The sequence below is a fragment of the Oncorhynchus gorbuscha genome, linkage group LG03 (assembly GCF_021184085.1).
Source record: "Oncorhynchus gorbuscha isolate QuinsamMale2020 ecotype Even-year linkage group LG03, OgorEven_v1.0, whole genome shotgun sequence".
Taxonomy (NCBI): Eukaryota; Metazoa; Chordata; class Actinopteri; order Salmoniformes; family Salmonidae; genus Oncorhynchus; species Oncorhynchus gorbuscha.
The window spans coordinates 33,268,778-33,412,956 of NC_060175.1; the positions used below are offsets into that span (position 1 = coordinate 33,268,778).

At 42.6% G+C, this 144,179-nt stretch overlaps 1 protein-coding gene and 1 long non-coding RNA gene across 3 annotated transcripts; one reads left to right on the forward strand and one right to left on the reverse strand.

Annotated features, from left to right (window-relative positions):
* Positions 1 to 8,423: 8,423 nt before the first annotated feature.
* Positions 8,424 to 115,300, forward strand: LOC124031245 (E3 ubiquitin-protein ligase RAD18-like). Of its 2 annotated transcripts, XM_046342297.1 has the most exons (13): positions 8,424 to 8,631; positions 8,995 to 9,073; positions 9,230 to 9,291; positions 9,410 to 9,480; positions 32,072 to 32,517; positions 35,972 to 36,071; positions 37,858 to 38,045; positions 39,077 to 39,147; positions 39,337 to 39,397; positions 66,088 to 66,228; positions 71,613 to 71,784; positions 94,596 to 94,631; positions 113,885 to 115,300. In XM_046342297.1, the coding sequence occupies exons 1-13, from the start codon at positions 8,581 to 8,583 to the stop codon at positions 114,009 to 114,011; spliced, it is 1,605 nt and encodes a 534-aa protein (XP_046198253.1). In that variant the 5' UTR covers positions 8,424 to 8,580; the 3' UTR covers positions 114,012 to 115,300. The 2 variants fall into 2 exon arrangements, with proteins under 2 accessions (XP_046198253.1, XP_046198254.1); XM_046342298.1 differs by lacking the exon at positions 94,596 to 94,631.
* LOC124031246 lies at positions 56,461 to 59,612 on the reverse strand. The gene is made up of 3 exons (XR_006838098.1): positions 59,496 to 59,612; positions 58,788 to 58,820; positions 56,461 to 56,516 (listed from the first exon to the last, which is right to left on the reverse strand). It is a non-coding gene; the product is annotated as an uncharacterized LOC124031246 (long non-coding RNA).
* Positions 115,301 to 144,179: the final 28,879 nt, after the last annotated feature.

Below are 144,179 nucleotides of genomic sequence, written 5' to 3' on the forward strand. Positions count from 1 at the left end.
AGTGCCATCCGTTTTGTCACTAAAGCACCTTATACTACCCACCACTGCGACTTGTATGCTCTAGTCGGCTGGCCCTCGCTACATATTCGTCGCCAGACCCACTGGCTTCAGGTCATCTACAAGGCCATTCTAGGCAAAGCTCCGCCTTATCTCAGCTCACTGGTCACGATGGCAACACCCATCCGTAGCACGCACTCCAGCAGGTGTATCTCATTTATCATCCCTAAAGCCAACACCTCATTCGGCCGCCTTTCATTCCAGTACTCTGCTGCCTGTGACTGGAACGATTTGCAAAAATCGCTGAAGTTGGAGACTTTTATCTCCCTCACCAACTTCAAACATCAGCTAGCTGAGCAGCTAACCGATCGCTGCAGCTGTACATAATCTATTGGTAAATAGCACACCCATTTTCACCTACCTCATCCCCACAGTTTTTATTTATTTACTTTTCTGCTCTTTTGCACACCAATATCTCTACCTGTACATGATCATTTATCACTCCAGTGTTAATCTGCAATATTGTAATTATTCGCCTACCTCCTCATGCCTTTTGCACACATTGTATATAGACTCCCCTTTTTTTCTCTGTGTTATTGACTTGTTAATTGTTTACTCCATGTGTAACTCTGTGTTGTCTGTTCACACTGCTATGCTTTATCTTGGCCAGGTCGCAGTTGCAAATGAGAACCTGTTCTCAACTAGCCTACCTGGTTAAATAAAGGTGAAATAAAAAATAAAATAAAAATCATGGCATAGTATCATGGCATAGTATTGTATCATGGCATAGTATCGTGGCATAGTATAGTATCATGGCATAGTATCTTGGCATAGTATAGTATTATGGCATAGTATTGTATCATGGCATAGTATCGTGGCATAGTATAGTATCATGGCATAGTATCTTGGCATAGTATAGTATCATGGCATAGTATTGTATCATGGCATAGTATCGTGGCATAGTATAGTATCATGGCATAGTATCTTGGCATAGTATAGTATTATGGCATAGTATTGTATCATGGCATAGAATCATGGCATAGTATCATGGCATAGTATAGTATCATGGCATAGTATCATGGCATAGTATAGTATCATTGCATAGTATAGTATTTTGGCATAGTATTGTATCATGGCATAGTATAATGTTATAGTATCATGGCATAGTATAGTATCATGGCATAGTATCATGGCATAGTATCATGGCATAGTATAGTATCATGGCATAGTATCATGGCATAGTATCATGGTATAGTATCATGGCATAGTGTCATGGCATAGTATAGTATAATGTTATAGTATCATGGCATAGTATAGTATCATGGCATAGTATCATGGCATAGTGTCATGGCATAGTATCATGGCATAGTTTAGTATCATGGCATAGTATAGTATCATGGCATAGTATCATGGTATAGTATCATGGCATAGTGTCATGGCATAGTATAGTATCATGGCATAGTATCATGGCATAGTATAGTATCATGGCATAGTATCATGGCATAGTGTCATGGCATAGTATCATGGCATAGTTTAGTATCATGGCATAGTATAGTATCATGGCATAGTATCATGGCATAGTATCATGGCATAGTGTCATGGCATAGTATCATGGCATAGTTTAGTATCATGGCATAGAATCATGGCATAGTATCATGGCACAGTATCATGGTATAGTACATTACATTTACATTTAAGTCATTTAGCAGACACTCTTATCCAGAGCGACTTACAAATTGGTGCATTCACCTTATGACATCCAGTGGAACAGCCACTTTACAATAGTGCATCTAAATCTTTTAAGAGGGGGGGGGTAGAAGGATTACTTTATCCTATCCTAGGTATTCCTTAAAGAGGTGGGGTTTCAGGTGTCTCCGGAAGGTGGAGATTGACTCCGCTGTCCTGGCGTCGTGAGGGAGTTTGTTCCACCATTGGGGGGCCAGAGCAGCGAACAGTTTTGACTGGGCTGAGCGGGAACTGTACTTCCTCAGTGGTAGGGAGGCGAGCAGGCCAGAGGTGGATGAACGCAGTGCCCTTGTTTGGGTGTAGGGCCTGATCAGAGCCTGGAGGTACTGAGGTGCCGTTCCCCTCACAGCTCCGTAGGCAAGCACCATGGTCTTGTAGCGGATGCGAGCTTCAACTGGAAGCCAGTGGAGAGAGCGGAGGAGCGGGGTGACGTGAGAGAACTTGGGAAGGTTGAACACCAGACGGGCTGCGGCGCTCTGGATGAGTTGTAGGGGTTTAATGGCACAGGCAGGGAGCCCAGCCAACAGCGAGTTGCAGTAATCCAGACGGGAGATGACAAGTGCCTGGATTAGGACCTGCGCCGCTTCCTGTGTGAGGCAGGGTCGTACTCTGCAGATGTTGTAGAGCATGAACCTACAGGAACGGGCCACCGCCTTGATGTTAGTTGAGAACGACAGGGTGTTGTCCAGGATCACGCCAAGGTTCTTAGCGCTCTGGGAGGAGGACACAATGGAGTTGTCAACCGTGATGGCGAGATCATGGAACGGGCAGTCCTTCCCCGGGAGGAAGAGCAGCTCCATCTTGCCGAGGTTCAGCTTGAGGTGGTGATCCGTCATCCACACTGATATGTCTGCCAGACATGCAGAGATGCGATTCGCCACCTGGTCATCAGAAGGGGAAAGGAGAAGATTAATTGTGTGTCGTCTGCATAGCAATGATAGGAGAGACCATGTGAGGTTATGACAGAGCCAAGTGACTTGGTGTATAGCGAGAATAGGAGAGGGCCTAGAACAGAGCCCTGGGGGACACCAGTGGTGAGAGCGCGTGGTGAGGAGACAGATTCTCGCCACGCCACCTGGTAGGAGCGACCTGTCAGGTAGGACGCAATCCAAGCGTGGGCCGCGCCGGAGATGCCCAACTCGGAGAGGGTGGAGAGGAGGATCTGATGGTTCACAGTATCGAAGGCAGCCGATAGGTGTAGAAGGATGAGAGCAGAGGAGAGAGAGTTAGCTTTAGCAGTGCTGAGCGCCTCCGTGATACAGAGAAGAGCAGTCTCAGTTGATTGACTAGTCTTGAAACCTGACTGATTTGGATCAAGAAGGTCATTCTGAGAGAGATAGCGGGAGAGCTGGCCAAGGACGGCACGTTCAAGAGTTTTGGAGAGAAAAGAAAGAAGGGATACTGGTCTGTAGTTGTTGACATCGGAGGGATCGAGTGTAGGTTTTTTCAGAAGCGGTGCAACTCTCGCTCTCTTGAAGACGGAAGGGACGTAGCCAGCGGTCAGGGCTGAGTTGATGAGCGAGGTGAGGTAAGGGAGAAGGTCTCCGGAAATGGTCTGGAGAAGAGAGGAGGGGATAGGGTCAAGCGGGCAGGTTGTTGGGCGGCCGGCCGTCACAAGACGCGAGATTTCATCTGGAGAGAGAGGGGAGAAAGAGGTCAGAGCACAGGGTAGGGCAGTGTGAGCAGAACCAGCGGTGTCGTTTGACTTAGCAAACGAGTATCGGATGTCGTCGACCTTCTTTTCAAAATGGTTGACGAAGTCATCTGCAGAGAGGGAGGAGGGGGGGGGGGGGGGAGGAGGATTCAGGAGGGAGGAGAAGGTGGCAAAGAGCTTCCTAGGGTTAGAGGCAGATGCTTGGAATTTAGAGTGGTAGAAAGTGGCTTTAGCAGCAGAGACAGAGGAGGAAAATGTAGAGAGGAGGGAGTGAAAGGATGCCAGGTCCGCAGGGAGGCGAGTTTTCCTCCATTTCCGCTCGGCTGCCCGGAGCCCTGTTCTGTGAGCTCGCAATGAGTCGTCGAGCCACGGAGTGGGAGGGGAGGACCGAGCCGGCCTGGAGGATAGGGGACATAGAGAGTCAAAGGATGCAGAAAGGGAGGAGAGGAGGGTTGAGGAGGCAGAATCAGGAGATAGGTTGGAGAAGGTTTGAGCAGAGGGAAGAGATGATAGGATGGAAGAGGAGAGAGTAGCGGGGGAGAGAGAGCGAAGATTGGGACGGCGCGATACCATCCGAGTAGGGGCAGTGTGGGAAGTGTTGGATGAGAGCGAGAGGGAAAAGGATACAAGGTAGTGGTCGGAGACTTGGAGGGGAGTTGCAATGAGGTTAGTGGAAGAACAGCATCTAGTAAAGATGAGGTCGAGCGTATTGCCTGCCTTGTGAGTAGGGGGGGAAGGTGAGAGGGTGAGGTCAAAAGAGGAGAGGAGTGGAAAGGAGGCAGAGAGGAATGAGTCAAAGGTAGACGTGGGGAGGTTAAAGTCGCCCAGAACTGTGAGAGGTGAGCCGTCCTCAGGAAAGGAGCTTATCAAGGCATCAAGCTCATTGATGAACTCTCCGAGGGAACCTGGAGGGCGATAAATGATAAGGATGTTAAGCTTGAAAGGGCTGGTAACTGTGACAGCATGGAATTCAAAGGAGGCGATAGACAGATGGGTAAGGGGAGAAAGAGAGAATGACCACTTGGGAGAGATGAGGATCCCGGTGCCACCACCCCGCTGACCAGAAGCTCTCGGGGTGTGCGAGAACACGTGGGCGGATGAAGAGAGAGCAGTAGGAGTAGCAGTGTTGTCTGTGGTGATCCATGTTTCCGTCAGTGCCAAGAAGTCGAGGGACTGGAGGGAAGCATAGGCTGAGATGAACTCTGCCTTGTTGACCGCAGATCGGCAGTTCCAGAGGCTACTGGAGACCTGGAACTCCACGTTGGTCGTGCGCGCTGGGACCACCAGATTAGGGTGGCCGCGGCCACGTGGTGTGGAGCGCTTGTATGGTCTGTGCAGAGAGGAGAGAACAGGGATAGACAGACACATAGTTGACAGGCTACAGAAGAGGCTACGCTAATGCAAAGGAGATTGGAATGACAAGTGGACTACACGTCTCGAATGTTCAGAAAGTTAAGCTTACGTAGCAAGAATCTTATTGACTAAAATGATTAAAATGATACAGTACTGCTGAAGTAGGCTAGCTGGCAGTGGCTGCGTTGTTGACTTTGTAGGCTAGCTGGCAGTGGCTGCGCTGTTGACACTACACTAATCAAGTCGTTCCGTTGAGTGTAATAGTTTCTACAGTGCTGCTATTGGATGGGCGCCGAGGGGTGTGGTGCTCCTCCAGCAGCTCTCTCATAAGGATCTCTCTGTACTTTTGGTAGGTAATTACTTTATCTATGAGGGAGTGGGGGGATGAGGGAAGGGAGAGGATGATGATGCAGTGGGTAGGTGGGTGAGATATTGTCACTATAATTGCATAATGGTACTGTATATGATTTGCATGTGAACTGTAAATCCAATTACAAAAATACCGTGTTCAGTAATCATCTCACCTGTTAGTTGACGGTGAACTATGTGCCCATGGAGGGCAGCAGTGTCAATCAGATGGAAAAATATCTTGTCACTTTACTGCCAGCTGTTGTCAGATCTCCTTGAACTCCACCTCCCCTCTCTGCATCTTCCTGCATCCGAATGCTGGCATTCCCTTCCTGTTCGACCTGACTGTGCCACAGGCCCCTGTGTTGAAGAGCAGATGCTGGAAGAGTGTGGGACTGCTGTAACAATTGTCCACATACAAAGTGTGTCCCTTGCTGAGATGAGGAGCCAGCATGGTCATCACCACGGAACAGGACACCCCAAGCCCCTCAATGTTGGACCCTGGGTAAACTATAATGTTCTGGACACATCCTGTCTTCACATCGCACATAACAAAGAACTTGACCCCAAACCTGTGCCTTTTGGAGGGAATATATTGACTGCCCCCCCACACACTGCTGGCTCTCTCTTCTCCTGTAGTTCCAAGGCATAGTATTTGGTCTCCTCTACTGTGTCTCCCACCAGCTCCTCTGTCAGAAACAACTTGAAGCACTCTGCCTCAGATGGAAATGGCAAGGGGTGTTGCATCCCAGACTGGGACTCATCAAAGCAAACAGCAGGACCAGGAGGGGTGAAATGGCTGGCGGTCTTCCAGCTACCACAAAACTCCTGTACTTCATCCACTGTCTGTCTGCCTCCATCACCACCAGCATCTTTAAAAGGGACCTGGGACTTCGTCAGTGGACAAGTTGTTCAGGGTTCTCAATGGCTACAAGGTTGGGGGCCAGCTCCTCCCTGTCACTATCAGAATCTGATCCTGACTTTCATACTCAGACTAGTTGTCAGAATTTTTATAAAGTCTCCAGAATTTCCACATTTGTGAGTTGTCTCCTTTTGAAAGACATTGCTGATGCTACAGCTTAGCTCACTAGCTATATATATAAACAATCACACTGAATGGCTCAGAGTGAGAGTGAGAGGTTACATGGTTGACTGCCAGCACGCGCCACTTGTATCAATAAATCACTATCAGAAAATGTTTTGTGTGGTAATTATTCATATATTTACGGTTTTATTTTCAATTCCTGGTGACAAGTCATGCATTACATACACTAAGTTGACTGTGCCTTTAAACAGCTTGGAAAATTACAGACAATTACATCATGGCTTTAGAAGTTTCTGATAGGCTAATTGACATAATTTGAGTCAATTGGAGGTGTACCTGTGGATGTATTTCAAGGCCTACCTTCAAACTCAGTGCCTCATCGGGAAATCTAAAGAAATCAGCCAAGACCTCAGAAAAAGAATTGTAGACCTCCACAAGTCTGGTTCAACCTTGGGTGCAATTTCCAAATGCTTAAAGGTACCACGTTCATCTGTACAAACAATAGTATGCAAGTATAAACACCATGGGACCACGCAGCCATCATACCACTCAGGAAAGAAACACATTCTGTCTCCTAGAGGTTAACGTACTCTGGTGTGAAATGTTAAAATCAATCCCAGAACAACAGCAAAGGACCTTGTGAAGAATCTGGAGGAAACAGGTTCCAAAGTATCTATAGCCACATTAAAACAAGTCCTACATCGACCTAACCTGAAAGGCCACTCAGCAAGGAAGAAGCCACTGCTCCAAATCCGCCATAAAAAAGCCAGACGATGGTTTGCAACTGCACATGGAGACAAAGATCATACTTTTTGGAGAAATGTCCTCTGATCTGATTAAACAAAAATGAAACTGTTTTACCATAATGACCATCGTTATGTTTGGAGGAAAAAGTGGGAGGCTTGCAAGCCAAAGAACACCATCCCAACCGTGAAGCATGGGGGTGTTAGCCTCATGTTGTGGGGGTGCAAAATAGATGGCATCATCAGGTAGGAAAATTGTGGATATATTGAAGCAACATCTCAAGACATCAATCAGGAGGTTAAAGCTTGGTGGCAAATGGGTCCTTCCAAATGGACAATGACCCCAAATGTTGTTGCAAAATGGCTTAAGGGCAACAAAGTCAAGGTATTGGAGTGGACATCACAAAGCCCTGACCTATACCCCATAGATACTTTGTGGGCGGAACTTAAAAAGTGTGTGCGAGCAAGGAGGCCTACAAACCTGACTCAGTTACATCAGCTCTGTCAGGAGGAATGGGCCAAAATTCACCCAACTTATTGTGGGATACTTGTGGAAGGCTTCCTGAAACGTTTGACCCAAGTTAAACAATTTAATGGCAATGCTACCAAATACTAATTGAGTGTATGTAAACTTCTGACAGACTGGGAATGTGATGAAAGAAATAAAAGCTGAAATAAATCATTCTCTTTACTATTATTCTGACATTTCACATTCTTAAAATAAAGTGGTGATCTTAACTGACCTAAGACAAGGGATTTTTACTAGGATTAAATGTCTTTGGCTAAGGTGTATGTAAACTTTCGACTTCAACTGTAACTACTACAGTGGGGAAATTGTGAAAGATATGTTCACGTGTCAAATGTTTGCAGACGGGAGAAGTATGATGCTGAATAGTCTGTGAATGGAAAATGTTGCAACTGTGGTGCGGAACATACTCCGGACTTCCTCGAGTGCCCTGTTAGGGTGACGGAGGTCGAAGGTGTCAAGGATCAGGGCTGCGCAGCGAATCTCCTATGTGGAGGCGATGGAGAAAGTCAAAGAGGTAACAGTGTTTAAAGATATGGCAGTGGATGCAATGCAACCTGTTTCTAGTGTTTTAAGTAAATTGGGTGACCTGGGTACACTTATTGTGGAGAAGGTTGATTTTGTGGCATTGATAGCGACAGTGATTAATGGTACAACACAAGTGTCTAAGAAGTCCAAGAAGCTGGATGTCATATCTGCAGCCGGTACATTTTTAGGGATCCAAGACTTAATGGCAGGAGCACTACAATAACTTTTGTAGTTAGGAAATGTCCCGCCCTCACAAGATGCTTCTGAGCCTGTGTTGGGACCTGATTAGAACGTTTTTACAGAAATGCAGGTTGATTTTGTTTAGTTAATTTATTTTTTGGTAGTTTGTATGATTATTTCATTTATTTTTACCAAAATGTTTTCCTTTCTTGTGATCCTTATTATACACCCGCACATTAGGTGGCGGAATGCACATTTAATTGTTGCGAACGCCATTATACCATAGAAGAAGGAAACATCATCCTCCCGGAAGTGTGCATTTTGGTACGAAAATACATTTACCCGCGATTATACATAGCTAACGTTACTTACTCGTCACAGAGTTTCTGAATTATTTTCTCACTTTTGGTTTAGCGAATCAAAACTGTAAGAAACTAACTACTGCTTATCAAGAACTGTCATGGCCAATTTGAATGAAGCTGATTTACCACCAAATCTGACTTGCCTCAAAGTAAGTGGTTGTTCAAAACAACTCCCACATCGACAAGCTAACGCTAGTTAGTGAGCTAGCTAACGTTAACTATTTTCTCAAAATAGCTTAACAAAATAGTATAAACACATGTTAGCAAGCGAATATAGCATATGTGTCAGCCAGTTACTATAGCTAGCTAACGTACTGTTATTGTTTTGGCTTTTTAAACATGCATACAGCTAACGTTAGTTAGCAAACAAAAAAACTAGCTATTTAGCCCAGCAGTGTATATAAAAGTAATGTCAGTGTAGATGCCTTTAGCAACGCGTTACTAAAAGCAGTTTGTTAATGTGATGCTCACCAAGTAACTATCATACTGACGATATTATTTCTGCAATGCAGAATGTTGATACCATTCTCCGATGTCCCATTTGTTTCGAATTCCTGAGTATCGCAATGATGACCAAATGCTCTCACAACTGTAAGTTATCCAGATTTTGTCGTCACTAGACACAACCTATCCATTCATTTTCAAAACAATGTTATAGCTGTACCGTCAGGTGTAGGCTATAGAAGATAACACTTGTCTATTAACAATATTGTATCTACACCTGATTATGTGAATTTCTCATTACAGTCTGCTCTTTGTGCATAAGAAAATTTCTGTCCTACAAATTACAATGTCCAGTATGCAATTCAGTAAGTATGATGCATGGTGGCACTGCATCATGACAATAAAACTATCTTTCAAATGTAATCTGTTTAGGTAGCTTGAACATGTCAAAATCAGACAAGCATGTATTTTTCTCTATTTTAGCCTACAACAGAACAAGACCTAAGAAACAACCGGATACTGGATGACCTGGTCACAAACTTTAAATCTGCAAGGTACCTATTGTGTATTAAATACTCACATGATATGCTGGTAGAAAAACAGAGAAATTGAGAAGAAATCCATAATGTATCTAGCCTATATCTTGAAGCATCTATTCAGGCAACATGTAGCTCAACTGAGCCTTGATAAGTGTGCTTACCGATACCATAGACAAACTGCCAATTCATAATAGAGAAACCACAACACTTTGTATTTTGAAAAGGCCACCATGCTCAGTGTCTCAAGGTGAAATCTATGCCTGATACCATTAAGCCCAACTGGCAGGTTTCATTAGTTTATTTCTCAGTTGAAAAAGACCACCTAAGATTTAAAACATTCTTTGAAAAGTGTGTATTAGTTTCAGATGCATGTGTATTATGCACCGAGTATGCAAAACATTAAGACACCTGCTCTCTCCAAGACCTAGACTGACCAGGTGAATCTAGAGTGCATTCAGAAAGTATTCTGTCCCATTGACTTTTTGGCTTAGTCATCACTGTGTGTAGATTGAAGAGGGGGAAAAAAGAATGTAATCCATTTTAGAACAAGGCTGTAACGTAACAAAATAAAATGTGGGGAAGGGGTCTGAATACTTTCTGAACGCACTGTAGGTAAAAGCTATGATCCCTTAATGATGTCACTTGTTAAATCGACTTAGTGTAGATGAAGGGGAGGAGACAGGTTAAAGAAGGATTTTAAAGCATTGAGACATGGATTGTGTATGTGTGACATTCAGAGGGTGAATGGGCAAGGCACAAGATTTATGGTAATGGGTGCCAGGCGCACCGGTTTGTGTCAAAAACTGCTGGGTTTTTCACGCTTAACAGTTTCCCGTGTGTATCAAGAATGGTCCACCACCCAAAAGACATTCAGCCAACTTGACACGACAGTGGGAAGCTTTGGAGTCAACATGAGCCCAGAATGGCTGTGGAACACTTTCAACACCTTGTAGAGTCCATGCCCCTACTAATTGAGGCTGTTCTGAGGGAATGTCGACTCAATATTAGGAAGGTGTTCCTACTGTTTGGTATACTCAGTGTATACATTCAGAACCATTCAAAGAGTGCTGTTTTGTGTACTGGCTTTATAAGTTTTGTTCTGATGTGCGGCAGCGTAGCCTAGTTGTTAGAGCGTTGGACTAGTAACCGGAAGGTTGAGAGTTCAAACCCCCGAGCTGACAAGGTACAAATCTGTCGTTCTGCCCCTGAAAAGGCAGTTAACCCACTGTTCCCAGGTCGTCATTGAAAATAAGAATGTATTCTTCACTGACTTGCCCGTTTAAATAAAGGTAAAAAAAATAAATAAATAAATATGCTATTAAAATGTGTAATTTTAGAATGATTATACTGAGGATAAAGTGGAAGGAATGATAAACTACCTCTGGAGGCTTCGCCTGGCCTTGCTATTTGTCAGCTCATTAATCTAACACCCACTGTTATTAGCATTTTTCTACCACTTTATGTGACAGTTGCATAGTGTTACAGTATGTCAATTAATTTACAACAAAAAAGCAAGCAGCATGAAATACTTTACTTTGGCCTTTAGGGTAATGTATTTCCCTCCCTATATAGATGTTGTGTTTAGGGAGCAGGTCTCCTGGTTTCCTAGTAACTATCAGGATGCCCTTTCCTCTGGGAACTGGGTGATTCATGCCTTCTCTAAATCAATGACTCTGCATTCCTCCCTGTTATTCACAATGGAACTGGCCTGCATCTGAATAGTAAATCAGGCATGCAATCAGATCAAACTGCCATGTGGGCTTAGATCATCTCCAACTCATCCTCTTCTGCCTGGGCTCAACCCATGCCAAAGCGCACCTCGTGGGGGAAAATTACAACTCTACAGTGTCCTCCGTCTCCTTGCTCTTCCCCAGAGGGCATAGGGGTACATTGTGTGTGTTAGGGGTTGGGCGATATTAGGACAGCATCATCTATCGACAGCTGTCATTGATGGTGATGACATCGTGATGTGACAGACTATGGTTTAGCCTATTTGAACTTGACTGGCGCCACGCAGTAAAGAACATCTTGCAGGGCAGCACATGTGACATTCTGATACTTTACCTATTCCTATTTTTAGAGCCTCATTCAGTAATTAGGTTGTATACAGAATAGAGGTCGACCTATTAATTAGGGCTGATTTCAAGTTTTCATAATCAGGAAATTTGTATTTTGGGGCACCGATTGCTGATTTTATATATATATATATATAAGTTGTATTTTTAAAATACCTTTTATTTAACTAGGCAAGTCAGTTAAGAACACTTTCTTATTTTCAATGACTGCCTAGGAACTGTGGGTTAACTGCCTTGTTCAGGGGCAGAACGAGAGATTTTCACCTTGTCAGCTCAGGGGACACAATCTTGCAACCGCACAGTTAACTAGTCCAACGTTCTAACCATTGCACTCCACGAGTAGCCTGCCTGTTACGCAAATGCAGTAGAAGTCAAGGTAAATTGCTAGCTAGCATTAAACTTATCTTTAAAAAAAACAAGCAATCATAATCACTAGTTATAACTACTGATCCAGTTTAGCAGGCAATATTAACCAGGTGAAATTGTAATTTCTCTTGCGTTCATTGCACACAGAATCAGGGTATATGCAACAGTTTAGACTGCCTGGCTCATTGCGAACTAATTTTCCAGAATTTTACGTAATTATGACATATATTCAAGGTTGTGCAATGTAACAAGAATATTTAGACTTAGAGATGCCACCCTTTAGATAAAATACAGAACGGTTCCGTATTTCACTGAAATAATAAACGTTTTGTTTTTTAAATGATAGTTTCCGTATTCGATCATATTAATGACCAAAGGCTCGTATTTCTGTGTATTATTATGTTATAATTAAGTCTGATTTGGTAGAGCAGTCTGACTGCAGCAGCAGGACCGTAATCATTCATTCAAACAGCACTTTCATGCGTTTTGCCAGCAGCTCTTCGCAAGCACAGCGCTGTTTATGACTTCAAGCCTATCAGCCTAATGGCTGGTGTAACCAATGTGAAATGGCTAGCTAGTTAGCTGGGTGTGCGCTAATACTGTTTCAAACGTCCTATAAATACTGTTTTATAGTCCTATAAATACTATATTAACTACAACCTAAAACCTCTTATCTTGGAATATTGAAGTCTCATGTTAAAAGGAACCATCAACTTTCATATGTTCTCAGCAAGGAACTTAAACGTTAGCTTTTTACATGGCACACATTTTTACATGGCACATATTACTTTCTTCTCCAACACTTTGTTTTTGCATTATTTAAACCAAATTGAACATGTTTCATTATTTATTTGAGGCTAAATTGATTTTATTGATGTTTTATGTTAAGTTAAAATAAGTGTTAATTCAGTATGTTTGTAATTGTCATTATTACAAATAAAAGTTTTTTTTTTTTTTAAATCGACAGATTAATCGGTATCAGGTTTTTTTGGGCATCCAATAATCGGTATCGGTATCGTTGTTGAAAATCATAATCGGTCGACCTCCAATACAGAATGCAATAGTGGGATGTAGGCCAGACAGAATGGAGAATTCCACCAAAGCAGCGCAAAATGGCCAGTCAGAAAATATAGTTTTTTGCTCTCTGTCAGATGCATGGACTTTTCTTTTTGTAACGGACACTAGCTGTTTAAAAAAAACGTAGCCTCTATTACCGTCTCTCCATTTGATAGGCTATGAATCTGACTATGGGCTCATAGGCTACGCTTTCATTGTTTTATGCATGGCTTTCTTCTAATCAAACAATGAATGTAATGGAGTTCCATCTCAGTTGTTTGAAAGGCCTAAAAAAAGGTAAGGTAGCCAGGGGACTAATAACAAGAGAGAACCAACATTATCAATTGCCTTTAAAAAAATCAAATGCCAAGTTTAATGAAGTTAAGCTTATTAAGAAATAAATGATTCACGCGATCCGGGTAAATCCCTCCATGTGAGGTTTAAAACCAAATGGCCAATAACCTAGCGTCACTCAGTAAAACATCATGACTCTCAAGTCAGTAAAAAGAGTTGTGCAGTTTGCAAATGATTAGTTATTTTTGAACATCACTACCTACTAGGCCTATCATAAGCTTTAAGACTAGTTAAAATTATAAACAGTAGCTTATTTATCAAATATTCTAGCCTAAGAAGATGTTGTCCTAAAGTTGCCGCTTTCAAAAATAAGAATGAACTATAGCATAGGCTATTCTCAATCACAGCTTTATGATGGTCCTGTGAAATCAGAGTGGAGTTAGGGGGTAAGGTGTTAACTACTAAAACCTCATAGCTACCTGGGGTGCATCCCTGATGGAATCCTGGGAGGTGTGAGCATGGCCACTAAAGTGCTAGGGAAGGTTAATGCAAGGACTACATATTTGCTTAGAAAGTCCAATCTGCTTGATAAGGTCTCCAGTAGAGGGCTAGCCACTGCCCTCATTCAATGCCATTTTGACTACGCTAGTACTTCCTGGTTTGGGGGCTTATCTAAGTTGCTGAAGGGTAAGCTGAAGTTGCTGAAGGGTAAGCTCCAGAATAAGCTGATCAGGGTGGTATTGAAGGTGAGTCCACATACTCACATAGACATGAGCTTCGTTCAGGAACTCTACTGGCTGCTTGTTGAGGGTTTCCCAGAGTAGTCTGGGTTTGGTTTACAGGAGTATTTATGCTCCTGCACCCAGATATCTAACTGATTACTTTCCTCAGGTTAGGGATGCACACAATCACAGCAACAGATCAGGTGTTGCGAATTTGTGTTTATACAATTTCAGGAGTAATGCTGGAAAGGTACTTTCTTGTATGCTGGAGCTTCAGAGTGGAATGTGTTGCCTCTGCCCATAAAAACGTCTTCAATATGAAGATCTTATTATTTTAGGCAAATAAAGCAATTATTATCCAGTTCTGAAGATGGTAGACCGGTTATACATCATGGGCTGATAGAAACAAACTCACTACGGTAAGACAGTCTGATGAGGAACGGGCTGTCACTGCTCCGTCATCAAATCAAAGTTTATTGGTCATGTACACAGATTTGCAGTGAAATGCTTGTTTCTAGCTCCAACAGTGCAGTTATACATAGCAAAAGAAACTAAACAACACACACACACACGCTCCTGAAAATAATACAAGTTGTATGGGATGAGCCATGACTAGAATACAGTATATACTGTACATATAAAGTGGGTGAAACAGTATGTAAACATTATTAATGTGAACAGTGTTGATGACTATTGTAGTTTTGGCGTTCGGCCATTTTGTGATCTGTAGTTCTGACAGGGGTGGCCATTTTAGTGATTGGGCAGAGCCCGTTTATTAGTTCTGCTCTCACATATCTGCCACTTATCACTCGACCCCTTTTTTTGCCACATATCTCTCCCCCTAGATCCGACCCCCTAGGTCGGGCTACCGCAGCAAAATATGCATGCATGCGGGATAACCCATCCACGTTTCCCATTTCCTTCCCTGCTCTGTGTTTCAAGTCAAAATGAAACGGTTGGAGACTCAAAAACCACCGCATCACCCGAGCGTTCTTCTCTTTAGCCCTATGCATCCAGGTGATTGGGGCATGGTCACTGTTGAGGTTGAAGTGGCGCCCCAGCAGGTAGTACTTCAGGCTTTCTAGAGCCCACTTTACTGCCAACGCCTCTTTCTCAACGACTGAGTAGTTGGTTTCCCGTGGTTCCAGCTTCCTGCTTAAAAACAGGATGGGGTGTTCCACCCCTTCTACCTCTTGGGATAGCACTGCTCCAAAGCCGACCTCTGAGGCATCCGTCTGAACCACAAACTCTTTCTCAAAGTCTGGTACCACCAGCACTGGGTTGCAGCAGAGAGCCTCCTGTAATGTCCTAAATGCTTTGGTGGCCCTTTCATCCCATTTGACCATGTTTGGCCCTCTGGCTCTAGTCATGTCGGTAAGTGGGGCGGCCACTGTGGCATAACTTGGGATGAACTTCCGGTAGTAACCGGTCAGCCCTAGGAAGGCTCAGACCTGCTTCTTATTTACTGATTTCGGCCATTCTCTAATTGCCTTCACCTTATGTTGGGGTTTGATTAACCCTCTTCCCACAGTGTATCCCAGATACTCTGTTTCCTCTAACCCCACATAACACTTGGCAGGGTTTGCCGTGGGCCCTGCCTTTCTAAGGGCATCTAACACTGCCTGTACCCCCCCCCCCCCGGTTTTAGGACTTTGTCCATGAGCCGTTGAAAGATGGCTGGGGCCCCATGTAAGCCGAATGGCATGACGGTGTATTGAAACAAACCGTCAGGTGTTGCAAAGGCTGTCTTTTCTTTGGCCCTGGGGGTCAGAGGAATTTGCCAGTAACCTTTTGTCAGATCAAGGGTCGTAATGTACCGAGCATGACCAATTTTCTCCAGTAGTTCATCTACTCTGGGCATGGGGTAGGCATCAAACTTCGAGATTTCATTTACCTTCTTTACAGAACCGCAAAGACCCATTGGGCTTGGAGACCATCACAATTGGGCTAGACCACTCACTATGTGACTCTTCGACCACTCCAGCTGTCAACATTTTCTCAGTCTCTGCTCTAATCGCGGCCCGTCGAGCCTCGGGTACCCGATATGGCCTCATACTCACTTTTCTCCCTGGTAGGGAAACGATATTATGAGCTGTAACCTCAGTTCGGCCAGGTACCTCTGAAAACACATCTGTTTTTCTGGATCAGGGTCTTTACTTTACTTTACTTGCGCTGGGGACAGAGTGGGTGAAATATTTACTTCGGCTGTCTCCTGAATGTGTGTGGGGTATGTGACCATTAGTGTTTCTCTCTCTATCCATGCTTTTAACAGGTTTATGTGATAAATCTGTTCCTGGGGCCGTCGACCTGGCTGTCGGATCCGATAATTGACTTCTCCTATTCTCTCCAGTACTTCATATGGTCCTTTCCATGTGGCTAGTAGTTTACACTCTACCGTGGGGATCAGCACTAACACCTTATCTCCCAGTTGAAATTCCCTCCGGGTAGCCTGCTGGTTATAAGTGTGCCGCTGGTGTTCTTGTGTTTGTCTCATGTGCTCTCTGACGATGGGCATGACTGTGGCTATCCTGTCTTGCATTGCTGTGACGTGCTCTATGACACTAGTATACGGGGTGGATTGGTGCTCCCATGTTTCCCGGGCGATGTCTAAGATTCCCCGGGGATGTCTCCCATATACCAGCTCAAAGGAAGAAAACCCCAGCGAGGCTTGAGGAACCTCTCTAATGGCAAACATCAGATACGGCAACATGCAATCCCAGTTTTTCCCATCCTTTTCGATTACCTTCCTGAGCATTGACTTCAGGGTTCGGTTGAATCTCTCAACCAGCCCGTCCGTCTGAGGATGGTAAAACCGATGTCCTCAACTGTTTCACCTGCCACAGTTTACAAAGGTCCGCCATAAGGCGGGACATAAAGGGGGTCCCCTGGTCGGTAAGGATCTCCTTTGGAACCCCTACCCTGGTGAACAAGAGCACTAATTCCTTTGCGATATTTTTGGAAGTCATCGTCCGAAGGGGAATGGCTTCTGGGTAGCGAGTGGCATAATCTAGAATGACCAGAATGTATTGGTGCCCTCTGGCGGATTTGGGTAGTGGGCCCACTAAATCCATCGCCATCCTCTCAAATGGCGTTTCGATTATGGGGAGTGGCACTAACGGGCTTCTAAACGCTGGTCGGGGAGCTGTTAACTGGCACTCCGGGCACTCTCCACAATGCCGAGCCACTTCAGCTTGAATTCCTGGCCAGTAAAACCTCCTTATAATCCGGTCTCGGGTTTTATCGATACCAAGGTGTCCACCCAGAATGTGCCCATGAGCTAGATCCAGTACTGTCCTCCGGTACCGAGTGGAAACCAACAACCGTTCCACCACATCAACCCCTATTTTCGAGACTCTGTACACCAAACCCTTTTTCATGATGAAGTGGGGAAAACTATTAGGCATCATCCCACCATTTGTGGGAATACCATCTACGACCTGCACATCTGCTCTGGCTTGTTGCAGGGTTGGATCCTGGTTTTGGGCCGTCCCAAAATTAGTCAAGGACTCTGCCAGGTCTGCTGGTTCTAGATCGTTGTCCTCTGGATTCAGATCGACCCCAGCCCCACTAGTACCGGGCTGTTCGTTATCAGCGAGGTTTGCCACTTCATCCTCCTCCTCCACTACTAGCACCTGTGATGTTGTCCCCTGGGAGACCTCTTTTCTTGGCTTTGGTTGAAGGCCCCATGCTTCTTCGTGCTTGGTCAGGTGTGGTGACGGTGTTACCTAGCCTCAGTACAGTGGGCAGCTAGGAGGAGGTGCTCTTATTCTGCATGGACTTTAGTGTCCCAGAATTTTTTGGAGTTTGTGCTACAGGATGCAAATTTCTCTTTCAAAAATCTAGCCTTTGCTTTCCTAACTGCCTGTGTATATTGGTTCCCAACTTCCTTGAAAAGTTGCATATCGCGGGGGCTATTCGATGCTAATGCAGTACGTCGCAGGATGTTTTTGTGCTGGTCAAGGGCAGTCAAGTCTGGAGTGAACCAAGGGCTATCTATATCTGTTCTTAGTCCTACCTTTTTTTAAATGGGGCATGCTTATTTAAGATGGTTAGGAAAGCACTTTTAAAGAATAACCAGGTAAACCCTACTGATGGAATGAGGTCAATATCTTTCCAGGATACCCGTGCCAGGTCGATTATAAAGGCCTGCTCGCTTAAGTGTTTTAGGGAGCGCATGACAGTAATGAGGGGTGGTCTTTTGACAGCGGACCCATTACGCATGCAGGCAATGTGGCAGTGATCGCTGAGATCCTGGTTGATGACAGCAGAGGTGTATTTACAGGGCATGTTGGTCAGGATGATATCTATGAGGGTGCCCACATTTACGGATTTAGGGTTGTACCTGGTAGGTTCCTTGATAATTTGTGTGATAAGGAGGACATCTAGCTTGGATTGTGGGATGGCGGTGTGTTAAGGATATCCCAGTTTAGGTCACCTAACAGTATGAACTCTAAAGGTAGATGGGGGGCAATTAATTCACATATGGTGTCCAGGGCACAGCTGGGGGCTGAGGGGTGTCTATAACAAGCGGCAACAGTTAGACTTATTTCTAGAATGGTGGATTTTTAAACGTAGGAGTTCAAACTCTTTGGGCAGAGACCTGTATAGCATGACAGAACTCTGCAGACTATCTCTGCAGTAGATTGCATCTCCACTCCATGTTGTTGTTGGGGATGTTTTTTAGTACCGAACTTACAGCCATCAGGTCCAAATGACCTGGGCCCAGATTCACAAAACACTTCTTGCGCAAATACTGCTTAAGAAGAAAAAAAAGAGTTCATAAGATAGTTCGTAAGTGCAATTCCTCAACAATACCGTAAGATTTTAAGATTTGAATGAGTTTCTTACGAATGTCTACTTAAGATGTACGTCCTTAAGATGTTTGTTTCTAGGCAACCAATTTAGCTAGCTAACAATGGCAATCATGTTAGAACAGTAATCTCCGTTGGAAATGTGCTAAAACATGTTCTTGGGTTTAAAATAATCAATACTGAAACGTTCAGAAGTTTGTGAGGGAATTAAACATTTCAATTGCTTTGAACTTTTCTCTCTCTTTGCCCTGAGTTTAAGACCAGGGTTTTAGCTATCCTGGATTTTAAGAACATTTCCAATAACTTTATTTTTCAAGAATCTAATTTCTTAACTTTTTGCATAAGGAGAAACATAAGAAATGGCACAAGATAATTTTCAATAACTTTTTTGAGGAATAGCAACTTTGCTTAACTTTCTTAAGTCTATAGTTAAAGAAAAAATGGCAGTTAAGAAGACATTTCTTAAGAAGGTTTTGTGAATCTTGCCCCTTGTTCTCAGGGCTCTCTTGTCCCTCAAACCACTCTGACATCAATGCAAATGCAATCGAAATGACATCAAACATACTTTTAAAACTTACTTCACTGTGATGGTCAATTTGAAGAAATAAGTTTGACAGCAGGTTGAAACAGTGTATAACATGGTTATTGTGGATGTTGTTTCAAAGCCTAATACAGTGAAATGGACAGCACTTTCTAAGGTGATGATTAATTCAAAACTTGCATATGCAAATCAGATCATATGCATAGGCTTATGAGCCCGCCCCCCCAAAAAACAAATGTAAATTATGATTGTGCTGTTATGCGGTAGGCTGTGTATTGTATATTACGCATGGCAGAAAAACATCAAACACAACTGATTTAACTCTCCTGCTGTGTTCTGGTCGAATTGGACTGATTTACAAGTCTTCGCTCTGAAAAATGTAGTTAATTTAATCTGATTGTCATAAGGTTTCATGACTTTGTCCACATAGGGCATTCGAACACACAAAATACATTTTGATATTTTACTTAACTTTTGTACACCTGTGGTGTTCCCGGTCAGAAATGACCGGTCAATAGAAATGAATGGGTGGGACTACAATTAGTGTATAAAATTGAGTTCAGGCACATGCCCATTCATAAGATGTACACACTTCCTCTCCCAGACTCCCACATGCATGTGTGTTTGACCACACACACACCTCACTCCCCTTCTTGGCTTCCATGGCAACCCCCATGGGAACCTTTCCCCAATAGAATCTTTCCCCCATAGGAACCACACCTGTTGGGATTCTCACAAACAATCATAACATCAATAATATATAGAACTTTTCTCGCAGCTCTGGTATATAAAGCTTTTTTGAGGCCTTGCTCACAATTTATTCTGTGGCAGCACAATGACCATACGATATACTGTATGTGATGCTCTTGATCATATCTTTGATCATGACACTGGTGAGGAGAGAGTCCTTGTTAAACTTTGACACAAAGTAGTCTGTGATAAATAGCACAATATGTTTCATCTTGAGTATTTGTTATAGTCAAATAATCCATACATTATGCTTTTTTTAAACTCAAATGAGTTCAATGAGGCCTACAGGTCATAAATAGCAAATAGAAGTTCAAAATGTTTTGTAATTTGTAATGTTCACACAATCTTAGGTTGATAAAAGATCAAACACATTAGGTGGTAATATGTATTATTATGGATTTATAATCCGCTATAATGGGGCGGTCATTTTGGATCGGGAACACAGAATTAATTAACATGAAACGAACACAACAGGAGGGTTAAGATGTCTTTGGTACATAATTGGTGTAGCCTATACTCCACAATTAAACAAATTCAAGTAATGGCATTTGAACGTGGACTGTGTTATAATGCTTACTGAATGGACTTGTTACCTTATGCTACACTCCAGCATTTCTAGCCATGATCTGGGAGAGAACGTATATCCCTAGATGATGCTGTTGGTTCATTGATTGTACAGGGCGGCTTACAGTTAGCCTAAAATTTGTGAATTTGATTTTGAATAGGGCATTTCTGGTAGATTTGGATAAATAATTGGGTGACAATACAGTTAGCTATACAGAATATCTCACCACCATGCGTTTCCATCTCATCCTCTCTCACTCCTTTATTACATTCTCGAGCATGCAAACAGGGTGTCAACAGTTACTATCGACATGTTACTAAACGTATTACTATCGATGTTCCTGAACATATTTCACTTCGGTTCCCAAATTCAGTACTGGGTAACTGCAGGAACAAGGTTGGTGAGCACATGGCAGAATATCACCTGTTGAGACAGTGACAGTATGCTCCTCAAACAGGAATATCACCTGTTGAGACAGTGAGAGCATGCTCCTCAAACAGTGGTTGATGCGTGGAGTGAAATAAGTGTTGTATTCATTTCTCAGCTGCTACAAAACAGAGAAAGCGCACGGCCTCCACTTGCTATTCGAGTGCATACAGGTGATTTGTCTTTTTTCCCTGCCCCTGTTCACGCCCATTTGATAATGGGCCGTTCTTAACCTAAACTAATTTCAAAATAGGATCAGTTGATGAGAGAACAGCTGTCCACCCTGAGGCAAGAAACAGTGCAAGCTTTTTTTTGTTGCCACTTTTTCAAATCATCAGTATTTTATTTTATTTATTTTTATTTCACCTTTATTTAACCAGGTAGGCTAGTTGAGAACAAGTTCTCCTTTGCAACTGCGACCTGGCCAAGATAAAGCATAGCAGTGTGAACAGACAACACAGAGTTACACATGGAGTAAACAATTAACAAGTCAATAACACAGTAGGAAAAAAAGAGAGTCTATATACATTGTGTGCAAAAGGCATGAGGAGGTAGGCGAATAATTACAATTTTGCAGATTAACACTCGAGTGATAAATGATCAGGTGGCTATGTACAGGTAGAGATATTGGTGTGCTAAAGAGCAGAGAAGTAAATAAATAAAAACAGTATGGGGATGAGGTAGGTAAAATTGGGTGGGCTATTTACTGTTAGACTATGTACAGCTTCAGCCATCGGTTAGCTGCTCAGATAGCAGATGTTTGAAGTTGGTGAGGGAGATAAGTCTTCAATCTGAGGTGCAGTTAACTTTAATGAACTTATCCTCTGCAGCAAAGGTAACTCTGGGTCTTCCTTTCTGGTCGCAGGTCCTCATGAAAGCCAGTTTCATCATAGTGCTTGATGATATTTGCGACTGCACTTGAAGAAACTTTTTTCTTGAAATGTTCCACATTGACTGACCTTCATGTCTTAAGGTAATGGTGGACTGTCGTTTCTCTTAGCTTATTTGAGCTGTTCTTGTCATAATATGGACTTGGTATTTTACCATAGCCCTCTTATCTTCTGTATACCAACCCTACCTTGTCACAACACAACTGATTGGCTCAAATGCATTAAGAAGGAAAGAAATTCCACAAATGAACTTTTAACAAGGCACACCTGTTAATTGAAATGCATTCCAGGTGACTACCTCATGACACTGGTTGAGGGAATACAGAGTGTGCAAAGCTGTCATCAAGGCAAAGCGTGGCTACCTTGAAGAATCTCAAATATATAATATATATTTTGATTGAACACTTTGGTTACTACATGACTCCATATGTGTTATTTCATAGTTCATATGTCTGCACTATTATTCTACAATGTAGAAAATAGTAAAATAAAGAAAAACCCTTGAATGAGTAGGTGTGTCAACTTTTGACTGGTACTGCATATTTTCGGATGGAAAAATGCTTTCACTGTAAACTTGAATGACTAAAACCAGATATAAAGTATGTAGAATAGATAGTAGATAATATGTTATCTTGGAACTAACAATCACCAAAATAAAAGCTAGATGGACATTATTAGCCATAGCAAAATGCATAGAATTGCAGGAAATTGGCTTTAAAACTGCAACATTTTCTCTCGCCTCCATGGCTAAATGTCTAGAATTGCGGAACATTTGCTAAAAGAATTCAAAATGTATGCATCACCAATATGAGGGGGTCCTCCTTAAATTTTCTCTTAAATTCAGATGGGCCGACCTGGCCCATTGCCATGCCCCCTGCCACGCTTACCACCTAAGTCCATTTTTTAAATCCAGATATTTTGATGGGCACCTAATCCAGTGATTGTCATGCATTGTTTTTTCAATAGGGATGAATTTGCCTGCATTAAAATCAGATTCTAATTTTGTTGGGACTAATTCATCACCTGAGTAAATGGAAACTCAACATATCTAGATCGCTAACTCTAAATATAATATCCACTGCTAGTAACATGTATTAATCTAACAGTAAATGTAATGTCCAAAAAAACATTGCAGTTGTAGCCTTACCGCTCAATGAGGCCTATGCTATCACAATGGCCAATGCACATAATCATTTTGCGCGCATCTTATCTCAAATCCACCTCTATTATCCTTTGAGGACTAGTCAAGGACCATATCTCCTCCACCCTACCTGACACCCTAGACCCACTCCAATTTGCTTACCGCCCAGATAGGTCAACAGACGACGCAATCTCAACCACACTGCACACTGCCCTAACCCATCTGGACAAGAGGAATACCTATGTGAGAATGCTGTTCATCGACTACAGCTCAGTATTTAACACCATAGTACCCTCCAAACTCTTCGTCAAGCTCGAGACCCCGCCCTGTGCAACTGGGTACTGGACTTCCTGACGGGCCAACCCCAGGTGGTGAGGTTAGGTAACATCTCCACCCCGCTGATCCTCAACACTGGGGCCCCACAAGGGTACGTTCTGAGCCCTCTCCTGTACTCCCTGTTCACCCACGACACTACAGTGGTAGGCTTGATTACCAACAACGACGAGACGGTCTACGGGGAGGAGGTGAGGGCCCTCTGAGTGTGGTGTCAGGAAAATAACCTCACACTCAACACCAACAAAACAAAGGAGATGATTGTGGACTTCAGGAAACAGCAGAGGGAGCACCCCCCTATCCACATCGATGGGACAGTAGACATCACGGACAAACTGGTCCACCCACACAGACGCCGTCGTGAAGAAGGCGCAGCAGCGCCTCTTCAACCTCAGGAGGCTGAAGAAATTTGGCTTGTCCCCAAAAGCACTCACAAACTTCTACAGATGCACAATCGAGAGCATCCTGTCGGGCTGTATCACCGCCTGGTACGGCAACTGCTCCGCCCACAACCATAAGGCTCTCTAGAGGGTAGTGAGGTCTTCACAATGCATCACTGGGGGCAAACTACCTGCCCTCCAGAACACCTACACCACCCGATGTCACAGGAAGGCCATAAAGATCATCAAGGACAACAACCACCCGAGCCACTGCCTGTTCACCCCGCTATCATCCAGAAGGCGAGGTCAGTACAGGTGCATCAAAGCAGGGACAGAGAGACTGATAGAAGCTGTTTATCTGAAGGCCATCAGACTGTTAAACAGCCACCACTAACATTGAGTGGCTGCTGCCAACACACTGACTCAACTCCAGCCACTTTAATAATGGGAATTGATGGAAATTGATGTAAAATATATCACTAGCCACTTTAAACTATGCCACTTTGTTTACATACCCTACATTACTCAACTCATATGTATATACTGTACTCGATACCATCTACTGCATCTTGCCTATGCCGTTCTGTACCATCACTCATTCATATATCTTTATGTACATATTCGTTATCCCTTTACACTTGTGTGTATAAGGTAGCAGTTTTGGAATTGTTAGGTTAGATTACTCGTTGGTTATTACTGCATTGTCGGAACTAGAAGCACAAGCATTTCGCTACTCGCATTAACATCTGCTAACCTTGTGTATGTGACAAATAAATTTGATTTGGTTGTAAAATCGTTGCTATTGAGCACATGTATACAGTGCATTTGTAAGTTATTCAGACCCCTTTGACATTTTGTTACATTATAGCCTTATTTTAAAATTGACTGAATAGATTTTTTTCCCTGATCAATCTACACACACTACCCCATAATGAGAAAGCAAAATTTTGACATTTTTTGCAAATGTATAAAACATTCTAAACTATCACATTTACATACAGTTGAAGTTGGAAGTTTACAAACAGTTAGGTTGGAGTCTGACAGGCTAATTGACATCATTTGAGTGAATTGGAGGTGTACCTGTGGATGTTTTTCAAGGCCTACCTTTAAACTCAGTCCCTCTTTGCTTGACATGGGAATATCAAAAGAAATCAGCAAAGACCTCAGAAAAAAATTGTGGACCACCACAAGTCTGGTTCATCCTTGGGAGCAATTTCCAAATGCCTGAAGGTACCACGTTCATCTGTACAACAATATTACGCAAGTATAAACACCATGGGACCACGCAGCCGTCATACTACTCAGGAAGGGGATGCGTTCTATCTTCTAGAGGTGAACGTACTTTGGTGCAAAAAGTGCAAATCAATCCCAGAACAACAGCAAAGTACCATGTGAAGATGCTGAAGGAAACGGGTGCAAAAGTATCTATATCCACAGTAAAACGAGTCCTATATCGACATAACCTGAATGGCCGCTCATTAAGGAAGAATGCACTGCTCCAAAACCGCCATTTAAAAAAGCCAGACTACGGTTTGCAACTTCACATGGGGACAAATATGGTACCTTTTGGAGAAATGTCCTCTGGTCTGATGAAACAAAAATGAAACCGTTTGGCCATAATGACCATCGTTATGTTTGGAGGAAAAAGGGGGAGGCTTGCAAGCCGAAGAACACCATATCAACCGTGAAGCACAGGTGTGGCAGCATCATGTTGTGGGGGTGCTTTGCTGCAGGAGGGACTCGTGCACTTCACAAAATAGATGGCATCACGAGGTAGGAAAATGATGTGGATGTATTGAAGCAACATCTCAAGACATCAGTCAGGAAGTTAAAGCTTGGTCGCAAATGGGTCTTCCAAAGGAACAATGACCCCACGCATACTTCCAAAGTTGTGACAAAATGGCTTAAGGACAACAAAGTCAAGGTATTGGAGTGGCTATCACAAAGTCCTGGAACTCAATCCCATAGAAAATTTGTAAGCAGAACTGAAAAGTGTGTGCGAGTAAGGAGGCCTACAAACCTGACTCAGTTACACCAGCTCTGTCAGAAGGAATGGGCCAACATTCACCCAACTTATTGTGGGACGCTTGTGGAAGGCTACCTGAAACGTTTGACCCATAATTTAAAGGCAATGCTACCAAATACTGAGTGCATGTAAACTTCTGACCCATGGGGAATGTGATGAAAGCAATAAAAGCTCAAATGAATAATTCTTTCTACTATTATTCTGACATTTCACATTCTTAAAATAAAGTGGTGATCCTAACTGACCTAAGACAGGGTATCTTTACAAGGATTAAATGTCAGGAATTGTGAAACTGAGTTTAAATGTATTTGGCTAAGGTGTATGTAAACCTCTGACTTCAACTGTTTGAACGCCAGACCCTTTACTCAGTACTTTGTTGAAGCAGCTTTGATAGCAATTACAGCTTAGAGTCTTGGGTAGGGCATTACAAGCTTGGCACACCTGTATTTGGGTAGTTTGTCTCATTCTTTTCTGCAGATCCTCTCGAGCTCTGTCAGGTTGGATGGGAGCGTCGCTACTTTCCGAATGCACTGTACATACAGAAAGCTGTGTTTTACCAGCAATTGGATTTTAAAATGCTATACAATCAGAACACCTTTATTCTCCCGGATAATTTTCACCGGGAAAGAGGGGAGTGGCTCGCAAGACACCGCAGCAGGCCCCAGCGAAACCGCTATCCTCGAGGGGCAGGCACAGAATTTCATGAGGCCTCTTAAAATAAAATAAGACGTTTTGAGTGAAGTGACCATGTAGAATATGCCGCTCACATTGATGCGACCAATTAGAAATGTAACTCGCACAGCCCGTGCTGCTGCTCCAGTTTCAACTGTTCTGCCTTATTATTATTTCGACCATGCTGGTCATTTATGAACATTTGAACATCTTGGCCATGTTCTGTTATAATCTCCACCCGGCACAGCCAGAAGAGGACTGGCCACCCCACATAGCCTGGTTCCTCTCTAGGTTTCTTCCTAGGTTTTGGCCTTTCTAGAGAGTTTTTCCTAGCCACCGTGCTTCTACACCTGCATTGCTTGCTGTTTGGGGTTTTAGGCTGGGTTTCTGTACAGCACTTTGAGATATCAGCTGATGTACGAAGGGCTATATAAATACATTTGATTTGATTTGAAGTAAAAGGGTCACAAAATGCAACAAAATGGTCGCAGCCTGGAGCCCTGCTATGCTTTCATTAACATTGTAACATCATGATTCGTCAAGTTGTAGCATTTGATTTTGTGCTTTAGGCGGTTGTTTTAGTACTTGATTAAAAAAAAATGTATTTCAATAATATTTTTGCTGGGGTTGGCCGGTAGGGGTCGATAACATCCTATATCACAAAGGTTTATGGGTACATAATCACAATAGGACAAAGATTGACATCGCCCAACTCGAGAGTGTGTGTGTTCGTCACTGCCTCCTCCCTGTACCAGTAACACAGAACTCATTGGCTCTCTCTTCTAATTACAGGCACATTCATTTAGTCTATGAACAGTTTTCAGGGACAAAGGGAAGATATTTGTTTAATTAACTTCAATGTTCTATACTTTGGCAGATTAATCTTTCAAGTGCTGCCTCTTTCAACCTTTTGAAAAGTGTAGCTAACGGTTTTCTGAAGAATTACAATGTTCGTATTGGATGCTGTTTTAAATGTAGTGGACAAAAGGTCTGGAATTTAAATCAAACCAACATTGCAGTTCAAGAAAAACTTAAGAAAATGAAATAAAGTACATTTTGGATTTGTATTTTACTACAAGAAAATAACAAGGTTATATACAGGGGGTACCGGTACCGAGTCAATGTGCGGGGGTGAAGGTTAGGTAATTTGTAAAGTGACTATGCATAGATAATAAACAGTGAGTAGCAGCAGTGTAAAAACTAAGGGGTGGGTGTCAATCTAAATTGTCTGGGTGGTCATTTGATTAATTGTTCAGCAGTCCTATGGCTTGGGGGTAGAAGCTGTTAAGGAGTCTTTTGATCCTATTCTTGATCCTATACAGTACAAAGTACCATGCGGTAGCAGAGAGAGCAGTCTGACACCGCCTAGTATATAGGTCCTGGATTTCAGGAAGCTTGGCCCCAGTGATGTACTGGGCCGCATGCACTACCCTCTGTAGCGACTTAAGGTCAGATGGCGAGCAGTTGCCATACCAGGCACTGTTGCAACCGGTCAGGATGCTCTCTGGTGCAGCTGTAGACTTTTTGAGGATCTGGGGACCCGTGCCAAATCTTTTGTCTCCTGAGGGGCCCTCTTCATGACTGTCTTGGTGTGTTTGGACCATGATAGTTAGTTGGTGATGTGGACACCAAGGAACCTAACTCTCGACCCCGTCCACTTCAGCCCTTTCGATGTTAATGGGGGACTGTTGGGCCCTCCTTTTCCTATAATCCACGATCAGCTCCTTTGTCTTGCTCACTTTGAGGGAGAGGTTGTTGTCCTGAAATCACACAGCCAGGTCTCTGATCTCCCTATAGGCTGTCTCATCGTTTTCGGTGATCAGGCCTACCACTTCTGTCGTCAGCAAACTTAATGATGGTGTTGGAGTCGTGCTTGGCCACTCAGTCGTGGGTGGACAAGGACTACAGGAGGGGACTAATCACCCACCCCTGAGGGGCCCCAGTGTTGAGGATCAGCGTGGCAGATGTGTTTTTGTCTACCCTTACCACTTGGGGGCTGCCTGTCAGAAATCAAGGATCCAGTTGCAGAGGGAGATGTTTAGTCCCAGGATCATTAGTTTAGTGATGAGCTTTGTACTACGGTGTTGAATGCTGAGCTGTACTCAATGAACAGCATTCTCGCATAGGTGTCCTTTTGTCCAGGTGGGAACGGACAGTGTGGAGTGCGATTTGAGATGGCGTAATCTGTGGATCTGTTGGGGTGGTGTGCGAATTGAAGTGGGTCTAGGGTTTTCGGCGTACTGGTGTTGATGTGAACCATGACCAGCTTTTCAAAACACTTCATGGCTACCGACGTGAGTGCTACGGGCGGTAATAATTTAGGCATTTACATTTACATTTACATTTAAGTCATTTAGCAGACGCTCTTATCCAGAGCGACTTACAAATTGGTGCATTCACCTTATGACATCCAGTGGAACAGCCACTTTACAATAGTGCATCTAAATCTTTTAAGGGGGGGGGGTGAGAAGGATTACTTTATCCTGTCCTAGGTATTCCTTAGAGGTGGGGTTTCAGGTGTCTCCGGAAGGTGGTGATTGACTCCGCTGTCCTGGCGTCGTGAGGGAGTTTGTTCCACCATTGGGGGGCCAGAGCAGCGAACAGTTTTGACTGGGCTGAGCTGGAACTGTACTTCCTCAGTGGTAGGGAGGGCGAGCAGGCCAGAGGTGGATGAACGCAGTGCCCTTGTTTGGGTGTAGGGCCTGATCAGAGCCTGGAGGTACTGAGGTGCCGTTCCCCTCACAGCTCTGTAGGCAAGCACCATGGTCTTGTAGCGGATGCGAGCTTCAACTGGAAGCCAGTGGAGAGAGCGGAGGAGCGGGGTGACGTGAGAGAACATGGGAAGGTTGAACACCAGACGGGCTGCGGCGTTCTGGATGAGTTGTAGGGGTTTAATGGCACAGGCAGGGAGCCCAGCCAACAGCGAGTTGCAGTAATCCAGACGGGAGATGACAAGTGCCTGGATTAGGACCTGCGCTGCTTCCTGTGTGAGGCAGGGTCGTACTCTGCTGATGTTGTAGAGCATGAACCTACAGGAACGGGCCACCGCCTTGATGTTAGTTGAGAACGACAGGGTGTTGGGGGCTGCATCTTTTGCACAGGGACTGTGGTGGTCTGTTTGAAACATGTAGGTATTACAGACTCTGTCAGGGAGAGTCAAGTAAGACTATTTCCAGTTGGTCTGCGCATGCTTTGAGTACACATCCTGGTAACCCGTCTGGTTCTGTGGCTTTGAATGTTGATCTGTTTAAAGGCCTTGCTCACATCGGCTACGGAGAGAGTGATCACAGTCGTCCAGAACAGCTGGTGCTCTCATGCATGCTTCAGTGTTGCTTGGCTCGAAGTGAGCATATATGGCATTTAGCTCATCTGGTAGGCTTGCGACTCTGCTCGCGGCTTAATTTCCCTTTGTCGTGCTCAATATTTTTCCGTCTCTGCCACATCTGATGAGCATCGGAGCCAGTACAGTAGGATTCAATCTTAGTCCTGTATTGATGCTTTGTCTGTTTGATGGTTCGTCTGAGGGCATAGCAGGATTTTTGACAAGCATCCGGGTTAGTGTCCCGCTCCTTGAAAGCGGCAGCTCTAGCCTTTAGCTCGGCGCTGATGTTGCCTGTAATCCTTGGGTTCCATTTGGGATATGTGTACGTACAGTCAATATGGGGACAACATCGTCGATGTACTTATTGATGAAGCTGGCGACTGAGGTGGTATACTCCTCAGTGCCGTTGGATGAATCCCGGAACACATTCCAGTCTGTGCTAGCAAAAACAGTCCTGTAGCATCCACATCATCTGACCACTTCCGTATTGAGTGAGTCACTGGTACTTCCTGCTTTAGTTTTTGCTTGTAAGCAGGAATCAGGAGGATAGAATAATGGTCAGATTTGCCAAATGGAGGTTGAGCTTTGTATGTGTCTGTGTGTGGAGTGAAGGTGGTCTAGAGTTTAAAAAAAATAATTTATATTTTTATTTTATCCCCCCCTCTGGTTGCACATGTGACATGCTGGTAGAAATATTAGGTAACACAGATTTAAGTTTCGCCACTTCTGGATGTTGGTTTGGAGCCCGTAAAACGGCACCCATCCCTTCCGGCACCATTATGTAACTCTGATTAGAAGACAGTAGGCAGTCATTACCTGTTATGTGGCCTGCTGTTTTATCTACTCTCATAATCCAGTATTGGCATTTTGATTGTCTATCAATGAGGTTAGGTGGAGCAGGCAATGTTGTGTTCTTTGTATGGAGAGGGATTTCTACTTTTGAATAGGGATGGGACTTTGCTAAATCTGACTTTGATCTGATAGCTACCAAGTAATGTTGGGCTCAGTATCACTAAAATTGATATTGTAACCCTTACTTTTTACACAACAATACTGCTTCTGCTTTGGTTTTAATGGGGTACATGATAAAACTGACATAATTAGAAAAATAATCTATTGTATTAGCCTAGGCCTAAATGTTGGAATTCTTCAAAGAAATGTAATATACCACCCATTAAAATAACACGTTAGCAAGCAGTTATTTAACCACCATGGCACAGTCCTGTCTAAAGGATGTAAACAACTTGACCTTCTTTGGTACTATAAAGGCTATGTTTCAACACTTCCCTACTTCAATTGATTCAGTCTTTGATTTGGTCTGTGCATTGTCTGTACGGCCAGTCTACTGCTGCTTATTGTTAATGTATGCTTTCCCCTGCTTCTGAAAGGTGTCTAAATGTGTCCATGACCCTGCTGGTTCTCACACACTGTAGTCTCTGGATTGAAGCCAAATAGGGGTGCTTATAACCTGGACAGTGTGTGGTGAAATGGACATTCATTCTTTTGCATATCCCACTCCCCCTGATCCCATGCCGGAGAGTGGGGTCAGCCATTATTGACTGCGACCTGGGAGCAATTAGGGTTAAGTGCCTTGCTCAAGGCAAGATTGACAAAATTATTTTATCTCGTTGGCTTGGCGATTTGAACTAGTTACTGGCCCAAGGCTCTAACCCTATTATATTTAACTAAGGGGTAAGGTACTGTGAGCAGTCCTGGTGGGGGATTTATGGCTTTTTCTGCTCCGCATTGTGTGTGCTGTGAGGGTGCTGGCTGGGCTGTGTGCAGGAGTGTGTTGTGACCTGCTCTAATGCTCAGAGCAAAGACATAAAATGGTTTCAATATGGAAAGCAGAGCATTGCACACCTCATTGATTCCACTTTATGGCCCAGTAATGGCTCTGCAGCTACCAGGCACCAGCTGTATTTGTTTGCTCTCCACATTTCCAAGATTGTGGCCAACTGGCCCAGTCTTTTTCGCTCGCAGGGAAGTGCAAGATAATTGGACATGTGCAGTTTCTGTCAAGGGGCTCACATTACTCTTTCCAATGGGCCACAAGACCTCCAAGAAATCCTGCACCTCAATAGATGCAACTGTTTTTGTTTAGCCATTTTAGTGAGTGTTTTTGTTTCACTGTGTGTGTGTGAGATTTTTGGTTGTTGTACATATTTGTGTGAAATCCTCTGCTGTGACTGATTGACTATTTATTTACACTAAAGCTCTGATGTTCTTATCCCAGACAGCAGTTGTCAAATGCTAATTTTGACTCGCCTCCAATATCCCGGAAGGCCCCGGCCTCATCTGTCAAGTGTAAAAAACCTAGACAGACAACGGCCCCCAAGAAGGAAGCCTCCATCTTCAATCACTTTTTCCGAAAGGGGCCCACCACCTCCACAACTTCTCTCACTACAGAGGCCACACCAGCACAGCAACTTATTCCATGCAGAAAGAGACTGTCTGACACTCCTCTACGTAGCCAAACTGTGAAGGAGGGCCCCCGTCCTACACAGACTGTGATAGTAGACCCTGATCATCAGGTCTCTGTGAAGGAGGAGCCCATTGAGGACATACTGCCCCAGGTGCTGGTGTCTGTAAAGATGGAGAAGATTGACTTCTCCATGACAGGGCTGGCGTCCCTGGCTGTTTCACAGTCCTCATCAGAGGACCTGAAGCCTCTAGTTAAAGGTAAGGCCTGCCTGCTGACTGACTGTCTCCAGGAATTCTTCTTCTCTGTCTGTGTGTGTGTGTGAAGACACTACTTCTATTTTCCATTGGAACATTTTGAATATGAGAGACTTGGCTGCCAAAACATAGTGTTTCTAATGGATACAGTATGGGCCTATGCTTAAAATGGAAATGCCCTCCATAGAGAAAGCAATGTTGGTTGTACTGTTTTTCATATTACTAGTTGCGTAGAATATTCTTGTCCATTAAAGACGTGCTCAGGACCTTTTGGCGACTACTAAGTATTTCTTAAACCTTCCAGTTTGAGCTGGATGTGTAGTTCATACATGCATAATCTATGAGCAGAGTTACTGTTTTACCTCAATTAGCCACAAAATCCCTAGATTGAAAGCGACTTTTTCTGGAAGCTGTGCTGCTCTATTTTTCTTACATTTTCCCCCATGTGGGACAGACCCCTAGCAATTTGAGTTCTAGTCAATGAGCTTCAGCCACTCACCTTCTGAGTGACAGCTAGCAAGATGCGCACACACACAGCAGAGTGAGAGAGCAATGACATGATGCACATACAGTCCCAGTCAAAAGTTTGGACACACCTACTCATTCAAGGGTTTTTCTTTATATTTACTATTTTATACATTGTAGAATAATAGTGAAGACATTTGGGTGATAGTGAAGGCCATGTCATCTGATGCAGCACTCCATGACTCTCCTTCTTGGTCAAATAGCCCTTATACAGCCTGGAGGTGTTTTTGGTCATTGTCCTGTTGAAAAACAAATGATAGTCCCACTAAGCGCAAACCAGATGGGATGGCGTTTCACTGCAGAATGCTGTGGTAGCCGTGCTGGTTAAGTGTGCCTTGAATTCTAAATAAATGACCGACAGTGTCACCAGCAAAGCACCATCACACCACCACCTCCATGCTTCACTGTGGGAACCACACATGCGGAAATCATCCGTTCACCTACTCAGCGGCTCAGAAAAACAATATGTGTTAGAACCAAAAATCTCAAATTTGAACTCATTAGACCAAAGGACAGATGTTCACCAGTCTAATGTCCATTTCTTGTGTTTATTGGCCCAAGCAAGTCTTTTCTTCTTATTGGTGTCCTTTAGTCGTGGTTTCTTTGCAGAAATTCTATCATGAAGTCCTGACTCATGCAGTCTCCTCTGAACAGTTGATGTTGAGATGTGTCTGTTACTTGAACTCTGTGAAGCATTTTATTTGGGCTGCAATCTGAGGCTGATAACTCTAATGAACTTATCCTCTGCAGCAGAGGTAACTCCGGGTCTTCCTTTCCTGTGGCGGTTCTCATGAGAGCCAGTTTCATAATATCGCTTGATGGTTTTTGTGACTGCACTTGAAGATACTTTGAAAGTTTTTGAAATGTTCTGTATTGACTGAACTTAATGTTTAAAGTAATAATGGACTGTCATCTCTCTTATTTGAGCTGTTCTTGTCATATATGGACTTGGTCTTTTACCAAATAGGCCCATCTTCTGTATACCACCCCTACCTTGCCACAACACAACTGATCTAAGCATTAACCTGTTAGTGCTAGGGCTGTTTACTGCCCCTACTGGAGGAATTTGGTGCCCTTATTAAACAGGATACATTTTTGTCAAAAGTTGCTAATACATGCATATAAAAAATATTATCGAATAGAAAACACTCTAAAACTTCTAAAACTGTTTACATTTTGTCTCTATGTAAAGCAGAACACTCAGGGCATGCATTCTCCCAAACTATCTCTTGCCATGAGAAAAGTTGGCCCAACTTTGACGTCATCGCACACACCCTTCCCAACCAGTTACAGCTCTGGGAACAGTCCCTACGTGTTCAGCGCGATCCCTGCTTTCAATGGGGCTTCTCATTGTGAGAATCGCGCGCTCACGAGAGTTTGAGCGTGCTGAAAGCTCTCGGTCACGCAAAAAAAAAGGTTACTCTTATGCGCGCTCTGGTCGGGTGATGTCTTTTCCTCAAGATCGATTAAACGATGACTGTGTTTCTGTTAGTCCTCACGATTTCTGTGCACCTTTATAACATGTTAAAGCTTAATTATGAACATAGTTTGACAAGTTTACTCGACATATAATATGTAAGTTCAACGTTTTGGTGCGCATCCACTTGACTTTTGGCTACATTTCGACCGAAATGTGTCGTTTTTGAGAACCGAAAGACGCAGACTTGAAAACTAAACGCTGTTTTGGTAAGTATAATCCCTTCCAGGTCTTCTGATGGAAGAACAGCAAAGGTAAGGGAATATTTATGTGGTAAATTTGGGTTTCTGTGGACTCCAAGATAGAGGAGCCATAATGCTACTTTTGGAGCGCCGACTCCTAGTATAGCCTAGTGAACGCAACCTGTAACGTTAAAAATAAATGTAACACAGCGATTGCATTTAGAAGAAGTGTATCTTCCTATACATATGTAGAACATGCATATTTAGTCAAAGTTTATGATGTGTATTCCTTGTTAGCTCCGGCAGATAACGTCAGCTATCGTCATTTCTCCTGACATTTTAGTAGCATTTTTTGAACGATGCGTCATTGTAAACAGAGATTTATGGATATATATTGCAGATTATTGAAAAAAAAAAATGAATGTACTGTGTAACATATTACTGTCATCTGATGAAGATTTCAAAAGGTTAGTGAAATTATTTTTCTTTTAATCCTGCGTTTGTTGATTGCATATTTTTTCCTACTTGTCTATGCAAATGAGCTATGTCTGCGGTGGTGGTTTGACATAAATATGTGTTATGTTTTCGCCGTAAAACATTTTAGAAATCTGACTTGCTGGGTAGATAACAACTTTATCTTTCATTTGAGCTATTGGACTTGTTAATGTGTGGAGGTTAAATATTTTTAGGAATATTTCTTGCGTTCCATGCGCCATATTCCAGCTGAGGGTGTGTGTGTGGGGGGGTGGGGGGGGGGGGGGTTCCTACTTGGGAACGGGTGTCCCCAACTAGAACTTTGAACAACAACACACCTGTTAATTTAAATGCATTCCAGGTGACTACCTCATGAAGCTGGTTGAGAGAATGCTGATAGTGTGTAAAGCTGTCATCAAGGCAAAGGGTGGCTATTTTAAAGTATCTCAAATATAAAATATGTTTTGGTTTAACACTTTTTTTGGTTACTTCATGATTCCATATGTGTTATTTCACAATGTAGAAAACAGTAAAAATCAAGAGAAACCCAGGAATGAGTAGGTGTCCAAACTTTTGGCTGGTACTGTATCTGCACATATGTGATGTAGTAACCAGGGACCACTTTTGGGTGTTGAGCACTACCTTCAGAACTACTGGCTAAAAAGCATACACAAGTACTGGATAATCTCTTAAAAATGATTGGATTTCAATGCTGCATTGAAATATGGCTTTCTCACAGTGTTTCTCTCCTTTTCTATATGTGTGTTTGTCTATAAATCCTGCTGTGTGTGTTTTGCAGTGGAGTGTCCTGTGTGTTCTGTGGGCATCCTTGAACAGTTCATCAACAAGCACCTGGACAGCTGTCTGACCCAAGGGGAAAAGAAGGAGAGCCTTAGGAGGTACCATTGAACACACATCTCAAAGGGGTTCAAGAGTTCACTTTTTTGACGTTTCTACTTATTTTAGGCTTCCTTGACACTGATGACGTCCAAACTAAGCTGAAACTTCAAAAGAGTGTCCCTTAGAATTCCCCTAGAATGTTCTATTAACCTTGATGTAAAGCTAGCACTAGGTCAGGTATGTGACTTATGTTTTGATTTATTTTGACATGTCTCTGAGTTGTATATTTTGTTTAGATTTATGTTTGGGGAGATGTAATATCCCTTCCTCTGCTGAAAGTACTGTCTACTCTACCTTCAAATTTGAAGTCAACCTGGAAATGTTTATTTCTGTAGAAATCTAATGGAAGGTTCCACAGTAGGATAAATATAGGCCTGAGCCATTTGATTCTCCATCAAACTGGTGAAGTGTACATAACAGCACGGAACCCTTGATTCGTGACCTTGATGTCAGAGTGATGGATTACACACATCCCTATACTCTTCAACACATTTGACCTGCCACACAGCTCTGAATAGGAGCTGGTGAGGAGTTTTCAATGCTACTGTACCTCATATAAATACAGGCATTGCGTCTTGGTGATGAAGAGATGCCATGTGGTCAGAACCTTGTCCTGTCCTGAATCCTCCTTATGAACTTTCTATCTGAAAAGCAGAGAAGGGAACAACAACAGAACTGAAACAGAATTACTTGGAAAGCCCAGATAAAACCCGAATATATTTATTAGCATTACGTGGGTGGTCAGCGCATTAGTGGAAATACCCAATTGTCAAACTTGAGTAAAAGTGAAAGTCACCCAGTAAAATCTTACTTAAGTATATTTCAAACCAAATACTTTTACTAAGTTTCAAAAGTAAATGTAATTGCAAAAATACTTAAATATCAAAGTAAAACTATAATTAATTTCTCATTCCTTATATTACGCAAACCAGACAACACAATTTTTTAAATTTTATTTACGGATAGCCAGGGTCACACTCCGACACTCAGACATCATTTACAAAATCAGCATTTGTGTTTAGGGTTTCTGCCAGATAAGAGGTAGTAAGGATTACCAGGGATGTTGTCTTGATAAGTGTGAGCTGGACCATTTTCCTGTCCTGCTAACCATTTGAAATGTAACCTGTACATTTGGATGTCAGGGAAAATGTATGGAGGGAAAATGTATGGAGTAAAAAGTACATTATTTTCTTTAGGAATGTAATGAACTAAAAGTTGTCAAAATATAAATAATGTACAGATACCCCCAAAAAACTTTGAAGTATTTTTACTTAAGTACTTTACACCACTGGGTAAGCGATAGTGAAGAGCTTTATACTGTACACTGCTGCCAAGATGTCTGGCTCCAAATATGTGTCTGTTCTTACAAGTGGTAGCGGAGAGACTCCCGGCCTCCAATATCATTTAATTACAGAGTCTCGCTCCGCCCTGCATATCAGGCCTTAGGTTGACCATAAAAAAGAAAAGGAGAGCCTCACACTCTTGGAGCTCAGATGCTATAATTGAGTAACTGTTCTTTTGACAGACAATCTGTCATCATCAGTGTAAAATGACAAACACTGTGAGTCACTAGTTTATATGGATTGGAAGGTTAACTATGGACATTAAATTCATGTTGTCTTCTTCTGTGGTGCCCTCCCTATGATGGACTGTTTTTGGGCCAGCCAGAGGTCTGAGTGCTGCAATAACTTCCTCACTGTAGTTCATCATGGAATGAATAATAGTCTAATGACCATGTTATAACAAGTTGTAAACTGATCTTCTCTATGGCTTCATATGGCACAGCTCCCTAGGTGCCAAGAGGAAGCCGATGAGGAAGCTGGTATACACACTGCTGTCCATGCAGGAGCTGAAGAAGAGGCTGAAGGAGTGCCACCTCTCTGCCCAGGGCACCAGAGACCAGCTGGTCAGGAGGCACCAGGACTTTGTACACTTCTACAATGCCCAGTGCGACGCCCTCGAACCGAAATCAGGTAAGAGCGCCATTTTCACTGTGTGAAAAATTGCGATGACGGAGTCAACCTTGGCTGATGGTACAAATCTGCTTTTAAATGTCAAATCAGTCTTCTAACCACCATAAACATACTTTCCTCAATTCAAAGCCATTGTTGTATAACTGTTTTGGCCATTATTGACTCCAAGCTATTATTCACGATTGACAAACCTTTACAAGAAAAAATGTGAAATCACACCTGCTAGTTCCAATTTGTGTGCGTCTAGCGGAGGTAATTTACAGCAGCCCATTGTGGTGTGTACAGAGCCAGGCCCACTGACGGCTGTGTTTGCGGAGAGCACTGTAGACCATGTCACAGCCCTGCCAAGTCCTCTCTGAGTTAGTATTTCTCCATGATGACACAGAACCTGCCTCTGCATGGAACGGTCAGAGGTTCAGCACAACAGAATAGACCTCTCTGATGGGAAGCAGTGTTTGAATGAAACATCAAGGCCTGCTTTGAGCCTAGCACATGATTTGAGTCTACTCTTATCAAGACTTAAATAATTTCAGCTCTAGCAAGTATTTTTTCTTGCCTTGCCTTTTGCCATGCTTCTGTGATATCTTGAGTGTGTTTATTACAGTACTTGTACATGCTCTAAGAATGTCAGTGAGTGACCTTGATACATGATCATGCTAGGTGTATAATGGCATGTCCTCCTAGACCTAGCGCTTGGCTTGTACTATCCAGTCAGTAGTTGGGCATGTCAGAGGATAAAGGCTGTTAACAACACAATACTTTATATATTTGACCTCGGCGGACAGGTTCTCTAATCCAACAGCACCTGCTCGGACTAATCGACATGAAATGGCCAGGAGATGTGTGTGTACAAATCACCTATAAAAATGTAACCACTTGATAGTTCATGTGCATCTCTGAGGATGCTTCATTTCCTCAGTAGTGGTCTCTGGGTCATATACCTTAATGTGGTAAAAACAACAGTTCACATAAACAAGCCATGTCTGTGATCCAGAGGGTCATAAAGGTCTCTGTTCATCCTCTTTCAATAGCCAAAGACATCGCCAAAGAAGTGGAGGCCAACGAGAAGGCTAGGAACCAACTGCAGGGGAAAACCAAATGTGTACGTACCAAAACAGGATCAAGGCATCATTGACTAGCGCCACAGGACCACCGGATAGTTTCTGTTGTTCCCAACATGGCACTATGTCCAATAAAAGGTGTTGTCTCTCGTAAACAACCTGGTTTAGTGTGTTCTTGAAGTTAAAATGATCACTTTACATGGTCTTTTTGTTGTCCAATTGTGTTGCAGGCTATGGTCTTCTCTAAGAACCAAAGTCTGGGGCAAATCGATGAGATGCATTCAACTTACAGTAAGTCATGTCTGACTGGTATGCTTCCTCCATTGATCTGTTGTCAGTAGCTAGGTTGTTATCCAATTTGTGACAGATTTTAATGCTAATATTCTAAAATCTGCATCAAGAAAATGTGCGCATTTTCCCACCAGTGGTGTTTTCACCAAATGGATTTGTTACGGATAGAAATCACAAAATGTTATTATTCGCATAAGTTTTCATGTACCGAATAAAAAAGATAAAGTTCAGTGTGTTTCCATCCCATTTTCAACTCTACCAATAGTTTTGTCACAAACTGTTGCGTTTAAATAGCAAATGTGCCTTATCTAGCCAACAGCATACAGTGCAGGTAGGCTGTGTGGGTAGGCTAGTCTACATGAGATTATTATGGATAAGAGCTAGAATATTTTATTTGTCAAACTGCAGTCAAGCATTGATCAACATGTCACCAGAATCAGACCCTTGATATTTATTGGAATGGATCATCAAGATCAATGTACTCTTTCACCACCCTGTGAAGTTCATTAGTTATTTCATCTGTAGCCTAAGAAATTGCATGGTTTCCCAAGTCATAGTGGAAGGATCACACACCATATCATTGCATAAATCCAAGTTTAATTCGATATGATGGTTATTATATGAATATTTGCGCATTAAAGCGTTTCCACTGCCATTTCTCGCAGAATACATTTTACCGACACAAAAAATCCCCCGCGTGTCAAACAAACAATGCTACACACTGTAGTAGCTCTTGATTATGTAGTGCTTACTTTAGAATGTTGCGGTGTACTGTGTAGAATACTATACTAAACACTGTAGTATCCCTCTACCACGTAGTGCTTACTTTAGATTTTTTTTTTATCGATTGGACTGTTAGCTGCTAGATTTGTCGATGCTTTTTTTTCATTTGAACGTGATGTCCCTGGGGAGCTCATGCCAGGAATTTCCGTCTGATGTTCCCCCCTCGATCATGTAGTGCTTACTATATAATTTTGTAGTATACTGTAGTATACCATACTCCCCACTGTAGTATCCCTTGCAGTGCATAAAATTAACTGTTTGGTCCACCGGCCACTGGGGCAGGGGCGCAAAGCTGTCATCAAGGCAAAGGGTGACTACTTTGAAGAATCTCAAATATAAATATATTTTGATGTAACACTTTTTGGTGACTACATGTGGTGTTTCAGTTTTTGATATCTTCACTATTATTCCACAATGTAGAAAATAGTAAAAATAAAGAAAAACCCTGGAATGAGTAGGTGTGTCCAAACTTCCGATGGATCAAGCAAGCATGGTTTATTAAAGCTTAGGCTTGCTTGTTTGACAGACAAATAACACATTAACATGCGCATACCAAAATGATTTAGATCAGTTTCTTCCACGAGACTAAAAACGATGACAAACAATACTGTACTTCTGATGGTAGAAAATAACTGCATTTACATGAACAGATATTTTAGAAATACAAATGGCTTTACTTAAAGACAGTCACCTTATTGGTGGGCGCAGCCAATAAACTGCCTGGACCTGAAACGGTCAATGCCTCCAAATGAACCTTTACATAATGAACATCTTGAATTTTGTAACACATGATTAAACTCACTGATGGTCAAACTTAACACATACCATTCAGAACAATTGACCACCCCAAACAGTTCTTAAAGACAGCATGGTCACAAAATGGTTGCTCACAGAACTAAACCAACAGCAACAATGCCCTACAGCCTATACAAACGAAGGACCTTCCAGGTAGAAAGGCTCTTCTAGGTACAACGCTCTCCCCTGGACATGACCAAAGGGTGCTTTTTTACATTTCCTGCATGTCCTTCCCTAATAAGGGTGGCTCGGGAAACAGTGACCAAAATGTGGTTCTTGCAGTTACAAGATTGTAACTGATTGAGGATTAGCGGCAGGGTAGCCAAGTGGTTAAAGCGTTGGACTAGTAACCGAAAGGTTGCAAGTTCGAATCCCCGAGCTGACAAGGTACAAATCTGTCGTTCTGAACAGGCAGTTAACCCACTGTTCCTAGGCCGTCATTGAAAATAAGAATTTGTTCTTAACTGACTTGCCTAGTAGAATAAAGGTAAAATAAAAAATAAAAAATTATGGTGATGCCCATCTACGGTGAGACTTAAGTTAAAGATCAGCCGGAAGCAGAGGTGCTATTCAGTTTAAGAGTCTTTATAGATTCAGGTAATGGAGATGATACATGGCAGGGAATGATTGACAGTTGTTGACGTGATTTGTCTTGAATCAAGACTTGGTTGGCTTTGTATGGAGTATGGTTTACCTAAAAAGAGGCACAGAAATAAAGAAATATAATGGACAGCAATAAACATGCCATTAACAGCCGATTTCATTATGTAATAATCAATGACAATCTCCACAGAGGAGCTCTGTCAGAGTGACCATCGGGTTCTTGGTCTCCCCCGATTGCTCAGTTTGGCCGGGCGGCCAGCTCTAGGTAGAGTCTTTCTGATTCCAATCGTATTCCATTTAAGAATAATGGAGGCCACTGTGTTTTGGGGACCTTCAATGCTGCAGAATTTTTTTCGGTACCCTTCCCCAGCAGCATCTACGGACAATTAACTTTGTTTTTGCTCTGACATGCACTGTCAACTGTGGGACCTTATATAGACAGGTCTGCGCCTTTCCAAATACAATCAATAGAATTTACAACAGGTGGAATCCAAGTTGTAGAAACATCTCAAGGTTGAGCAATGCACCTGAGCTCAATTTCGAGTCTGAATACTTATGTAAATACATTTTTTTTTTTTAATTTGCAAAAATGTCAACCTTTTTTAGTTTTGTTATTATTGGGTATTGTGTGTAGATTTGATTTAGAAAACAATTATTCAATCAATTTGGCTGTAATGTTACAAAATGTGGAAAAAGTGAACGGTTCTGAATAGTTTCTGAATGCACTGTAAATATAGTAAAGCTACAGTTTTTTTAGACTGTAGTATTTTTTTCATGCGGGCAGTATCGGTGCGGCAGGCAGCCTCGTGGTTAGAGCATTGGGCCAGTAAACGAAAGGTTGCTGGATCGAATCCCAGAGCTGACAAGGTAAAAATCTGTCGTTCTGCCTCTGAAAAAGGTACTGTTCCCCGGTAGGCCATCATTGTAAAGAATCATTTGTTCTTAACTGACTTGCCTAGTTAAATAAAGGTTACATTTAAAAAAAAGATACTTAAACACTGCGGTGCGTTTTATTATTTCAGAACGCTTAGTCATTCCAGTCCACTTGAGTGGTGCACTCACTTTAGTCCTTGTACCAGTTTAGGAGAAGTCATCTTCCTCTGAGAGCTCTGAAGTGAATCAGGCCAGAACCCGAGATAAGAGGAGTGGCTCTGTCACATACACAGAACATATCAATACAGTGGGAGTGCAACAGGGGTGTACCATCGAGCCTGCTCAATGGCTAAGGACCCACTTTAGTGGAGAGAATTGCCAGGAAGACCATAAGCTCCCCTGGTGGCTGTGTGGCTGTATATTCTGAGATGACTGTGATGAAGTGATTAAGCATCAGGGACTCTCACAGCAGCAGACATTACACCATGAAGAGGAGGGAAACGCTTAGGTTTACTGGGGTGTTTCAGTGTCTCTTTGGTGAATAATTCTGACCTGTAATAGCCTTTACCCAGTGGGACTTAATTTATGTAGAAGAATCTGAGACAGATTGTGTTTGCCTTGCCTCTTGGGCAGACAGAGCGAGAGTTTGTAAGGGGACTGTATGGAACTTTGCAAGGTTAAGTGGCTGTGATAGCCAGAGGAAGATAAAAGGTGGGTGGAACTAGAAATAGCTTGGTGGTGCTAACTTTGATAAATATGGAGATTGAAATATTGATCTGACTCATGAAGGGGTGTATTATAAATAGCTGGCTTAAATGAAAACGGTTTGATTAATCAGACCAGAGCAGGCTCGCCCGACCCCGCGATGACTCACTCCTCTGGCTGTTAGATCAGTGAATGGGCAGACACCAGGGATATGGCAACACACACGCACAAACACAGAGGGCTGGCCACATGCGGTATGTGGTAGCAGTCTCGCTCTCTCTTCCAAATGTGTGAACAAGATGGGCACACTCAATGAATGCCTCAATCAGTGTGCTATTGTTGTGCTATTGTTGTATCATTGAACAGCAAGGTTGTGAGCAGGACCCTAAACAATGCCAAGCAGAACTCTATCAATGGAGACCAGTTTTTTTTTCTTCTCTCAGTGAACTTCAGCTTTTATTATTATTTGTGTGTGTGTGTGTGTGTGTGTGTGTGTGTGTGTGTGTGTGTGTGTGTGTGTGTGTGTGTGTGTGTGTGTGTGTGTGTGTGTGTGTGTGTGTGTGTGTGTGTGTGTGTGTGTGTGTGTGTGTGTGTGTGGATGTATATATGTCGTCTGAGATTCCCAAAGATTGGAAAGAAGCTGCGGTCATCCCCCTCTTCAATGGGGGGGGGGCACTCTTGACCCAAACTGCTACAGACCTATATCTATCCTACCCTGTCTTTCTAAAGTCTTCGAAAGCCAAGTCAACAAACAGATTTGACAGAGCTGACAAGGTACAAATCTGTCGTTCTGCCCCTGAACAGGCATTTAACCCACTGTTCCCAGGCCGTCATTGAAAATAAGAATATGTTCTTAACTGACTTGCCTGGTTAAATAAAGGTAAAATTCAAATTAAAAGATTACCGACCATTTTGAATCACACCGCACATTCTCCACTATGCAATCTGTTTTCAGAGCTGGTCATGAGTGCATCTCAGCCACGCTCAAGGTCCTAAACGACATCTTAACCGCCATCGATAAGAAACATTACTGTGCAGCTGTATTTATCGACCTGGCCAAGGCTTTCGACTCTGTCAATCACCACATCCTCATCGGCAGACTCGAGAGCCTTGGTTTCTCAAATGTTGTCCGGGCCTCTAGCAGTCTCTATGGGCGTGCCACAGGGTTCAATTCTCGGGACGACTCTGTATACATCAATGATGTCGCTCTTGCTGCTGGTGAGGTTCTGATCCACCTCTACGCAGACGACACCATACTGTATACTTCTGTCCCTTTGGACACTGTGTTAACAACCCTCCAGACAAGCTTCAATGCCATACAAATCTCCTTCAGTGTTCTCCAACTGCTCTTAAATACAAGTAAAACTAAATTCATGCTCTTCAACCGATCGCTACCTGCCCGCCCACCCATCCAGCATCACTACTCTGGATGGTTCTGACTTAGAATATGAGGACAACTACAAATACCTAGGTGTCTGGTTAGACTGTAAACTCTCCTTCCAGACTCACGTCAAACATCTCCAATCCAAAATTTAATCTAGAATTGGCTTCCTATTTCGCAGCAAAGCATCCTTCACTCATGCTACCAAACTGACCATCCTACCGATCCTCGACTTCGGCGATGTCATTTACAAAATAGCCTCCAATACCCTACTCAATAAATTGGATGCAGTCTATCACAGTGCCATCTGTTTTGTGACTAAAGCCCCATATACTACCCTGCGACCTGTACGCTCTCGTTGGCTGGTCCTCGCTTCATACTCGTCGCCAAACCCACTGGCTCCACGTCATCTACAAGACCCTGCTAGGTAAAGTCCCCCCTTATCTCAGCTCGCTGGTCACCATAAGAGCACACACCTGTAGCACGCACTCCAGCAGGTATATCTCTCTGGTCACCCCCAAAACCAATTCTTCCTTTGGCCGCCTCTCCTTCCAGTTCTCTGCTGTCAATGACTGGAACGAACTACAAAAATCTCAAACTGGAAACACTTATCTCCCTCACTAGCTTCAAGCACCAGCTGTCAGAGCAGCTCACAGATATACTGCACCTGTATATAGCCCATCTTTAAATTAGCCCAAACTACCTCATCCCCTACTGTATTTATTTTGCTCCTTTGCACCCCATTATTTCTACCTCTACTTTTCATATTCTTCCACTGCAAATCTACCATTCCAGTGTTTTACTTGCTATATTGTATTTACTTTGCCACCATGGCCTTTTTTTGTCTTTACCTCCCTTATCTCACCTCATTTGCTCACATTGTATATAGACTTATTTTTCTACTGTATTATTGACTGTAGGTTTGTTTTACTCCATGTGTAACTGTGTAGTTGTATGTGTCGAACTGCTTTGCTTTATCTTGGCCAGGTCGCAATTGTAAATGAGAACTTGTTCTGAACTTGCCTACCTGGTTAACTTCTCTAGGGTAGGGGGCAGCATTCAGAATTTTGAATGAAAAGCATGCCCAAATTAAACAGCTTGCTGCTCGGGTTATTATCAGGTTGAAATATTATAGATAATTTAGGCTAAAAACAACCTGAGGATTGAATATAAACATCGTTTGGCATGTTTCTATGAACTTTATGGTTACAATTTGGATTTTTTTGTCTGCCTGTTTTACTGCGTTTTAAGCCTGTGGATTACTGAAGAAAACGTGCGATCAAATGGAGGTTTTTGGATATAAAGAGACATTATCGAACAAAAGGAACATTTATTGAGTAAATTAATGTCTTCTGAGTGCAACCATATGAAGATCATCAAAGGTAAGGGATTAATTATATCTCTATTTCTGAGTTTTACATTTACATTTAAGTCATTTAGCAGACGCTCTTATCCAGAGCGACTTACAAATTGGTGCATTCACCTTATGACATAACGCTTCTGCTTGGCTGGTTACTGTTTGTAATAATTTCTCAACTGGGCTATGTTCTCAAATAATTGTAAGGTATGCTTTCGCCGTAAAGCATTTTTGAAATCTGACACCGTGGTTGGTTAATCTTTAAACATATGTAAAATATATTTTGTTTTCTTAATTTTTGCCATTAATTTTTCTGTATTTGAATTTGGTGTTCTGTAATCTCACTGGATGTTGGCCGGATGGGACGCTTGTGTCCCACATACCCTAGAGGTTAAATAAAGGTGAAATAAAAAATAAATAAATAAATTTAACCTCAGTTTTCACAATTCCTGACATTTAATCCAAGTAAACATTTCCTGTTTTAGGTCAGTTAGGATCACCACTTTATTTTAAGAATGTGAAATGTCAGAATAATAGTAGGGAGAATAATTTATTTAAGCTTTTATTTCATCACATTCCCTTTGGGTCAGAAGTTTACATACTCAGTATTTGGTAGTATTGCCTTTAAATTGTTTAACTGGGGTCAAACGTTTCGGGTAGCCTTCCACAAGCTTCCCACAATAAGTTGGGTGAATTTTGGCCCATTCCTTCTGACAGAGCCAGGTTTGTAGGCCTCCTTGCTTGCACACACTTTTTCAGTTCTGCCCACAAATGATCTATAGGATTGAGGTCAGGGTTTTGTGATGGCCACTCCAATACCTTGACTTTGTTGTCCTTAAGCCATTTTGCCACAACTTTGGAAGTATGCTGAAGACTGATGTCTTGAGGTGTTGCTTCAATATATCCACATAATTTTCCACCCTCGTGATGCCATTTATTTTGTGAAGTGCATCAGTCCCTCCTGCAGCAAAGCAACCCCACAACATGATGCTGCCACCGCCGTGCTTCACGGTTGGGATGGTATTCTTCGGCTTGCAAGCCTCCCCCTTTTTCTCCAAACACAACGATGGCCAAACAGTTCCATTTTTGTTTTCATCAAACCAGAGGACGTTTCTCCAAAAAGTACCATATTTGTCCCCATGTGCAATTGCAAACCGTAGTCTGTCTTTTTTATGGCGGTTTTGGAGCAGTGGCTTTTTCCTTGCTGAGTGGCATTTCAGATTATGTTGATGTAGGACTTGTTTTACTGTGGATATAGATACTTTTGTACCGGTTTCCTTCAGCATTTTCACAAGGTCCTTTGCTGTTGTTCTGGGATTGATTTGCACTTTTCGCACCAAAGTACGTTCATCTCAAGGAGAAAGAACACGTCTCCTTCCTGAGTGGTATGACGGCTGCGTGGTCCCATGGTGTTTATACTTGCATAATATTGTTTGTACAGATGTGCTGATTTCTTTTAATTATTCCATGATTTCAAGCAAGGAGGCACTGAGTTTGGGAGGTAGGCCTTGAAATACATCCACAGGTACACCTCCAATTCACTCAAATGATGTCAATTATCCTATCAGAAGTCATTTTTCTGTAATTTTCCAAGCTGTTTAAAGGCACAGTCAACTTAGTGTATGTAAACTTCTGACCCACTAGAATTGTGATACAGTGAATTATAAGTGAAATAATCTCTGTAAACAATTGTTGGAAAAATTACTTGTCATGCACAAAGTAGATGTCCTAACCGACTTACCAAAACTATAGTTAACAAGAATTTTGTGGAGTGGTTGATACACTTAGGTTGGAGTCATTAAAACTTGTTTATGTTAACTTCCGACATCAACTGTATTTAAAAAAAAAAATTGCCCTTAGCATGATATGGTAATAATCTAATAATCTCTCAGCCCTGGGCCTCTACAGGGGTACACTGAAATGAGTTTGTCTCCACAGTCCTTAACCTCTCTGGGATATGTGGGACGAGAGCGTGAAATTCAAAATAAATTACTATAAAAATAAAGCGTTCATGAAATCACACACATAAAATACCAAATAAAAGCTACACTTGTTGTGAATCCAGCCAACATGTCAGTTTTAAAAAAGGGTTTTCGGGGAAAGCAAACGATGCTATTATGTGAGGATAGCACCTCCGTAAACAAAGAGAGAAAAGCATATTTCAACCCTGCAGGCGTGACACAACGCAGAAATAAAAATATAATTCATGCCTTACCTTTGACAAGCTTCTTTTGTTGGCACTCCAATATATCCTATAAACATCACAAATGGTACTTTTGTTTGATTAATTCTGTTGATATATTTCCAAAATGTCCATTTTTATTTGGCACATTTGATCCAGAAAAACATTGGTTCCAACTTGCTCAACGTGACTACAAATATCTCAAAAGTTACCTGTAAACTTTGGCAAAACATTTCAAACTACTTTTGTAATACAACTTTAGGTATTTTTTAAACGTAAATATTAGATAAAGTTGAAGACGGGATGATCTGTGTTCAATACAGGAGGAAAGCAAACTGTAGCATGCTTTCTGGTCACGCCCCTCTATCGATCAGTACACTTGAAGTTACCCTCGTTCAAGATGGCCGTACTTCTTCATTACACAAAGGAAACACCTCAACAAATTTCTAAAGACCGTTGACATCCAGTGGAAGCGGTAGGAACTGCAAGAAGGTCCCTTAGAAATCTGGATTCCCAATGAAAACCCATTTTGAATTGAGTGACCCCACCCCAATTGTTTTTAGAAACTTCAGAGTGTTTTCTATCCAAATCTACTACTAATATGCATATCTTATCTTCTGGGGATGAGTTGCAGGCAGTAGAATTTGGACATGCATTTCATCTGAATGTGAAAATACTGTCCCCTGTCACCAAGAAGTTAAAGAACATCTCATACACTTATAACATTTTGGCAGTTATTATGAAGTATTTAGTGAAGTCCTACACAATTTATCATTTTATGATTGAATATCTATTCACTTTAGTGATTGCCAAAACCTGAAATTGCTACTCAGTGATGTTTCAAGTAGGATCCCTGAGATGACTAATGCAATACATTTGTGTAAACTATCTACACAAAATACTCTGTCAAAATGGAAGAAATATTCTAACATTTGTAAGAGAAGTCATGAAAAATTAAAGCTAATATGCTGTATCTTCATCAGATAAGCATTCAAATCCCTGAGTTAATACATGTTAGAATCACTATTGGCAGTGATTACAGCTGGGAGTCTTTCCAGGTAGTAGCTTTCCACACCTGTATTGTGCAACATTTGCCCATTATTCTGTTCAAAATTCTTCAACATCTGTCAAATTTGTTGTTGGTCATTGTAATGCAACCATTTTCAGGTCTTTCCATAGATTTTCAAGTGAATTATTAAGTCAACACTGTAACTAGGCCACTCAGGAACATTCAACGGCGTCTTGGTTAGCAACTTCAGTGTAGATTTGGCCTTGTTTGAGGTTATTGTCCCGCTGAAAGGTGAATTCATCTGTGTATGGTGGAAAGCAGACTGAACCAGGTTTTCCTGCCTTTTGTTAATCACCCTGTCATCTCAGATTTTGAAATTATGCTTTACAGCCAAAGCAAGACAAGCGTTTGTGAAAGTTTATCGATAGCCTAGCATAGCATTATGTTCAGCTAGCAGCGGGAAGCTTCGTCACGAAAAGCAATCTTATTAACCGTTTACCTTTGAGCTTCGGATGTTTTCGCTCACGAGACTCCCAGTTAGACAGCAAATGTTCCTTTTGTTCCATAAAGATTATTTTTTATACCCAAAAGGCTCTGTTTGTTGGTCATATTATGTTCAGAAATCCACCGGAAATAGCGGTCACGACAACGCCGGAAAAAAATACAAATTATATCCATAATATCGACAAACATGGCAAACATTTTTTATAATCTTTCCTCAAGGTGTTTTTTAAATATCTATTAGATAATATATCAACCGGGACAATTGACTTTTCAGTAGGAGCGAGAGGAAAAAATGACTCCCTCTGTCTTTTACGCAAGAATCACTCTGAGAGCCCTCAGCTGGCCACTTACGCAATGTAGTCGTTTACGCTCATTCGTCAACATAAAATGCTGTAGACACCTTAGGGGATACATGGAAAAAGGAATCTGGTTGATATCCCGTTCAATGGCCAATAGGGGTGCATAGGAACACAACAGTTTCAAAATAAGAGGCACTTCCTGATTGGGTTTTCCCCTGCAATATCAGTTAATATTTTGACATTTTTGGAAACTTTAGTGTTTTCTGTCCTAAGCTGTCAATTATATGCATATTCTAGCATCTGGTCCTGAGAAATAGGCGGTTTATTTTGAGAATGTTAATTTTCCCAAAATAAAAATAGTGCCCTCTAGCTTCAAGAGGTTAAGACATGAAGGTCAGTCAATACAGAACATTTCAAGAACTTGGAAAGTTTCTTAGTGCAGTCGCAATAACCCATAATGAGCTATGATGAAACCTGCTCTCATGAGGAATGCCACAGAAAGGAAGACCCAGTTACCTCTGCTGCAGAGGATAAGTTCTTTAGAGTTACTACCCTCAGAAATTGGCAATTAACTGCACCTCAGATTGCAGCCAAAGGAAATGCTTCACAGAGTTCAAGTAACAGACACCTCTCAACATCAACTGTTCAGAGAAGACTGCATGAACCAGGCCTTCATGGTCAAATTGCTGCAAAGAAACCACCACTAATAAGAAGAGACTTGCTTGGGCCAAGAAATATGAGTAATGAACATTAGACTGGTGGAAATCTGTTCATTAGTCTGATCAGTCCAAATTTCAGATTTTTGGTTCCAACCGCCATGTCTTTTGTGAGACGCAGAGTAGGTAAAAGTATTATCTCCGCCTGTGTTGTTCCCACTGTGAAACATGGAGGAGGTGTGATGGTGTGGGGGTACTTTGCTGTTGACACTTGGTGATTTATTTAGAATTCAAGGGACACTTAACGAACATGGCTGTCATCAAGGCAAAGGATGGCTACTTTGAAGAATCTAAAATATGAAACGTATTTCAATTTAACACTTTTGTTGTCTTCACTGTTATTATTTTTTACATTGAAGAATAATGAAAAACCTTTGAATGAGTAGGTGTGTCCAGACTTTTGACTGGTACTGTATTTTTGTCCTATTTCACACTTAGGGTTGGGCGACATACAGAATTTAATACAGTTTCTATTCCATATCGGGTTATATGTGATTACTATTAAGTCCATACAACTTATGTGACTTAAGAATTTTTTTACTCCTGAACTTATTTTGGCTTGCCAAAGAAGGGGCTGAGTTCTTAATGACTCATGACATTTCAGCTTTTAAAATTTAATTTGTAAAATATTCTAAAAACAGAATTCCACTTCGACCATTATGGGGTATTGTGTGCAGGCCAGTGACAAAAAAAATCTAAATTAAAACCATTTTAAATTCAGTTTTTAACAAAATGTGCAAGTCTAAGGGGTGTGAATACTTTCTGAAGGCATTTTATGCTCCTCTGGTTGTCTTTGTCTAATAACATCTGTAAATATTTTAAATAGATGCTCATCGATCTATATAATGCTATTATTGTCCTCTTCAATATTTTTCTGTTCAAGGTTCAAACGCCCATGATTCTGTTCAGCAAAACCACTCCCACCATCACCGAGTGAAGTTGCAGCTCCGGCAGGCATTGTGCCCTTTCCAAATAGCCTAATATTATCGTATTGAATCACTAGTAATTTCTGGATTTTCTGATTTAAATTTGTGACCCACGTGAATCATGCAGATCCGTCATAAAGTATCTTGAGCTTTTTTGGGGGTTGTCTGGGATTCTTGAAGTTTTTATTTTTCTGTTCTGTTTTATTTTTCGGTGATTTTTCAACGCCAGCCCCCCTGTTTCGCATAGTAAGAAGTGTTGATAGACCTTAGCATGTGCACGAGCTGGCCGGGCGCCAGGCTCTTGCTTGAGTGATTAACAAGAAGAAAATAATCATTGGCGCCAGATTGTCTTATCACCTGCTGCTGCGGCTAGCTTACCACATTTTGACCAATACAGTTCATTCGGAAAGTCAGGTGAGTCAAATACAATTAATCCGGAAAGTATTTGCACCCCTTGACTTTATCCACATTTTGTTACGTTACAACCTTATTCTAAGATTAATGAGGACTTACATTTATTTCATCCATCTACACACAATACCCCGCAATGACAAAGCAAATACAGGTTTTTAGATATTTCTGCACATTTATAACAAATTTACATAAATATTCAGACCCTTTGCTACGAGACTCGAATTTGTATTTCTAAGTTTTTATTTCTGTTATTTTACCAGGTATGTTGACTGAGAACACATTCTCATTTACAGCAACGACATGAGGAATAGTTACAGGGGAGAGGAGGGGGATGAATGAACCAATTGTAAACTAAGGATTATTAGGTGACCATGATGGTTTGAGGGCCAGATTGGGAATTTAGCCAGGATACTGGGGTTAACACCCCTACTCTTATGATAAGTGCCATGGGATTTGTAATGACATCAGAGGGTCAGGACACCCATTTAACGTCCCATCTGAAAGACTGCACCCTACACAGGGCAGCCCTGGGGCATTGGGATATTTTTTAGACCAGAGGAAAGAGTGCCTCCTACTGGCCCTCCAACACCACTTCCAGCAGCTTCTGGTCTCCCATCCAGGGACTGACCAGGACCAACCCTGCTTAGCTTCAGAAGCAAGCCAGCAGTGGTATGCAGGGTGGTATGCTGAATTTGAGCTCTGGTGCATCCTGTTTCCATTGATCATCCTTGAGATGTTTCTACAACTTTATTGGAGTCCACCTGTGGTAAATTTGAATTGATTTGTAAATGCACACACCTGTCTATAAAAGGTCCCACAGTTGACAGTGCATGTCAGAACAAAAGCCAAGTCATGTCAAATAAATTGTCCGTAGAGCTCCGAGACAGGATTGTGTCGAGGCACAGATCTGGGGAAGGGTACCAAATCATTTCTGCAGCGTTGAAGGTACCCCAGAACACAGTGGTCTCCATCATTCTTAAATTGAAAGTTTGGAGCCACCAAGACTTCCTAGAGTTGGCTGCCCAGCCAAACTGAGGAATTGGGGGAGAAGGGCCTAGGTCACCTCCTTGACCAAGAACCCGATGGTCACTAACAGAGCTTTGGAGTTCCTCTGGAGATGGGAGAACCTTCCTAAAGGACAACCATCTGCAGCACTCCACCAATCAGTGTCGCCAGACGGAAGCCACTCCTCAGTAAAAGGCACATGACAGCCCACTTGGAGTTTGCCAAAAGTCAGCTAAAGAACTCTTGACCATGAGAAACAACATTCTCTGGGCTGATGAAACCAATATTGTACTCTTTGGCCTGAATGCCAAGTGTCACATCTGGAGGAAACCAGGTACCGCTCATCTGGCCAATACAGTCCTTACACTGAAGCATGGTGGTGTCAGCATCATGCTGTGTGGATGTTTTTCAGTGGGTAGGGACTGGGAGACGAGTCAGGATCGAGGGAAAGATAAACTGAGAAAAGTACAGAGATCCTTGATGAAAATCTGCTCCAGCGCTTAGCCCCAGTCTGTGGTCCTAAGGTTCACCTTCCAACAGGACAACGACCCTAATCTCACAGCCAAGACGGCACAGGAGTGGCTTTGGGACAAGCCTCTGAATGTCCTTGAGTGGCCTAGCGAGAGCCCGGACTTGAAACGGATCGAACATCTCTAGAGACCTGAAAAATAGCTGATCCATTTTTTTCAGTTTTAAAGCTGATTTTCTGTTAATTTTGCCATGTAGATGTGAGAATGTTGCAGTTTTTAAGGTAGTTTCCTGGAATTCTATGCAGTTTGCATGGATAATGCTGTGTTCTTTTGCTCAAACATAATAACAAAATGAATACTGCTGAATTTATTGTTTTGGTAATTTTCAATTCTCCCAGTGTCTCACTTTTATTTTGGTGATTGTAAGTTCTCAAAAAAGATTATATTATTCAAAAAAATATACAAGTCCATTATCTTTTCTACAAACTTAGTGTTTTTCCATTCCGTAAATATGTGTGTGTATATAACGTAGGGGTTTGAAATGCTTAGGGGGCCCGCCCATGGGTTAAAATTGCAGAGAAATCCCTGCACCATATTACTTATTTGCTCCTGCAAAATTGCCGCTGTTGCTGCAGTCCTTAACAGCTCGTGAATTCCAGAGGGAGCGCTTACAGGTGCCGAAGAACCTGGTTGCAATGGTTATTGTGAGATGAGGCCAGTTGGACTCGCCCCTCATAGAGAGCTGGCCTCCTGTTGGACTCTCCTCTCTCCTCTCCCAAATATTTAGGAAGTGGCCCTGTCTTGTTTCTCTCTTCCTATTAATAAAACAAGATTTATTTTAAATGTCTTGTCATGGTTCCTGTGTCACATTTCATGCTACATCGCAGGAAATTGCTGTTTCAGTTGTTTAGAAAGCAAACAGTGCTTCAGCTTCATTAGAGGGACAAAGCCCATGTCGTGCCTTACACCAGGGTTTTCCAAACTCTGTCCTGGGGCCCCATGTTTTTTTTCTTCCCCCTAGCACTACACAGCTAATTCGAATAATAATAATTCAATCACATCCCTGAAACCAACCGCCTTGATTCGGTCTTATGTATCAAACCTGGAAATTGTGCGGGTTTTTTGTTGAAAAAATTAGACTCAGTGCTAGAAAATAGTATATTATACACTAGTTGAGGAACAATGGGAAAGTAATTCTCCTTTGAAAGTTTATATACTTTTAACCCCACTTTTGAGAAAATGGCCCTTGAATGTTTTGGTACACCAACTGGAGAGCTCTTCTTTGTCGATACCCATTGAGCATCTTTCAGCCTCTTAAGCCTTAAAACCACCCATCTCTTTAAGGATTCACATGTGAGACCATGTGGTAAGCACACACTATATCAAATAAATCTAGGTTTATTTGTTACATGCACAGGATACAGAAGGTGTAAACGGTACAGTGAAGTGGTTACTTACATAGTAGCAATATCAAAAATAGTGTGTTAACGTTATAATTTGATGATGTTTATCTGACACACTTGTCTAAATTGATTGAACATGTGAAAGAAATGCTATAACCACCTCCCAGCCACATTTAGCTAAGTGGATGGGTCACTATATTGTCTAGACATGCACACATGTTCATGAAATACAATAGAGGTCCATAGTCTCCTGTCATAATCCCAACTCCTACTACTACCAATACAAACATTGTCAGTATGAATCTACAGGTAGCTAAAGCTAACAAACTAGGTTGAATGTTAGCTAGCTAACATAAGGCTATAACTATCAATGCAAATGGATTTCTGATTTGAATAATATTTGTAATCATTGAAAACACTTTATTTCAGATGCAGCAGGTTTAGCACCAAAGATACAGACTGGGATTCTGTAATGATTTGCCTGTACATTTCATAAATGTTGTTCTTCTGTTTGGACTGTTGTTTAAAACAGTCGCTAAGAAGAAAATTTTCTGTTATTGTTGCAAACACTATTTTGGATGTAGCAGTCCGGCTAGGAAGCATAGATACAGTAACTCTGTCTCATAGAAGGTACTCCTGTGATAAAGGCAACAATGGAATTTCAGTCATAGGCCCTATCAGGAAACAACCCCTGGTTCCTACTGCCTAGACACTTGTTTCGATTCAGAAGAATTGAATATACAGTGGGACAAAACAGTATTGTCAGCCACCAATTGTGCAAGTTCTCCCACTTAAAAAGATGAGAGGCCTGTAATTTTCATCATAGGTACACTTAAACAATGACAGACTAAATGAGAAAAAAAATCACATTGTAGGATTTTCTATGAATTGGTCAATAACAAAAGTTTATCTCAATACTTTGTTATATACCCTTTGTTGGCAATGACAGAGGTAAAACGTTTTCTGTAAGTCTTCACAAGGTTTTCACACACTGTTGCTCGTATTTTGGCCCAGTCCTCCATGCAGATCTCCTCCAGAGCAGTGATGTTTTGGGGCTGTTGCTGGGCGACACGGACTTTCAACTCCCTCCAAAGATTTTCTATGGGTTTGAGATCTGGAAACTTGCTAGGCCACTCCAGGACCTTGAAATGCCTCTTACGAAGCCACTCCTTCGTTGCCTGGGCGGTGTGTTTGGGATCATAATGATGGGGACAATTTCAGTGAAAAACATAAGAGGGCAACAGTATTTGTGCAAAGGATAACTTCCAAAATGAGTGTGCTACATGACATTTATCATGAAGTCACCCAGGTGTCACACACAAGTAGCCCAAATGTACCCAAAATGGAGACAAAACATGAAAAAATATATATACATTTACAAAATAACACTTTCAATTTTTGGAAGACCCTCAGTCCTTTACACAATATTGTGCTGCTGATGCCAGGTGCCATAGCAGTATCTTTCTGCTGTAAAGCAGAGGGTCACCAAGCATGTGGTGCAGGTGATGGGGGACTTCGTTTTGCAAAGAACACAGCGACGTCTCCATGCTGTGCCCTTTTGGCCCTGAGGCACATCCATGCCTGCATTAATACATTTGGCAGATGAACACCACTTGTGGCAGGAGCTGGATGAATCAGCTTCAGTGGGGGATGGACACCTTGGCACTGGGGGCTCCCATTTGGAGTCAGTGTCACTGTGAAAGAAAATGTTCAGTTAGAATAGTTTCACATATGAGCCCTGTATCAACAGGTATAATAAACAGATATACAGTGGGGCAAAAAAGTATTTGGTCAGCCACCAATTGTGCAAGTTCTCCCACTTAAAAAGATGAGAGAGGCCTGTAATTTTCATCATAGGTACACTTCAGCTATGACAGACAAAATTAGAAGAAAAAAATCCAGAAATTCACATTGTAGGATTAAGTTATTTGCAAATTATGGTGGAAAATAAGTATTTGGTCAATAACAAAAGTTTATCTCAATACTTTGTTATATACCCTTTGTTGGCAATGACAGAGGTCAAATGTTTTCTGTAAGTCTTCACAAGGTTTTCACACACTGTTCCTGGTGTTTTGGCCCATTCCTCCATGCAGATCTCCTCTAGAGCAGTGATGGTTTGGGGCTGTTGCTGGGTAACAAAGATTGTGTGCACAAATAAAATATAAAACATTCATTACCTTTGACCATCTTCTTTGTTGGCACTCCTAGATGTCCCATAATCACTATTGGGTCTTTTTTTCGATTAAATCGGTCCATATATAGCCTAGATATCGATCTATGAAGACTGTGTGATAAACGGAAAAAAATAGCGTTTCATAACGTAACGTCATTTTTTTAAATTAAAAAAGTCGAAATACTTCGAAATACTTTTGTAATGCAACTTTAGGTATTAGTACACGTTAATAAGCGATAAAATTAATCAGGAGGCGATGTAAATTCTATAGCTGTCCATCTCGAAAAGATGTCTGAAGAGAGCTCGACCAAAACATCCGGTCGGAGACCGGAGGGAATCTGTTCCCTTGATTCGGTTTGACCAAGAATCAAAGCTGAATCAAATGACAAGACTCTAGACATCGTGTGGAAGCTGTAGGCACTGAAACCTCGGCCTCATGTAATTCGGTTCACTTTGAACAATTCCTGGAAGTAGCGCAAGGATATTTATTTCCATTTTCAGTGATCAGATTGTCTTGCACTTTTCGATGAAACGTTCTGTTATTGTCACAGCCGTGATTTAACCAGTTGTATAATCGTCTGAGTGTTTTCTATCCACACATACTAATCATATGCATATACTATATTCCTGGCCTGAGTAGCAGGGCGCTGAAATGTTGCGCGATTTTTAACAGAATGTTCGAAAAGGTAGAGGATCGACTGAAGAGGTTAAAGAATCATTTTTAAGCCTTGAGTCAACTGAGACATGGATTTTGTATGTGTGCCATTGACGGTGAATGGGCAAGACACATGTTTTAAGTGCTTTTGAATGGGTTTTGGGTTTTTCACGCTCAACAGTTTCCTATGTGTATCAAGAATGGTCCACCACCCAAAGGACATCCAGCCAACTTTACACAAGTTGGCTGTGTAAGGTGTTGGACTGTCATAAGGTGAATGCACCAATTTGTAAGTCGCTCTGGATAAGAGCGTCTGCTAAATGACTTAAATGACTTAAATGTAATGTAAATGTACCTTTGGGAAGCATTTGCGTCAACATTTGCGTCAACATGGGCCAGCATCCCAGCGGGGTCCCAAATGATTGACACCCTTAATAAAGATGTACAAAAACAACTGTATATAACATTAATTATTCAAATACTGACCTGTATTGTATGCTCAAAGAAATGTTCACAAATTACTCTCCATGTTGGTGGATTGTTGATGTTATGGGGCTATTTAGCTTCCACTGGTCCTGAGGCCTTTCTTAAGGTCAAATGTATATTGTATGCTTCAATGCGCTTTGACATAAAGTCTACAAGTGTCTGGAACTCTTGGAGGGATGCGACACCATTCTTCCACGAGAAATTCCATATTTTGGGGTTTTGTTGATGGTGGTGGAAAACGCTGTCTCGGGCGCCTCTTCAGTATCTCCCATAAGTGTTTCATTGAGTTGAGATCTGGTGACTGGCTGGCGCGCACACACACTTTGAACCCCTTATGCTCCTTTGAGATCCATCTTTCAATGAGATTTGTTCTTCTAGGCATGGCAATCAAAATAATGGGCAACTGGCCATTTTTATACATTGCTTAATTAACTCAGGAACCACACCTGTGTGGAAGCATTTTCTTTCAATATACTTTGTATCCCTCATTAACTCAAGTGTTTTCTTTATTTTGGCAGTTACCCGTAGCTCAGTACTTGAATAATCTATTTTATTCAGTCCTTTTTGCTCATCTTTATCAATGGTTTCAATCATTGTGGACCCCACTGTATACAGTGTATAGCATCATATCTACCTAATTATTACCCTTACCCTCTGCCAAGACAGCTGTCTTCAGGATCCAGCCTATGCCCAACAGAAGAATAGCTAGATAAGAAACCAGGTTACCACCACTTTCCTCTGCACATGTTCCTCATTCCATCAAACATCTGTGATTCATAATAAGCCATTTATTTGTGCCCAGGCAATTGCTGACAGTTGACGACATTTTATAACGGAACAATGATTCTATTTTTCACTCGGATGTCTCTCTACATTCAATGTTCTTTTTGGAATGACTCCTTTACTACATGTATTGCTCTATGCTGGTGCGTTATAATCATATGCTCTTATGGCTAATGGTGGCCTTTAACCTACCCCAAAAGAAAATATAAAAACTTTAAGGCAATTTTACCTCTTATTGAACTTCATCTTGAAATGTTAAGATTAGAGATCAAAACATTTAATACAGTATTAGAAAAAAATCTGTTGCCTTTTTCTGTCAGTTCTTACATACACCTTCTCTTTCTGTCCTTCTGATTTCCAGATGCTGCAATTTCCCCTCAAAAATATTAAACCCCTCATTTATTTTGGGCTTATTGCAATGAACCTTTAGCCCTCTCGTCTGCCTCCATGCATGCACAGTATTAAACACCCATTGTTTCATGTTAACAACTATTTGCCATCTAGCCATCAAGTAGTAAAAAGGAAGTTTCACCCTTAAGGACATCTGTTTTGATATTGTTCGTGAAAGCTGCTCACCTGAGCTGGATCAAAGCCTGAGACGATAAGGCCAGAGAAAGGAGATGATAATTTTCTCTTCTTTCTTCTCTGCTCCCTTTTTCTCTCTTTCTCTGTGTGCAGCTGAACCCATGTTTGGAGGCAGGTCGTTGTGACATTTTATCAGTTGCGGATGGTGACATTTGCGCACGTCATGCACAGAGTGGTGGTCCCTGTGTGATATACTTAACGGGTTGCCAATAAGAACGAGGTGACTGTGTGATTGGATCCACATCAAACATGGTATTTCATGGAGAAAGTCATCCTGCTACTGAGAAGGATGTTAAGTCAGTTAAGCTACAGGAGCAAGCAAGGCAGCAGTATGGGACTTTAACAGATGCTAACAGGATGTCACACAGATAGAAGTTGGAACAGATACCAGGTCTTCAGCTCGTTTAGATGTGAATTACTGGTTTGATAATGATCAGTATTTGTCCATGCAACTGTAATTTCTTCATTACAGCTTAGACTTGAAAATCCAAAAAAGTGCTTTGTTGTTCTGGTGCTGCATATGAAACACGTTTTTTAACCACAAAACTTTGAAAGCAGGCATTGCATGCATTAGAATTCACTCTGTACTTGGAATGTCCCTGTCTACGAAACAAACAAGTGATGGAAGTTAATTCAGTTAAAATATAATTTGCTTCATAAAGACTAATATGAATTTCAGAATTAAATATAGCATGTCTTGATTTCAAACCCACAAATAGCTATGAGCAGGTATTGTATTGACATGTAAATAGAAGAAAAGCTCTGGCCAAAACGAGATTAGTCACAGGCAAGAATGAATCTGAGGACTAGTCACTTTAGAATGAATCTGAGGACTGTTATTTATCTAATCAACTAACTATGTTTAACCTCTAGGGTATGTGGGACGTTAGCATGTGTGGTACGCTGGCCAACATCAGGTGAGAGCGCCAAATTCAAATACAGAAATACTCATAAAAATTCATAAAAGATACAACTATTTTACATAGGTTTAAAGATTAACTTATTGTGAATCCAACCACAGTGTCAGATTTTTAAAAATGCTTTACGGCGAAAGCATACCTTACAATTATTTGAGAACATAGCCCAGCAGACAAATCATTACAAACAGTAACCAGCCAAGTAGAAGAGTTACGCAAGTCAGAAATAGAGATAAAATTAATCACTTACCTTTGATGATCTTCATATGTTTGCACTCAGAAGACATTCATTTATTTTACAAATGTTCCGAAAACCTCCATTTTGTTTGCGTGTTTTCTTCAGTAATCCACAGGCTCAAACGCAGTCACAACAGACAGACAAAAAAAATCCAAATTGTATCCGTAAAGTTCATAGAAACATGTCAAACGATGTTTATATTCAATCCTCAGCTTGTTTTTAGCCTAAATAATTGATAATATTTCAACCGGACAATAAAGTTGTCAATATAAAAGGTAAACAAGAAAGGCACTCTCTCGGTCGCACGCATGAAAAAGCTCTGTGACACGGCAGGGTCCACTCATTCAGACTGCTGTTACTCCCTCATTTTTTCAGAATACAAGCCTGAAACAGTTTCTAAAGACTGTTGACATCTAGTGGAAGGCATTGGAACTGAAATTGGAGTCTTAAGTCAATGGATACTGTAATGGCATTGAATAGAAAACTACAACAAACAAAAAAATCCAACTTCCTGACTGGATATTTCTTAGGTTTTCACCTGCCAAATTGGTTCTATTATAGTCAGACATTATTTTAACAGTTTTGGAAACTTGAGTGTTTTCTATCCAAATCTACTAAGTAGAAGGCAGTTTAATTTGGGCATGCTTTTCATCCAAAATTCCAAATGCTGCCGCCTACCCTAGAGAAGTTAATTGTTACCAGATTAAATTAATCATGTATCATTTAACTCATTAGGATCTGGGGCACCATGAGAGCGGTTCTTTAAAGAGTTACCATCTCCCGAATTAAACTCTAAAAGCTCTAATCATATCTATAAACAGTCAACTTATTAATCATAACCTTGTATCATATTATCATTCTAAACAGTTGTAACCTTGCATCTGCTAAAACCTGAGCCTTACTTATGATTCAGTACAACACACATTGGTTTAATGTTTATTTACTAGCTAATTAATGGTAACACAGAATTAAAAATACACACTTACTACGTTTAAAACAGGTCCCTAACAGACTGACAACATTATGGCTGCTTGTTACAAAAGTGATAGAGAGAGAGAGAGAGAGAGAGAGAGAGAGAGAGAGAGAGAGAGAGAGAGAGAGAGAGAGAGAGAGAGAGAGAGAGAGAGAGAGAGAGAGAGAGAGAGAGAGAGAGAGAGAGAGAGAGAGAGAGAGAGAGAGAGAGAGAGAGAGAGAGAGAGAGAGAGAGAGAGAGAGAGAGAGAGAGAGAGAGAGAGAGAGAGAGAGATACAGAGACACTTAACGTTGGTACATTTAGAAACTACTCTCTCTTACAGTAGTCACATACTTTGCCCATGAACTGCCGCCTGCTTGGAGTAAGAAATCATGAATCTATTTACGTGAAATGCCTTTGTTCGCCGGATCTCTCTCGGTGGACAGGTCCACCTTGGAAAGGAAGTTGTGCCTTTTCCCTGGCACGCTTGTAAAGGCTCTAATTGTCCAACCAAAAGGGTTCTAACAAGTCTTCTACTGTTGTTTTTCTCTGTAGTTGTCAGGTGACTTGTGTAGTCCTGAACAGAACTACAGAGTTTATTTTCCTTCCATTAGCTCTCTCAGATTCTTTGAAGATAGGCTAGCCAGCCGTGTCGATGGTTCCCAGTGGGGTGATGAGAGTAGTGTAATATGATGGTTTGAGCAGAGTAGTAGAATGGTCCTTAAATGAGCTTTTGAAGATACTTTACTTAGGATAGCTAATCAGCCATACCAGTGATTGTCCGGGAGGTGAGTTTATCGTCTCTACCTCGTGTTGAGATTCAAAGTTCAGACCACTTTAAACATGCAGGTCAACGCTTTTGTGGTATATTATGTTAATTTCTTCTTGATTTACAACAGGACGTGAGTGGTTAATCCCCACCAGTTCCCTTCTCCCCCCTCTGCAGGTGAGAAGGTGTCTGAGTGAAGTTATTTATTGCAAACCTGATCTGACCTATTTGGATTCTCGTGGACAGTCATGAAATAATGAACCCATGAATTGTGTGTATTCACCTTTCTGAATGCTGCTCTAACTGGGTGGTGTAATATACTGAAATCTGTTTTCATTCCTCCAAAGATATTCAAATATTACATGCCATCAGATCACAGTGACCTTCCAATAAAGCTTAAGATCTTTGACCTTCATTCAGTAGTCTCACTCAAGACTTTTCAAGGTGGAAACCTGTCACAGCCACGTCAGAAACAGTCCTCAGAATAATAGTCTGATTCAGCCACTGGTCTTGTAGGCTTAATCTGAGTAATACAAAAAAGTATTTTGTAATAAATACTTATACCTCGGAATTCAAAACACAATGTTAGCCCTCTTCGTTCTTGCTTTGTAAAGTGCTTGCTTATCAGCAGGAAACGGGTAGAATTTATGTGTTCTGCCACTGAATATCCCAGCTTGGTGAATCTGGTGAATCTAATTTACTGTACAGTACATGTGCAAACAGAACAGTACTGCTGAGTCAGGGTTCGGGGAAAGAACGAGGTGTGAAATGGAGGCCTAATGCGGACCATGCAGCAGGATCATGCAGGGGCACACACACATGCATGCACACGTACACACTTCATCTCAATTTACTCTGAACATCGGACTTGCTGGAATGTTTGGTGCTGCAAGAATGGCCTAAGCAGCTGCAGCCAGGGTCCAGTGCTTTCAGAAGCTGAATATCTGTCCACAATGTTTTACGATGGGAGAACTCTGATGTCTGGTCTTGTCTCATGAGGATTTCTGAGTGGTTTTAGATACTGGTTTACAGTACAAGATGTCAAAGTGATCAGAATGAGAATATCTTGAGCAGATTCCAGAGGATCTATCCCTTAGGGCTAGGAATTGCCAAGGACCTCACGATACGATATTATCATGGTCCTCACAATCTATATTTCAAATCAAATCAAATCAAATTTATTTATATAGCCCTTCGTACATCAGCTGATATCTCAAAGTGCTGTACAGAAACCCAGCCTAAAACCCCAAACAGCAAACAATGCAGGTGTAAAAGCACGGTATATTTATTGCGATTCCATGATCCAAACATATTGCTCACCTTATATCTGCTGCAGAGGGACGAGAGCCATGAGAAAACTTATCAGTCATGGAAATAAAAGTGCTGAAAATAAATTGGGTACCTATTTAAAAATAATATCCCGACATGTAACTGTATCAATTTTGTCCCCTGTCACTACTACCCATATGCTTTAGTCATATAGTCAGACTCCAGAGTGGAGGTTAGCTGTGCTCTAGCTGAGAGAACACAATGTCCTGCAGAAAATGGCTATAACAGGCACAGCAGAGGAAAGGAATCTCATGTTGAAATCACTTAACTACACAGGCGGTTGTAATGCAATTCTGTCCTGGTGCGTGTGTTCTCTGTATGATCTGGACTACTTTGGTCCTATGTTGTATTGACAGGACACGTATGCTATGAGGAGTTAAAATGCACAGGAATTAAACACTGTCCTTTCAGTTCAATCTGGAGCCAGGTATGAGGTCTGAGCATAAATATTTTGTGCTTTTTGTTTCTCTCAGATCCATTGTTTCGCTATAACAACCCTGAAATTGCGATTCCATACTCTTGGTTTTACATTCTCTGGAGTTTGTTATGTTACTGTATTTTTTTACCCCCCCCCCCACCCCCATATTTTATGTTTTTGTTCTGCTGAACTGAACCCATCTGTTTTGGCCCTCTACTTGAATCCCTTCTGCAAACTTCATCCACTAGCTTTGTCTGCCTAAATCGCCCAGTGTTTTGATGAGTTTATTTCACCAGCACAAACTTGTGATTTGATTTGAGTTATCATTTGACCGACTCTGCGTAGGCTGATAAGCTCTCGGAGAGGCCTTTTTATGGAGTTCTCCCTCGTCAGTTGAAATATCATATTAGTAAAACCCTGAGTGTCTTTGTCTTTTGCTATTCAAAACATAAATCTCCTCCCATTAAACACTGTCCTTCCCCTTCACTGCAACTGGATATTGGGCTGTTCTGAACAATGTACACAGAGAGGGCCCCTATATTCTAACTCCCACCAGGACCTTACATTAACATTGTCTCTCTTCCAGAGCGCATGTCTCTAGTTATGATATACAGTGTATTCGGAAAGTACTCAGACCCGTTTACTTTTTCCACATTTTGTAACATTAAGGCCTTATTCTAAAATGTATTAAATCGTTCTCCCCCCTCATCAATCTACACACAATACCTCATAATGGCAAAGCAAAAACAGGTTTTTAGAAATGTTTGCAAATGTATTAAAAATGTAAAACTGATATTACATTTACATAAGTATTGAGACCCTTTACTCAGTGCTTTGTTGAAGTACCTTTGGCAGCGGTTACAACCTTGGGTCTTCTTGGGTATGACACTACAAGCTTGGCACACCTGTATTTGGGAAGTTTCTACCATTCATCTCTGCACATCCTTGTCAAGCTCTGTCAGGTTGGATGGGAGCGTCGCTTCAGAGCTATTTTCTGATCTCTCCAGAGATGTTCAATCGGGCTCAAGTCCGGGCTCTGGAATGGCTTCCGTCTGGCTACTCCACCATAAAGGCCTGATTGGTGGAGTGCTGCAGAGATGGTTGTCCTTCTGGAAGGTTCTCCCATCTCCACAGAGGAACTCTGGAGCTCTGTCAGAGGGACCATTGGGTTCTTGGTCCCCTCCCTGACCAAGGCTCTTCTGTCCTGATTGCTCAGTTTGGCCGGGTGGCCAGCTCTAGGCCAGCTCTAGGCCAGCTCTTCTTTCATCTAAGTGCTGCAGACATTTTTTGGTACCTTCCCCAGATCTGTGCCTCGACACAATCCTGTCTCGGAGCTCTACAGACAATTCCTTTGACCTCAAGGCTTGGTTTTGTTCTGACATGCACTGTGAACTGTGGGACTTTATATAGATAGGTGTGTGCTTTTCCAAATGATTTCCAATCGATTTGAATTTACTATAGGTAGACTCAATTTGTGGAAACATCTCAAGGTTGATCAATGGAAACAGGATGCACCCGAGCTTAATTTTGAGTCTCATATCAAAGGGTCTGAATATTTATGTAAATGAGCTATTTCTGTTTTTATTTTTAATAAATTTGTAAAAATCTTGTTTTCGCTTTGTCATTATGGGTTATTGTGTGTATATTGATGAAGAAAAAAATGTAATTTAATTCATTTTAGAATAAGGCTACTTTCCAAATTCACTGTAACAAGAAAATACGTAGGGAGGAGTTTGTACGATAGGTGCGTTGATTTATCTGACTTAAACCACACTAGTTTCTCTATGTGTTTGGATATGGGGTTTTCTTTGAGTGTTAAATGGAATTGAAATGCAGGTCTCCGGCTATGCAATGTTCAGAAACAGGATATGTCTGCCTGGGTGTGAGACTGTGTATGTGCATGTCTGTACTCTTTGTGCCTGTCCTGGTTTCTCACTCCACCTTCTCTTCTGTCTTGCAGGGAAGCAGCATAACAGTGAGTTCTCCCGCCTTATCGCTCAGGTCCGGGGTCGCCTGGAGACTGCGAGGACGAGGGAGATAAAGCAGAAAGTGAGGGATGAGGGAGGAGAGGAGGACCAGGGAGTGGGTTCCAGCTCTGCAGGTACCACCGTAACCCTTATTAGCATGCCGAGGGAATGAAAGAGGAGGGTTAACACTGTCACCACAGGTGATCTTACAGCCCCCAGCCTTCTCAGCAGAGCTCAGTCAATAAGCTTTAATCTATCTTCTTTATTAGGAGGTAGCTTATTCGAACCTCTATGACCCCAGCCAGCCCCCTTATATTGGCTCTGATCCGTGTTCTGAAATAGTGATGTCTCAATGTGGGCATTAGTCATACCCCTTTAAAGATGCATGATAAAATGGTGCCGAAGAGGATGGCAGAAATTGTTCATGCCCATAATCAATTATGCTATTTTGTTTGTTTTTTTACGTTGTTTGTAACTTCTGTTTGAACTTATTTCGTACATAATGTTGCTGCTACCGTCTCTTATGACCCGAAAAGGATATCAGAACTGGGAATACTCACCATGGACTGGAAGAAGCTTTTTCCTTTAACGAGTCCGACGAGAAAGATATACTGCTCTCACAGATCCATGTAATTTGTGTGAAGAAAAGACGGAGGAAAAGAGGACGCAGATAAGGCTGCCTTTTGAGAATCCGTAGGCTAGCAAGTAAACTCCCATTGCCATCAATTGTACTTGCTAACATGCAATCATTGGAAAATAAAATGGATGACCTTTAGGTTTCGGGTAGCCTACCAACGGGACAATTAGAACTGTAATATCCTATGTTTCACCGAGCCGTGGTGAACGACGACATGGACAATATAGCATTGGAGGGATATTCAATGCACTGGCAGAACAGCGAAGCTACGTCTGGTAAGACGAGGGGTCGGGGTGTGTGTCTTTGTCAATAACAGCTGGTGCGTGATGTCTAATATTGTAGAGTACCTTATGATAAGCCGTGGACCACACTAGCTACCAAGAGATTTCTCATCTATATTATTCGTAGCCGTCTATTTACCACCACAGACCGATGCTGGCACTAAGATCATACTCAACCAACTCTATAAGGCCATAAGCAAACAAGAAAATGCTCACCCAGAAGCGGAGCTCCTAGTGGCCAGGGACTTTAATGCAGGCAAACATAAATCAGTTTTACCATTTTTTTACCAGCATGTCACATGTGCAACCAGTTGAGAAAAAAACTCTAGACCACCTTTACTCCACACACAGAGATGCATACAAAGTTCTTCACCGCCCTCCATTTGGCAAATCTGACCATAATTCTGTACTCCTGATGCCAGCTTACAAGCTAAAACTAAAGCAGAAGTACCAGTGACTCGCTCAATACGGTAATGGTCAGATGGCGTGGATGCTACGCACAAGACTGTTTTGCTAGCACAGACTGGAATATGTTCCGGGAGTCATCCAATGGCATTGAGGAGTATACCACCTCAGTCATCGGCTTCATCAATAAGTGCATCGAAGACATCATCCCCACAGTACGTACATATCCCAACCAGAAGCCATGGATCACATCAAGCTAAAGGCTAGAGCTCTGCATCGAGCTAAAAGCTAGAGCTGCCGCTGTCAAGGAGTGGGACAAAAAAATGATGCATGCACGAGAGCACCAGCTGTTCTGGATGACTTTGTGATAACTCTCGGTAGCCGATGTGAGAAAGACCTTTAAACAGGTAAACATTCATTCACAAGGCCGTCGGGCCAGATGGATTACCAGGACATGTTCTGAAAGCATGCGTGGACCAACTGGCAAGTGTCTTCACTGACATTTTAAACCTCTCCCTGACCGAGTCTGTAATACCTACAAGTTTCAAGCAGACCACCATAGTCCCTGTGCCCAAAGAAGCGAAGGTAACCTGCCTAAATGATGAACGGCCCATCCCACTCACGCCGGTAGCCATGAATTGATTTGTAAGGTTGGTCATGGGTCACATCAACAGCATCCTCCTGGATACCCTAGATCCACTCCAATTCGCATACCGCTCCAACAGATCCACAGATGACGCAATCTCAATCGCACTCCACACTGCCCTTTCCCACCCGTACAAAAGGAACACCTATGTGAGAATGCTATTCATTGACTACAGCACAGCGTTCAACACCATAGTGCCCACGAAGCTCATCACTAAGCTAAAGACCCTGGGACTAAACACCTCCCTCTGCAACTGGATCCTGGACTCCCTGATGGGCCACCCCTCAGGGGGCCCCTCAGGGGTGTGTACTTAGTCCCCTCCTGTACTCCTTGTTCACCCACGACTGCGTGGCCAAACATGACTCGAACACTATCATTTAAGTTTGCTGACGACACAACAGTGGTAAGTCTATAGGGAGGAGGTCAGTGAATTGGCAGTGTGGTGCCAGGACAAACACCTCTCCCTCAATGTGAGCAAGACAAGGGAGTTGATCGTGGGCAACAGGAAAAGGTGGACTGAACAGGCCCCCATTAAGATAAACAGGGCTGTAGTGGAGCGGGTCGAGAGTTTCAAGTTCCTTTGGTGTCCACATCACCAACGATCTATCATGGTCCAAACACACCAAGACAGTTGTGAAAAGGGCACGACAAAACCTTTTTCCCCTCAGAAGACTGAAAAGATTTGGCATGGACCCCAGATCCTCAAAAAGCATCCTGACCGGTTGGGTCACCGCCTGGTATGGCAACTGCTTGGCATTTGACTAGTAAAAATTCCCTGTCTTAGGTCAGTTAGGATCACCACTTTGTTGTAAAAATGTGGAATGTCAGAATAATAGTAATCTATTTCATCACATTCCCAGTGGGTCAGAAGTTTACATACACTCAATTAGTATTTGGTAGCATTGCCTTTAAATTGTTTAACTAAGATCAAACGTTTTGGGTATCCTTCCACAAGCTTCCCACAATAAGTTGGGTGAATTTTGGCCCATTCTTCCTGACAGAGCTGGTGTATCTGAGTCAGGTTTGTAGGCCTCCTTGCTCGCCTACACTTTTTCAGTTCTGCCTACACATTTTCTATAGGATTGAGGTCAGGGCTTTGTTATGTCCACTCCAATACCTTGACTTTGTTGCCCTTAAGCCATTTTACCAAAACTTTGGAAGTATGCTTGGGGTCATTGTCCATTTGTAAGACCATTTGCAACCAAGCTTTAACTTCCTGACTGATTGTCTTGAGATATTGCTTCAATATATCCACATAATTTTCCATCCTCATGATGTCATTTATTATGTGAAGTGCACCAGTCCCTCCTGCAGCAAAGCACCCCCACAACATGATGATGCCACCCCCGCGCTTCACGGTTGGGATGGTGTTCTTCGGCTTGCAAGCTTCCCCCCTTTTCCTCCAAACATAACAATGGTCATTTTGGCCAAACAGTTCTATTTTTGTTTCATCAGAACAGAGGACATTTCTCCAATAGTACGATATTTTTCCCCATGTGCAGTTGCAAACCAGACAAACCAGACTTTTTTTATGGTGGTTTTGGAGCAGTGGCTTCTTCCTTGCTGAGTGGCGTTTCAGGTTATGTCGATATAGGAATTGTTTTACTGTGGATATAGATACTTTTGTACCTGTTTCCTCCTGCATCTTCACAAGGTCCTTTGCTGTCGTTCTGGGATTGATTTGCACTTTTCGCACCAAAGTACCTTCATCTCTAGGAGAAAGAACGCGTCTCCTTCCTGAGCATTATGACGACTACGTGGTCCCATGGTGTTTATACTTGCGTACTATTGTTTGTACAGATGAACGTGGCACCTTCATGCGTTTGGACGTTGCTCACAAGGATGAACCAGAATTGTGGAAGTCTACAGTTTTTTTTCTGAGGTCTTGGCTGATTTCTTTTTATTTACCCATGATGTCAAGCAAAGAGGCACTGAGTTTGAAGGTAGGCCTTTAAATACATCCACATTTACATCTCCAATTGACTCAAATGATGTCAATTAGCCTATCAGAAGCTTTAAAGCCATAATGCAATTTTCTTGAATTTTCCAAGCTGGATAAATACACAGTCAACTTGTAAACTTCTGACTCACTGGAATTGTGATACAGTGAATTATAAGTGAAATAATCTGTCTGTAAACAAATGTTGGAAAAAATGTCTTGTGTCATGCACAAAGTCGATGTCCTAACCGACTTGCCAAAACTGTAGTTTGTTAACAAGATATTTGTGGAGTGGTTGAAAAACGAGTTTTAATCACTCCAACCTAAGTGTATGTAAACTTCAGACTTCAACTGTATAATAGACGGTGTCAGAGGAAAGCTCATAAATTGTCAGACACTCCAGTCACCCAAGTCTCTGCTACCGCACGGCAAGCGGTAACGGAGTGCCAAGTCTAGGACCAAAAGGCTCCCTAACAGCTTCCCCAAGACATAAGACTGCTGAACAATTCATCAAATGGCCACCGGACTATTACATTGACACCCCCCCCCATTTGTTTTGTACACTGCTGCTACTAGCTGTTTATCATCTATGCATAGTGACTTCACCCTTACCTACATGTACAAATTACCTCTAACCTGTACCCCCGTACACTGACTCGGTACCGGTATCCCCTGTATATATCCTTATTATTGTTTTGTTATTGTGTTAGTTTTGTATTATTTTTGACTGTATTTAATTTGGTAAATACTTTCTTAACTCTTCTTGAACTGTACTGTTGGTTAAGGGCTTGTAGTAAGTAAGTCTTTCGCTCTAAGGTCTACACCCACGAGCTCTATTGGGATTCATGCCCTGTATGTCTTGAAAAAGGTCACACTTGGTGACAAAGTGATGGTGCCTATTAATTTTCAGTGGAAGGCAAGACCAAACAGCAAGCTTGCGCCGAAGTGTTTGAAGCTAGTGGAGCTAGTCAAACAGAGCATGAACAGGGCAGGCTTCAAGTTGCTAATTATTGGCGATATGGCAGCAACATTGACTAATCGCAGCTCGCTATAGCTTACAGCCTGTGTTGGATTTGCTGTTGATACCTAGCACTACCTAGCATGCTGTTGGCTTGCTCCTTTATAAAAAAACACCCACATGGCGATCAACTGTTGCCAAATAAAGTATTTAATATTTTTCCATGGAAATCCCCCATCATAGATTGAAACATCAGTACATGCAGAGGTAATCATATTCAAAATGCATTAGTCACACTTCAAAATGTCAGCCACATATAGAATATCATTAACTGCTGGTCATGAACCTTCTGCCCTCTGCCTAGAAGACACAGTGGTGTGTTTGTGGTTAAAAGTATTCCCCATTACTTTGGGGAAATATCTATGAGATAAGATATAATTTAACATGAATGACTTTAGCATCTATCACACAGTCTGTTCAAATCATGTTTACATGGTTAAAATAGGACCGATCCAGATTATAAACCATGACATGGATTTCAAGCAAAGTGTCCTAGCACAGATTTCTCATAGCTCATTTTCACCACTAAATGATTTTATACCAGTTTTATGATCATGTGTACAGTCCATGTTATTTTCCCTCCTTCCTGTAGATAAGGCAGCACAACAGGAACAGAGTGATCCCAGCCCCAGTGACTCAGAGGCCTGCTGCGTATTGATGACATCACCTGTGGAGGAGCCCTCTGAGAAGCAGCAGCAGCCTTCTGTTGTAGCAGTCATCTCCAGGTCACCCAGCCCATGTCTCAGTGAGGTGTCCATCAGCAGGTGAGGGAGCCCAGGAGACGGCAGAATTGAGTAAGGTGAAGTTGCCCGGAGACGCTTATCGTGGGTCAGTTTTGCGTTTTCCCCACTAATGGTTAAGGTTAGGCTTGGGGAAGGGTATAGGGCTGTTGCGAGGACCATATTAGCCACTATTGTCCCTGTAATCACTCTGACATCATTGCAAATGTGATCAAAAATCTAATCAAACACTTCATGAGAGCCCATGAGCAACATTTCTATAGACTATGAAATTGCTTGAGAAAACAGTGATGGCATCTATTAAAAAGAGGAGGATTTCATCAGCTTTCTATAGGCTAGGCCAACTGTATTGATTTCTGAACATTCCTAATATTAAGCAAATATTAAGCACATTGCTTATCTTTACGACAGGTGTATAACCTACATGGCTGGCATGAAAATTAACCACAGGAAAAGTGTCTTCCATTTGCTATTGTAAGTCCAGATGACAAGCATTTTTTCCCTGCCCCTGTTTCGAGACAGGTGCATGATAATCAAAACGAATTTCACATGTTAAATAAAACTTTATTTGTCACATGCGCCAAATACAACAGGTGTCTACACCTTACTGTGAAATGCTTACTTACAAGCCTTTAACCAACAGTGCAGTTCAAGAAAGAGTAATAATAATACAAAAGTAACACAATAATATAGCAATAACGAGGCTATATACAGGGGGGGTACCGGTACCGAGTCAATGTGCTGGGGTACAGGTTAGTCAAGGTAATTAGTACATGTAGGTAGGGGTGAAGTGACTATATATACATTATTTAGTATATGTAAAGTCTAGATTAAATCAAGAATAGTCTGATGGGTGACTATTAGCTTATCACTTGAAGCCCAGTTTAAGGCAAGAAACAATGCCTATTTAAAAAAAAAAAAAATTGAATCATAGTCACGCACTTCATGTAGCCTAGCCCATAGGCCTATATGTTTTGATACGGTTTGTATCACAAGTAAAGTGGCCAAATAACTTAAAATTAAGCACATTAATCCCCTCTACAAGGGGTGTAGAGCTTAACTGGCATACATAAGCAGCACATGAGTTTCAAGTTTGGGAGAAGATCATTTTTACCATAAAAATGCACCTTTATAATCTAAAAATGCACCTTTATAATAAAAGCGTTACATGCATATTCACATTTGTGGTCAATTTTGATAATGGTGTTTTCCCACTAATGGAACATTTGCCCTTATAGTCAGTCTACTGTCGTGTGCGCATTGCTGTGCTTATAATGTGAAGAAATAGCCTAATAGTTTATCAACATTTTTAAGCTAAATGTTCTGATCTGTTGCGTCAGCCTCATTGCGTAAAAAAGTTTTTTTGATGGTAGTGGTTGTATTAATTTGATATCTATCACATCCCACAATATATTTATCGCACAGAATATAATAGGAACAACTTTTATACTATGAGGGATAGTAGACGTAGACTAGTGCTTTTGCTGTTAGTTAGGCCTACTCATCTTGTTGGCTGACGAAAAGTAAATGTGGACAGTTCTTCCAATATCTTCATTATGCACCTAGGAATTGGATAAAGACACGCGCAAGTGCGTCCCCGATGTCTGTCTTCACTTGTAGCCTGTGAGTGAGAAGTGCTTTGGAGCAGGTAGCACTCTGGGAGAAGGGCATGGATTTATTTTTTCCAGTGCATTATGGCCACACAAAGAGGATGCCCCTGGGAAATGTGAGGCATTATCAAGTGCTTCCCTAGTTGTGAATGAGAGACTGAGGAAGTGTGTACAGCAGGTGCAAAAAACAAAGCAGAGCTCATGCCTTACAATGTATTAAAAATCAAAACATATAGCCCAACGTTTGTAGAACATTGCATTAATAACGCTTAATTAAGCATATAGGAGTTCCTAATTCTTTCTTACCGCTCAACACAGAAAAGCCGCATGTGTGCACTCCCTCAAATCGTTTGGAGAAAATATCCTTTCTATTTTATTCAGCTTTGTTCAATTGTATTCTTCATACTATAAAATAATATAAAATAATGCCACTAAGCAAATTTTGTCTGCTAAATAATCTAGTGTAGCCCACAGCCATATGGCATAGCCAGGTCAGGACCTAACATAAGGTCAACTCAGAGTATGCTATTCTGTTCTTCTGAAATAGACTACATTTTCTTCATATAATTTTTTGTTAGACCGGTCTAAAGTAAATCATGGATTTATTGTGAAGGTGTAGACTATATTACATGGATTTATTCGACTTTTCAAAATGTACTCTTAACGGTCAAAAGTTTTAGAACACCTACTCATTCAAGGGTTTTCTTTATTTTTACTATATATATATATATTCAAATAGCCACCATTTGCCTTGACAGCTTTGCACACTCTTGGCATTCTCTCAACCAGCTTCATGAGGTAGTCACCTGTGTAGAAGCCAAGAGATGCTAAATGTGTTTATGTTAATTAACGGCCAATTACCGTGAGACCGACAGTTATTTGCTTGGCAATCACCAGCTGTCGAAATTTCGTGACCGCCACAGTCCTAGGAGGGTATCCCGAATTTGATCCTATATCTGTACCTTGGGAAAATGTTATCCTGTGCAAGCTGAATAGCTGATGCTCCACTCCTCAACAAGCAGACATTTGACTTGTCTTTTCAGGGTTTCTCTGTGTCAATGCTTAACACTTCTCAAAACAGGAGATCTGTCCTGTGCGTAGTATTACTGAGACATTTTGTATGTAGCCAAAGTTGGACTCTCAGCAGGAGTATTTTGTTGGTGCTCACACAGAGCTAAACATGCACCTCTGGAAAGAGTTCCATCAGGATTATACACCCATAGCCTGCCTACACTGTAGCCCAGAATAGTTCAAATTGACTTTACTTTTGAAAGACGATCCAACGTTGGTTATTTGAAGACTAAAGTTACTGTACTTGTTGAACATACCACCTTGTTCAACATGTTTCATTTTTTCGTTAAATAATAAGGTTGGGGGGCCTCCCAGGTGGCACAGTGGTCTAGGGCACTTGATCGCAGTGCTAGTTGTCCCACCAGAGACTTTGGGTTCGAGCCCAGGCTCTGTTGCAGCCGGCCGCGACCGGGAGGTCCATGGGGCGACGCACAATTGGCCTAGCGTCTTAGGGAGGGTTTGGTTAGGGAGGGTTTGGTTTGTCTCATCGTGCACTAGCGACTCCTGTGGCGGGCCGGGCGCAGTGCGCGCTAACCAGGTCGCCAGGTGCATGGTGTTTCCTCCGACACATTGGTGCGGCTGGCTTCCGGGTTGGTTGCGCGCTGTGTTAAGAAGCAGTGCGGCTTGGTTGGGTTGTGTTTCGGAGCACACATGGCTTTCGACCTTCGTCTCTCCCGAGCCCGTACGGGAGTTGTAGCGATGAGACAAGATAGTAACTACTAACATTTGGATACTACGAAATTGGGGAGAAAAAGGGGGTGAAAAAATAAAAAAATAAAAAATAATAATAAGGCTGATAGCAACATGTGGAAATCGGTTGCAGCTCAAGTCTATCTATAAAACCCACAATGCAATGCACTCTCTGAGCATGGAGTTTGTAGTGATAGGCATTCCGGCTCTTTTGGCTCCCAAACGGCTCTTTGTATTTTTTCAAGTCAAGCAGTTTGCGATAGTTTGACTATGATTGGTGTTAAAACAATTCTAATTCAATTATTGAATGAAATCGTACTCTACCTTAACCACAATGTATTTAAAATGCATTGGTTTGTTATGAAAAAGAATGCTATTAAACATTTGCATTTAAAGTATAACTTTTTAATGTATATAAACAAAGTGCATATAAATCTAACCATTCAAAATAAATACAATCTGAACAGCATAATAGAATATTGCACTGTTTCAAAGAAAAATAAATTACAATTTGTAAAACTGCAGTATCCCACAATTTGAAATATATGTAAAAAAGAAGGCTGCTATTACACATGTGCATGTCACGTCTTGTATGTAGGTGGCAGGCAAGTCAAGCGCAGGATAATTAAACTTGGTATAATTGGAGTATTTTAATAACTTAAAACATAAACTCCAAAACCAAAGTCCACAATAAAATAAATGCGGGTACAAGAACCCGTCGCACACCAATCCATAAAACATGAACATAACCATAAACAATCTCTGAGGACATGAGTGGAAACAGAAGTTTAAATACAGAACACTTAATGAATGGGATTGGAATCAGGTGTGTAAGAAGACCATACAAAACCAGACATAGATCAATGTGGCTAGAAGACCGGTGACGTCGACCGCCGAACACCAACGAGGAGAGGCATCGACTTCGGCAGAAGTAACCCCCCCCGACGCCGGCCTCGGGGACGACCCGGAGGACGAGGCACAGGGCGATCTGGATGGAGACTGTGGAACTCTCGTAGCAGGGAAGGATCTAACACGTCCTCCACCGGAACCCAGAATCTCTCCTCCGGACCGTACCACTCCCATTACTATTTAATGAAGCTGCCAGTTGAGGACTAGTGAGGTGTCTGTATCTCAAACTAAACACTCTAATGTACTTATCCTCTGGCTCATTTGTGCACTGCAGCCTCCTACTATTCTGGTTAGAGCTAGTTTGGAGTAGTACACAGCGTTGTACGAGATCTTCAATTTCTTGCATTTCTTAGAACAAGAACTGTAGTCGAACCCACAAATGATGATGCTCCAGATACTCAACTAGTCTAAAGAAGACCATTTTTATTTCTTCTTTAATCAGAACTACAGTTTTCAGCTGTGCTAACATCATTGCAAAAGGGTTTTCTAATGATCAATTAGCCTTTTAAAATAATACACTTGGATTAGTTAACACAACGTGCCATTGGAACACAGGAGCGATGGTTGCTGATAATGCAACTCTGTACACCTTTGTAGATATTCCATAACAAATCAGCCGTGTCCATCTAAAATAATAATTTACAACATTAACAATGTCTGCACTGTATTTTTGATCAATTTTATGTTATTTTAATGGACAAAAAATTAGCTTTTCTTTCAAAAACAAGGACATTTCTAAGTGACCCCAAACTTTTGAATGGTAGTGTATACTTTGTTATGACGATATAGACGGATGGATGTGTTCTAGACAAGTATGGCCATACCATCTATTGATTGATTTGGTGATCTGGAGTGCAAGTAAATGTTTTAAAATCGTTATGAAATGTCATAGTTATTCCCTTTCTCCAGTGACAAGAACGTTATTGTGATGACGCATTACAACGTGATTTCCTTATTTCACAGACAAAACACTTAGTAGTTCAATCATGGTTGAAATAGTTATTTGACCTAATCATAGAACATAGACTATCACCAAATATAGTTTTTTTGTCTGAAGTGGGTTATCTCTTTCATTTACTCAACGTGGTGGGTTTTGTTGAAGTTTCCTTAGAAGTATTGCTGAGCTCTCCGCAGGTGTTGGGTGTTTTGAGTGTCTCTGAAGAGAACATTTCATGCAGTCTTCTAATCATAGAAAGGCCAGCTTAGGGAGGTGAATACTAAGTGTTCTAAAAGCAGGGCCTTGTTTGGTTTTGATTTAATGTTTAGGAGAGACTCATTACTTCCAGCTTTTTGCTCATTATGGGATAAATCAGGGCTGCTCACAGCAGCTGTTAGGGATAGATTGACCCAATGTGTTTGCTTTTTTTGTGGTTCTCTCCGGTTTTTCTTTCTGGTGAATCTCATTCCCTCTAGTCACAACTGTAGATTCTTCGGCTTACATTTGCTTTATTGATTTTTACTTTTAAGTTGCGCTCCCCTGACATGCATTGATTTACTTCCATGAGCAAAGAGGGGAGTAATATATCAAAGGGCATGCAAAAATAACCCCAAAACAGTCAGTAGGCATAGGCTTCAACAATTATAGCCAGATGAATTTGTATCGTAATAAGGCCATCTTAGAGCTGGAATCATTTGAACTTAGATAAGCTTCTGCAAAGTACTAGTTCCACAGTCAGTATTAAGCCCTCTGTCATCGTGTTGTAGCAGCCCTCAGTATATCCGCAGGGAACCCACAGGAGGGCAGAACGCCATCATGCTTGGAGGTGTATGTCCTGCAGTCACAGCAGATAAACACACCTGGTCCACAGAACATGGTACCAGCTACTGTAGGATCCTGTCAGGTCTCCCATCAGGGTTGTGGTCATGCTACACATTGCTTGAGAGAGAAGTTTAGAGTGTCCCTGCCACAACGTTTGGAGACTGGAAGTTAAAATAGAAGAGGATGTGTAGATGTTGACATTTTGGCCTTAGGTAAGAGGTTATAATGAGGGCCTAACACTGGCGAAATCTGCTCGGAGCCTTCACCGTGCGCTGCCACTTTAAGAGTGCATGAGCAGTAAGGAAGGAGGAAATAAAGAGAGCTCGTTCAGCTCTTTGGGGAGGAGCTCTTGGGTGGCGCGACAGTTTGATTGTGTGTGCTGTGCTGCAGAAGTTTTGTTTGTTTTCAGTGTTTATAAAGTATTTAACTCAATCATCGGTGTGATCGCTTTAGATTGTGGTTGTTTTTGTTTGGGACCGCGCCCGTTATGGATCGCATGGATTAGTAGCAACATTGTTGCGAAGCTTTAACAAACAAACCAACAAACCATTGGACAGTCAGACACCGGCAGGCCTGAAGACCACAGCTAAGATTTATCTTTTTCTCTCTCTTTCTCTTCCCTCTCATTCCAGTGCTTTACCCTGCAACAGACTCTCTATTTGTTAAATGCACTTCCCATTGAAGTTCATTAGAGCTGGACTATTATTTCCCTGCCAGAAGTATTTGGATGGACATTTTAGTAGGTTGCTTGCAAGTTGTATATTATGTGAACTGTATTGAGGTGGGGTGTACTAATGACATGTGGCTGAGAAGACTGGACATTTTTAAGACCTTTGTTGTGTCGATGAACACCCCCCACATTCATACCCTCTGCACTCATCCACTAGAAAATAATACAGATTATTGCAAATCCTATGTTGATGACTGGGTTCGTTCTTGTATGAAGTTGCTGTTGAATTGCTCTGCCATTATTAGTATTAGTATTATTGTATGAGGTATTCTTGTTTGGGTTACCCCTGTGCTGTGATGTGGGTTTTATATGGTGTGTATTCTCTTTTCTCTCCACTGGCTATCTGGTAAACAGGCTACATTCTAGGCAGTCTCTTCTGCTGATGTGTGTGGGTCTGGTAGTGGTACTCTCTCTATTCTACTCTTTTCCTTTCGGCATGGTTAATACCTGCCTGGCGCCCGAACAAAATCTTTCTTTACCCCTCTCTAATAAATACCGCTACAACACATTCATCAAACATGGAGACAAAACCACTTCAGTATTGAGAGAGTAATGACTTAGTTCAAGAGCCAGCTTAAGCCAAGGACCTCCTCTTCAATCTAATTATGAGCAGCATGGGCAACACAATGTAAGATAAGGATTTACTTTACCGATACATTTCTCTCAGGGATGTACCACTGTATGAAGATAAAACCAAACAACAATTTAGTGAAATACACTCAGTGGGCAGTTTATTAGGTACTCCACCCAGTTCACGAAAATGGTTCACTCCTACAGACAGTGAGTCAGATGGCCGTGGCTCGCTATATAAAGCAGGCAGATAGCCATCGATGCATTCAATTACTGTTTGATTGAACATTCGACTGGGCAAAACGAGTGACCTAAGCGACTTTGATAGTTCGTGCCAGGCTCGCCGGTTTCAGTATCTCAGAAACAGCCGACATCCTGAGCTTTTCACGGACGCCATTCTAGGGTTTACCGAGAATGGTGCAACAAACAAAAAACATCAAAGCAACAACAAAACAGCTCGTGCAAAGCTACCAGGCGGGCTATAAACAGATGCAGAACGGCATCTCGTAATGTACAACTCGTCAGTCCTTGTCACGGATGGACTATTGCAGCAGATGACCACACGTGTCACTCCTATCAGCTAAAAACAAGTCAGAGCAGCTCCAGTGGGCACACGATCACCAATACTGGACAATTGAGGAGTGGAAAAACATCACCTGGTCCAACGAATCCCGGTTCCTGTTGTGTCATGCTGATGGCATAAGCAGCATGAGTCAATGGCCCCATCCTGCCTAGCGTCAACAGTACAGGTTGGTGGCGGTGGTGTAATGGTGTTGGGAATGTTTTACTGGCACACAGTAGGTCCCTTGATACCAATTGAGCAATATTACCATGCCCGAAGAATTCCGGCTGTTCTCCAGGCAAAAAATAAATGCACGTAATATACAGTATATGTCAAATTAGCTAGGTTTCTTTGAATTAGGCAATCAAAATGTGGTAACGCCTCCTACCCCAGTATAACCACTCATTAATTTAATGGACTCGGGGGCACTTTGTAGTTTTTACAAAGCCAGAGTTAATCCCCTGAAAAAGTGTGCTCTATTAGCAGTAGTTCACTAGAGGTTCCTCTCTGTTAGTTCATTATTTTTTGTTCATTTTCCCCTAGTCTCAAAGCATTTATGCTGTTCTTTTCATTATTTATATATTTCCAATGACACTGGAACCAGCTTCAAAAAGACCTGCTTAAATCCCCAGACATGTGCTCCTTGTGCTGGGTTGTCCTTACCTGCCTCCCAGGCCCTCCGTGGCTCCAAGACACTGATCTCAGTGGATTTAAGCTTGATAAGGGGTCATACTTGATTATGCCTCACGCCACACACTCTCCGTTCCTCTGTTCCAAGGCCAAGTTTGACTCATCCTTTCAGTTGCTGTTTTTGGATAAAGTACTCAGTGGACCTCACATTATCCCGGCTTTTGTATTTCATTCAGACCCAAACTATCTGCTTGATATGATGACCATGGGATATGGTTGTCTGTCCGCAGTTGGCGTGTCCTCGGAAGATCTCAAACCCTTTTGGATGCGTACCATGAACAAAATCATATCACATCCTCTATTGCTCACCCCTTCCACACACAGACTGTCATAGCGCTGGAGGTTATTTTATTCCAAAAGTTTTTAAAATTATTTGTCATTTTTATATGTTTGCTGCTGAATGCCACTTTCCTCCCGGCACGTTTCCCACACATTTGTTTCCATGTGGGTCACAGGGGTGTTTTCAATCTGGTTGAAATTCTGAGTGGTGAGAAATGGGCAAGTTTCAATTTTCGTTCTCAAAATCACACTTTTACAACAAAATTGGATGTTCTAAGTCTACAGCGGGTGCACTGTGCAGAAATCCTGGTTGCAAAAATATGAATAGTTTGCCTAATTTAAGTTTATGTGAGAAAAACATGCAAGTATAGTGTAAGGAATGATTGTACCATCTAAACCGCTGTAAAATATATTTTCCACAACCAAAAATATTTTTGATGTTCAGCTGTTTGACGCTTGTGTACAAAACCGAAAGTAAAAGACGCAAAAACAAAACTTAAGACCTGGAAGCATAGAAATAGCCCACATAGAACATATCTACCACTTGTTAGACTTGCTTTCAATTGTATTTATTTATTTTATTTCACCTTTATTTAACCTCTTGCTCCTACCTGGCACGCAGGCGTCCCATCTAGAGCTCTGGCAATGCAAATGCGCTACGCTAAATGCTAATCGTATTAGTTAAAACTCAAACGTTCATTAAAATACACATGCAGGGTATTGAATTAAAGCTACACTCGTTGTGAATCCAGGCAACAAGTCAGATTTCTCAAATGTTTTACGGCGAAAACATGGCACATATTTATGTCAAACCACCACCGCAGACATAGCTCCTTAGCATAGCCAAGTAGGAAAAAATATGCAATCAACAAACGCAGGATAAAAAAATAAAAAAAACATTTCACTAACCTTTTGAAATCTTCATCAGATGACAGTAATATAACATGTTACACAGTACATTCATTTTTTTTCAATAATCTGCAATATATATCCATAAATCTCTGTTTACAATGACGCATCGTTCAAAAAATGCTACTAAAATGTCAGGAGAAATGAAATAGCTCCGGCAGATAACGTCAGCTAACAAGGAATACACATCATAAACTTTGACTAAATATGCATGTTTTACATATGTATAGGAAGATACACTTCTTCTAAATGCAATCGCTGTGTTACATTTATTTTTAACGTTACAGGTTGCGTTCACTAGGCTATACTAGGAGTCGGCGCTCCAAAGGTATCATTATGCCTCCTCTATCTTGGAGTCGACAGAAACCCAAAATTAACACATAAATATTCCCTTACCTTTGCTGTTCTTCCATCAAAAGACCTGGAAGGGATTATACTTACCAAAACAGCGTTTAGTTTTCAAGTCTGCGTCTTTCGGTTTTCAAAATAGCCACATTTCGGTCGAAATGTAGGCAAAATTCAAGTGGATGTGCACCAAAACGTCAAATATATATTATATGTCGAGTAAACTTGTCAAACTATGTTCATAATTAAGCTTTAACATGTTATAAAGGTGTACAGCAATTGTGAGGACGAAGCGAAACACACACGTCTTTTAATCGATCCTGAAGAAAAGACTTCACCGGAGCAGAGCGCGCATAATCGTACACTTTTTTTTCGCGTGACCGAGACCTTTCGGCACGCTCAACGTCTCGTGAGCGCGCGATTCTCACAATGAGAAGCCCCATTGAAAGCAGGCTTCGCGCTGAACACGTACAGACTGTTCCCAGAGCGGTAGTTGTTTGGGAAGGCGTATACGATGACATCAAAGTTGGGCCAACTTTTTCCATGACAAGAGAGACTTTGGGAGAATGCATGCCCTGAGACTTCTGCTTTACATAGAGACAAAATTTAAACGGTTTTAGAAGCTTTAGAGTGTTTTCTATTTGATAATATTTTTTATATGCATATATTAGCAACTTTTGACAAAAAATTATCCTGTTTTATATGGGTACCCAATTACTCCAGAAGGGGCAGTAAACAGGGGTAGGCTTAACAGGTTAACCAGGTAGGCAAGTTGAGAACAAGTTCTCATTTGCAACTGCGACCTGGCCAAGATAAAGCGTAGCAATTCGACACATACAACAACACAGAGTTTCACATGGAATAAACAAAACATAGTCAATAATACAGTAGAACAAAAGAAAACAAAAAGTCTATATAGTATATACAGTGAGTGCAATGAGGTAAGTTAAGGAAGTAGATAGGTCATGGTTGCGAAGTAATTACAATATAGCAATTTAACACTGGAATGGCAGATCGGCAGAAGATGAATGTGCAGGTAGAGATACTTGGGTGCAAAGGAGCAAAATAAATAAATAAATACCCGAATGGGGATGAGGTAGGTAGATAGATGGGCTGTTTACAGATAGGCTAAGTACAGGTGCAGTGATCTGTAAAATGCTCTGACAGCTGGTGCTTAAAGCTAGTGAGGGAGATGTGAGTCTCCAGCTTCAGAGATTTTTGCAATTCGTTCCAGTCATGGGCAGCAGAAAACTGGAAGGAAAGACGACCAAAGGAGGAATTGGCTTTGGGGGTGACCAGTGAGATATACCTGCAGGAGCACGTGCTACGAGTGGGTGCTGCTATGGTGACCAGTGAGCTGAGATAAGGCGGGGCTTTACCTAGCAGAGACTTGTAGATAACCTGTAGCCAGTGGGTTTGGCGACGAGTATGAAGCGAGGGCCAACCAACGAGGGCTTACAGGTCGCAATGGTGGGTAGTGTATGGGGCTTTGGTGGCAAAACAGATGGCACTGTGATAGACTGCATCCAGTTTGTTGAGTAGAGTGTTGGAGGCTATTTTATAGATGACATGGTCAGTTTTACGGGGGTATGTTTGGAAGTATGAGTGAAGGATGCTTTGTTGCGATATAGGAAGCCGATTCTAGATTTAATTTTGGATTGGAGATGCTTAATGTGAGTCTGGAAGGAGAGTTTAGTCTAATCAGACACCCAGGTATTTGTAGTTGTCCACGTATTCTAAGTCAGAGCCGTCCAGAGTAGTGATGCTGGACGGGCGAGCAGGTGCGGGCAGCGATCGACTGAAAAGCATGCATTTAGTTTTACTTGCGTTTAAGAGTAGTTGGAGGCCACGGAAGGAGAGTTGTATGGCATTGAAGCTCGTCTGGAGGTTAGTTAACACAGTGTCCAAGGAGGGGCCAGAAGTATTATGAATGGTGTCGTCTGCGTAGAGGTGGATCAGAGAATCACCAGCAGCAAGAGCAACATCATTGATGTATACAGAAAAGAGAGTCGGCCCGAGAATTGAACCCTGTGGCACACCCATAGGGACTGTCAGAGGTCCAGACAACATGCACTCCGATTTGACACACTGAACTCTATCAGAGAAGTAGTTGGTTAACCAGGCGAGGCAATCATTTGAGAAACCAAGGCTGTCGAGGCTGCCAATAAGAATGTTGTGATTGACAGCGTCGAAAGCCTTGGCCAGGTCGATGAATACGGCTGCACAGTAATGTCTCTTATCGATGGCGGTTACGATGTCATTTAGAACCTTGAGCGTGGCTGAGATGCACCCATGACCAGCTCTGAAACCAGATTGCATAGCGGAGAAGGTACGGTGGGATTCAAAATGGTCAGTAATCTGTTTGTTAACTTGGCTTTCGAAGACCTTAGAAAGACAGGGTAGGATAGATATAGGTCTGTAGCAGTTTGGGTCTAGACTGTCACCCCCTTTGAAGAGCTGGTTAACAGCTTTCCAATCTTTGGGAATCTCAGACGATATGAAAGAGAGGTTGAACAGGCTAGTAATAGGGGTTGCAACAATTTCGGCAGGTCATTTTAGAAAGAGAGGGTCCAGATTGTCTAGCCCGGCTGATTTGTAGGGGTCCAGATTTTGCAGCTCTTTCAGAACATCGGCTATCTGGATTTTGGTAAAGGAGAAATGGTGGGGGCTTTGGCGGGTTGCTGTGGAGGGTGCCGGGCAGTTGACCGGGGTAGGGGTTATGATATGGAAAGCATGGCCAGCCGTAGAGAAATGCTTATTGAAATTCTCAATTATAGCGAATTTATCGGTGGTGACAATGTTTCCTAGCCTCAGTGAGGCTTGATGATGACAATTCAAAAACTCACATTTCTATATGGATTTGGTCGGTTCACCCAAAAAGTAACATTTTGCCGCTTTAAACCACATCAGGAGACCACTTTTGGGGTCTGGGAAAATTTGAGAAATGTAGAGATTTGGGTGTAGTTACTCTTCAATTCAAGTGTGCAGCTAGCAAGAGGCTATTGTTTAGCTGTGTTTTTGTAGCACACATGTAATGTCAGAGTTTGTTAAACAAATACCCACTGGTATTACAGAAAGAATCATGATATTCTGCCAAGTAAGCGTAGGCTACTTTCTTGCTAATTGAGAAGGTTTTTGGGGAAGCCTTCCCGTCTCCCCGACGTTTTCATTAGCATCATCGCTAATGGCTACACAAAGTGACGCACACACAGATAGGGGCATTCTTGTTGCCTCTTCAGAAGTTGCAGGAAATACAAATCACTGATGCATTATGTTCATGTCTTATGATTAACTTGGGCAAACTAATACATTGTTACCTTTTCTTATGTTGTTGAATTCCATTTTAATGCCTGGATTCTGTGAGGGCTCTGATTATGATATTTAGACCAGAATGAGGCTTTCCATTGCCTTCTGTTCCTGCAGTGATGATTCACCATCTTCATCAAATGTTTTCATAATTTATCTGCAGATAATTGACAAAAAGCCTAGGCCTACAAGTAGCCATAGCAAATGAGGGAACCAACTGAACGACTCTCTCACCGATGCGATTCGGTCGGCTACACTGACAAATAAGTCACTCACTTTAGTGGCAAGCCCCGACATCCTAGGAAAAGAAACTTATGAAATCCTTTGGTTTATTTGTCCCGATGCGATACTATGGACATATAACCACGTTGCATGATTTATGAATGGAAAAGGGATATTGGAGATCGACTTTATTCAGACCGTTTGACCCCTTTTATAAACTAGTCAACACTTGCTGTTCAGTTGCCAATCAAAGCATAGTAAATAGCCTACTTATGCGCCACGACTCTGTGTGGCTGGCTATGTGAAACACGCAAAAGAAAATAAGTGAATGTGCCAGAAAACAATAATTAAATCATGTATTTCAACACATCGTTACCACTTACATTACATGGGACGTGCAAATTCACGAGCATCTCTCTTTAAAGAAATTTGACTGCAAACAACCACGGTGCGCACACATTGTACCAGGAGGCGAGCCAGACAGCAGACTGTGTTTCCCTGTTATCGCTCGCTTTGTGACTGACAGGCACCTATCCTATCAATTGCTAGAATGTGCATATAGTTCATTCTAGTGTGAGAGGGCTTTTAAATGAAAAGTAACCTCGTTATTATGAAGTGGAAAAGGTATCCGTCTGAAAATTAGTCTGTAACCGGCTGATGAGTCGTTAGCCGGTGCTAATGGAAAACTCTGGGTTCTAGTGAGATTTCCCAACACTGAATAAGCCTAAACAGTAGGCTAAGACCTGCTCCTTCCAGTTTAGCCATCTCATCTATCATTGGTCTCCGTCTGTCTGAGCTGGAGAGTGTATGGTATATAGGAGTCACCTCATAGAGATGAACAGTGCAATGTTTTAGTATAAAGAAATCTCATCTACATCCACTTAGGTACACCCTGGAACAGATTGCATTTGCATTACTTTCTTGTATTGTCCTAGCTTTGACAACTAGCTTTATTTAGTATCGTTTAATTAGATTTTTCCACACACAATTGCAAGAGACACGCATGTGCGCCCACACACCTTCCCCTTTGCCATAAGTGGCAAACGTTGAGTTGTCTGTGGAGAGTAATGAGTAAAGCAGACCAACAAAATGGACATCTTATTGGATTGTGGCAGAAATGTTCTACAGTGATTATTCTCCCTTTTAATACTGCTGCTTTAATTGTTCTATGCAGCTGTGGTGTTTCACTTTGACTAACAGCTGCCTTATATAACTGTTTAGGCTCCATATTGCCCAAGCCTCTTGCTATTTACTACCGTTGACTGGAGCTGGTCTTTTAAGCAGAGAAAAGAAACATTCCCTGTCTGAGCTGGGGGCCGCTGCAGCTAGTCAGCACTGCACCCTGTAACGTCTGATCAGCAGATGTAAGACCATCCAATAAAGCTAAAAGGCCACTGGCCTTCTCCAGAGAGGGACTCAATTGGGGATAATTGCCATCGGAAATGGTCATGAGCTACACAAACCAACAATAGCAGCCGGTCAAATAGTCTGCCCTAAGGCACTCTGCATAGGCCTGATGAATTGCTGCTTGATCCTACAGGGGTGTTAAGATAATGCCAAGTAAACTTAAATAAATGTATTTGACCCTAATCTATGGATTTCACATGACTGGGAATACAGATATGCACATGTTGGTCACATATACCTTAAAAAAAGGTAGGGGCATGGATCAGAGAACCAGTCAGTATCAGGTGTGACCACCATTTGCCACAGGCAGCTTGACACATCTCCTTTTTTTCATAGAGTTGATCAGGCTGTTGATTGTGTCCAGTGGAATGTTGTCCCACTTCTCTTCAATGGTTGTGCAAAGTAGCTGGATATTGGTGGAAACTGGAACACACTGTCGTACATGTCTTCTCCAAGATGGCGTAGCAGTCGGACGTGTGTTTAGTCTTGTCCTGTCTAGTGTAAATATAGTTTTCTTCGTTTTTTTTCTGTATATATTTCGTACATATTTTAATCTCACTTTCCAACTAGAGCTGAATATACTCTCCTGCAACCCGCATCACCCAATGTGGTACGGATCTGCTTTTTCTATACTTTACTTTAGAACCGGAACCCCCGTCAGAAGCTAGCCAGCTAACTAGCTACTAGCTAGTACTCAGTTAGCCATTGCTAGCGGTCTTCAAAGCTAACTAGGACACCAGCGCGACATCAACCCAGAGCATATCAGACTGCTTTTTCTCCGGATTCCTACCGCAAGCTCTGAACCTTTACACCGGATCATCGCAACTAGCTAGCTGCAATCCGAGTGGCTACGCCTGGCTAACGTCTCTGTCCCAAAACAAGCACCAATTAGCCTTGAGCTAGCCTCGAGCTAAGCCCATCTCCCGACTAGCCGAAGAGGTCCAACAATACCTCTTTTTGCCAATTGGCCTGGACCCTTTACTGCCGACACGGAGCCCCGCCGATCCATCACGACTGGTCCGCCGACATAATCGTCCGAGGTGGTTTCAACAGGCTTTTTCGTTGTGACATCGCCAAAGATCCATCTGCCGGCCAAGGCCCGCGAGCTTTCTGAAACGCTGTGTCTCCAGCTCACCTAGCGTACTAGAGCACCTGTAGCATACTCCTGGGCTACAATTACCCGGGCCCACGACCGGTCTGTCGATGTCACCGCATGAAGAGGAATAAACAGACTCGCCCCATCGCGACGTCCCCCCAAAGGTTAACTCTCTAGCCCTCGCTATCTCCCTGCTTGCTAATTCGGCCTGCTAACGGCTAGCTTGTCTAGCCCGGACCTACGAACTGTTAGCTTGTTAGCACAGGCCTGCTAACCATCTGAATCACCGCATCCCAAACACTCTGAACCCATTTACTTTCTTTTTGATTTTTATTTTGTTTATACCTTCCGGAAACCTGCCTCACCCACTGTGGTACGGAATCGCTGTTACTTTTAATTTTATTTTATTTTTATGACACACTCAAGAACCTCCAGACGCTAACCAGCTAACTAGCTACAAGCTATTTAGTCATTGTTACTTTTAAAAAAACCTGGATAACACTCGCCAGCCCAGCCCCCTGCCCCATCCACCGCTGCCCCCTGGACACTGATCTCTTGGCTACATAGCTGACGCACGCTGGACTGCCCATTAATCACGGTACTCCATTCTGCTTGTTTATCTGTCGGCCCAGTTGCCTAGTCAACGCCATTTTACCTGCTGTTTGTTGTGCTAGCTGATTAGCCTCGCCCACTGTTTTTAGCTAGCTTTCTCAATTCAACACCTGTGACTACTGTATGCCTCGCTGTATGTCTCTCAAATGTCAATATGCCTTGTATACTGTTGTTCAGGTTAGTTATCATTGTTTTAGTTCACAATGGAGCCCCTAGATTCACTCTGCATACCCCTGTTACCTCCCTTGTCCCACCCCCCACACATGCGGTGACATCACCCATTACAACCAGCATGTCCAGAGATACAACCTCTCTCATCATCACCCAGTGCCTGGGCTTACCTCCGCTGTACCCGCACCCCACCATACCCCTGTCTGCGCATTATGCCCTGAATATATTCTACCATGCCCAGAAACCTGCTCCTCTTATCCTCTGCCCCCAACGCTCTAGGCGACCAGTTTTGATAGCCTTTAGCCGCACCCTCATACTACTCCTTCTCTGTTCCGCGGGTGATGTGGAGGTAAACCCAGGCCCCGCATGTCCCCAGGTACCCTCATTTGTTGACTTCTGTGATCGAAAAAGTCTTGGTTTTATGCATGTCAACATCAGAAGCCTCCTCCCTAAGTTTGTTTTACTCACTGCTTTAGCACACTCTGCTAACCCTGATGTCCTTGCCGTGTCTGAATCCTGGCTCAGGAAGGCCACCAAACATTCAGAGATTTCCATACCCAACTATAACATCTTCCGTCAAGATAGAACTGCCAAAGGGGGCGGAGTCGCAGTCTACTGCAGAGATGGCCTGCAAAGTAATGTCATACTTTCCAGGTCCATACCCAAACAGTTTGAACTACTAATTTTGAAAATTACTCTCTCCAGAAACAAGTCTCTCACTGTTGCCGCCTGCTACCGACCCCCCTCAGCTCCCAGCTGTGCCCTGGACACCATTTGTGAATTGATCGCCCCCCATCTAGCTTCAGAGTTCGTTCTGTTAGGTGACCTAAACTGGGATATGCTTAACACCCCGGCAGTCCTACAATCTAAGCTAGATGCCCTCAATCTCACTCAAATCATCAAGGAACCCACCAGGTACAACCCTAACTCTGTAAACAAGGGCACCCTCATAGACGTCATCCTGACCAACTGGCCCTCCAAATATACCTCTACTGTCTTCAACCAGGATCTCAGCGATCACTGCCTCATCGCCTGTATCCGCCACGGAGCCGCAGTCAAACGACCACCCCTCATCACTGTCAAACGCTCCCTAAAACACTTCTGTGAGCAGGCCTTTCTAATCGACCTGGCCCGGGTATCCTGGAAGGACATTGACCTCATCCCGTCAGTTGAGGATGCATGGTCATTCTTTAAAAGTAACTTCCTCACCATTTCCTCACCATTTTAGATAAGCATGCTCCGTTCAAAAAATACAGAACCAAGAACAGATACAGCCCTTGGTTCACTCCAGACCTGACTGCCCTCGACCAGCACAAAAACATCCTGTGGCAGACTGCAATAGCATCGAATAGCCCCCTGATATGCAACTGTTCAGGGAAGTCAGGAACCAATACACACAGTCAGTCAGTCAGGAAAGCTAAGGCCAGCTTCTTCAGGCAGAAGTTTGCATCCTGTAGCTCCAACTCCAAAAAGTTCTGGGACACTGTGAAGTCCATGGAGAAAAGAGCACCTCCTCCCAGCTGCCCACTGCACTGAGGCTAGGAAACACGGTCTCTACCGATAAATCCATGATTATCGAAAACTTCAATAAGCACTTCTCAACGGCTGGCCATGCCTTCCGCCTGGCTACTCCAACCTCGGCCAACAGCTCCGCCCCCCCCGTAGCTCCTCACCCAAGCCTCTCCAGGTTCTCCTTTAACCAAATCCAGATAGCAGATGTTCTGAAAGAGCTGCAAAACCTGGACCCGTACAAATCAGCTGGGCTTGACAATCTGGACCCGCTATTTCTGAAACTATCTGCCGCCATTGTCGCAACCCCTATTACCAGCCTGTTCAACCTCTCTTTCATATCGTCTGAGATCCCCAAGGATTGAAAGCTGCCGCTGTCATCCCCCTCTTCAAAGGGGAGACACCCTGGACCCAAACTGTTACAGACCTATATCCATCCTGCCCTGCCTATCTAAGGTCTTCGAAAGCCAAGTCAACAAACAGGTCACTGACCATCTCGAATCCCACCGTACCTTCTCCGCTGTGCAATCTGGTTTCTGAGCCGGTCACGGGTGCACCTCAGCCACACTCAAGGTACTAAACGATATCATAACCGCCATCGATAAAAGACAGTACTGTGCAGCCGTCTTCATCGACCTCGCCAAGGCTTTCAACTCTGTCAATCACCATATTCTTATCGGCAGACTCAACAGCCTCGGTTTTTTGGATGACTGCCTTGCCTGGTTCACCAATTACTTTGCAGACAGAGTTCAGTGTGTCAAATCGGAGGGCATGCTGTCCGGTCCTCTGGCAGTCTCTATGGGGGTGCCACAGGGTTCAATTCTCGGGCCGACTCTTTTCTCTGTATATATCAATGATGTTGCTCTTGCTGCGGGCGATTCCCTGATCCACCTCTACGCAGACGACACCATTCTATATACTTTCGGCCCGTCATTGGACACTGAGCTATCTAACCTCCAAACGAGCTTCAATGCCATACAGCACTCCTTCCGTGGCCTCCAACTGCTCTTAAACGCGATTAAAACCAAATGCATGCTTTTCAACCGATCGCTGCCTGCACCCGCATGCCCGACTAGCATCACCACACTGGATGGTTCCGACCTTGAATATGTGGACATCTATAAGTACCTAGGTGTCTGGCTAGACTGCAAACTCTCCTTCCAGACCCACATCAAACATCTCCAATCGAAAATCAAATCAAGAGTCGGCTTTCTATTCCGCAACAAAGCCTCCTTCACTCACGCTGCCAAGCTTACCCTAGTAAAACTGACTATCCTACCGATCCTCGACTTCGGCGATGTCATCTACAAAATGGCTTCCAACACTCTACTCAGCAAACTGGATGCAGTCTATCACAGTGCCATCCGTTTTGTCACTAAAGCACCTTATACCACCCACCACTGCAACTTGTATGCTCTAGTCGGCTGGCCCTCACTACATATTCGTCGCCAGACCCACTGGCTCCAGGTCATCTACAAGTCCATGCTAGGTAAAGCTCCGCCTTATCTCAGTTCACTGGTCACGATGGCAACACCCATCCGTAGCACGCGCTCCAGCAGGTGTATCTCACTGATCATCCCTAAAGCCAACACATCATTTGGCCGCCTTTCGTTCCAGTACTCTGCTGCCTGTGACTGGAACGAATTGCAAAAATCGCTGAAGTTGGAGACTTATCTCCCTCACCAACTTCAAACATCAGCTATCCGAGCAGCTAACCGATCGCTGCAGCTGTACATAGTCTATAGGAAAATAGCCCACCCATTTTCACCTACCTCATTCCCATACTGTTTTTATACTGTTTTTATTTATTTATTTTTCTGCTCTTTTGCACACCAATATCTCTACCTGTACATGACCATCTGATCATTTATCACTCCAGTGTTAATCTGCAAAATTGTATTATTCGCCTACCTCCTCATGCCTTTTGCACACATTGTATATAGACTGCCCATTTTTCTACTGTGTTATTGACTTGTTAATTGTTTATTCCATGTGTAACTCTGTGTTGTCTGTTCACACTGCTATGCTTTATCTTGGCCAGGTCGCAGTTGTAAATGAGAACTTGTTCTCAACTTGCCTACCTGGTTAAATAAAGGTGAAATAAAAAAATATATAAAAAAAATCCCCAGTACAGTTGGAACTGGTATTCATCTGTGAAGAGCACACTTCTCCAGCGTGCCAGGACCATCGAAGGAGAGCATTTGCCCACTGGAGTCGGTTACAAAGTTGTGCTGCAGTCAGGTCAGGTCAGTTCTTCGATTATGCAAACCCACAGTTTCATCAGCTAAACGGGTGGCTGGTCTCAGACTATCCCATAGATGAAGTAGCTGGAAGTGGAGGATCTGGGCTGGTATGATTACATGTGGTCTGCGGTTATGAGGCCGATTGAACGTACTGCCAAATTCTCTAAAATGACATTGGATGTGGCTTATGGTAGGAAAATGAACATTCAAATATCTGGCAACAGCTCTGGTGGACATTCCTGCGGTTAGCATGCCAAGTGCACGTTCCCTCAACTTGAGACATCTGTGGCATTGTGTTGTGTGACGATACTGCACATTTTATTTTAGGTTGGATGGGGAGCGTCACTGCACAGCGTCACTGCACTACTATTTTCAGGTCTCTCCAGAGATGTGCTTGTCCCATCACGCTCTAGCGACTCCTTAAAATGAAAAGCTTAAATGTCTTCAGTCAATAAGTATTCAACCCCTTTGTTATGGAAAGCCTAAATAAGTTCAGGAGTACAAATGTGCTTAACAAGTCACATAATAAGTTGCATGGACTCACTCTGTGTGCAATAATAGTGTTTAACATGATTTTTGAGTGACTACCTCATCTCTGTACCTCTTACATACAATTATCTGCAAGGTACCTCAGTCAAGCACTGAATTTCAACCACAGATTCAACCACAAAGACCAGGGAGGTTTTCCAATACCTTGGAAAGTAGGGCACCAGCTGGTAGATGGGTAAAAAAAAGTAGACATTAAAAATCCGTTTGAGCATAATTAATTACACTTTGGATGGTATATCAATACACCCAGTCACTACAAAGATGTAGGAGTGCTTCCTAACTCAGGAAACTGTTCGGGGATTTCTCTGAGGCCAATGGTGACCTTAAAACAGTTAGAGTTTAGTGGATGGATCAACAACATTGTAGTTACTCCCCAATTAGTAACTGAATTGACAGAGTGAAAAGAAGGAAGCCTATACAGAATAACATGCATCCTGTTTGCAACAAGGCACTAAAGTAATACTGCAAAAAATGTGGCAAAGCAATTCACTTTTTGTTCTGAATACAAAGTGTTATGGTTGGTGAAAACCCAATACAGCACGTTACTGAGGACCACTCTCCATATTGTCAAGCATGGTGGTGGCTGCATCATGTTAAAGGTATGCTTATAATGGTTAAGGACTTGCGAGTTTTTCAGGATAAAAAATAAATGGAATGGATCTAAGCACAGGCAAAATCTTAGAGGAAAAACTGTTTGTCTGCTTTCCACCAGACACTGGGAAATAAATTAATTTTTCAGCAGGACAAGGCGGCAGGGTAGCCTAGTGGTTAGAGCATTGGACTAGAAACCGAAAGGTTGCAAATTCAAATCCCCTGTCGTTCTGCCCCTGAACAGGCAGTTAACCCACTGTTCCTAGGCCGTCATTGAAAATAAGAATTTGTTCTTAACTGACTTGCCTAGTAAAATAAAGGTAAAATGAATACAAAAAATAATAACCTAAAACACAATGCCGAATATACACTGGGGTTGCTTACCAAGAAGACAATGTTCCTGAGTGGCCAAGTTTTAACTTAAATCTATGTCAAGACCTGAAAATGGTTGTCAAGCAATGATCAGAAAAATATATTTTGTATCTAAACTTTCCTCTTGTTTGCTTACGATCCAACATTTCCTGAAAGCTGGGTTGACCTTTTATCTTGTTTGTGTGCCGCATGCTGATCTCTGAATCCCATATCATCCCCCAGGTTCAGTCAGCCAAGAACCCTGACTGGTATAAATCCTACAGCTTAGGCCCTTTCTTTCCCAGACCCAGAGCTCCGAGTCACCATGTCCTTCAGCGGCATGACTTGTTTAGCAACGTTTTCCCTGTGGAAGGCTGTATGTGTGATAAATGCTGAGCTAAGAGAAGTGAAAGCCCATGGACATCAGTGACAGATTCAAGAGTGTTATAGTCCTATTCATAGCCTGTTGGTATTGGTGCCAATGACTCTCTCGCTCTCTCTTCTCTCTTTCTCTCTGTCTGTGTGTTACTTTTGTACTGCATTGCTATCGGATGCTGCTGCACTGCTGTTCCAATGAGGTGATGCCTTGCTGGGATGATTGACTGATGCTCTGAGAAGTTTATAAATGGTATGTTCTCCTCTCTGTTTTTTCAGCTCCGTCTCCGACATCTTCGCTGGCAGATGCTATGAGTAAGTGACTCTGCTCTTCAGACAAAGTTAAAAACAAAACCTTGACACCAAACACACTCCTGATGTTCATCATAATTATCACCCATGTCAGCTCCTGCCATGTTGCCACTGTTGGAGAAATGCATTCTTCTGCTCAGTTCACTGCTGGGGTTTTGTCATTTGGAGTTAGCTGATGCAGGGAAATGACCAATAGCAGGTAATTGTAGATCTCCTTGTGAAATTATTGAGGCATCTGCCAAGACAGCTGTCTCGCTTGACTTGACACAGATTAATGCTTTTTCCACTACCAAACTGCTACACTTGAGATTAAGTTCTCATTTACAATTAAACACTGAAGTGAAAGATTGTGCAAGTAGAGATACTGGGGTGCAAAGTAGCAAAAAACAAAATAACAATATGGGGATGAGGTAGTTAGTGGGCTATGTACACATAGCAGTCAGAGGTCGCCCTAGCCTTTTGGGGAACCAAAGTGGAATTTAGGGCAAAACATTTTGGGGGTCCCACACTTAACAGCACAGAGGAAACATGTGCGAGTTAATTTCCTGCAATTCTACACATTTTGCCATGGGGCATAGAGAAAATTGTGCATTTTAATGCAAATTTGCTGCAATTCTACACATTTTGCCATTGGACGCAGAGAATTTAGGAGAACAACAACAACAAAACATTTCCTGCAATTGTACACATTTTGCCATAGGACAGAGATTTTATTTGTGGTTTTTAAGATGAGATCTGAGTGAGCGTGACTAACAAAATCAATGGGGGTCCAATGGTCGGGAAATCAACCATGGTTACTACAAGTTTAGATGGCTGGCTAGACTTGTAGATTTACCAATCTAAAAAACGTCAGCTGACATGGGCTAATTGATTGACTGACATAACAAGATAAAAACTGCTGGTGCGCCACCAAATTTGTAAATTGTACCTTGTGTATTCTACTATTCTGGCTCTCAACAGTAAGTTGACACCCCGATTGAGTTCCTAAAGAAATGTATACACAGTACCAGTCAAGTTTGTACACACCTACTCATTCAAGGGTTTTTCTTTTATTTTTACTATTTTCAAATCAAATCAAACTTTATATGTGTGCCGAATACAACTAGACCTTACCATGAAATGTTTACTTACAAGCCCTTAACCAACAGTGCAGTTCAAGAAAAAGCTAAGAAAATATTTACCAAAAAAACTCAAGCAAAAAATAATTAAAAGTACCACAATAAAATAACTATACGAGGCTATATACAGGGGGTACCGGTACCAAGTCAATGTGCGGGGGTACAGGTTAGTCGAGGTAATTTGTACATAGGGGTGAAGTGACTATGCATAGATAATAAACAGTGAGTAGCATCAGTGTACAAAACAAATGGAGGGGGGGTCAATGTAAATAGTCCAGTGGCCATTTGATTAATTGTTCAGCAGTCTTATGGCTTGGGGGTAGAAGCAGAGAAAACAGTCTGACTTGGGCAACTGGCGTCTCTGACAATGATTTGGTCTTTCCTCTGACACCGCCTAGTATATTGATCCTGGATGGCAGGAAGCTTGGCCCCAGTGATGTACTGGGCCGCACGCGCTACCCTCTGTAGCGCCTTATGGTCAGATGCCGAGCAGTTGCCATACCAGGCGGTGATGCAACTGGTCAAGATGCTCTCTGGTGCAGCTGTATAACTTTTTGAGGATCTGAGGACCATGCCAAATCTTTTCAGTCTCCTGAGGGGGAAAAGGTGTTGTCGTGCCCTCTTCACGACTGTCTTGGTGTGTTTGGACCATAATAGTTTGTTGGTGATGTGGACACCAAGGAACTTGAAACTCTCAACCCACTCCATTACAGCCCAGTCAGTGGGGGCCTGTTTGTACCGCTTTTCCTGTAGTCCACGATCAGCTCCTTTGTCTTGCTCACATTGAGGGAGCAGTTGTTGTCCTGGCACAACACTGCCAGGTCTCTGACCTCTTCCTTATAGGCTGTCTCATCGTTGTCGGTGATCAGGCCTGCTACTGTTGTGTCATCAGCAAACTTTTTTATTTTACCTTTATTTAACCAGGTAGGCCAATGCACCGTCGAGAGCATTCACAACTGCGACCTGTGACAAAAACAACAACACAGAGTTACACATGGAATAAACAAACGTACAGTCAATAACACAATAGAAAAAGTCGATATACAGTGTGTGCAAATGGTGTGAGGAGGTAAGGCAATAAATAGTCCATAGTAGCGAAGTAATTACAATTTACAAATTAACACGGGAGTGATAGATATGCAGATGATGATGTGCAAGTAGAGATACTGGTGTGCAAAATCACAGAAATCTCGCAGAGCTCCGAAGCACACTTTAAAAAGATTCGTATGAACACGCTGCAACTGGATCTGTAACTGCTTAAAAAATATATATATTTTTGAACATCACCAATTTGACATTGTACGATTTCTCTTAAATGACGATAGATAAATGGCTGGTTCTTTTTTATTGACACCGGATGCTCCTTGACTTTGACGTGAAGCCGGAAAAATTATTGCTCTATTATCATTTTGGACCTTTAATCCCAGAAAAATGGCCATAACTTAAAAACCGTTGAGGCCTAGACGCCATCTTGTTCGGGGCCAACTGCCCATTATGCCAAACCTACACTCACCAAGTTTCGTCTTTTCCGTTTTGGAGATAAGGCCACGTCGTGATTCGTGATGTTTTGTACATTTGCCATGTGATTCCATTCGCCCTCTTGTGGGATTTATCAGGACAGCGGAAAAATGACCAAAATTAGATTATTTTATAAAACCGAAACCGAATGTCCGAGAGAGTTCGTTTGATTTCCCGGTAGATCCGGCCCTGCCGCACGGCCCGACGCCGTCCGCAAATTTTACAAACGTTTTCGGACATCTGGTAAGGGACCGTACATTTGTAATATGGACTTTCTCACTAACCATATGGCGAATGTCAAAATGTTCCCTTAAGGTATGTTAATGCGGGTGTAGCGAAATGCTTGTGCTTCTAGTTCTGACAGTGCAGTAATATCTAACAAGTATTCTAACAATAACCTCAACAACTACCTAATAGACACAAATCTAAAAGGGAGGAACAAGCATGGTGCAATAGATGGTATAAGGTACAGTATATACATATAAGATGAGTAATGTATGATATGTTAACAACATTTTTAAAGTGGCATTGTTTAAAGTTACTAATGATCAATTTATGCTACAATAAATGCGGCCTCAAGATATGTGGTTTCCTGTTTGCATAAAGTCCAGTGAACTTCTTTGAGAGCCCTCGTGGTATCGGCTTGAGGGGGCGGGACACAATGCAGATAGCCCTGTTAGCCAATGTGCGGGAGCACTGTTTGGTCGGCCCAATTGAGGTAGTATGTACATGAATGTATAGTTAAAGTGACTGTGCATATATGATAAACAGAGTAGCAGCAGCGTAAAAGAGGGGTTGGGGGGACACCATTCAAATAGTCCGGGTAGCCATTTGATTATCTGTTCAGGAGTCTTATGGCTTGGGGGTAAAAACTGTTGAGAAGCCTTTTTGTCCTAGATTTGGCACTCCGGTACAGCTTGCCATGCGATAGTAGAGAGAACAGTCTATGACTGGGGTGGCTGGGGTCTTTGACAATTTTTAGGCCCTTCCTAGGACACCGCAGGGTCGCAGATGAAGTCGCGTGCCAAACGCAGACACCGCTTGCGCTGTAGGTCTATGATGGCAGGGAGCTGGGCACCAGTGATGTGCTGGGCAGTTTTCACCATCTGTTGCAGGGCCTTTCGGTTGGACACGGAGCATCCGCCAAACCACAGTGTGGCGCAGTTAGTCAGAATGCTCTCGACCGTGCAGCGGTAAAAGTTCACCAGGATCTTGGTAGACCGGCGAGCCTTCTTCAGCCTCCTCAAAAGTACAGGCGCTGCTGCGCCTTATTGACCAGGTTTGAGGTATTGTGGGTCCAGGAGAGGTCCTCAGAGATGTAGACACCCTGGAATTTGAAGCTGGGCATACGCTCCACCTCAGTGTCATCAATGAGATCTGGGGTGTGGCTGCAGCTTTTAGACTTCCTGTAATCCACAATGAGCTCCTTGGTTTTCTTTGCATTGAGGGCCATGTTGTTGTCAGCGTACCATGCAGCCAGCTGCTTGACCTCCTCCCTGTAGGCTGACTCATCATTGTCGCTGATCAACAATGATGTTGGAACTGTGTACAGGAACGCAGTCGTAAGTGAAGAGGGAGTACAGGAAGGGGCTCAGCACGCAGTCCTGTGGCACACCGGTGTTCAGGTCCAGGGTTGAGGAGGTGAAGTTGTCAAACCTGACAGACTGGGGTCTGTTGGTTAGGAAGTCCAAAGTCCAGTCACAGAGAGAGGGGCTGATCCGTAGGTCATGGAGTTTGGTGATCAGCCTAGAGGGAATGCCCGTATTGAATGCTGAGCTATCAACAGCATTCTCACATACAGTAAAGGAAAAAAGTATTTGATCCCCTGCTGATTTTGTACGTTTTCCCACTGACAAATAAATTATCAGTCTATAATTTAGGTAGTTAATGGTAGGTTTATTTGAATAGTGAGAGACAGAATAACAACAAAAGAATCCAGAAAAACGCATGTCAAAAATGTTATAAATTGATTTGCATTTTATTGAGGGAAATACTTATTTTACCCCTCTGCAAAACATGACTTAGTACTTGGTGGCAAAACCCTTGTTTGTTTTTTGATGGCTGGATCTTTGTGTTGCAGGAATTAAATGCCTCTGTTTTAATACCCAATTAAAATCAAACACTGTCAATTCATAAGGATTTGTATGAAATGGACAGAGCCAGTCTTAAAGTCAACCAGCAGCTTTTATTCACGAGTGTACTGCTCCTTACACATTTTACCACAGGTTATAAACTTAAAATGACATCATTAGTTTCAGTACCAGCCCGTGTCATCTCCGCTCTAGTACAATGGCTGTATGGTTCTCACATCGTCTCTCCCTATTAAGATGATATATGACTGAGCCTAGAACAGCTGGTGTAGATAAGCCTTCTAGCCAGTCTGGCTATAAATTCATTCATTTCTACCATGGTACAGACAGTCATTGTTCTAATTCTTGATTATATTTACACACATTATATACAGTACTAGGATTAAAAAGAAAATTCATACATATACAGTAACATAATAGTATTCTGATTAGTACATATACAGTAACATAATAGTATTCTGATTAGTACATATACAGTAACATAATAGTATTCTGATTAGTACATATACAGTAACATAATAGTATTCTGATTAGTCAGTCCTGATTGAAATGTATACATAATTAGTCATCATTGATAAAAATTCCCTTAACACTTTGTTGTCCCTGTCGAAGTGAGCATAGAACCTGTTTAACTCGACGGCGATGGAGACGTCGCTGTCTGTGGGGGTAGTGTTTTTTGACCGGTAGTCTGTGATGGCTTGGATGCCCTACCACATGCATCGAGGGTCGGAGTTGTTGTTTAAGTGCTCTTCAATCCGCACTTTGTGGTCATGTTTAGCCATCTTGATACCCTTTTTCAGGTTGGCCCTGGATGAGCTGTAGACTTCCGCATCGCCGGGTCTGAAAGCAGCGTTGCGTGCCTTTAGCAGTGGTCCGACCTCTCTGTTCATCCAAAGCTTCTGGTTGGGGAAGGTCGTTATTAGTTTATGGGTGGTGACATTGCTGATGCCGATGTTGTATTCCAGAACGGAAGAAGCATATGTTTCAATGTCCGTATGGGAGTCAAGGGTGGCCTGAGTGGCAAACAATCTCCAGTCTGATGTTGAAACTGGTGCTGTCGTAATGAGCCTGAGCTCTCTGGACACACTTTGACTGTCCTCACTGATGGTTTCATGTGTTTAATGAGGTATAAATACTTGGGGAGTAGGAACAGGGAAAGGTGATCAGACTGTCCCAGGGGGGAGGGGAATGACTTTGTAAGCCTCTGGAATGTTTGTATACACGTGGTCTAGTGTATCGTCTCCTCTGGTGGGGCAGGAGACATGGAATTTTGGAGAGAAAAATCAGATTTGAGTAAAATCCCCTGCAACAATAAAAGCACCACCAGGATGTGCTGTTTGCTAATGGCAACCTGCAGTTCTTTCATTGCTAGTTTAGCATTAGCATCCGGAGGTATATAGGCTGCAGTAACAACAATGGACGTAAGCTCCCGAGGCAAGTAGAAAGGCCTGCACCTAATCATCAAGTACTACAAATTGGTTGAGCAGTAACTCCTGGTTATGTTCCTGTCTGTACATAATGCTTTGTTTACATAAATGCACAGACCACCTCCTCTGGTCTTATCAGAGTCCTCTGCCGTATGATCAGCCCTGAAGACGTTACGCCCCTCTTGCCCAATAGCGTTGTCGGGTATGCTGTTTAGCCACATTTCTGTGAAAATCATGACGCTGCAATCCATAATCCTTTTTTGTGAGATGATTCCTAGTCGTATTTCATCCATTTTGTTCACAAGTGACCGGACGTTAGCGAGGAAAAGGCTAGGTAGTGAAATCCGATGTGAGTTTAGGATTTTCCTAGCCTGTAGGCCACTTTGCTTTCCTCGCCTTTGTTTACGATCTCAACGCCGCCTCCGGACACTTCCTCTCTGCGATGTTTTAGTCTCCCGGGGCGTCTTCGCGATCTCCAGTGGAAGTAGCAAGATTTCAAAAACTTTCTTTGTGCATGTTGTTCCAATATCCAGGAGTTCTTGTCGGCTATATAGAGTGTACATCAGGCTGTACTGAGTGAATAAACTAAGAATTACTGCTAATTCACAAAATCTGGGTAGCCGCTGAGCCTCACATTGTACACGTGCCGCCATTATTATTATTTAATAAAACAAAAAAATGTACAGTTGAAGTTGGAAGTTTATGTACAAGTACATTTAAACTCCGTTTTTCACAATTCCTGACTTTTAAAATCGAGTAAAAATTCACTGTTTTAGGTCAGAAGGATCACCACTTTATTTTAAGAATGTGAAATGTCAGAATAGTAGAGAATTATTTATTTCAGCTTTTATTTTATTTCTTGTCCATTTGGAAGACCCATTTGCGACCAAGCTTTAACTTCCTGACTGATGGCTTGAGATGTTGCCTCAATATATCCACAGAATTTTCCAGCCTCATGATGCCATCTATTTTGTGATGAGCACCAGTCCGTCCTGCAGCAAAGCACCACCACAACATGATGCTGCCACCCCTGTGCTTCACGGTTGGGATGGTGTTCTTTGGCATGCAAGCCTCCCTTTTCCTCCAAACATAACGATGGTCATTATTGCCAAACAGTTTTATTTTAGTTTCATCAGACCAGAGAACATTTCTCCAAAAAGTACGATCTTTTTCCCCATGTGCAGTTGCAAACTGTAGTCTGGCTTTTTTTATGGCGGTTTTGGAGCAGTTTCTTCTTCCTTACTGAGCGGCATTTCAGATTATGTCGATATAGGACTCGTTTTACTATGGATATAGATACTTTTGTTCCTCCAGAATCTTCACACAGTCCTTTGCTGTTGTTCTGGGATTGATTTGCACTTTTCGCACAAAAGTACATTCATCTCTAGGAGACAGAACGCGTCTCCTTCCTGAGCGGTATGATGGCTGCATGGTCCCGTGGTGTTTATACATGCGTACTATTGTTTGTACATGTCACGTAGATTAGGCCAGAAGGCTATACTGGAAAACCTAACCTCTATCAAATAAAAAGATGGTGGAGCCGCAAAAGTTCTTCTGTGCTTCAGGGTGTTTATATACAAAGTGATTCCGGAACAAAAACAACTTTACTGCCATCAAACATATACCTTATGGGCCAGCTAAAAAGAATGTAACCCCATCCACAGCTCAATCCAAAATCCCTCTCCATGAACTGAAAGAGAGGCTCATTTTGTAGGGCTAGCCCCTCCTCTCAGAACAATGAACACTAATTAATTAAGCAATTACCTATACAAACCTATATTTTCCATTTAACTAAACATACTAAAGTATATACATTGCAACACGTTTGTGAAACAAAATTTAAACCTAACATTTACAGAATTACATCACTACTGACAGTGTCTTTCAATATTCTCATTTACACTAATGAGCCATTTGGGACAGGCACTACAAAGTCAGCCCAATTCCCTTATCTCAGGTCCTTATCCAGCATACCTAGAAGCTACAGATATGGACAGAGAGAGGAACAGAACAAACAAACACTCTCATCCACAACATTGATAAGTATAATAAATATTGCTTATATTAAATATGAACACTGACATAAGTGTGAAATGTATGTACTAAGACCGAGAAGTTATCTTGTGTGTCGACCCACATTGTTAACTTATCTGATAACGGAGGAGTGATGAATGTGTGTGTGCGTTAAAGTAACAAATGCTGCCCGCGGCCAGTGACTGACTTCTACGTCAGAGTACAGATGAACGTGGTACCTTCAGGCGTTTGTAAATTGCTCCCAATGATGACTTGTGGAGGTCTACAATATTTTTTCTGATGTCTTGACTGATTTCTTTTGATTTTCCCATGATGTCAAGCAAAGAGGCACTGAGTTTGAAGGTAGGCCTTGAAATAATTCATCCACAGGGACGCCTCCTATTGACTCAAATGAGGTCAATTAGCCTATCAGAAGCGTCTAAAGCCATGACATAATTTTCTGGAATTTTCCAAGCTGTTTAAAGGCACAGTCAACTTAGTGTATTAAAACCTCTGACCCACTGGAATTGTGATCGAGTGAATAAGTGAAATAATCTTTCTGTAAACAATTGTTAGAAAAATGACTTGTCATACAAAGTAGATGTCCTAACCAACCTGCCAAAACTATAATTTGTTACCAAGAAATTTGTGGGGTGGTTGAAAAATGACTCCAACCTAAGTGTATGTAAACTTCCGACTTCAACTGTAATACATTTTTAAAAAAACACTGCAAAGTATCCTAAGAGCTAAAAGCACGTCAACCCTCTGTCACGTTTGTTGAATGGAGGAGACCAAGGCGCAGCGTGAGATGAATACATCTTCTTTAATAAGACGAAGAACACTTAAACAAACTTACAAACCAACAAAAACGAACGTGAAGCTATATATGATAAGTGCAGACACAGGCAACTAACACATAGACAATAACCCACAAATTTCCCAAAGTATATGGCTGCCTAAATATGGTTCCCAATCAGAGACAACGATAAACAGCTGCCTCTGATTGATAACCAATCTAGGCAACCATAGACATACAACACACCTAGATAGTAAACAACCAACCCCATAAACATACAAAACCCAAAGACAGTACAAAAACACATACATCACCCATGTCACACCCTGACCTATCCAAAATAATAAAGAAAACCAAGAATACTAAGGTCAGGGCGTGACACCCTCTCTGTCGACTCTAGTGTGTTTGTGTTGGTGTATAAGAGTAAAAATGTGTTTAATTGGAGATGGCTTATAAAAATTGAATAACTAGGCAGCAATCAAAATGAACTATTAATTCGATTTTTTTTCCTGGCAAGTGTCCTCTTTCATTCTAACACATTTGCTGTGAGAGGGATGGAAGCACATAATAACTTCTCTTCTGTGGTGCCATTGATTAGCAGGGCACATCCATTCTGCTGCCTAGCGAGGATGCCAAGCAGACAAAGCTCGATGTGATAATTGGTTGTGTGACTTGTTGGCCATGCGCTGGCCAAAGTAGAATGAACCTCAAGCCATAGAGAATTCTTCTATACTGCTCCCTTACTTTTCCCATGTCTCTGGGCTACTTAGCCAGTCTGTTCCAGTTATTCCACATGAAATGGAGATGGTGGAAAATAATTTGGGCAGATTGTCGACCCGAAAACCAGCTTACCCTTGGTGTTAATTAATTTTGATGCACTTTTTCTCTGAGAACATCGTGTGACTGTTTCTCAGGTTTCTTTGTGTCACCCTGGCAATTGGTGGCCAAGCAGACATAGAGAGAGAGTGAGAAGATAAGAGCGAAAGAGGTTAGAAATTTCAGGAGAAAGCAATAGGAAATGCGCGTCGTCTATGAATCAAAATCAAATCAAATTTTATTTGTCACATACACATGGTTAGCAGATGTTAATGCGAGTGTAGCAAAATGCTTGTTCTTCTAGTTCCGACAATGCAGTAATAACCAACGAGTAATCTAACCTAACAATTTCACAACTACCTTATACACACAAGTGTAGAGGAATGAAGAATATGTACGTAAAAATATATGAATGAGTGATGGTACAGACCGGCATAGGCAAGATGCAGTAGATGGTATTGAGTACAGTTTATACATATGAGATGAGTAATGTATGGTATGTAAACATACAAAAGTGGCATTGTTTAAAGTGGCTAGTGATACATGTATTACATCAAGATGGCAAGATGCAGTAGATGGTATAGAGTACAGTATATACATATGAGATGAGTAATGTAGGGTAGGTAAACATTATATGAAGTGGCATTGTTTAAAGTGGCTAGTGATACATTTTTCATAACTTTTTACATTATTAAAGTGGCTGGAGTTGAGTCAGTATGTTGGCAGCAGCCACACAATGTTAGTTGTGGCTGTTTAACAGTCTGATGGCCTTGAGATAGAAGCTGTTTTTCAGTCTCTGTCCCTGCTTTGATGCACCTGTACTGACCTCACCTTCTGGATGATAGCGGGGTGAACAGGCAGTGGCTCGGGTGGTTGAGGTCCTTGATGATCTTTATGGCCTTCCTGTGGCACCGGGTGGTGTAGGTGTCCTGGAGGGCAGGTAGTTTGCCCCCGGTGATGCGTTGTGCAGACCTCACTACCCTCTGGAGAGCCTTACGGTTGTGGGCGGAGCAGTTATCGTACCAGGCGGTGATACAGCCCGACAGGATGCTCTAGATTGTGCATCTAAAAGTTTGAGTGCTTTTGGTGACAAGCCAAATTTCTTCAGTTGTTAACGATGCGCTGCTGCTCATTCACCACGCTGTCTGTGTGGGTGGACCAATTCAGTTTGTCCGTGATGTGTACGCCGAGGAACTTAACTTACTACCCTCTCCACTACGGTCCCGTCGACGTGGATAGGGGGGTGCTCCCTCTGCTGTTTCTGAAGTCCACGATCATCTCCTTTGTTTTGTTGACGTTGAGTGCGAGGTTATTTTCCTGACACCACACTCCGAGGGCCCTCCCCTCCTCCCTGTAGGCCATCTCGTCGTTGTTGGTAATCAAGCCTACCACTGTAGGGTTGTCTGCAAACTTGATGATTGAGTTGGAGGTGTGCATGGCCATGCAGTCGTGGGTGAACAGGGAGTACAGGAGAGGGCTCAGAACGCACCCTTGTGGGGCCCCAGTGTTGAGGATCAGCAGGGTGGAGATGTTGTTACCTACCCTCACCACCTCGGGGCGGCCCGTCAGGAAGTACAGTACCCAGTTGCACAGGGTGGGGTCAAGACCCAGGGTCTCGAGCTTGATGACGAGTTTGGAGGGTACTATGGTGTTAAATGCTGAGTTGTAGTCGATGAACAGCATTCTCACATAGGTATTCCTCTTGTCCAGATGGGTTAGGGCAGTGTGGTTGCTATTGCGTCGTCTGTGGACCTATTGGGGCTGTAAGCAAATTGGAGTGGGTCTAGGGTGTCAGGTAGGGTGGAGGTGATATGGTGATTGACTAGTCTCTCAAAGCACTTCATGATGACGGAACTGAGTGCTACGGGGCGGGAGTCGTTTAGCTCAGTTACCTTATCTTTCTTGGGACCATTAACAATGGTGGCCCTCTTGACGCATGTGGGAACAGCAGACTGGGATAAGGATTGATTGAATATGTCTGTAAACACACCAGCCAGCTGTTCTGCGCATGCTCTGAGGATGCGGCTGGGGATGCCGTCTGGGCCTGCAGCCATGTGAGTGTTAACACATTTAAATGTTTTACTCATGTTGGCTGCAGTGCAAGAGAGCCTGCAGGTATTGGTAGCGGGCCCTGTCAGTGGCACTGTATTGTCCTCAAAGGGAAAAGTTGTTTCGTCTGTCTGGGAGCAAGACATCCAGTTCCGCGATGGGGCTGGTTTTCTTTTTGTAATCCGTGATTGACTGTAGACCCTGCCACATACCTCTTGTGTCTTGAATTGCGACTCTACACTGATGCTTAGCTTGTTTGATTGCCTTGCGGAGGGAATAGCTATGCTGTTTGTATTTGGTCATGTTTCCAGTCACCTTGCCCTGATTAAAAGCAGTGGTTCGCACTTTCAGTTTTGTGCAAATGCTGCCATCAATCCACGGTTTCTGGTTTGGGAATGTTTTAATAGTTGCTGTGGGTATGACATCGCCGATGCAATTGCTAATAAACTCGCTCACTGAATCAGCGTATTCGTCAATGTTGTTGTTTGACACAATGCGGAACATATCCCAGTCTACTTGATCAAAGCTATCTTGAAGCGTGGAATCAGATTGGTCGAACCAGCGTTGAACAGACCTGAGCGCGGAAGCTTCCCGTTTTAGTTTCTGTCTTTATGCTGGGAGCAACAAAATGGAGTCGTGGTCAACTTTTCTGAAAGGAGGGCGGGGGAGGGCCTTATATGCGTCGCAGATGTTGGAATAACAATGATCCAGGGTTTTACCACCCCTGTGTTCAGACTGAGATAGCCATTTCAAAATGTACATTTTGTGGCCAATTAATCATTTCTTTGTGGATTTTGATGTGTGCTTGGAGTTATTATCTTGCTGGAAGGCAAACCTGTTGAAAAACAGAAGCATATGCAGAAAAGTACCTCATACCTACTGTAAAATATGGTGGTGGATCATTGCTGTTATGGGGCTATTGTTAAGGTCAACGGCATTGTGAACTTTACCAATTACCAGGACAATTTAGCCAAAAACCTGGTTGCCTCTGCCAGAAGGATGACACTTGGCCGCAAGTGGATCTTCCTGCAATACAATAACCCCAAGTACTAATCAGAATCCACAAAAAAAATGTTTAATTGACCACAAAATTATCGTTTTGCAATGGTCATCTTAGCCTCCGGACCTGTGGTTTGAATTGAAGAAGGCAGTTCATACGAGTAGATTAAGAATGGAAAGATTCTGTAAGGAGGAACGGTCTAAGATCCCTCCCAAAGTGTTTTCCAATCTCATAAAACATTTTAGAAAAGGTTATTGAAAAAGAGTATTGACAACAGGGATGCCAATCATTTTGACCCCATCTTTTTGAGATTTGTTTTATTACTTGCTAATAGTAAATATGGACACTAAGCTGAGTGCTTATTAAAGATTCAACATTTTTCAGGTCCATCAATACTGGCGCCATTTAAAAATATATATTTCCCTGAGCAATTTTATTATTATAAAATAATATTATTTCCTAATTTCTTTGAGCATACAATATAGATCAGTATTTGTATTTATTTTTGGTCATCTTTTTAAATGGCGCCAGTATTTATGGACCTGACTGTATCTCGGGTGTGATCGCTAGGGCCTGGAAGGCTCCTCATGTGCTCCCTCTCCTCAAGGTGGTGCCCCTCTGACATTAATCATTTTCACCCAATCTCTAAACTGCCTTGCTTAGCGTAAAATGTTGAATCTTTAATAAACCCTCAGCTTAGTGTCCATCGGTCTGGTTTCAGGCCATTCATAGCACTATATCTGCTGCCTCTTTGGTGACAAATGACATTGTAAATTGCCTGGGTCAGGCAGCCTGCAATTGGTTTTAAAACTACCTGACAGGCAGGACACAATGTGTTTCTTCTGATGGTGTTAAATCACGATTCCTTCATATTATGAAAAGTTGTCCCCCAGTGGTCAATGTTGGGCCCTGTACTTGTACTATCTATATGAACAATATTTTCTTGTCTGTAAGAAATTGTAACCTCCCCTTGTATGCGGATGATACTTTAGGGCATTCTGTTGGCCCTTCTGTTGACAAGGCTCTTTCAGAACTTTTATGGTTTTCAGAAAGCCTTTGTTGAACTGTACTTGGTACTTAATGCAGGGACAAATAAGTATACAGTTGCAATCGGAATTTTACATACACCTTAGCCAAATACATTTAAACTCAGTTTCACAATTCCTGACATTTAATCCTTGCAAAAATCCCCTGTCTTAGGTCAGTTAACCTGTAGTGACATCCCATCCCATGAACGGGACCGTTGTCATCATCTGACACTAATTAGCATAATGCAACGGACATAAATCTTCCTAGAAAATATTCCTATTCATGAAAATCACAAGTGAAATATATTGGAACATAGCTTAGCCTTTTGTTAATCACCCTGTCATCTCAGATTTTCAAAATATGCTTTATAGCCAACGCTAGACAAGCATTTGTGTAAGTTTATCATAGCCTAGCATAGCATTATGCCTTGCTAGCAGCAGGCAACCTTGTCACAGAAATCAGAAAAGCAATCAAATGAAATTGTTTACCTTTGATGAACTTCGGATATTTTCACTCACGAGTCTCCCAGGTAGACAGCCAAAGTATAATTTTTTTCCCAAAAGATTATTTTTGGAGGCGAAATAGCTCCGTTTGTTCTTCATGTTTGGCTGAGAAATCGCCCGGAAATTGCGGTCACCACAACGCCGAAAAATATTCCAAATTAGCTCCATAATATCGACAGAAACATGGCAAACGTTGTTTAGAATCCATCCTCAGGGTGTTTTTCTAATATCTATTCGATAATATATCCGTCGGGACAATTCATTTTTCACTAGGACCGATTGGAGTAATGGCTACCTCTGTATTTTACACGAGAATCTCTCTCGGAACCACCATGTGACCACTTACGCAATGTGGCGGCCTACTGCTATTCTTCAACAGAAATGCGTAAAACTACGTCACAATGCTGTAGACACCTTGGGGAATATGTAGAAAGCGTAAGCTCATTGATGGTACATTCACAGCTGAATAGGGAGTCATTGGAATGCAGCAATTTCAAAACCTTGGGCACTTCCTGATTGGATTTTTCTCAGGCTTTCGCCTGCAACATCAGTTCTGTTATACTCACAGACAATATCTTTACAGTTTTGGAAACGTTAGAGTGTTTTCTATCCAAAGCTTTCAATGATATGCATATTCTAGCATCCTTTCCTGACAAAATATCCCATTTTTAAAATGGGAACGTTAAAAAAAAAAAAAAAAAAAATACTGCCCCCTAACACCAGGTCTTAAGATCACAACTTTATTTTAAGAATGTGAAATGGCAGAAATTGTGGATTGATTTTTTTTTCAGCTTTTATTTCTTTCATCACATTCCCTGTGGGTCAGAAGTTTACATACACTCAATTAGTATTTGGTAGCATTGCCTTTAAATTGTTTAACTTGGGTCAAACGTTTTGGGTAGCCTTCCACAAGCTTCCCAAATCAGTTGGGTGAATTTTGGCCCATTCGTCCTGACAGAGTTGGTGTAAAGGAGTCAGGTTTGTAGGCCTCCTTGCTCGCACATGCTTTTTCAGTTCTGCCCACACATTTTCTATAGGGTTGAGGTCAGGGCTTTGTGATGGCCACTCCAATACCTTGACTTTGTTGTCCTTAAGCAATTTTGCCACAACTTTGGAAGTAAGCTTGCGGTCATTGTCCATTTGGAAGTCCCATTTGTGACCAAGCTTTAACTTCCTGACTGGCTTGAGATGTTGCTTCAATATATCCACATAATTTTCCATCCTCATGATGCCATATATTGTGTGAAGTGCACCATTCCCTCCTGCAGCAAAGCACCCCCACAACATGATGTTGCCACACCTGTGCTTCACGGTTGGGATGGTGTTCTTCGACTTGCAAGCCTCTCTCAGTTTCCTCAAACATAACGATGGTCATTATGGCCAAACAGTTCTATTTTACTTTCTTCAGTCCAAAGGACATTTCTCCAAATACTACGATCTTTGTCCCCATGTGTAGTTGTAAACTGTGGTCTGGCTTTTTTTATGGTGATTTGGAGCAGTGGCTTCTTCCTTGCAGCCTTTCAGGTTATGTTGATATAGGGCTTGATTTTACTGTGGATATAGATACGTTTGTACCTGTTTCCTCCAGCATCTTCACAAGGTCCTTTGCTGTTGTTCTGGGATTGATTTGCACTTTTCGCACCAAAGTACGTTCATCTCTAGGAGAAAGAACGCTTCTCCTTCCTGAGCGGTATGACGGCTTTGTGGTCCCATGGTGTTTATACTTGCGTACTATTGTTTGTCCAGATAAATGTGGTACCTTCAGGCGTTTGGAAATTGCTCACAAGGATGAACCAGGCGTGTGGAGGTCTACCATTTTTGGGCGGATTTCTTTTGATTTTCCCATGATGTCAATCAGAGGCACTGAGTTTAAAGGTAGGCATTGAAATGCATCCACAGGTACACCTCCAATTGATTAAAATGATGCCAATTAGCCTATCAGAACATAGTTTTCTGGAATTTTCCAAGCTTTTTAAAGGCACAGTCAACTTAGTCTATGTAAACTTCTGACCCACTGGAATTGTGATACAGTGAACTATAAATGAAATCATCTGTCTGTAAACAATTGATGGAAAATGTACTTGTGTTATGCACAAAGTAGATGTCCTAAGCGACTTGCCAAAACTATAGTTTGTTACAAGAAACTTGTGGAGTGGTTGAAAAACAAGTTTTAATGACCTCTGACTTCAACTGTGTATTATTTTCCAAACTGCTTTAAAATGTATCTGATGGTTTCTGCATATGTGCTTTGGATGGTGCCCACATTGTTTGTGTCCCGGCTTATAAATATCTGGGTAGCTAAGATATCTTTCAAGAAGCATATTGATGAGTTAGTTAAGAATTAAAATGGTCTTCCTTTATAGCAGTGGTCACCAACCTTTTCTGAGTCAAAATGCAAGCAGAGATCTATCACTCTTTTAAACAAAAAAAAACAAGCCTATGCAACATTAACCAAATAAAACTGTTCTGTAGCGATAAGGTTTGTGCAGTAGACTATAGGCCCAATACATTTTCACTGCATATTGGCTACGCTTGAATTTCTCTGCCAGTGTGGTTTTTCTCATACCATTTAGAACTTATATTTCAACATTTTAGGTATTTGATCCCACTGGTACTAGATCATTTGTTGTAATACTTGTGAAGGCACAGCTGAGTGAGCATAATCTTTTGTTTACTTTTTTTACTGGACTGCATCTGATGGTCAATCAGAGGATAGAGCAGTGGTGAGGCTGCCTTCCACCTGACTCACCATCCCTCCTCTCTCCCTCCGCTGAGAAAATGGGACACAGTCTTCCAGCTCATGGCGAGCCTAAGTCGCACTGCATTACTTCTGCCTCATGCACCAATTCATGTTTTTACTCCTATGACTAGAGAAAGGGAAATATTCCTTGATATTAAAAAAGACACAAGCCGCTAATAATAACAATGCAAACTTATCGAAATGCACATGTATTGCTTAGAAAACTGTTGAACAAAGTGTTGACGGTGCTGAATAACAACGCAACCATGAACTTACTCATAAAAACAGCAGCTCTTTGTTGTATTTGTTGAGTCTAGTCATATTTTTAAAAGTTGAAATTTCACATTATCAACTTTGCTGTGCATTCAAGGCTTCTTTTTACTCGTCTGGTGCAAATAGCAAATAGCAACGAAAAAAACATATTCAGTTCACATTCATCCCTGTTATAGATTATGGTGATATTGTCTATATGAATGCTGCCTGATCTGTATTGAAACCAGTGGATGTTTGTCAGTGCACTCACTGCACTTTCATATGGGCTACAGTTTCAGTACACATCACTCCATTATGTATCAAAAGAGGGTCAGCCTACTTTCTAAGTCTTGTAGATCAATGCACTGTTCTCTATTTCTTTATAAAAACCCTCTTTTGCAAACTTCCGCCATACCTTACTTCATTGTTAAATTACAGACATACGTGTCAGCAGACCCGATCACAGGGATGGGTACCTCTAGATGTCCGGTTGATCTCTACGGAATTAGGTATATCTGCATGCGCCCTGCCCTGTATATGGAATGATCTGCGGAGCTCTCTGCACATTGATGTTCTGGTGCCTTTAGGGCAGTTCAAGTTGATAATGGAGGACCTCATTGTTGAGGAATGTGTTTTGCTTCTTAAATGAATTGTAGTATTGTATGCTATTATTATGTTGTCTGTTAGAATGTTGTACATTTTATATTTTGTGTTCATGCAGGGCTCCCTTGAAAAAGAGGCCTTGGTCTCAATTGGACTCCCTGCTAAAATAAATGTGAAATAGATGAAAGAATCCTAGGAGGGTGACCTGAAGGGCCACCATAGCTCTTATTGAGACCGTGCTGTTTGAGCTGCAGCACCCTGCCAGGCTGACACTTTACGTCAGGGATGGGCAACTGCGGACCAATAACTTACTGTTAAGAGTTAGAATAATTGAATACACAAGGTGCAATTTCGAAATGTGGTTGTGCATCAGCTGTCAGTCAATTAGTCTATGTCAGCAAATCAATTTTAGATTGGTAAGTTAGTCCAGCGTCTGGCTATCTAAACTTGTATTAAGAATGGTTGAATTACCAACTGGGATAGGGCCCATTGATCAAAAGTTATCATATTAAAAACTGCAAACATTTTCCTCCACCCTATGGCAAAATGTGTAGAATTGCAGGAAATCCATTATAAAATTGCTAAATCTTCTCTCTGCCCCATGGCAAAATGTGTTGAATTGCAGGAGGGGTGTATGGATGTGGGTACTGCAGACCTATGAGCCACTGCGGCCCCTCAGGATGAGTTCCGTTTTTCTGTGGCCCCCACTCTCATCAAAGTTGCCCATCCCTGCTTTACATGTAGTGATGTTTTATATTCACTCCACAGGGCCCTACTGAGCCTGACAGTGTAGAGGGGTCTGTGACCTTCTGCAGAGACATGACCTCCACATGTTGACCTTCTGTCTTTATTCATGGGTATGTGGCCACAAGGGAATGTGAGAAGAGAACAGAGCAGATTCATTATGTTATTAGCCATCTGCAGTGACCGTAGACAGTCAATTTGGATCTGCACTGTACTGCATTGACCACCATGACCAACACATCAGCATAGTTTCCCTGGAAACACTGTTGTCAAGGAGTGCTTTAATCTAACTATATCATTAGTGGGGATACCACATAGGGATGGGAGATATAACCATAATGTTCTTCTGTTCTTTCCCCCGGGACAACCACATGAACCAGGACTCATAGACAGCTGTTGCTGTTCAGTTTGTCTGTGAGAGAATATCTCCATAGATGTCCTGCATTGTTCTACTTTATTATTTTCTAATAATGTGATTTGGCCTTTCTGCTCCATTAACCTGGGGCTTGATATATGATGAAAGGCCCTAGACTCACTTCTGAGAATTTCTCTCCCCAGAGTTTTGGAGAACACCTCGAGTGGGAAACGGGCTTCCTACTCCAAGGAGGAAGACTCTTCTCTGCCACTTGTCCTGGGAAAACGAGCCCGGAAAACCTGGAAAGAGGACCGGAAGGAGTCGAGCTGAACTCTGTTAAACACCTTCACCTTTATCTAATTTCTTTAAGCAAATTTTCTGGGTATAGCATGTTAAGAAATACATTTGTCATTTTATAACTTGGTTGTTCCACCAATTAGAGACATTTTGAGTGGTGAAACTTGGTGGAGAATAACCCAGTTTATTTCACCTAATTGTAACATTCTGCCATAAAGAGCACATATGTGAAATCATGTTTTTTAACACTGGATAAAAGTAGAGACTCAGAGCTATGAAATGGTATATCATATACTGCATTTTTGAGGAACAAAGGGAAAGTAATTCTGCTTTGAAACCTGATACATTTTTAACCTCGCTTTCGAGAAAAGGACCTTTGAATGTTTTGGTACCTACTGGAGACCTCTCCTTTGTCCATACCCATTCAGCATTGTTCAGACCCTGTTAAGCCAGCCCCACCCATCTCTTTAAGGATTCACATGTGAGGTCATGTGCTAAACAGTGAGTAGTGTAGTAAAGACTAAGACTTAAAGTAGTAGCCTACGATAAGGGAAAATTCCAGGTAAACAGAAAGTAAAAAATATTTTATAAATATTAGATTACACTTACCCAGACACACTTGTCTAAATTGATGGGCCATGTGAAAGATATTCTATAAACCCCAGCCACATCCAGTGGTGGAAAAAGTACTAAATGGTCATACTTGAGTAAAAGTAAAGATACCTTAATAGAAAATAACTCAAGTAAAAGTCACCCAGTAAAATACAACTTGAGTAAAAGTCTAAAAGTATTTGGTTTTAAAAATACTTAAGTATCAAAAGTAAATGGAATTGCTAAAATGTACTTAAGTACAAATAAATAAAGCACACTCAGACATAATACAAACAAAGCATTTGTGTTTAAAGTGTCTGCCATATCAGATGCAGTTGGGATGACCAGGTATGTTCTCTTGATAAGTGTATGAATTGGACAATTTTCCTGTCAAAATGTAACGAGTACTTTTGGGTGTCAGGGAAATATATGGAGTAAAAAGTACATTATTTTCTTTCGGAATGTAGTGAAGTAAAAGGGAAAGTTGCCCTAAAATATAATTCGTAAAGTACAGATACCCCAAAAAAATACTTAAGCAGTACTTTAAAGTATTTTTACTTAAGTACTTTACACCACTGGCCTCATCTTTCTAAATGGATGGGTCTCCACAGAAGGTGTAAACGGTACAGCCAAATGGTTACTTGCATTGCAGAAATATATATATATATATTTGTTTTATTTAACCAGGTAGGCCAGTTGAGAACAAGTTCTCATTTACAACTGCGACCTGGCCAAGATGGAGCAAAGCAGTGTGACACAAAAAAACACAGAGTTACACATGGAATAAACAAAGGTACAGTCAATAACACAATAGAAAAGTCTACATACAGCGTGTGCAAATTAAGTAAGATTAGGGAGGTAAGGCAATAAATGGGCCATAGTGGTGAAATAATTACAATTTAGCAATTAAACACTGGAGTGATAGATGTGCATAAAATGAATGTGCAAGTAGAGATACTGGGGTACAAAGGAGCAAAATAATAAATAACAATATGGGGATTAGGTAGTTGGGTGGGCTATTTACAGATGGGCTATGTACAGGTGCAATGATCTGTAAGCTGCTCTGACAGCTGATGCTTAAAGTTTAGTGAGGGAGATATGAGTTTCCAGCTTCAGTGATTTTTGCCATTTGTTCCAGTCATTGGCATCAGAGAACTGTAAGGAAAGGCAGCCAAAGGAGGAGTTTGCTTTGGGGTGACCAGTGAAATGGATGTGGAGGTCCAGCTTGCGTGGTTACTCGTTGGCTGCGGTTGTGAGGCCAAATACTCTAAAACAACATTGTAGGCTTATGGTTGAGAAATTAACATTCAATTTCCTGGCAACAGCTCTGGTGGACATTCCTGCAGTCAGCATGCCAATTGCACGCTCCCTCAATTTGAGACATCTGTGGTGTTGTGTGACAAAACTACACATTTTAGATTGTCCTTTTATTGTCCCCCAGCACAAGGTGCAACTGTAATAATGATCATTCTTTTTAATTTGTTTCTTGATATTTCACACCTGTCAGGTGGATGGATTATCTTGGCAAATGAGAAATGCTCACTAACAGAGATGTAAACAAATTTGTGCACCACATTTGAGAGAAATATACTTTTTTGTGCATATGAAACATTTCTGTGATGTTTATTTCAGCTCATGAAACATGGGACCAACACTTTACATGTTGCGTTTATATTTTTGTTAAGTGTAATTGCTGATTGCCTAGGAGAGGAGATACCATTCCTCCTCCAATACTGCCACTGATTACGGAAACAACAACAGTCACAAATTGCCCTGCCCCTTAATCCTGGTTGATGTGTCAACAATCATCTGCAAATTATGAGCAGTCAGCAGATCACACACCAAGTAGGCTACTGGGAAGACAGACATAACTTCAAGTAGATGGCCCTACATAGAGTTGAAGTCGGAAGTTTACATACACTTACGTTGGAGTCATTAAAACTCGTTTTTCAACCACTCCACAAATGTCTTGTTAACAAACTATAATTTTGGCAAGTCGGTTAAGATATCTACTTCGTGCATGACACAAGTAATTGTTTACAAACAGATTATTTCACTTAGAATTCCCTGTATCACAATTCCTATGGTTCAGAAGTTTACATACACTAAGTTAACTGTGCCTTAAAACAGCTTGGAAAATTCCCGAAAAGTATGTCATGGCTATAGAAGCTTCTGATAGGCTAATTGACTTCATTTGAGTCAATTGGAGGCGTCCCTGTGGATGTATTATTTCAAGGCCTACCTTCAAACTCAGTGCCTCTTTGCTTGACATCATGGGAAAATCCAAATAAATCAGCCAAGACCTGCTGGAGGAAACAGGTACAAAAGTATCTATATCCACAGTAAAATGTGTCCTATATTGGCATAACCTGAAAGGCCATTCAGCAAGGAAGAAGCCACTGCTCCAAAACCGCCATAAAAAAGACAGACTACAGTTTGTAACAGCACATGGGGAAAAAGATTGTACTTTTTGGAGAAATGTCCTCTGAAATAGAATTGTTTGGCCATAATGACCATCGTTATGTTTGGAGGACAAAGGGGGAGGCTTGCAAGCCGAAGAATACCATCCCAACCGTGAAGCACGGGGGTGGCAGCATCATGTTGTGGGGGTGCTTTGCTGCAGGAGGGAATGGTGCACTTCACAAAATAGATGGCATCATGAGGAAAGAGAATTATGTGGATATATTGAAGCAACATCAAGCCATTAGTCAGAAAGTTCAAGCTTGGTTGCAAATGGGTCTTCGAAATGGACAATGACCCCAAGCATACTTCCAAAGTTGTGGAAAAATGGCTTACGGTCACGGTATTGGAGTGGCCATCACAAAGCCCTGACCTCAATCCCATAGAACATTTGTGGGGAGAACTGAAAAGGTGTGTGCGAGCAAGGAGGCCAACAAACCTGACTCAGATACAACAGCTCTGTCAAGAGTAATGGGCCAAAATTCACTGAACGTATTGTGGGAAGCTTGTGGAAGGCAACCCGAAACGTTTGGCCCAAGTTAAAAAATGTAAAGGCAATGCTACCAAATACTAATTAAGTGTATGTGATGAAATAAAAAAAGCTGAAATAAATCATTCTCTCCTATTATTCTGACATTTAACATTCTTAAAATAAAGTGGTGATCCTAACTGACCTAAGACAGGGAAGTTTTATGGGGATTAAGTGTCAGGAATTGGGGAAAAAATGAGTTTAAATGTTTTTGGTTAAGGGGTATGTAAACTTCCAACTTCAACTGTAGCAAAGGGACAATACTAGACAACGTATACTTGGAGATATCAGGAGTCCTCTAGCTATAGAATAAAGACCCCCCCCTTCCTCACATACTTTGTGCATGACACCCCTGATAGCAGTGCACCGGGGACTCAATATACAGGTCGTCTTGTGCACAAAGAACCCTGGTACACATATGCAGGGATTAGGTGAGATGTTCTCTGGAGGAGCTCTGCTATTGTGCTTAAAATTGCAGCTGTGCAAATGACCCCAGGGACTACAAATTTAAGAGGAAAGTTATTTGAAAGACCAGGATGATTCTTCTGGTAATTCACCTTGCCCTTCCCCAGCTCTGTGCCTGTTCAGTTGTTGGATGTTTGTCCGACCCTCAATCCCTGCATCAGGTGTTTGCTCCCATGCCTGGCCTGCTGTTTGTCTGCCACAGATTAGCTGGAGCTGAGACGGGTTGGATTTGCCTGTCATTTGCAATTCACGCTGAGCGCCTATGTATAAACAGCTCTCAAACTGATTTTGGATTTGTTTGAAAGCATAGAGCGGGCCAATATAATTCAATATGTAGTCAAGGTCAGAATGAAAACAAAAGAGAGAGAACTGTAAGGAGGAGGCCTGCCGGTTTTGTATGTAGGGGTGAAAAAGCAGGAGCACTTTGGAGACCTGACCTCAAATCAAAACAACATAGCTGGAGCAAGGCAGGACTGTGACATGGTGTTGCTCCAGTCACTGGACCAGAGCAGGGAGGCGTCTTAGCCCCTCACTGCAGGGGCTGACTGGACACTGAGCAAAGACGGGCAGGGGCACCTCACTGCGGCACAGAGATACAGACACTGGCCCAATATTAAAGTGACATACTCATCCCGGCACACTGCTTCCTCACTCTTTCCCAGTTTTCCTACCTCCGTCCCGCACGCTGGAGAGCAAACTTAGATCCACTATGCAAAAATCACACAGCCATTTCCTGGTTGCCATATAAGTTTGCCTGATTTCAGTTTGTGAAAAAAAAAGCAAGTATAGTGTAGATAATAATTGTACCATCTAAACTGCTGTTAAGTATCTTTTCCATAACCAAAAATATTGTATTCAACTGTTTGAAGCTGGTGTGCAAAACCGAAAGTAAAAGACGCAAAAACAAATCTTACGAATGGGAAGCATAGTAATAGCACACATAGAACAAATACCGCTTCTTATCTTGCTTTCAATGAGAATGCCACATCTATAACACATTTCTATATTAATATGGTCATGCCGCCCAAAAAGTTACATAGTGCAGCTTTAAAGAGGGAGAGTTCATCTCCCATGCCACCTGGAGCATTGGATCTGCAGCTATTAAATATCACCTGTGCCAGCACAGGTGAAACTAATGACTTAATATCGAGGCGACAGATGCAACACATCCTGACCAACGAGGGTGACTCCAATCAGGGCAAATAGAACCAAACTCCAAAACCTGTAACACAAGGTACAATAATATCCTAGAAGACAGTAGGGTTGTCCCAGTTAAGACCCTCATGGGGACCACCAGCCTCCAGAGAGTGGTGTCAAATCTCAATGTCACAGTCAGGGATCAGAGCAATTTCTCCCTCGGGCAGGGCCAGCTTATCCCACTCTCCTTCACACACAGCCAGTCACGCACCACACCACCCTGTCTGCCCTGCTGAACTCCTCCACTGCTGGGTTGGCAGTACATTATGGGCTCAATTCAATTACTACTGCATTGCAGAATTTACACAGTACAGAGCAGGGCCTAGTTTTACATTTCCAATTTTCAGAATAAGATGTGCCAAGTCTTGTAAACAAAGACACTGTATTAACATTGGTATGAGGGGTTATATTGAGTTCCTGCCTTAGTGGCCCAGTCTGCCTTAGCGCTGGGATGCTCTTCTCACATTCAGCACCCCATCCATTGCTCAGCCTGTCCATCATGGGGAAATTAAGATGGGGGAAAAGCATTTGACCCATGTTCATGCGGTTCATTTACGGGTTATTACATTTTCTTCCTTTCTAATTGCATTTATTTTCAGAGGTATATTGTAAATGCTGCAATATGCCTAATGATACATGAAGCAGGCAGTCAAATACTAAACTAAAAATCAGTTCTAACTTAATTCTGAGACGAGGGGCAGAGTTTGACAGCCTGTTTAAACTTTAGACATCCTGTGAGTGACTGGTGAACATGTGTGCTGTGGTCAAAAACGAAAATAGAGTGCTAATTTGACCGCTTCACGTCAAAGTACATGAACCTACGGTTACAGATCCAGTTGCGGTTTGTTCAGACGAATCCGTTAAGGTGGGTTTCGGAGCGCCGCGAAATTTCTGTGATTTTCTGAAATCACACACTCATTCAACCCTCTGTAAATCAGTCAGTTCTGAACGTAAAGACTTAAAACTCAACATTCTGTAAGAGCCTACCCCAAAGAGTATATGTGTTCACTTTCAGCTTCCTGTGTCAACCGGAAGTGCCTTAAATTGTGTTCATAGGGGCTGTTTCTGACATGATGACTCCTTGCTGTCCCCAGTCCCTGACCGTGCTGCTACTCCAGTTTCAACTGTTCTGCCTTATTATTATTCGACCATGCTGGTCATTTATGAACATTTGAACATCTTGGCCATGTTCTGTTATAATCTCCACCCGGCACAGCCAGAAGAGGACTGGCCACCCCACATAGCCTGGTTCCTCTCTAGGTTTCTTCCTAGGTTTTGGCCTTTCTAGGGAGTTTTTCTTCTACACCTGCATTGCTTGCTGTTTGGTGTTTTAGGCTGGGTTTCTGTACAGCACTTTGAGATATCAGCTGATGTACGAAGGGCTATATAAATCAAATTGATTTGATTTGTTTCGAAGGGTTAAAAAGGTCACATTTTTCCAAAACTTCATATGGTGATTAGGCAACCCTTATGAACTGTAAATCAGTCATTTATCCCAACAGATGTCAAAGAAAAAACTCACACACACCAACACAGCAAGGATGGAGTGACACAGTGCGGGGCTTAACACTTTCATGCGTGAGTTCCAAATATTTCTAATTCCAGCATGAGTTTTTTTATGCACGTGTTGTTAGAACGTCCTCTCCATTCCAGAATGTGATTGTTATGTAACAGTACGTTTAATCCGGCCTGCCCTCAAACCAAAGCACGCAGCCTATTTTTATTTGTCAATTTGAAATTATTTTCGAACAAGTTTTTTATTTTCTAATAACAGTTTGAAATGAGGTGTGTTCCACCTCATTCATTCACATAAAAGTAGTAATTTTTACTTTTGCAGACCAATACATTTTTTTGCCAAATACATTTAAACTCAGTTTGTCACAATTCCTGAAACTTAACCCTAGTAAAAATTCCATGTCTTAGGTCAGTTAGGATCACCATTTTATTTTAAGAATGTGACATGTCAGAATAACAGTAGAGAGAATGATTTATTTCAGCTTTTATTTATTTCATCACATTCCCAGTGGGTCAGAAGTTTACACACACTCAATTAGTATTTGGTAGCATTGCCTTTAAATTGTTTAACTTGGGTCAAATGTTTCAGGTAGCCTTCCACAAGCTTCCCACAATAAGTTGGGTGAGTTTTGGCCCATTCTTCCTGACAGAGCTGGTGTAACTGAGGCAGGTTTTTAGGCCTCCTTGCTCAAACACACTTTTTCTATGGGATTGAGGTCAGGGCTTTGTGATGGCCACTCCAATACCTTGACTTTGCTGTCCTTAAGCCATTTTGCCACAACTTTGGAAGTATGCTTGGGGTCATTGTCCATTTGGAAGACCCATTTGCGACCAAGCTTTAACTTCCTGACTGATGTCTTGAGATGTTGCTTCAATATATCCACATAATTTTCCATCCTCACGATGCCATTTATTATGTGAAGTGCACCAGTCCCTCCTGCAGCAAACCACCCCCACAACATGATGCTGCCATCCCCGTGCTTCACGGTTGGGATGGTGTTCTTGAGCTTACAAAGCCTCCCCCTTTTTCCTCCAAACATAACAATGGTCATTATGGCCAAACAGTTCCATTTTTGTTTCATCTGACAAGAGAACATTTGTCCAAAAAGTATGATCTTTGTCCCCATGTGCAATTGCAAACTGTCGTCTGGCTTCTTTAAGGCGGTTTTGGAGCAGTGGCTGTTTCCTTGCTGAGCGACCTTTCAGGTTATGTCGATATAGGACTCGTTTTACTGTGGATATAGATACTTTTGTACCCGTTTCCTCCAGCATCTTCACAAGGTCCTTTGCTGTTGTTCTGGGATTGATTTGCACTTTTCGCACCAAAGTACGTTCATCTCTAGGAGACAGAACTCGTCTCCTTCCTGAGTGGTATGATGGCTGCGTGGTCCCATGGTGTTTATACTTGCGTACTATTGTTTGTACAGATGAACGTGGTACTTTCAGGGTTTGTAAATTGCTCCCAAGGATGAAGCAGACTTGGGGAGGTCTACATTTTTTTCTGAGGTCTTGGCTGATTTCTTTTGATTTTCCCATGATGTCAAGCAAAGAGACAGAGTTTGAAGGTAGGCCTTGAAATACATCCCCAGGTACAGCTCCATTTGACTCAAATTATGTCAATTAGCCTATCAGAAGCTTCTAAAGCCATGACATAATTTTTGGGAATTTTCCAGCTGTTTAAAGGCACAGTCAACTTAGTGTATATAAACTTCTGACCCACAGGAATTATGATATAAGTGAAATAATCTGTGTCATGCACAAAGTAGATGTCCTTACCGACTTGCCTAAAACTGTAGTTTGTTAACAAGAAATTTGTGGAGTGGTAGAAAAACAAGTTTTAATGACCAACCTGAAATGGACAAAACTTTACGGGAACTTATCGGCACCGTACGAAACATATACATGATGTACATTATCACTCAAATGGATGTTGTTTCATTCAAAACTTATTGCAAATGCCATATGGAAAATTCCAAGTGTACACAGCAATTTTCATATTGCAAATGCACATCAAGTCCAGACCCAAAGGTCAAATTTGGAAAATTAAAATTAAAAAAACATCTAAAACTTATCACAGCCTTAAAAAGGTGCTTTCTGGACCATTTTTTGAAAATGTTTCAATTTTATTTGTCAATTATACATGTAAAAAAAACTGTATGAACATACTTTTGTCATATTTTATTGTCATGTTTTTTTTTATTGTCCATAAGACAATGCAAAATCAGGATGTTTTGTCATTTTGCAATATGATTTCATAGGAAGTCAAAAGTCAGTGAACCATTGCCAAATGCCATAAGAAATGTCCAAATGCAATATGAAAGTATTGAAAGTGCCAAATCAGGATGTTATGTCTATTTGCCATGTACAATCATAGGAAGTCGGTTTCCAAACCCAAAAGTCAGCGAACCATGTCCAAATGGTATTTATACTGCCCAAATTATATATAGCACCATGTTAAGCCATGAATCAACCTAGATGGTATATTTGTCATGTATGATGAGGGAGAAGTGGGACTCCAAAATGAACAGGGGCGCTCCCTATTGGATGGGCACATGTGGGGGGTGCTCCTTACCCAACCGTAGACCCCTTGCATCCCCCTAAAGGCATTAAAAAACCATTTAAAAATGTGCTCCTGGTAACCCGTTCCAATCACCAGGCGCCCGGCTGTCCAAGTGCAATATGTTTCAATGGGCATTTACCATCAAGAATTTGACATGCTCAAAACAACTACAGGAATGCGAAATTGACTGGTTTGATGAACTTGGGATGGCCGGGCAGTGATTCTGGTTCCTCTCCATTGCTCGTTGGTGTTGATTTCAGAATGTCAATTTGGTGATCTATCACTGTTTAAACATATTGCAAATGGACAAAAGTCAGCCAGCAAGTCACTGTCCATTAGTCAATTAGATATTGACACCACACCCACTTTTTCCAACTCGTTTAGAAGCCAACTATCACATATTTCAGAGCATGCCTGAAATTCACAGCGTGTTCTGTTTAAACCATAATAAAAACATAAAACACGTAGTTACGTTCTAGCTGCAGGTCCAGTTCTAACATTATGTGTAGGCCTAGCTGAGTCAACCCCGAATCCCAAGTTTTGGCTCGATAGGTCATTTGGAGCCTGAGCAGCGACCTTAATTGGTGCTGAAAATCCACATTTTCCAGGCGTTGCTATGGGGTCCTTGAATGAGCTATCGGACAGAAACGTTAGGGTCCATCTCTATGGGCCGAGGTGGTTTCAATCTTGCGACTCTGGGACTTTTCTAAATGTCGTCATTTTCGTGATGGTCAAAATGACTTTAAGTTATTGCAAATGTACGAGGCTGTTTCCCGGTCTGAAAACCTTCTAGAGCCACATATCTCACCGTGCACTATCGACTTGAGCTCTAGAACAGATTTCCAAAGTTTCAGAGCTCTAGGTCTGACGGTTCTTTGATAGTTCGAACGAAGGCAACTATTGCAGGCTCTGTGTGGCTGTAAGCCCCCACCCTGTGTCACTCCATCCTTGCTGTGTGTGTGTGTGTGAGTTTTTCTTGGAAATCTGATGGGATAAATTACTGATTTACAGTTCATGACGGTTGCCTAATCACACATGTGAAGTTTTGGAAAGATCTGACTCTTTTAACCCTTCGAAACAGCCCCAATGACCCTAATTTAAGAGACTTCCGGTTGGCACAGGAAGGTAAAAATAAACACATATAAGGGTTAATGCCACATGGTCAAGGTTAGGCTTGCACAGATCGGGAGGACCTCAGGAATGTTACTGAGGTCGAATTGTGCTTCTAACCCTAACGGTTCTCCCGCTGTCACCCAAAAGGACTTTAAATTTAGATCCAGGCTTCATAATGCGCCTACTTTTTTTCATGTTCCCTGCGCTCAGACCCAGCGAGCTACGGTCAAGCGGGCCATCTCGTTGAACTCGCACTGCCTAGAGATTATGGTAATGCCATTGCTGTCTCTGTGAGTATTTAACCCTTTCACATGTACCATCACACCCCTTGTGATTAGAACACTCATTTAGAAAACTTGTTTAGAACGGCCAGTTTCAAATGACGCAACAATCAGCATTTGAGCTGCCACACTTTTTTCAGAAACTATTTACACAAACACAGTCCTTACAAAGTTATGTCCAGAATGTGAGCAGTTTATTTTTGTTTATGTTCAGATATTCACAGAAGTATATATATTATAACACTATCATCCTAACCGGAAAAATGTAGGCTACATTTGTCCTAGCGCAACACAAGCGAGTTTAAAGTCTATTTTCGAACTCTCGGCTGACATAGACTACAATATAAACTAGTTAATAGCAATTACTATGTATAATTAATCACATCATGGGTTGATCAAAATAATTGAGTAAAACACTTTCTAGAAATCGAAAGTAATCCGACGATTAGTTTCAGCACGCATCCAGGCTTTTTTCCTCACAGAAACCAAAGATAAGAAAAGACAAGATGAGTTCGGTCTGTTTATAGTATGCATGTTGAAGGGGTGTGTCGTCTACCATCGTTCACATCCCACATTCACTTCCTGAATTTCTCAAAAAATGAGTGAACCCTTACTCACCCCATTTTGTTATTGCATCTTTGGTCTGACAGACGATCAAGTGAAACCCAGAATGCATTGTATGTCAACAAACATGGCTCCACACACATAGCTGGAATTAGCTTACCTCATCATAATCAGTACAACCTTCAAAACATTATTTTACACACATACAATATGCCCATTACAATCGGAATGCATGATTTATCACCGGTAATTGAAAATGTGAATAAAATAACAAAGATATCAATAATACCACACAAAACCTTTTCTGATAGTGATTTATTGATATAAATGGTGCATGCAGGCAGTCATTTACATTTACATTTAAGTCATTTAGCAGACGCTCTTATCCAGAGCGACTTACAAATTGGTGCATTCACCTTATGACATCCAGTGGGACAGTCACTTAACAATAGTGCATCTAAAACTTAGGGGGGGTGGGGTGAGAGGGATTACTTAACCTATCCTAGGTATTCCTTAAAGAGGTGGGGTTTCAGGTGTCTCCGGAAGGTGGTGATTGACTCCGCTGTCCTGGCGTCGTGAGGGAGTTTGTTCCACCATTGGGGGGGCCAGGGCAGCGAACAGTTTTGACTGGGCTGAGCGGGAGCTGTACTTCCTCAGTGGTAGGGAGGCGAGCAGGCCAGAGGTGGATGAACGCAGTGCCCTTGTTTGGGTGTAGGGCCTGATCAGAGCCTGGAGGTACTGAGGTGCCGTTCCCCTCACAGCTCCGTAGGCAAGCACCATGGTCTTGTAGCGGATGCGAGCTTCAACTGGAAGCCAGTGGAGAGAACGGAGGAGCGGGGTGACGTGAGAGAACTTGGGAAGGTTGAACACCAGACGGGCTGCGGCGTTCTGGATGAGTTGAAGGGGTTTAATGGCACAGGCAGGGAGCCCAGCCAACAGCGAGTTGCAGTAATCCAGACGGGAGATGACAAGTGCCTGGATTAGGACCTGCGCCGCTTCCTGTGTGAGGCAGGGTCGTACTCTGCGGATGTTGTAGAGCATGAACCTACAGGAACGGGCCACCGCCTTGATGTTAGTTGAGAACGACAGGGTGTTGTCCAGGATCACGCCAAGGTTCTTGGCGCTCTGGGAGGAGGACACAATGGAGTTGTCGACCGTGATGGCGAGATCATGGAACGGGCAGTCCTTCCCCGGGAGGAAGAGCAGCTCCGTCTTGCCGAGGTTCAGCTTGAGGTGGTGATCCGTCATCCACACTGATATGTCTGCCAGACATGCAGAGATGCGATTCGCCACCTGGTCATCGGAAGGGGGAAAGGAGAAGATTAATTGTGTGTCGTCTGCATAGCAATGATAAGAGAGACCATGTGAGGTTATGACAGAGCCAAGTGACTTGGTGTATAGCGAGAATAGGAGAGGGCCAAGAACAGAGCCCTGGGGGACACCAGTGGTGAGAGCGCGTGGTGAGGAGACAGATTCTCGCCACGCCACCTGGTAGGAGCGACCTGTCAGGTAGGACGCAATCCAAGCGTGGGCCGCGCCGGAGATGCCCAACTCGGAGAGGGTGGAGAGGAGGATCTGATGGTTCACAGTATCGAAGGCAGCCGATAGATCTAGAAGGATGAGAGCAGAGGAGAGAGAGTTAGCTTTAGCAGTGCGGAGCGCCTCCGTGATACAGAGGAGAGCAGTCTCAGTTGAATGACTAGTCTTGAAACCTGACTGATTTGGATCAAGAAGGTCATTCAGAGAGAGATAGCGGGAGAGCTGGCCAAGGACGGCACGTTCAAGAGTTTTGGAGAGAAAAGAAAGAAGGGATACTGGTCTGTAATTGTTGACATCGGAGGGATCGAGTGTAGGTTTTTTCAGAAGGGGTGCAACTCTCGCTCTCTTGAAGACGGAAGGGACGTAGCCAACGGTCAGGGATGAGTTGATGAGCGAGGTGAGGTAAGGGAGAAGGTCTCCGGAAATGGTCTGGAGAAGAGAGGAGGGGATAGGGTCAAGCGGGCAGGTTGTTGGGCGGCCGGCCGTCACAAGACGCGAGATTTCATCTGGAGAGAGAGGGGAGAAAGAGGTCAGAGCACAGGGTAGGGCAGTGTGAGCAGAACCAGCGGTGTCGTTTGACTTAGCAAACGAGGATCGGATGTCGTCGACCTTCTTTTCAAAATGGTTGACGAAGTCATCTGCAGAGAGGGAGGAGGGGGGGAGGGGGCGGAGGATTCAGGAGGGAGGAGAAGGTGGCAAAGAGCTTCCTAGGGTTAGAGGCAGATGCTTGGAATTTAGCGTGGTAGAAAGTGGCTTTAGCAGCAGAGACAGAGGAGGAAAATGTAGAGAGGAGGGAGTGAAAGGATGCCAGGTCCGCAGGAGGCGAGTTTTCATCCATTTCCGCTCGGCTGCCCGGAGCCCTGTTCTGTGAGCTCGCAATGAGTCATCGAGCCACGGAGCGGGAGGGGAGGACCGAGCCGGCCTGGAGGATAGGGGACATAGAGAGTCAAGGGATGCAGAGAGGGAGGAGAGGAGGGTTGAGGAGGCAGAAACAGGAGATAGGTGGGAGAAGGTTTGAGCGGAGGGAAGAGATGATAGGATGGAAGAGGAGAGAGTAGCGGGGGAGAGAGAGCGAAGGTTGGGACGGCGCGATACCATCCGAGTAGGGGCAGTGTGGGAGGTGTTGGATGAGAGCGAGAGGGAAAAGGATACAAGGCAGTGGTCGGAGACTTGGAGGGGAGTTGCAGTGAGGTTAGTGGAAGAACAGCATCTAGTAAAGATGAGGTCGAGCGTATTGCCTGCCTTGTGAGTAGGGGGGAAGGTGAGAGGGTGAGGTCAAAAGAGGAGAGGAGTGGAAAGAAGGAGGCAGAGAGGAAAGAGTCAAAGGTAGACGTGGGGAGGTTAAAGTCGCCCAGAACTGTGAGAGGTGAGCCGTCCTCAGGAAAGGAGCTTATCAAGGCATCAAGCTCATTGATGAACTCTCCGAGGGAACCTGGAGGGCGATAAATGATAAGGATGTTAAGCTTGAAAGGGCTAGTAACTGTGACAGCATGGAATTCAAAGGAGGCGATAGACAGATGGGTAAGGGGAGAAAGAGAGAATGACCACTTGGGAGAGATGAGGATCCCGGTGCCACCACCCCGCTGACCAGATGCTCTCGGGGTGTGCGAGAACACGTGGGCGGACGAAGAGAGAGCAGTAGGAGTAGCAGTGTTGTCTGTGGTGATCCATGTTTCCGTCAGTGCCAAGAAGTCGAGGGACTGGAGGGAGGCATAGGCTGAGATGAACTCTGCCTTGTTGACCGCAGATTGGCAGTTCCAGAGGCTACCGGAGACCTGGAACTCCACGTGGGTCGTGCGCGCTGGGACCACCAGAGTAGGGTGGCCGCGGCCACGCGGTGAGGAGCGTTTGTATGGTCTGTGCAGAGAGGAGAGAACAGGGATAAACAGACACATAGTTGACAGGCTACAGAAGAGGCTACGCTAATGCAAAGGAGATTGGAATGACAAGTGGACTACACGTCTCGAATGTTCAGAAAGTTAAGCTACGTAGCAAGAATCTTATTGACTAAAATGATTAAAATGATACAGTACTGCTGAAGTAGGCCAGCTGGCAGTGGGTGCGTTGTTGACACTACACTAATCAAGTCATTCCGTTGAGTGTAATAGTTTCTGCAGTGTTGCTATTCGGGGGCTAGCAGGCTAGCTAGCAGTGTTGTTTACGTTACGTTGCGTTAAAAGAACGACAATAGATGGCTAGCGAACCTAGAAAATCGCTCTAGACTACACAATTATCTTTGATACAAGGACGGCTATGTAGCTAGCTAAGTAGCTAGCTACGATCAAACAAATCAAACCGTTGTACTGTAATGAAATGAAGTGAAAATGTGATACAACCTGTGAATGCGACCGGGTAGTTGAGTTCTATACAGAAGACGTTGGCTAGCGTTGGCTAGCTGTTGGCTAGCTAGCAGAGTCACCTACGTTAAGGACGACAAATAGCTGGCTAGCTAACCTCGGTAAATTAAGATAATCACTCTAAGACTACACACTCTAAACCTAAACAACACAATTATCTTGGATACGATGATACGATGATACGAAGACAGCAAAGACAGCTATGTAGGTAGCTAACACTAAACTAATCAAGTCGTTCAGTTGAGTGTAAAAGTTTCTCAGTGCAGCTAATCAGTGGACGTTAGCTAGCTGGCTAGTGAAGACTACGTTAGGACGGCGAAATACGATAATTACGCAATTATCTTTGATACAAAGACGGCTATGTAGCTAGCTGAGAAGAAATTGCTAAGATAAGACAAATCAAACCGTTGTGATATAATGAAATATAATGAAAAAGTTATACTACCCGTTGGAGCGACGTGCAGATGCGACCACTCGCTCCAACCGGAACCGGAACACAGTCAATCACGTAACCTCTCACTCCCACTCTGAGCCATTCAGTGTTGTTATGTACATAGCTAATGAGCTAAGCTGTAGCATTAGCAATGTCTTTCAAAAGGAGACAACTGTCACGCTCGTCGTAATGATCGGACCAAGGCGCAGCGTGAGTAGAGTTCCACATAATTTTAATAAATCGAAACTCACTGAACAAAACAACCAAACGAACCGTGCAGCTGCTGATGTGCACTAAGGCAACATAGACAAGGTCCCACAACACAAATGAGAAAAATGGCTACCAAAATATGATCCCCAATAAGAGACAACAATAAACAGCTGTTTCTGATTGGGAACCATATCAGGCCAACATAGACATACAAAAAACCCTAGACATACAAAAACCCTAGACATACAAAAACTTGAGTACCCACCCTAGTCACACCCTGACCTATCCAAAATATATAGAAAACAGAGATATCTAAGGTCAGGGCATGACAACAACTCAGAAATGCAGAATTTCTGGAGATTTAAAAAAGAAATCTGACAATGAGTCTGAAAGTGACAGAGGACCCCTTGTCCACTGACAAAGTCCCAGTTCCCTTTGAAGATGCTGGTGGTGATGGAGGTAGACTAACAGTGGATGAAGTACAGGAGTTCTGTGGTAGATGGAAGGCTGCCAACCATTTCACCCCTCTTGGCCCTGCTGTTTGTGTTGATGAATCCCAGTCTGGAGTGCAACGCCCCTTGCCATTTCCATCTGAGGGAGAGTGCTTCAAATTGTTTCTGATAGAGGAGCTGGTGGGAGACACAGTAGGGACCAATTGCTTTGCCTTGGAGCTACAGGAAAAGAGAGAGCCAGGAGTGGGGGGACAACCACAATTAGTGAAATGTATACATTCCTGGTGACAGTAAAGAAGAACTCCCTAAGAGAATACTGGAGCAGTGATCCTATGTTTGCAACTCCCTTCTTTGCCACCCTCTTTTCCCAAGACTGCTTTCTAGTTCTGCTGCTATGACTGCATTTCATCACAACGCTACTGCCATTCTAAATGACCCGTTATACAAAATAAGAAATGTTTAACAGCTGGCAGTAAAGTCCATGTTCTCTCCAATGTCCATACAGCAACCATGTCGGCCACAGGGAAGGTGGACCGCCTGACAGGAGAGAGAAACAAACCAGACTGTGTGCTTGACTATAACCTCAAAATGGGGGAGTTGGATAAGGCTGACATGATAAACAGCTTTGTGGAATGCACTCAGAAAACGACCAAGAAGAATAAGATATTTTAAGAGGGTAGTGTCAAAATACAACATGCCAATACTTCTGACGCATTTAGCATTGTTTTACAGAGCTAATAGAAGATTGTAACTAGCTACTTAAGCACGATTGAATATAACACCATAAAAGGTGAGTAACATGAGTAATGTTACCTCGCGTGTCTGCGGTTATAAGGAATATACACAAATATATTATGCTCCATACACACAGTGAGCTACAGTAGAAACGGTATAACACGACACACAGAAACTATTATAACGTAATTAGGCACTTTGATAGAAACGCAGTCTGGATTTGAAGATGGGTGTCTGTAGTGACGCCTCTAGCACTGAGACGCTGTGCCACTTGGGAGTCTTAAGGCCAGGGTAGCTTCAAAATACAACACATGCTAATACTTTGTCAACTTCCGACTTCAACTGTAGATGTACATATTACCTCAATTACCTCGACTAACCTGTGCCCCAGGGATATACTGTCCCCATCCGTACAGCCATCTGGGTTCTTAGTACATCGCGCAGACAAGAATAAAGAACTCTCTTTATTCAAGATGGCGGACGGAAGACGGTGGTGCGGCAGGTGCCGCTTCTCATTCGAATGCTGTAATTTTATCTAAACCATCAGGTCTACGCCGACCCCAGCTAAGTAACTCATGCAAAGAGTTAAAGCGCAATTATGTGTTTTATCTCCAGTACTCTGCCATGATTGTCAGTTATGTAGCTGCTCTACTGATAATCTCAGTGCTTCCTTGCTGGGATGACACAAATCTACTGCCTGAGAAAATCAACACCAAACACATTGGTTCACCGTTCCACGGGAGCGGACAGTACACAGCGTACCATAATGTTCTGAATGATGGCCAAGTCTTATCTCGCTCCCTATTCCACTGAACCACTTAGGCGTAACAAACACAAGTCCAACATTTATCGGAAACTGTTAAACTACCTGTTCACTACCCTCCTGCTCTCCAGGGATGTGCAACTCAATCCTGGGCCCAACATCACCGAGCCAGCAATACGCACTGGAGTGGAAAGAGGTGGATGGCCTGTCCACTGATCGTCGCTGCTGTGGAAGTGGGTGAGTGCTATGGCCCCATGGTTTCTCTCAACACACCCTGCTCCAGGATAGATTTTGACTCTTCAAACATACCCAAGTCGCAATATGTGATCCCTGACTCAGCTTATGGTACCCAAGCTGTTTTAATTAGTTCCCTGCATCCAGTGCAGACGGGAGGGATTGTTAATTTCGCTACCGAACTGCCCCTAATCAAAACTAAACAAAACGGCCTAAGCCCAGCCGTCTGAAAACACCGAAAATTTAACTTTTTTCCAATGTGTTCATCACTCTCGAGTCATCTGGGACCCACAGGCTAAGCCCAAGGGACTACTAGGGGGGCACTTGAACATTCATAGTGTCATTCCAAATAGTGATCAAATTCAACATCTACTCACAGGCTCCAACCTTGACTTTCTCTGCCTCTCAGAGACATGGCTCCATAAACACTCTCCATATGCTGCTTTGATTGTGCCTGGCTACAATGTTTTCAGGAGAGACAGGATTGAAGGAAGAGGAGGGGGTGTGATGATTTACATTAAAGAACATATCTGATGTAAACAAATTGAGTGGTCATGTGATAATGAACTAGAATGTATTGGCTTAAATGTTACACTGTCTCCCCAAATGTCTTTACCCTTATTGGAATATATAGGCCACCTTCCACCAACAGTGTGTTTTTTGATCAGTTTAATGACATGCTTAGGGAATGTGACTTTGGGAAAGAGGTAATCTTAATGGGAGATTGTAACGTTAATTATGAAGACAAGTTTTGTAGGAAAACCCTCAAACGGATCACTAATACCTTTGTCCTTACACAGATCACTAATACCTTTGTCCTCAACCAGGGTGATTTGTTGCTCTAAAACACAGATTGATTTGGTGTTCAGTAATAAACCAGAGAGAGTGACTAAATCATTCAATATTGTTACTAGGCTATCTGATCATAGTGTAATGACCTGACTAGATCATAAAGGAACAATTGTCCAGACAGAGGATTGAGTTTTAGAATTGACGGTGTATTAAACCAACTTTACACAGGCTACTGTTTGGCCGTAGCCCACGCCAAATAAATGAAAGATAACCCACAAGCTAATCGTAAGAGAGAGAACAAAGGCTAAACCTGGTCTTAACTTCCAATATTCCATCCCCCTGCCCAACCCCCCTCCACGCCACTCTGCCAACTGCCAGGATGCCCGGCATCAGAACATTCCAGGCATCCCCTTGATTGACAGATAGCAGGTTGATTGGCATGTCGGACCCTGTGAACACTGGGTACTGGTAAGTACAACACAACCACCTACTAGCCTAACACATAACACACAGCTGTCTAAGAGCAGGTTTAACCTCTCTACTGTTAGAAAGCCGGATCAACTAAGAATAACTAAGAGTGAATGAAGCTATTTTGAAAACGCAATTAAGAGAATTAACTGGAATGATCTCTTGTCCTATACAGACATGGAAGCTGATAGTCAGGTTTTTCTATCCACAATCCAGACTACAATAAATGGTTTCCTAAAGAAAATCAAATCCAAACCTAGCCAAAAGAGCACTCTTCCTTGGCTAAATGGAGAAATCTGGAAATTGATGAAAGAACGAGATTATGCTCTAAAAATAGCCCTAAAATCTAAATTAGAGCATGACGGACGTAGGTTTACCATGTTGAGAAATAAGGTGATGAAAGAAATCAGACAGGCCAAGGCAAACTTTTTTATTAACATAATTGGTGAAGCAAAGGGAAATTCTAAACCGATCTGGGAGAATCTAAAAAAGTTAACAGGGTAACACTGCAAAAAGACTAGAAATCATAGCAATAGCTTTCAATTCCTACTTTTTTTTACTCTGTCAGGGTACTGACACAGAACCCCTCCACTGGTTTCTTGAGCTCAGTGCTAGTAAATTATGCTCAACCTGTCTTCATCATAAGGGAGGTTTCTGAGTCTAAGGTGAACAGGGTGATTAGCTCACTAAAGAACTCTAAAGCCAAAGATGTGTTTGGGCTAGACTCTACCTTTCTTAAAAACTACAAAGAGTCACTCATTGGCCCCATTACTAAGGTCACCAACACATCTATTGGTCTCAGGGTGTTTCCAAGGGTATGGAAGTCGGCCATAATAATGGCCATCTTTAAATCGGGTGACCCTGCTGACGTGAGTAACTACAGGCCCATTACTATACTACCTGTGGTGTCAAAGGTTGTTGAAAGGTGTGTATCAGAACAACTGATTTCCCACCTCAACAACAGCCCCTTCACATTACACTCCATGCAGTTTAGCTTCCGAGCGAAACACTCCACTGAAACGGCCAACTGCTTTCTTCTGGAAAATGTGAAGTCCAAGATGGACAAAGGGGGGGGGGTGTTGGGGCTGTGTTTCTGGACCTAAGGAAGGCTTTTGATACTGTTAACAATGAGATTCTCATCACAAAATTGTCCAAGTTCAACTTTTCCCCTGATGCCTTGAGATGGATGGAATCATACCTTGAAGGCAGAACTCAGTGTGCCAGAGTGAGCAATGAGCTGTCGCCCACTCTTAGCTATGATGTGGGCGTGCCCCAAGGGTCAATACTGGGGCCCCTCCTGTTCAGCCTGTACATTAACGATCTGCATTCTGTCTGTACTGGGTCTGAAGTTCAAATGTATGCAGATGATACAGTGATATATGTGCATGCAAAGAGCAAACAACAAGCTGCACAAGAACTCACTACAGTAATGGTCCAGGTTACAAAATGGCTCAGTGACTCGTGTTTGCATCTCAATGTGAAAAAAACTGTTTGCATGTTCTTCACAAAGAGGGCAACAGATGCTCCTGAGCCATATGTCTATGTGTCAGGGGAGAAGCTCCAGGTGGTATCTGATTTTAAGTACCTTGGCATCATACTTGATTCCAACCTCTGTTTTAAAAAGGTGATTCAAATAACCAAATTCAACCTAGCTAATTTCCGATTTATACGAAATTGTTTCACTACAGAAGTAGCAAAACTGTACTTCAAATCTATGATACTCCCCCACTTAACATACTGCTTGACTAGTTGGGCCCAAGCTTGCTGTACAACATTAAGACCTATTCAGTCTGTCTACAAACAGGCTCTCAAAGTGCTTGATAGGAAGTCCAATAGCCATCATCACTGTTACATCAGAAAGCATGAGCTCCTGAGTTGGGAAAATCTTGTGCAATACACCGACGCATGTCTTGTATTCAAGATCCTAAATGGCCTGGCTCCCCCTCCACTCAGTATTTTCTTTAAACAGAAAACCCAAACATATGGCAGCAGATCCACAAGGTCTGCCATGAGAGGTGACTGTATAGTTCCCTTAAGGAAAAGCACCTTCAGTAAATCTGTTTTCTCTGTGAGAGCTTCCCATGTCTGGAATACACTGCCATCAGACACACAGCACCATATATCACACTTTCAAAAAATGCTTGAAGACATGGCTAAAGGTCAATCAGATTTGTGAACATGGTCCCTAGCTGTGTGTTGCCGCTTTCCATGTTGTCTTTTGTCTGTAGCTTGTGAGGTGTGGAAACACTTTGTTGCTTTCATGAATTTTGTCTTGCTGCTTTTTGTTCTATGTTGCTATGTCTGTATGCTACGTCTTGCTTGTCCTATGTTGCTCTGTCTGTATGCTATGTCTTGCTTGTCCTATGTTGCTATTGTCTATATTGTAATTGTTTTTAATAACCTGCCCAGGGACTGCGGTTGAAAATTATCCGGCTGGCTAAAACCGTCACTTTTACTGAAACGTTGATTAATGTGCACTGTCCCTGTAAAAATAAACTCAAACTCAAACTCTCTGGGAAGAAGAAAGGATGTGGTGTATGTTTCATGATTAACCACTCATGATTAGTACAGAAACTCAATTCCTTTTGTTCACCCGACCTAGAATACCTCACAATCAAATGCAGACTGTATTACCTCCCAAGATAATTCTCATTGGTTATTGTCACAGCCTTGTATATTCCCCCTCACGCCGATTCCACGACGGCCCTCAAGGAACTACACTGGACGTTATGCAAACTGGAAACCACATATCCTGAGTATGAATTTATTGTAGCTGGGGATTTTCACAAAGCAAATTTGGGGGAAACACTACCGAAGTTACACCAGCACATTGACTGTAGTACTCGCACTGGTTAAACATTGGACCGCTGCTACTCAACTTTTCGAAATGCATACAATGCATGCTCCCCTCCCCTTCAACAAATCTGATCACAACTTAATTTTGCTCCTCCCTTCCTATAGGCAGCAACTCCAACAGGAAGTACCTGTGCTAAGGTCTTTTCAACGCTGGTCTAACCAATCGGAATCCATGCTTCAAAATTGTTTTGATCATGCAGACTGGGATATGTTCCGGGTAGCCATTTAACCATGGCAAGGTGACTGGGAATATGGCTGCAAAACATCACTACAGAGACAAAGGGGAGTCGTAGTTCAACGGCTCAGACACGAGACGTGTGTGGCAGGGTCTACAGACAATTAGGGACTACACAGGCAAAACCAGCCACGTCGTGGACACCAATGTCTTGCTTCCGGACAAGCTAAACACCTTCTTCGCCCGCTTTGATGACAACACAGTGCCACCAACGTGTCCCACTACCAAGGACTGTGGGCTTTCCTGCTTCGTGGCTGACGTAAGACATTGAAACGTGTTATCTCTCGCAAGGCTGCCGGTCCAGACGGCATCCCTAGCCGCATCCTCAGAGCATGCACAGACCAGCTGGCTGGAGTGTTCACGGACATATTCAATCTCTCCCTGTCCCAGTCTGCTGTCCCCACTTGCTTCAAGATGTCCACAATTGTTCCTGTACCCAAGAAAGCAAAGGTAACTGCACTAAATGACTATTACCCCATAGCACTCACTTCTGTCATCATGAATTGCTTTGAGAGGCTAGTTTAGGATCATATCACCTCTACCTTACCTGAAACCCTAATCCCACTACAATTTGCTTACCGCCCCGGTAGATCCACAGACAATGCAATCGCCATCGCACTGCCCTATCTAAGAATGCTGTTCATTGACTATAGCTCAGCATTCAAGACCATAGTGCCCTCTAAGCTCATCATTAAGCTCGGGGCCAAGGGTCTGAAACCCACCCTGTGCGACTGGGTCCTGGACTTCCTGATGGGAGGCCCCCCAGGGGTAAACATATGAAACAACACAGGGGCCCCACATAGATGCGTGCTCAGCCTCCTCCTGTTCACCCACGACTGTTCACCCATGACTGAATACAAAATAACAAAATAATAGCCAAAACAGTTCTGACAGGTGCAACAAACACTAAACAGAAAAAATAACCACCCACAACTAACAGTGGGAAAACAGGCTACCTAATTATGGTTCTCCATCAGAGACAACGATAGACAGCTTTAACATAGAAATACAAAATCTAGACATACGAACAGAATGCCCACCCACATCACACTGACCAAACAAAAAATAGAAACATACAAAGCAATCTACGGTCAGGGCGTGACACATAGTGTCTATGCCTAGGGCTCTGAGCATTTGTTTTGTTGCTGTTGAATTGGACTATTCTTGTCTCTGTACCTCATTTTAATTATCAGTGTGGTAGAGGTGTTTGTGCGTCATGTTTAGTCTGTAAGGAGTTTCACTGGAAAGGTCAGAGTCATTATGGGTGGCTAATCAGTGCTGCATCAATGGAGACGTATGCTTAACAACACCTGTAGCTGTCCATTGCCCTGCAGACCTGTGTGTGTGTGTGTGTGTGTGTGTGTGTGTGTGTGTGTGTGTGTGTGTGTGTGTGTGTGTGTGTGTGTGTGTGTGTGTGTGTGTGTGTGTGTGTGTGTGTGTGTGTGTGTGTGTGTGTGTGTGTGTGTGTGTGTGTGTGTGTGTGTGTGTGTGTGTGTGTGTGTGTGTGTCAGAGGGGAAGGATGCCACATTGTGTGCCACCAGCAAATCTCCTAGGAGCTCTGAACGTGACCATATTCATCATTGCCCTTCAGACTGGGGGGAAAGGTGTGGAGGGTGCAGAGTGTGAAAAACAAGTGTTGGCAACACTGAGCGATGACCTCGGTGGCGGGCGGGTGGTCCAACTTGGACTGGGTCAAAATTCTCTGAGGAACTCTTAATACAAAATAGATTGGATGTACAATATGTTTCATGTACGTTTCTATGTAACATGACAGCTAGGCTTACAAAGCTAACGGTAATTTACCAAAGTTACCCAGAACTTTAAGTAATTTAAGTAATTAACAGGTAATCTATGGCAATGTATGGTAATGTAGGCTTGGCCCTCATTTATGTGCTCTCTGTCACCTGGAGCTTCATTGCAAATGGTCCAGGAACACAAGGAAGCACAAAGGACAATGGCCAAGGACTAGTCAGCCATTCTCTAAGGGGCCAAACTGTGTCTCTCTGTTACAATATCCAGAGGACTGACTATTGAATGTGTGATAGAATAATTCTATACTATCCATGTCTGGTATCTACATATTGTCCATTCGTTTCTAGTTGATAGACCATATGGTTCAAGAGAAAATATCCAATTAATGAAAAATATATCCAATCAACAGTGGCATTTGCAACTCTTTCAGCTATTAACATTTTTCACAAATGCCACCAGTTTTGCACCAGAAAATTTATATCAAAGACATATTATTTTATTATTTCATATATTTCACATGTAATAATGCCACACAGGGCCAGAGATAATTACAGACAAGGCCACTAACTTTAAAGTTACAAAAATGTGTGTAGTTTACTGGTAAACTTTGAAAGTTAGAAGAGATATACCCTCATTTGGCAACCCTAATAACAGCAGAATAAATTAATGAGGAATTGTCAGACATAGTGCCAATCACTGCCAAATAGACTAGTACTGTGAATTTAATATCACAAACATACACACATGATTGGTTGTTTTTGTCTGCTATTACCCCGATTGAGATTTCTGAACATTATTTATATCCTATTAATGGAAGTTGATATGCAAAACCTAATTTTTTCCTCATTTACACTGGCTTTGAACTTTACCAACAGTTGCGTTTGGGTTGGAGCTATTGGACATAACTTCACTGTGACTGCATACAACACATCAAGCTTGTTTGTCTCCATATTGTTTAGATATTCAGATACAGTATAATTTGATCCTTTGTTTGTAACTCCCACAATGTAATTCTAATCATCCCGGCGGCTGCTCCGAGACACCGTTGACAGAGAAGAGGAATAAGGTCTGGGCTCCTAGTCAGACCCAGGAGGTGTGCATACCATCCAACGCTTCAGAGTATGTTACCAGCTATTGTTCAGTCGCTGGACAATACAGTAGACAAGCTCAGGGTGAAGATTTCATTCCAGAGAGACATCAGGGACTGTCACATTCTGTTTTACGGAATCACATCTTTCTCCGGATGTACTGTCCCCGTCCACCACTGGGGTACTCTGTCCATTGCACGGACAGAAAGAAAGAGCTCTCCAGGAAAAAGAACAATGGAGGTGTATGTTTCATTGTGTGATTGTGGTAACTCAATCATTAAGTTTGCTGACTACACAACAGTGATTACCAACAATGACGAGACAGCCAACAGGGAAGAGATGAGGGCCTTGGCAGTAAGAATGAGGGCCTTGACAGTAAGAATTCCGGCTCTCACAGACCTGTTAGTTTTTCTTTAAGAAGCCCTCCTGTTCTCCACTCATTACCTGTATTAACTGCACCTGTTTGAACTCGTTACCTGTATAAAAGACACCTGTCCACACACTCAATCAAACAGACTCCAACCTCTCCACAATGGCCAAGACCAGAGTGCTGTGTAAGGACATCAGGGATAAAATTGTAGACCTGCACAAGGCTGGGATGGGCTACAGGACAATAGGCAAGCAGCTTGGTGAGAAGGCAACAACTGTTGGCTTCCTGTCAAGGCAAGGGCTGATTTCAAGGTTTTACTGCTAACCTACAAAGCATTACATGGGCTTTCTCCTACCTATCTCTCTGATTTGGTCCTGCCGTACATACCTACACGTACGCTACGGTCACAAGATGCAGGCCTCCGAATTGTCCCTAGAATTTCTAAGCAAACAGCTGGAGGCAGGGCTTTCTCCTATCGAGCTCCATTTTTATGGAATGGTCTGCCTACCCATGTGAGAGACGCAAACTCGCAAAGTCTTTACTGAAGACTCATCTCTTCAGTGGGTCATATGATTGAGTGTAGTCTGGCCCGGGAGTGTGAAGGTGAACGGAAAGGCTCTGGAGCAACGAACCGCCCTTGCTGTCTCTGCCTGGCCGGTTCCCCTCTTTCCACTGGGATTTTCTGCCTCTAACCCTATTACAGGGGCTGAGTCACTGGCTTACTAGGGCTCTTTCATACCGTCCCTAACAGGGGTGCGTCACTCGAGTGGGTTGAGTCACTGATTTGATCTTCCTGTCTGGGTTGGCGCCCCACCCTTGGGTTGTGCCGTGGCGGAGATCTTTGTGGGCTATACTCGGCCTTGTCTCAAGATGGTAAGTTGGTGGTTGAAGATATCCCTCTAGTGGTGTGGGGGCTGTACTTTGTCAACGTGGGAGGGGTTATATCCTTCCTGTTTGGCTCTGTCCGGGGGTGTCATCGGATGGGGCCACAGTGTCTCCTGACCCCTCCTGTCTCAGCCTCCAGTATTTATGCTGCAGTAGTTTGTGTCGGGTGGCTAGGGTCAGTTTGTTATATCTGGAGTACTTCTCCTGTCCTATCCGGTGTCCTGTGTGAATTTAAGTGTGCTCTCTCTAATTCTCTCTTTTTCTTTCTTTCTCTCTCTCGGAGGACCTGAGCCCTAGGACCATGCCTCAGGACTACCTGGCATGATGACTCCTTGCTGTCCGCAGTCCACCTGGCCGTGCTGCTGCTCCAGTTTCAACTGTTCTGCCTGTGATTATTATTATTTGACCATGCTGGTCATTTGTGAACATTTGAACATCTTGGCCATGTTCCATTATAATCTCAACCCGGCACAGCCAGAAGAGGACTGGCCACCCCACAAAGCCTGGTTCCTCTCTAGGTTTCTTCCTAGGTTTTGGCCTTTCTAGGGAGGTGTAGAAGCCACTGTGCTTCTACACCTGCATTGCTTGCTGTTTGGTGTTTTAGGCTAGGTTTCGGTACAGCACTTTGAGATATCAGCTGATGTACGAAGGGCTATATAAATAAATTTGATATGATATTAGAAAATGAAAGAAATTCAAGATGACGGTCAATCACCCTCGATCTGAAAGTCTGTATTGCCCAGCGAATGCTCCGAAACCTGAAGGATCTGGAGAAGGTCTGTATGGAGGAGTGGGCCAAAATCCCTGCTGCAGTGTGTGCAAACCTGGTCAAGAACTACAGGAAACATGATCTCTGTAAATGCAAACAAGGGTTTATGTACCAAATATGAAGTTCTGCTTTTCTGATGTATCAAATACTTGTGTCATGCAATAAAATGCAAATTAATTACTTAAAAATCATGCAATGTGATTTTCTGGATTTTTGTATTAGATTCCGTCTCTCACAGTTGAAGTGTACCTATGATACAAATTACAGACCTCTACATGTTTTGTAAGTAGGAAACACTGCCAATTTTGCAGGTTATCAAATACTTGTTCTCCCCACTGTACATATGAGATGAGTAATGTAGGGTATGTAAACATAAAGCATTGTTTAAAGTGGCTAGTGATACATGTATTACATAAACATGTCAAGAGTAATGTAGGGTACTGTATGTAAACATATTAAGTGGCATTGTTTAAAGTGGCTTGTGATCCATTTTTACATCAATTATTCCATTATTAAAGTGGCTGGAGTTGAGTCAGTATGTTGGCAGCAGCCACTCAATGTTAGTAGTGGCTGTTTAATAGTCTGATGGCCTTGAGATAGAAGCTGTTTTTCAGTCTCTCGGTCTTTGCTTTGATGCACCTGTACTGACCTCGTTTTCTGGATGATAGCGGGGTGAACAGGCAGCGGCTCGGGTGGTTGTTGTCCTTGATGATCTTTATGGCCTTCCAGTGGCATCGGGTGGTGTAGGTGTCCTGGAGGGCAAGTAGTTTGCCCACGGTGATGCGTTGTGCGGACCTCACTACCCTCTAGAGAGCCTTACTGTTGTGGGCGGAGCAGTTGCCATACCAGGCGGTGATACAGCCCGACAGGATGCTCTCGATTGTGCATCTGCAAAGATTTGTGAGTGCTTTTGGTGACAAGCCAAATTTCTTCAGCCTCCTGAGGTTGAAGAGGCGCTGCTGCGCCTTCTTCACCACGCTGTCTGTGTGGGTGGACCAATTCAGTTTGTCCGTGATGTGTATGCCAAGGAACTTAAAACTTACTACCTTCGCCACTACTGTCCCGTCGATGTGGATAGAGGGTGCTCCCTCTGCTGTTTCCTGAAGTCCACAATCATCTCCTTCGTTTTGTTGACGTTGAGTGAGAGGTTATTTTCCTGACACCACACTCCTCCCTGTAGGCCGTCTCGTCGTTGTTGCTAATCAAGCCTACCACTGTAGTGTCATCTGCAAACTTGATGATTGAGTTGGAGGCGTGCATGGCCACGCAGTTGTGGGTGAACAGGGAGTACAGGACAGGGCTCAGAGCGCACCCTTGTGGGGCCCCAGTGTTGAGGATCAGCGGGGTGGAGATGTTGTTACCTACCCTCAACACCTGTGGGCTGCCCGTCAAGAAGTCCAGTACCCAGTTGCACAGGGCGATGTCGAGACCCCGAGGCTCGAGCTTGATGATGAGTTTGGAGGGTACTATGGTGTTAAATGCTGAGCTGTAGTCGATGAACAGCATTCTCACATAGGTATTCCTCTTGTCCAGATGGGTTAGGGCTGTGTGGTTGCGATTGTCAGGTAGGGTGGAGGTGATATGGTGATTGACTAGTCTCTCAAAGCACTTCATGATGATGGAAGTGAGTGCTACGGGGCGGTAGTCAATTAGCTCAGTTACCTTATCTTTCTTGGGAACAGGAACAATGGTGGCCCTCTTGAAGCATGTGGGAACAGCAGACTGGGATAAGGATTGATTGAATATGTCCGTAAACACACCAGCCGGCTGGGGATGCCGTCTGGGCCTGCAGCCTTGCGAGGGTTAACACGTTTAAATGTTTTACTCACTTCGGCTGCAGTGAAGAAGTGAAGGAGAGTCCACAAGTACTTAAGTACTTTACACCACTGGTACTGCCAATGTTTGTCTATGGAGATTGCATGGCTGTGTGCTGAATTTTATACACTTGACAGCACCTGGTGTGGCTGAAATAGCCAAATCCACTCATTTGAAGGGGTGTCCACATACTTTTATATAATAGTGTATCTGTGCCCAACAGACCCATATCTGTATTCCAGTCATGTGAAATCCATAGATCAAGGACTAATGCATTAATTTCAGTTGACTGATTTCCTTATATGAACTGTAAATCAGTAAAATCTTTGAAATTATTGCATGTTGCGTTTATATTTTTGTTCAGTGTGTAATGTTAGTTATATTGTACTGTTGAAGCTAAAAACACAAGTATTTCGCTGTACCTGAAATAACATCTGCAAAATATGTTTATTTGACAATTTTATTTGATTGCGTTGTCACACTCAACAGATGGGTTTTGTAACCAGCAGAAGTGCTTGAAAATTGGCTCACGGACACCATTATCCTCATCCAAAAGTATATTTCCTTGTGGATGGTTTCTGTTCCATTTTAGTGCGTAGCAGTCTAGTGCTCGGGATGTCTGGAGTGCCTCTCCAATCAGTCATTGGACAGCCTGTAATTGACTGATTCCCAATAGCTACAAAGCATGAACCATTCTCTCAGTCATTTCCCCAGACCAGAGCTCTGCTCGACTACACTGTTGCAATGTTCACCCGTTGAAGTGATAATGATAGAGAAGAAAGACAGAATTTTTTACCCTCATGGGAGAAACTTCATTTTCACTACTTGGCAGAGTGAGAGAGAAAGAAACTGGAGCGTCGAAATCAAATCCAATTGCATGTGTCACATGCTTCGTAAACAACAGGTGTAGATTTACAGTGAAATGCTCACTTACGGGACCTTCCCATCAATGTAAAGAGAAAATGATAGAAAAAACAATTATAACACAAGGAATAAATACACAATGAGTAACGTGTAAAGTAGTTAATGATTGGAGATGGTGATTAAACTATTGCCTTGTGTTTTTTTAATAGCACATCAACAAAGATGAATAGGCAGATTCCCATAGTTAGAGGACTCTCAAAAACTTTCTTTGCTGACATACGCTTTATCGAAGGCTACATGACAGCTGG

Coding starts and splice junctions, on each gene's coding strand:
- LOC124031245 (XM_046342297.1), top strand. CDS start 8,581: ATGGCCAATTTGAATGAAGCTGATTTACCACCAAATCTGACTTGCCTC. Junction 9,292..9,409: donor AATGTCCAGTATGCAATTCA/GTAAGTATGATG, acceptor TCTCTATTTTAG/CCTACAACAGAACAAGACCT. Junction 71,785..94,595: donor AGTGAGGTGTCCATCAGCAG/GTGAGGGAGCCC, acceptor CTGTTTTTTCAG/CTCCGTCTCCGACATCTTCG.